This window comes from Lampris incognitus, chromosome 4 (genome assembly GCF_029633865.1).
Source record: "Lampris incognitus isolate fLamInc1 chromosome 4, fLamInc1.hap2, whole genome shotgun sequence".
In the NCBI taxonomy this organism is placed as follows: Eukaryota; Metazoa; Chordata; class Actinopteri; order Lampriformes; family Lampridae; genus Lampris; species Lampris incognitus.
The window spans coordinates 48941869-49085748 of record NC_079214.1 but is presented as its reverse complement, the minus strand read 5'-3'; the positions used below and the strand labels follow the sequence as shown (position 1 = coordinate 49085748).

Sequence of the window (143880 nt, the reverse complement as noted above, 5' to 3'; positions counted from 1 at the left end):
TCCCCTGCCCCAAGGCCTTCGGTGGGGAGTTCGAGCTGTGCAGGGGTTTCCTTGGTCAGTGTGAGCTCCTGTTCAAACACCAGCCAGCTAGGTATAGGACAGGAGAGACCAAGGTAGCCCTTGTCATGTCCCTCCTCACCGGCAAAGCCCTCAGCTGGGCCATAGCGGCGGTAGGCCATACCGAGCAGCTCGCCTCGGACTATGGTGCCTTCCGCCGCGAGTTCAATCTGGTGTTCGACCACCCAGCTGACGGGCAGGACGCTGCCGGCCGCCTCCATTCCATCCAACAGGGAGCCAGGTCGGTGGCCGAGTATTCCCTGGAGGTAAGGATACTCGCGGCAGACAGTGGGTGGGATGACACTGCGCTCAAGAGCGCGTACAGGAGGGGGCTGAGCGAGCCCATCAAAGATCTTATCGTTCGGGACCGCCCTGCCTCCTTCAACGAGCTCGTCACCCTCGCCCTCCAGATGGACGAACGGCTGCGGGAGCGGCGCCAGGAACGCGCCCCGCGCGCTGGCCCCTCCCATAGACCAACCCCCGTCCGTCCTACCGGTGCCTTCCCTGGGTCAGCGTCCCGTGGGCTCTCTCCACCCTCACACTCCCCCTCGCAACCCTGGGTGGCTTCTGGATCCAGGCCGGAGGAGGAGCCCATGCAGTTGGGTCGGTCACGGCTCCCGCTGGAAGTTAGGGAGCAGAGGATGCATGGCCACCTCTGCCTCTACTGCGGGAGGTCGGGCCACTATATCAAGGCCTGCCCGACTCGCCCAAAAAGACCCGGCTCACTAGTGAGGGGTGTCCTAGTGAGTCTGACGATCCTTCCTCAGCCCCAGCCCAAGAAGGAGCACAACCACCTTTTTCCGGTCACTCTCACCTGGGGTAACCGCTCACTGTCTGTTGGTGCACTCCTGGATTCGGGGGCGGACGAGTGTTTGATGGACACCTCGCTGGCCCGGCAGGCCGGCATTCCACTCGTCCCCCTAGACACACCCCTCACAGCCCAAGCCCTAGATGGACGTTCACTTGGTAAAATCACACACAGCACTGCTTCCCTCACTCTTTCGGGTAATCACGTGGAAGCTATCCGTTTCTTGGTTTTGCGCGCCCCTGGTGTTAGGAAGACCGTGGTTGGAACGGCACGATCCCTACATCTCTTGGTCTACTGGGCGGATTTTGGGTTGGAGCGTTGCGTGTCATGCCAACTGCCTTCGCTCCGCCCACTCCCCGTCCAGCGGCCTCAGACCCGTGCCTCCCACGGATCTCACTGGTGTTCCTTCCATTTATCACAATTTAGCCCCTGTATTTAGTAGAGTGCACTTTCCCTCCCCCCTCACCGTCCCTATGATTGTGCCATAGATCTCTTTCCCGGGGCCGCCCTTCCCACCGGTCGGTTGTATAACCTCTCCGTCCCAGAGAAGGAGGCTATGCGCAATTATATCAGAGTCCCTGGCCTCAGGAATCATAAGGCCCTCGTCTTCCCCGGTGGCGGCGGGCTTCTTTTTTGTGGCAAAGAAGGAGGGCAGCCTTAGGCCTTGCATAGATTATCGAATGTTAAATAATATCACGGTGAAAAATAAATACCCACTCCCCCTTATGAGTTCCACGTTCGAGCCACTCACTCACGCCACGGTGTTCACGAAGCTGGACCTGCGCAGCGCGTACCACCTGGTGCGCATCCGGGAAGGGGATGAATGGAAGACGGCCTTCAACACCCACCTAGGGCATTTCGAGTACCTCGTTATGCCCTTCGGCCTCACCAACGCCCCGGCCGTCTTCCAGGCGTTGGTCAACGACGTGCTCCGGGACATGCTGAACACGTTCGCGGTGGTGTACCTGGATGACATACTCGTGTTCTCCAGGATTGAGGAGGAACACCACCACCACCATGTCCGCCTGGTCCTCCAACGGCTGCTGGAGAACAGGCTCTTCGTGAAAGCCGAGAAGTGCGTGTTCCACTCCGCCTCCGTGGAGTTCCTTGGCCACATCGTGGAGAAGGGGCTCGTCCGCACTGACCCCAGGAAGACCCGAGCGGTGGAGGAGTGGGCACGGCCCACCAACAGGACGCAATTCCAGCGCTTCCTGGGGTTTGCAAACTTCTACCGGCGCTTCATCAGGGGGTTCAGCCGTGTGGCCGCCCCCCTCACTGCACTCACCTCCAACCTCCGCCCCTTCTCCTGGACCTCGGAGGCGGAAGCCGCCTTCTTGGCCCTGAAGAGGCTGTTCACAACGGCTCCGGTGCTCGCCCACCCGGACCCGTGCAGACAGTTCATCGTGGAGGTGGACGCATCGGACACGGGCATCGGAGCCGTCCTCTCCCAGCGGTCGGAGGAGGACCAGAAGATCCACCCGTGCGCCGCCTTCTCCCGGCGTTTCAGTCCTGCGGAGAAGAATTATGACATCGGCAACAGGGAGTTGCTGGCCGTCCACGCCGCCCTAGAGGAGTGGAGACACTGGCTGGAGGGAGCAGGGCAGCCGTTCATCGTATGGTCCGATCACAAAAACCTGACCTACGTACGGACGGCTAAGAGGCTCAACCCCAGGCAGGCGCGCTGGGCTGTCTTCTTCAGCCGGTTCGACTTCACCCTCACCTACCGCCCGGGCACCAAAAACGTCAGGGCAGACGCCCTCTCCCGTCTGTTTCCCGAGGGGTCCCCTGACGCCCCAGACACCATCCTTCCCCCGGCCCGGGTGGTGGGCGCCGTCACCTGGGCCATCGAATCAGTGGTGAGAAGGGCCCAGCGCGCCCATCCCGACCCAGGCAATGGACCCCGGAACCGGCTATTTGTGCCTCCCTCTGTCCGGCCCCAGGTGCTGGAGTGGGGCCACTCCAGCCATCTTGCCTGCCACCCCGGTGTCTACCGAACGGCGGCCTTCATCCGCAGGGGTTTCTGGTGGCCCACCATGGAGGCAGACACCAGAGAGTTCGTGGCAGCCTGCACCACCTGCGCCCGCAGCAAGGCTCTCCATCGCCCTCCAGCAGGTCTCCTGCGCCCCCTTCCTGTCCCCGGCCGACCTTGGTCCCACATTGCCTTGGACTTTGTAACTGGCCTCCCCGTGTCCCAAGGCAATGACACCATCCTGACCATTGTCGACCAGTTTTCCAAGGCCGTCCATTTTGTTGCCCTCACCAAACTCCCCTCTGCAGCCGAGACGGCGGACCTTCTCGTCTCCCACGTCGTCCGACCTCATGGGATTCCCCTGGACATTGTCTCTGACCGTGGTCCCCAGTTCACTTCGAAGGTATGGCAGGCCTTCTGTAAGGGGATTGGGGCCACGGTCAGCCTCTCCTCCGGGTATCACCCCCAGACCAATGGGCAGGCAGAGCGGGCCAATCAAGCCCTGGAGGCGGCGTTGCGTTACCACCAGCAACCCCGCCTCCTGGAGCAAGTACCTGCCCCGGGTGGAGTACTCGCTCAACTCCATGGAGAGTTCGGCTACCGGTTTGTCCCCCTTCGAATGTTCCCTGGGCTATCAACCCCCTCTGTTCCCCCATCAGGAGTTGGAGGTAGCGGTCCCGTCCACGAGGGCCCATCTCCGCCGATGCCGGCGCGTTTGGAAGACCGCCCGGGCCGCTATGTTGCGAGCTACAGAGCGGGCCCGGCGCAGCGCCAACCGGCGGAGAGTGCCGGCCCCAGCTTATCGACCTGGCCAGACGGTATGGCTCCTGGCCCGGGACCTGCCCCTCCCTACCCTCAACCGGAAGCTGGCTCCCCGCTACGTCGGTCCCTACACCATCGACCGCATCGTCAACCCTTCGGCGGTGCGTCTCCATCTCCCTACCTCACTCAAGATCCATCCCGTCTTCCATGTCTCGCGCCTCAAACCGGTAGCCACCAGCCCCCTGTCTCCCCCTGTCCAAGCTCCTCCACCCCCCAGGGTCCTCGACGGTGGTGACATGGTCTGGGATGTCGACCAGCTGCTCGCCGTACGCCGCCGGGGGCGTGGGTACCAATACCTGGTGGACTGGGTTGGCTATGGGCCCGAGGACCGCAGCTGGGTTCCCCGGTCCTACCTGGCCGACCCCGCACTCCTGGAGGAGTTCTATCAGGCCCACCCCAACGCCATCGGACGGTCGCCCGGTGTCTCCCGTAGGAGGGGGGATCCTGTTGTGGTTACACCGCCCCGAGCTGCCTCCCCGGCACGTTCAAGCCACTCCCCCAGCTCGGACGTGCCGGAAACATCCGAGCGCTCGGCTCGCGCTCTGAGACGAGCGCTGCACTGCACCAGGTGTTTGCCATCATCCATCAGGCAGCCTTCTACAAAAAGCCCCCCAGAACGTCTTTCAGTGCTTCGACGTACTGAACCCTGCGGTGAAGTTCTGACAAGCCCTCCAGCGTTCTGTTTATTCCCCAGTGTCTTATCTTCGTGTCTCTGTTTCCTCCCAAGACTCTCCCTCCGCGATTTCCGCGTCTCCCTCGTCCCCAGCGACCTTCACGTTTCTCCCCGGACCTCTCCTGCGATCTCCCCCCTTGTCCCTCTACCTGGACCCCTCCTTTCGGACTCGACTTCCCGGATCTCGGACCTGGACTTTCTCGGACAACCCCTCTTGGATCACGGACTGGACTTTCTCGCCAGGTGCACGCACATTTCTTCAACACCTCCTGGTCATTTACATACCGCACCACACATTGGCTAAAAACACTCACACATAGTTATACACGCAAACCACGGGACACCACACATAGTTTATTCACACATCCCACTAACAGAACGCCTTTTTTCACCATACATTTCCCTCCCACAATAAAACCCCCCTTTGTAGACTTAGAAGTCATCTCGTGTCTGTCTGTCTTGGGTTTCGCCACACGGGTCAGGTTCTGGTGCGCGAGCATAACACTGCATCCTAAGCTTCCACCCTTAATGAATAGCCATGTGTTATGAGTCTTCCATTCCCTCCACTGCTGGCTGGTACAGTTAGGTGGGAGAGAGGGGCAGGTGGGGTTAGCATCATCATCGGCCCCTCCTCTTTCGAGCTGTTACCCCCATCTCCAGCTTTTTCTGTCGGCTTGTCCTGCGTTGTCACACCGGGCGTTGGCGGGGTTGTGCTGACAGCAATCCCAGCAGGTGTAGCATCAGTTGTAGAAGACACCTCTTGCTCTGGTTGCTCTTTGATTGGCTTTGAATTTTTTAGTAAATCCAAAATTTGCGACTAAGCTCCCTTGTTTTCTTTTTGACAGCTATCTGTATGCTGACTACAAAATAGAGATGAATAATGGAGATTCGGCACGCAGACTGAGTGGGACTAAGTTTGTTGTTTTTTTTTCCCTGATTGCACCACCATGCTTCGATGGTGATAGCAAGAATTGCATGCATGCGTGCCAGTATCTTTATTAAAAGTGAATTAGTGATCATGTATGAATCATGCATCAATAATAGTCTAATTTTATGCATGATCCATGATGAAGACAAAGAAAAATAGAAATGCATAGCATATATATATATATACACTCACTGGCCACTTTATTAGGTACACCTTGCTAATACCGGGTTGGACCCCCTTTTGCCTTCAGAACTGCCTTAATCCTTCGTGGCATAGATTCAACAAGGTACTGGAAACATTCCTCAGAGAGTTTGGTCCATATTGACATGATAGCATCACGCAGTTGCTGCAGATTTTTCGGCTGCACATCCATGATGCGAATCTCCCGGTCCACCACATCCCAAAGGTGCTCTATTGGGTTGAGATCTGGTGACTGTGGAGGCCATTTGAGTACAGTGAACTCATTGTCATGTTCAAGAAACCAGTCTGAGATGATTCGAGCTTTATGACATGGCGCGTTATTCTGCTGGAAGTAGCCATCAGAAGATGGGAACACTGTGGTCATAAAGGGATGGACATGGTCAGCAACAATACTCAGGTAGGCTGTGGTGTTGACACGATGCTCAATTGGTACTAAGGGGCCCAGAGTGTGCCAAGAAAATATCCCCACACCATTACACCAACACCACCAGCCTGAACCGTTGATACAAGGCAGGATGGATCCATGCTTTCATGTTGTTGACGCCAAATTCCGACCCTACCATCCGAATGTCGCAGCAGAAATCGATACTCATCAGACCAGGCAACGTTTTTCCAATCTTCTATTGTCCAATTTTGGTGAGCCTGTGCGAATTGTAGCCTCAGTTTCCTGTTCTTAGCTGACAGGAGTGGCACCCGGTGTGGTCTTCTGCTGCTGTAGCCCATCTGCCTCAAGGTTCGACGTGTTGTGCGTTCAGAGATGCTCTTCTGCATACCTCGGTTGTAATGAGTGGTTATTTGAGTTACTGTTGCCTTTCTATCAGCTCGAACCAGTCTGGCCATTCTCCTCTGACCTCTGGCATCAACAAGGCATTTTCGCCCACAGAACTGCCACTCACTGGATATTTTCTCTTTTTCGGACCATTCTCTGTAAACCCTAGAGATGGTTGTGCGTGAAAATCCCAGTAGATGAGCAGTTTCTGAAATACTCAGACCAGCCCGTCTGGCACCAACAACCATGCCACGTTCAAGGTCACTTAAATCAGCTTTCTTCCCCATTCTGATGCTCGGTTTGAACTGCAGCAGATCGTCTTGACCATGTCTACATGCCTAAATGCATTGAGTTGCTGCCATGTGATTGGCTGATTAGAAATTTGCGTTGATGAGCAGTTGGACAGGTGTGCCAAATAAAGTGGCTGGTGAGTGTATGTTACGGGTAATGTAAAAAAACGGTTAATGTGCAGATTACCCAACGAAGCGGTTAATGTGCACATTACCCGCCAGAACGGTTTATCTGCACACACGGGCGGATCTACAGGGTGGCAAGGGGTGGCAGCTGCCACCTCTGGGACACAGTCTTGCCACCCCTGTTGCCACCCCATTTATAAATCAGATATATTTTTAAAGTATATTTTATGTACATGCATGGTGAAGGTCAATGAGACCCGCGCCAAACTCATCTCAAACAGGAGTCGCCGATTTAGAATCCCACTCCCCCTCACAGGCGCGGATCTACAGGGTGGCAAGGGGTGGCAGCTGCCACCTCTGGGACACAGTCTTGCCACCCCTTTGCCACCCCAGGAAAAAATCTCTAGATCCACCACTGTCTGCACATTAACCGGGTAGTCTGCATACTACCCGCTTGGGCGGTTAATGTGGATAGAACGAACCACATTATCCACATTAACCGGGTAGTCTGCACACCCCCCGTTTGGCAACTCATCTTTTTACGATATTTTACGTGCGTGCGTGTGCGTGTGCGCGCGCGAGCGGATGCGCATATGCGCGTGCACGTGTGTGCTTTACTTGCACAGCAGCGAGTAGTCTACATCGACAATCTGTTTGCTCCCTCCCATATTCTCGGTTAGATTAGCATATGATCGATGAAATATGTAGGCTACAAGTAGGATATTAGCCAGGTTAGGGAGGGGATCGGGCACATTTTTGTCTTTTTTGATCGGTTGTGTAAAAGTGCATCTGAAAGGTATCGCCTGTTCATTCATTTTTCTTGCCTGATTGGCAGACAGGAATTGCATTTTAACATATGTTTTCGCTGCTTCTGCTCCTACATACTGGGCTTATAAAACGAATTTTGTTCTGTTTTCATATCATCTAGTCTTAGTACCCCTCTTCCATAAAGTTTTATTTACCAGTCTGTCCACGGAGTGATTGCCATTTCGGATTGGTTGAATGACGCATGTCTCCAGTGAGAGTAGGCTATAGCAGCCTGATGGGAGATGGCCAAGACTGATATTTCTTTTCACCCTTGTCAAATTTGTAGGCTATTCATTCATATCAGGGATCAGATGGAGAGCGAGGAGGGCTCATTTTTGTGTTCTTTGATGCTAATAGCCTCGTTATGCAAGTGGGGGAAAACGTTGATCTAAAGACAGAATGATATCGCCAACGTCTGTTCTTTCATTTACCACAACTTGTGATTCCTCAGATGGCCTCACTTCATGAGTCATTAGGCTAAATGCCTATTGCTGATTTAAATATCAAAATATCGTAAAAAGGTTAGTTGCAGGTTCGTTCCATCCACATTAACCGCCCAAGCGGGTAGTGTGCAGACTACCCGGTTAATGTGCAGATAACCCGTTCTGGCGGGTAATGTGCACATTACCCGCCAGAACGGGTTATCTGCACATTAACCGGGTAGTTTGCACATTAACCGTTTTTTCACATTACCAGTAACATATATAGACATTATATATTATATATTGTATATTATGACTGCTGGGATAGGCTCCAGCATCCCCGCGACCCCAAATGGGATAAGTGGCTTCGATGATGGATTGTATTTTAGAGAACCCCCCCCCCCACACACACACACACACACAAATGTTTTCGGGGGAGCTCATGTCTTAAGAGGAGCCAAGCTGCCCCTGGCTCCCCTGTAGTTTGCACCTTGCTCGCACACTCCTACTGTCTGATACAGTGGGTGTTTTGCACAAACTATTTAGTTTTCCCATACTTCAGGCTGTCAGATGTAGTGCATATGGCTATTTTCCCTCTATGCAATTAAAATTACTCTAAACCTTGGTGGTCAGTTAATAAAAATCTACACCGTAGAATGGCCCATTCAACAGGATGCGCACACCTACTATATGATAGAGTAGGTGTTTTGCTCAACCTATTTGATTTTGGCTGAGTTGCAGGCTGCCAAATATGATAGAGACAGCCATTTTCCCCTATTCAATGGAAATGACTAAACTTTGTTGGTCAGTTAATAAAAATCTACACAGTAGAACGACCCTGTCATGAGGATGCATACACCTGGGCACACTTACTATATGATACTGCAGGTTCTTTTTTCACAAAAGATTTGATTTTCCCAAGCTACGGGCTCTCAAATGTGGTGCATTTGGCTGTTTTCCCCCTATGCAATTAAAATGGCCGCAAAATGTAATAGTCAAAAGAATGACCCAATGTTGTGGAAGTACACACCTGGATCCTCCTGTTGTACTATTTAGCTCGTGTTTTGCACAAACTATTTGATTTGGCTGAGCTACAGCCTTGCAAATGTGAGGTTGCCAGCTACTTTCCTCATTCATCTATCCACCCATCCATTATCTGAACTGCTTATCCTGCTCTCAGGGTCACGGGGATGCTTGAGCCTATTCCAGCAGTCATTGGGCACCATCACAGGGCTGACACACACACACACACACACACACACACACATTCTATACCTAGGGACAATTTAGTACGGCCAATTCACCTGACTTACATGTCTTTGGACTGTGGGAGGAAACCGGAGTCCCCGGAGGAAACCCACACAGACACGGGGAGAACATGCAAACTCCACACAGAGGACGACCCGGGATGACCCACCAAGATTGGACTACCCCGGGGCTCAAACCCAGGACCTTCTTACTGTGAGGCGACTGCGCTAACCACTGTGCCACCGTGCTGCCCCACTTTCCCCAATACAATTTAAATAACTGTAAAGTTTGATATCCAATTAATAAAAAATCTACACAGTAGACTAACCCAATATTAAGCATGCTCATACCTGTAGACTCCTACTTTGTGATTCATTTGGTGCTTTGCTCAATTTGGCTGAGCTGCTGAAGCTGTCAGATGTGGTGCAGATGGCGGTTTTCCCCTATACCATTGAAATGACAGTAAATTAATTGTGGTCAATTAAAAAAAAAGCTACACCGTAAAATGACCCAATGTTGAGGATTTTCACACTTCGGCAGCTGATGTTTTGCACAAACTAGTTGATTTGATCAAGCTACAGGTCAGATGTGGTGCAGATGGTGGTTTTCAGTTGCCTGGTTCGCCTATATGGACGCACTGGTCTGTGCTGGCTTTTAGCTGAAATAACAAATCAATAGCAACACACTATCTCTCATCAGTAAATACGGTATATATCAATGCGGTAATATTTCAACAGTGACAGTTATGGATTGCTTATTTGAAATATTAACTAAGTACTTGATTACTTGAATTGCAAAACTTTCATGTTAGATTACTCATTACAATAAAAAAGTCATCTGAGTACTCTTACACATTACAAAGCAACTGTTGATAAGACCCCATAATGGTTATGATTATGGGTTTCAGATGTATGTAATGGGTTTGTGTGCTGGGAAATTAACAGATGTTTTCAACACCAAAACCTTGAGCCAAAAACACAGTATCAACAGTCAGGTCACAAGAGGGACTAAAAAGTCACACATATTTTGTCTGGTTTGTTGCATATTCTTGTACAAAATAAAGGATGTATAAATGCATACAACATTATTTTGTAACCCTTCACAATGTGCAGCATCAGGTGAGTGTTTGTGTTGTTTAATCTGTCTATGGAATTTCTTAGAGAAGAAAATCCCCAACCTATGCTTTTGCTGTGGCAGCAGCGGCTATTCCTAGCCTCTCATTTGGAGCAGTAAATGTCCCCAAACAGTGAAGGTAAAGGGGGGGGGGGACTGTGTTAATACAGAGAGGACAACTAAATTGCTATGCTTTTATTGTTGCAGTAAAGCAACAGTCTATAATAGTATTGCACCTTTTCAAGAACGCTGAGCTCTCATAGTTTGCAAAAATAGTTGGCCGAAACTTAACTGAAATACGTTTCGAGCATAACGTTGAGAAACAACAAATTTTTCAATATAATGATACACGTTGTGAGCTTATACATAGATAGATAGATAGATAGATAGATAGATAGATAGATAGATAGATAGATAGATAGATAGATAGATAGATAGATAGATAAGACAGCCAGGCAGTGATCTATCAACAGAACAATAGCTTAACCTCTTCATGGTGACTTTCAAAAACAGGTAACACTTATTTTTAACTCACATGTGGACATGTCACACAGATATGTGACTTACTCAAATATGTGTTACCTCAGCCTCAACTCAACTTGTGCTTAAAATAGAAAAGTTCACATCATTCCTGACAGGCAAGGTGCACAAACTCCCACATGCAGGAGATAAGATGTCCTGGCAAAAGCCTCACCTCACCTATAAAAGATCCCCAGACAGTCGGACAGGACCAAGCTGAAACCATGGCCTTCCTCTGGATCCTTGCCTGCCTTGCCTTTGCCAGCACCGCTTACGGTAAGATATGAAGGGATGAGATTCTTAAAGATCCCAAGAAATGAAAATGCCCTCTCTTAGAAAACACTATACTAAAATGTTTTGTTTTATTATCGTTTTTAAGAATAGTTACATATATGTTTTGGTAATGTCATCCTGCATGATGCCCACATTTTTCTAAATCTGCCTGACCATTTGACCAAATTGTCAGCAAGGTGTCTAATTCCAATTAATATTTTCCCTATTGGTAGCTCTAAAGTTCTGCATACTACTGATCACTTCCACAAGATGCTTAAATTTGGTTTCATAAATATCAGATGGGGCGGCACGGTGGTCCAGAGGTTAGCGCGGTTGCCATACAGCAAGAAGGTCCTGGGTTCAAACTCCAGGGTTAGCCAACCCTGGGGGTCATCCCAGGTCATTCTCTGTGTGGAGTTTGCACATTCTCCCCGTGTCTGCGTGGGTTTCCTCCAGGTGCTCCAGTTTCTTCCCATAGTCCAAAGACATGAAGGTCAGGTGAATCGACCGTACTAAATTGTCCCTAGGTGTGAATGTGTCGGCCCTGTGATGGACTGGCGGCCTGTCCATGGTGTCTCCCCGCCTGCCACCCAATGACTGCTGGGATAGGCTCCAGCATCCCACAACCCGACTTTTGATAAGCAGCTTGGACCTGACCATTATTGGCTGCTAATCAAATTAAACCCCCTCCCCTCGCAAAATTCCCCCTAACCATTTCATTTAATTTGGACATCAGTCAAACTGACTTATGCCAAATTGGGCGGCACGGTGGCACAGTGGTAAGCGCAGTCACCTCACAGCAAGAAGGTCTGGGTTCGAGCCCCAGGGTAGTCCAACCTTGGTGGGTCATCCCAGGTTGTCCTGTGTGAAGTTTGCATGTTCTCCCTGTGTCTGCGTGGGTTTCCTCCAGGGGCTCCGGTTTCCTCCCACCGTCCAAAGACGTGTAGATCAGGTGAATTGGCCATACTAAATTGTCCCTAGGAATGAATGTGTGTGTGTGTGTGTGTGTGTGTGTGTGTGTGTGTGTGTGTGTGTGTGTGTGTGTGTGTGTGTGTGTGTGTGTGTCGGCCCTGTGATGGCCTGGTGGCCTGTCCGGGGTGTCTCCCCACCTGCCGCCCAATGACTGCTGGAATAGGCTCCAGCATCCCTGTGACCCTGAGAGCAGGATAAGCGATTCAGTTAATGGATGGATTGATATTATAATGTAACGTATACAATCTGGAGGAGGCTTCTGTCCAAGGAGTCAAAGAGTGCATTGCTTTCTGGTAAGGGTCATCCCAGTAGGAGTGGAACCCAACCTGGCTACCACAGAGGCCCATTGGATGAAAATACCGTATATCAGATGCATCACCTCCCTAATCAATGATCATTCGAATTTGCTTAATAGGTGTGCTATTAGTTTCGTTCACAAATTTGTGACCGACACGTTCAATTTTTTTTTTTTTACCATATTTGAGTAATCAAGGAGGCTGATACAGCATCATCATAGAATAGTGTTAAGAATAAAAGATAAACCATGATTCATAATTAACTAAATGTGTTTCCCTCTATCAGGTTGTGGCAACCCAGCCATCCCTCCAGTCATCACTGGATACTCCCGTATTGTCAACGGTGAGGAGGCTGTGGCCCACTCCTGGCCCTGGCAGGTCTCCCTCCAGGTGAGTTGTTGTTCACAAACAAACCATGTTAGAGAGACATTACACTTGAGCTTTTGCGTTGTATTTTCAAATCCAGTTGTCCAATAAGGGCTTTTAAGGGTTGTTTTTCCGAGATTATATTTTCTGAGCATTATAACACACTCCCAGATTTAACATGCTATGGGGCACAGTGTAGCTTTTTTTAGCAAAACATATGCTGCTATGGGCGTCCTGGTATTCTGTTGCCTACCAACACGGGGATCGCCGGATCGAATCCCCGCGCTACCTCCGGCTTGGTTGGGCGTCCCTACAGACACAATTGGCTGTGTCTGCGGGTGAGAAGCCGGATGTGGGTATGTGCCCTGGTCGCTGCATTAGCGCCTCCTCTGGTCAGTCGGGGCGCCTGTTCGGGAGGGAGGGAGAACTGGGGGGAATGGCGTGATCCTCTCACGCGCTACGTCCCCCTGGTGAAACTCCTCACTGTCATGTGAAAAGAAGCGGCTGGCGACTCCACATGTATCAGAGGAGGCATGTGGTAGTCTGCAGCTCTCCTCAGATCGGCAGAGGGGGTGGAGTGGCGACCGGGACAGCTCGGAAGGAGAAAAGGGGGGGGTGTATGTATATATGTATGTATATATACACACACACACACACACACATATATACTATATATATATATATATATATATATATATATATATATATATATATATATATATGCTGCTATTTGTGTTAATTTGTTTTCAGGACTACACTGGTTTTCACTTCTGCGGTGGCTCTCTGATCAGTGAGAACTGGGTTGTGACTGCTGCCCACTGCAACGCCAGGTACACCAACCATACTAATATCCGATAGCATTAGTCCATCTGACATGCCTGCATTTACACTGCAGCCACTTGTCTGAGGCTCGTGGTCTGCAGTCAGCTCAATACGCAGACAAATGAAGGGAAGGCGGTAATGATGCTGGCTATCACTAACAATCAAATTAGTTGGCAAACAGACATGTTCTGAACTTTAGAGACCCTGCTCAAAACACTGAACACATATGTCTTGAGTCTAAATTCCAAAAAGATTTTTAGGGGTTATTTTCCTTAACAACAATGAAGAACACGTGCAAATATGAAAAAAGCACCCACTGAACATCTGAAGAACACTGTAATGCTGGAGGGGGGGCATGCCTTAATTTCAAAAATGGGGAGGAAATGAAAGCTAACATAGTATCAAAGATTAGAATAAAGGTTTTTTTTATGTGAGATAAAAGTTTGTTTTATTCCAAAATGAAAATGTACAACGGAGGGGGGTTAGGGGGAGGTGATCATAATGTTCATTTCCCCCATTAGAAAAGGCATCATTTTCTTTCTCAAAGCGGTCGTATGATGTGTTTTTGTTCAATATATCACGAGGACAATGAGTTCCACACTCTTAGGCCAATATCCAGCACAGAAAATGTAAAACAAAAAAAGTTTACAACTTCTTTCACAGACTTTACATGATGACCTACATTTCTATCTTTCCCCTTCAAAGTAGATCTTGCATGTTTTGGAAATAAACCCTTGAGTTGTGCTTCTTTTTCCCGTTGGCTCCAAACCTCTCCAGGACTTCCCACCGTGTGATCCTGGGAGAGCACGACCGCAGCTCCAATGCCGAGGACATTCAGGTTATGAGGATCGGCAAGGTAAACCACAAAACTGCTTCCAAAGTCACTGCCCGATAGAGTCACACTTTTTTGAATATTAACAAAATCAGGTTAAGGTACTGTTGATGTAGCATTATCTGTCTATCGGCCATGTCCACATACAAGCCCAAACCACATGTATTAATACTGTTAATGAAACAAATTGTTCTGTTTCAACAGTCGGTGAGAATTTTGCATTTAATGAACATTCTTTAAGAGAAGGACATATTAAAAGTGTGGCAACCTATCAAAACAAAAAGAGCTACGTACCACATCTGTGTAGCAGCAGAACTCACTATGCACTTTCCCTAAAGGTGTTCAAGCACCCCCGCTACAATGGATACACCATCAACAACGACATCCTGCTGATCAAGCTGGCCAGCCCTGCTAAGATGGGTATGCATGTGTCCCCTGTGTGTGTGGCTGACACCGGAGACAACTACCCTGGTGGCATGAAGTGTGTGACCACCGGCTGGGGCCTGACCCGCCACAACGGTGAGTACTGGCAGTCTAGTCCACTGGCCACATTCACTGACTACTTCCAAAAAATTCCCCTTAGCTAACTTTATGTGATTGAAACGGCTTTCAGCGCATGAGCTATGAATGATGGCTTGTTACCTGCCAAAGTGTGTAAATGTAGCAGAATTGACCAACTGGGCAAAGTTTAAAAAATACCCATTTGGGCGTCCAGGTAGTGTAGCAGTCTATTCCGTTGCCTAACAATACGGGGATTGCCGGTTTGAATCCCCGTGTTACCTCCGGCTTGGTCGGGCGTCCCTACAGACACAATTGACCTTTTGCAAAGTCCCGCCCCCCTTAGTTACTGTTGCTATGCCCATCAAGCATTTCAGAACTATCCAGGAAGTAGCCGGAAAACACCAAAACATGAAGGAAGAAATCAGCGCATTGTGTGGGTAAAAGTAACAGTAATAATACGTTAGCTGTATTAGCTATCAATAATAGCTAGTAGCAAGCTTAGCTTGGAGCAGACAGGTATTTTTGTTGATTTTGGATGGATTAAGCTGGCCATGGGGTCTGCTATACTGTGAAATATATTGCCGACATTGCGCTTCTTGCGTTCTGGGTTTCGGGAAGGGAAAGAAAATTACACCCCCTCCAAACTTTTCAGATATCTAGTATCCGATTTGCAGATCCCATAGGCACACCGTTTCAGCATTTTGTTGTGTGTTTGAAAGCTTGACGGACCGTTGCTAAGGTAGGATTGGACAAGCACCGTTCTGGGAAGGTACTTTGCGAAAGGTCAATTGGCCATGTCTGCGGGTGGGAAGACGGATATGGGTGTTTCCTGGTCGCTGCACTAGTGCCCCCTCTGGCCAGTCGGGGCACCTGTTCAGGGTGTAGGGGGAACTGGGGGAGTAGCGTGATCCTCCCATGTGCTACGTCCCCCTGGCGAAACTCCTCACTGTCAGGTGAAAAGAAGCAGCTGGCGACTCCGCATGTATCAGAGGAGACATGTAGTCTGCAGCCCTCCCTGGATTGGCAGAGGGGGTGGAGCAGCAACCGGGACGGCTCGGAAGAGTGTGGTAATTGGACGGGTACAAGTGGGGAGAAAAGGGGGGGGGAAATCCCCCAAAATATTTTCTTTAAAATACACATAACTGGCTGGTGTTGATTTCACCTACTTTATAGTGACAGGCTGGAAGAGCTGATAGTTAGGAAAGTTAATTCGATCGAGGTAGCCTGTTGAGATTTCCTTCCAAGATAATCAAAACCAATGAAGTTCAATCAGAGAGTGATTTCACCTTTCATTGGTGACAATCCAAACAAACAAGTTTAAAAGACAAACAGGTCTAACAAGTGTGTGAACATTATTGTACACTACTGACATACAAGTTAGTATTCATCATGTTTAAATACTTAGCATTTTGCTCCTGTATCCACCCTGAGTGCTTTTCTTCACTCTTAACATTTTAAATCACAACTTGTGTCTTTTACTCGCACTCTTATTTAGAGTGACTTACGACTGCTACATTACAAGAGGTCATAACTCTCATAGTTAAAAATTTGTCCACGGGCTCTTCCCATGTCAAAGTTCTTCTACGTATCCCTGTACTTTGAGGCTTTACTACTACTTTTAGCCTTAGAAAGTTATTTGATATGAAGTGTCGAACATTTTTATGTCCTCATAACCTTATTTTACATATACACAAAAAGCAGTGTATAGTAGGTGTTATCTGTAGCAATATACACAACTGGAAATTATATTAATTATAAAACTATTTTTCCTAAGAACAGAACTCCCTTGTTGCACATCATATTGCATTGTGGCAAATTCGGGGGGCAGTCTGGGAGACCGTCGCCACAGTCGGGACGCGAACCCGTGTCTCCCACACCACAAGCAACAATGGTAACCAGTCGACTATAGGCTCCCACCCGTTAGTCAAGGACCAACGTGTCTACTTATCCATGCACGTTACACTACCCCCCCTCCTTCAGGAAGCACGTCACCACGCTTCAGCATATCAGCTCCCTCACGCCTATGGGCGCACGCGTTTCCGATGACCTCACGGTCTCACCATCCCACTTCTGACACCAATCGTTAACCAGTCGACTAAAGGTTCCGACCCATTATTCAAGGACCAACGTGTCTACTTATCCATGCACGTTACAGTATATTGCATATGTGCAATGAGAATTAAAGTGCTCTGTGATCTTTTTCATTTTCAGCTGCTGACACCCCCGCCCTGCTGCAGCAGGCTTCCCTCCCCCTGCTGACCAATGAGCAGTGCAAGAGTTATTGGGGCAACAAGATCTCCAACCTGATGATCTGCGCTGGAGCCTCTGGTGCCTCTTCCTGCATGGTGAATGGTCTTTGATGGACACAAAGAGATAATGTTACACTTTAGTACACATAAAGGAAACCATGTGCCATGAGTATGCAGGTTTTCTTTCCAACCACCACCAATTCAACTGTAGGTACTAAATTTGTTTTGCAGGTAGAAAAATTCAGTGTTCCAGGTTAAAAGATTACAAAAGACAACTTTGACATGCACATATCAACGCATACAACACATAGTAACTTACTTACAGTGTGCAGGAGCTGTGGATGCCAATGCAGCACACATGTTAAAATCAGCATGCGGGAGTCAGGAAAAGTGCTTTACCAAGACAAATAAATCATGAAGTTAACAAAAAGCTGAGATACATAGTCATTAAAGGGATAGATAAGAATAAATAAGAATAAGAATCACTAAACCAGGAGATCTCACTGATTAAACCCAAGAGGACAGACTTGATATGTGAAGTCACCCTGTGGGGTGATTGGCTGGAAGGAAACGATGCTTGCTCTTGGCATCCCGTGGCACATGGCTACCTCTGTCTGCCATCGGTCAGAAGCAAGCACTGTTAAACCTCTTATTCTGCTGCTCCATCTGAGTTTGTTCCCCTCACATTAGTATCTTGTGATTCTCAAGTATCTGCAGTCATTTCAATGAGTCAGAAGGGAAGTATCACAAGCTGCAAACATGCAGTCAGCCCCACCAAAGATTTACTCCGTTACTGCTAGAGTCAGTGCCCTAGTCAGTGATATGAGCCAAGACGGTGACATGTAATTTAAAGCTATTGAAGTAGTAAAAACTTGTGCCCTGCTACAGCGATATGAGGACTCTTGTTGTGTTTTAGGGCGACTCTGGTGGTCCTCTGGTGTGCCAGAAGGCTGGTGCCTGGACCCTGGTTGGTATCGTGTCCTGGGGCAGTGGAAACTGCAGCCCCAGCATGCCTGGTGTGTACGCCCGCGTCAGTGAGCTGCGTGCCTGGGTGGACCAGACCATTGCTTCCAACTAAATCTGTTCATGCTGCACCATCTGACATCTTAATCATCAATAAATACATTTTTAAAAAAAACAAACTGAAATGTGCTGGCATTTGTATGTTTGTCTCTCACATGAAATGCATTTACATGTTTTTTGGGAAAGTTTCACAAGCTGCACTTTTAACAAGACAAGCTGATGAAGAACTCAATGTTATTTACAGAGACAGTCCAACACAAGCATTGTCCTGTCCTGCTGTTTACTGAGTAGCTGATAACAGGTCAAAGACTTGATCAGTGGGCATCTTGTGGAGTGGGGAGCAAAAGTTCTTCATTTGTTTGTTCATTTTTACAAACCTGTACAAATGTAGAGTCCACAAAGGTATGCCACTGTTCTTACATTCATGCGCTTTTGCAATTGTCTCGCTGAACCGAAGTGTGTAGCTGCAGTGGATGCTTGCATGCTTTGCAGCCAGTATCACTTACTATGCTTTTGTCACTTTGTGTTTTCTAAGATACTGGCAAACTGTGAAATTGAGTACTGTGAATGACATGAGTACATGGGTCATATATGGCTTCCCAAGTCACAATCTTTTTTTTATTTATTTTTTAACTTGTAGTTTTGCTGTGTTTTTTTCCCAGGCTGGCTCAAGGCATCATACCACATTTTCTATTCATTGACTGACAATTCATATCACACTGATATATCAAAAAAAGCCCTGAAAGTTGTCAACCATTTCGAAGTTTACAGATGTTTGCAAGTCATCTCAGTTTGTCTTCCATTTCTCCAAATCAGTGCAATTACTCATAAATAATATCTACTGTTCACTTTCACTATACAATTTTTGTGATTATGTTGATTCACTTTTTAAACTGTTTACAAGTTGTTTTATTATGTAGTTGAACTGGACTGGGCTGTAACTGCACAGGAGAAGTATTAATGATGGGATACATGCTATTATATGTTTACTGTCTCACCATTTGTCCCCTGATATGCTGATGTCACTTTGTATCTTATCAGTTTGCTTCTAAATCGTTTTGGGTAAAAGCATGCCCTAGGTGACTGACTGCTATTTTCACATGTATTGCCCAAAAATTAGTGCTTTTAATGAATCTGTATGTGACTTCAATACATATGATCTCAACATTCTGTCACCTCAGCACCCAGCTAATTTGCATGAATTCTCTCTCCGTTCTGCTTTCAGTCACTTTATTATACATCATAATACTGGAAATGAATTAATGAAATGGTACATCATTTAAATATATGTATTTGTATATTTTACATATATTAAATTACATATTTTTACCACAGGGCAGCACAGTGATGCAGTGGTTAGCACTGTCGACTCACAGCAAGGTCCTGGGTTTGAGCCCCGGGGTGATCCAATCTTGGGGGTCATCCTAGGTTGTCCTCTGTGTGGACTTTGCATGTTCTCCCTGTGTCTGTGTGGGCTTGCTCCGGGTGCTCCGGTTTCCTTCCACACTCCAAAGACATGCAAGTCAGGTGAATCGGCCGTACTAAATTGTCCCTGTGAATGTGTGTGTCGGCCCTGTGATGTTCTGGCGGCCTGTCCAGGGTGTCTCCCCACCTGCTGCCCAATGACTGCTGGGATAGGCTCCAGCATCCTCATGAACCTGACAGCAGGATAAGCGGTTTGGATAATGGATGGATTTTTACCACAAATGTTATTTCTTTGTGCTGTGTTTGTGTTCTTGTTTCCAGGTAATGTATCAACAATATTTACACATAGTATCTCATAACCGCTGTTTGTAGTGACCGCAATGAAATCCACAATGGTTCGGGAGCTCTAAGGAAAGGCAATGGTGTTAGTCATTTCAAAGCTATCAAAAACCATATAAAACAAGAAAAAAGTACTTCATATATACTTTGACAATATTTTTGTTTAGGTTTTAATTTGGAATGTATACTTCTCAAAAAAATAAAGGGAACACCTAAAAACACAATATAGACCTCGATGAATGAAATATTTCAGCTGAAAATCTTTATTTATTAGACAGAGGAATGTGTTTAGAGCAAAATAACCTAAGAATGATCAATGGAAATCAAAATCATTAGCCCATTAAGGTCTGGATTCAGAATCATACTCAAAATCAAAGTGGAAAATGAGAACATAGGCTGATCCAACTTCTGTGGAAATTCTTCAAGACGATTCAAAATGAGGCTCAGTAGTGTGTGTGGCCTCCACGTGCCTGTATGCACTCCTACAACGTCTGGGCATGCTCCTGATGAGACGACGGATGGTCTCCTGAGGGATCTCCTCCCAGACCTGCATCAGGGCATCGGTCAACTCCTGGACAGTCTGTGGTGCGACATCGCGTTGGCGGATGGTACGAGACATGATGTCCCAGAGGTGCTCGATTGGATTCAGGTCTGGGGAACGTGCAGGCCAGTCCATAGCATCAATGCCCTCGACATACAGGAACTGCTGACACACTCTGGCCACATGAGGACGAGCATTGTCATGCATGAGCAGGAACCCAGGGCCCACTGCACCAGCATATGGTCTGACAATGGGTCTGAGGATCTCATCCCGGTACCTAATGGCAGTCATGGTACCTCTGGCTAGCACGTAGAGGTCTGTGCGGCCCTCCAAGGATATGCCTCCCCAGACCATCACTGACCCACCGCCAAACCGGTCATGCTGGAGGATGTTGCAGGCAGCAGAACGTTCTCCACAGCGTCTCCAGACTCTCTCACGTCTGTCACATGTGTTCAGTGTGAACCTGCTCTCATCTGTGAAGAGCACAGGGCGCCAATGGCGAATCTGCCAACCAAGATGTTCTCTGGCAAAGGTCAATCGGGCTACACGGTGTTGGGCTGTGAGCACAGGCCCCAATTGTGGATGTCGGGCCCTCATACCATCCTCATGCATTCTGTTTCTCACTGTTTGAGCAGAAACCTGCACATTAGTGGCCTGTTGAAGGTCGTTTTGTAGGGCTCCGGCAGTGCTCCTCCTGTTCCTCCTTGTACAAAGGACCAGATAGCGGTCCTGCTGCGGGGTCGTTGTCCTCCTGCGGCCCCCTCCACGTCTCCTGGTGTACTGGCCTGTCTCCTGGTACCTCCTCCATGCTCTGGACACTGTGCTGGGAGACACATCAAATCTTCTTGCCACAGCACGCATTGATGTGCCATCCTGGATGAGCTGCACTACCTGAGCAACTTCTGTAGGTTGCAGATACCGCCTCATGCCACCTCTAGTGGTGAGGGCACTAGCAAAATGAAAAACTAACCAAAGATCGGCCAGAAAAGATGAGGACAGGCAAATGGTCTGTGGCCACCACCTGCAAATCCATTCCTTTTATAGGGGTTGTCTTGCAAATTGTCTAATTTCCACCTGGTGGAAATTAGACAATTCACCAACAGGTGAAATTGATTCACAAATCAGTGTTGCTTCCTAACTGGACAGGTTGATATCTCAAAAGTGTGATTGACTTGGAGCTACATTGCATTGCTTATGTGTTCCCTTTATTTTTTTGAGCAGTGTAGTTCAGCCAGGGGGCACAATATTCTAGAATTCTGTGGCAGTTGGAAGAATGAAGAAGGATCAGATTGTTCTAAAATATTAGTGAGCACAAATGTTGTGATTTGGATTTGTGAATACCCACTGCCCATCCAGCCACTGACCTCACCGCACGTCACTGTAGTAAACAGTTTCATATCCCAAATAGTTCAGGTTATTATAGTCTGATGCTGAGCCTTGACTAGTTGACGCAATGTATTTGGGGGAAAAAATACAGGTTTGATCATATTTATGTTGAAGGCAGTAGTAGTAGCAATAATTGTATGATGAAAGAGGTGGACTAACTTATAAGTCATGTTGCCCAACTGTAAAGTCTGGAGTTTAAGAGTGTCAGGTGCCCAGGCAATATTTGCCATATTTTATTTTATTTAGTTCTATTTTAATATATTCTATATTGTAGTGCTGTAGATGTTAGGGTAAATTGGCCAATACACCTTAATCATCACAATGGCATAATTCCAACCAGCCAGTTAATAAGGCGGTAAAGGCAACATGGATATACATACACCGATCAGCCAAAACATTAAAACCACTAACAGGTAAATGAGTAACATTGATTATCTCATTACAATGGCACCTGTCAAGGGGTGGGATATATTAGGCAGCAAGTCAACAGTCAGTTCTTGACGTTGATGTGTTGGAAGCAGGAAAAATGGGCAAGCGTAAGGACCTGAGTGACTTTGACAAGGGCCAACTTGTGATGGCTAGATAACTGGGTCAGCACATCTCCAAAACAGCAGGTCTTGTTGGGTGTTCCCGGTATGCAGTGGTCAGTACCTATCAAAAGTGGTCCAAGGAAGGACAACTGGTGAACTGGCGAAAAGGCCATGGGCGCCCAAGGCTCATATTGATGTTCATGGGGAGCGAAGACTACCCTGCCTGGTCCAGTCCCAAAGAAGAGCTACTGTAGCTCAAATTGCTGAAAAAGTTAATGCTGGCTATGATAAGACAGGTGTTAAACACACAGTGCATCACAACTTGCTGTGTATGGGGCGGCATAGTTGCAGACCAGTCAGAGTGCCCATGATGACCCCTGTCCACTGCCGAAAGCGCCTACAATGGGTAGGCTAGCGTCAGAACTGGATCATGGAGCAATGGAAGAAGTTGGCCTGGCCTGATGAATCATGTTTTCTTTTACATCATGTGGACGGCCAGGTGCACATGCATCCTTTACCTGGAGAAGAGATTGCACTAGGATGCACTATGGGAAGAAGGCAAGCTGGTGGAGGCGGTGTGATGATCTGGGCAATGTTCTGCTAGAAAACCTTGGGTCCTGACTTTCAGTGCCCCTTTATGGCAATGGTATTCCCTAATAATAGTGGCCTCTTTTAGCAAAATAATGTACCCTTCCACACTGCAAAATTGTTAAGGAATGGTTTGAGGAACATGACAGAGTTCAAAGTGTTGCCTTGGCCTCCAAATTCCCCAGTGCTATATAAATAAAATTATTATCATTGTTATTATTATTGTTATTATTATTATCTCAATCCGATCAAGCATCTGTGGGATGTGCTGGTAAAATAAGTCTTATCCATAGAGGCCCCACCTCGCAATTTACAGGACTTAAATGATCCCTGCTAACGTCTTGGTGCCAAATACTAGAGGACACCTTCAGAGGTCTTGTGCAGTCCATTCCTTGACTGGTCAGAGCTGTTTTGGTGGCATGAGGGGGACTTACACAATATCAGGCAGATAATTTTAATGTTTTGGCTACTTGGTGTATTTACATATGCCCAGACTGATCATGTGTGACAGCAAAGTGTTTGGTAAAGAAATAGAGAAAAAAAAAGTTTTTTCTCAATAGTCTAAGTCTAATCTTTGTTTTATCTGTTTTAATTTTGAAGACAGCCTGCAAGCCAAGTCATTGACTCTTGTACAGACAATTATCTCTAGCTGCTTCTGTTTTCCTTTGTTTTTTTTGTTTGTTTGTTTGTTTTTCCCAGCTACTTTGCGTATTACTTGTCCCCTTTTTATAACATGCTTAAGCTTTGCCAATTTGTTTGACAGCTGTTCATAAAACTGAGTCCGGACGCAAGACTGGAAAATATCATACCCAGGCAGACCCCCTGGCAACCATCCTTGTTTATTTGTAACCCTGCTCTGGAAATTGAAACTGAGGGCAAATGTTCTTTTTCCAACAGTTATTAACTTTATATTATGGTGTTTGTTGTTCTGCAGTTGTTAGTCCAAGGAAGAGTCAGCTGGCTCTTTGCACTAAAGTTGCACAAAAGCTTGATTGTTATCCTATCCTTACAGTCAACTGAACACCGTGAGAAATAAACTGGGTAATGATAACTGTTATGCCTCTCAAATGGTGGTTTCATCCAAAGTCTGATCTGATTGCTTACTATGGTTATTTGATTCATGGTGATGCAAACAAAATTGTTAACCCCCGACATTTAGAAAATTATGTTCACTGTTCTTCTCCATCAAAATTAAACTAGAAATTAAAGAAATTGTCAAAATTAAACTCTACTCAAGAAATTTGTGTACACACACTTCTTTCATTTGGGGTATAAAAAAGTTATATAGACTTGATATTGATTTATAGTTATGATTTCTTACCATATTAAACCTTCAAAACTGATTTTATTCAGCCATGTTGCAAAGCAAATATCACGTCAGCTGAATAAATCTTAATGGGATTTCAATGTGCGGGAAGAGAGCATGTTTGTTGTTTCACTATGACGCATTTAGTTAAAGTCAACTTAATGGGCCGCACAGCAAATAGTGCTCGGACTTGACAGGGTTAGTGCCAAGCAGCACATAATTTATATACAGACGGGTGACATATTAAAGAAAAAAACAAAATAAAGTGTCTTGGGCCTCCAGTAGGGGTGGGACGATATGAACATTTCACGTTGTGGCAGTTTGAGGAAAAACACAGGAGACGAAGGCGAGTTTGAACTTCATTCCTCAGCTCCAAAACCAAACAGAAACAGGAACACCCTTGCAGCAGAGAGCCCGGGAACGTAAACCCCCCAGCTCACAGCCCTGCTGGGTGAGAGGCATAGCCCCTAGTGACTGCCAAAACGTCACTTTTATCCAAAAATACTTAAGATTCACGATATTCTCCCGATAATCATCAAACTGTGCTTAAAACGCTTAAAAATGCACAAAGCATACAGGGATTTGTTTTATTCTGTCATTTAGTCACGTTTCCAAATTGCCATATCTCGGTGGCGGGAGCGGTAGCTGGGGACATCCGCGAGAAGGGCCCGGCGCCATATACGCTTAATTTTTATTAAATGCTTCCATCCACACCGACGCGGAGACACAACACCCCCCCCCCCGCGTTTTTTACACGCCGTCAGTTTTATTTGTATAGCCCAATATCACGAGTGTATTTCTGTCGCTTTTAGTGAAGCGTAACCTGTAAAGACAGCTGTTTCAAATCACACAAATATCCCGCTATGTGTGTCTTGAACTTATTAACCGTTGCAGGTAGACGATCGGTATACCCTTGACCAGAGCGGTTGAAAAAAAATTAAATGTTCTTGATGATATGCCAGGGCCTGCTCTCTCAGCGGCTCTGGCCCTAGAAAGAGAGAGTTGCGTCAATGAGGGGTCAGAACGCGAGAGGGTCACGTGGTTCATGTAGCTGCCGAATAGTTCCAAACGAAGCTTGGCGGGTCATTTAAATGAACTACTTAGCCGCGATTTCTGATAACTGCTAACCAATATTTTCAGATTTTTACATTTATATATAGATATAGATATATTCCAACGTGACACATATTCTATGCGCACTGTTTGGAACTATCCGGGGCTCCCGTGATCCGCCATTGCTGTGGCCCATTGCCGTCTACGGAGTTGACGTAACTCTCTTTCTAGGGCTCTGGTCTAGGGTATACCGATCGTCTGCCTACAACCGTATCTACATTGATTTGATCAAGGCACCCAGTATGAGCTTGAGCTTGCCTGTTTCACTACAGGCAGACTTTGTCTTTACGTTACTGTTACGGGTCTAGATAGATCGATGCCATCGGCTATCCACTAGTTTACCTTAGATACACATGACCCGCGCTCAGGAACATGTTACGACACTTTGATTATACTTGGCTGCACTGAGCAACTCGTGTGTGTGTCATTCTTTATAAGATAGCCTACTGAAACATGGTCTCAGAAGATGATCAAGGGGATCCTGACGCCATACTGAGAGAGTTGGGGAAATACTTCAAGCCAGCAAAAAACACAATATACGAGAGGTACATTTTCGGGAGTTGCAAGCAGGAGGAAGGAGAATCGTTTGATACCTTTGTGACGAGACTGAGAGAGAGGGCAGCAACCTGTGAGTATGGACAGTTGAAAGATGAAATGATCCGTGGTAAGATAGTCCTGGGAGTTGCAAGCGAGGCCGTTAGGCGCAGGCTGTTGAGAGAGAAGGATATGAACATGGTCACAGCTATTGACATGTGTCGCGCAGCAGAGTAAACTGACATCCGTATGAGAGCAATGGAGTTTGCAACAACACCGCAGCCGGAGGCAGTGCATGCCGTTGCTAGGCAACCCAGGCAAAACCAATTGTAGCTCCGAATTCAAACAAACATTAGGAGCTCGGGTGGGTGCGGGAGATACCTTGGGTTATGACGCGCTGCTGTTGTCCAGATTATTGTTCCAAGTTGAAAGATGATGGGTTTGTTGTAGCGATGCAGGAATCCAGGTTATTGTTGAACAAAAAACTAAGCCATGACTGTAACCAAAAAGTGTGAAGAAGTGCTGTGTCCCAGCTTAGCGGTAAAAACCGTGTCAGCTCCCCGTCACCCAACCACCAGGTAACAAACACACCTATGCTTTTGTAGTGAGGAGTGCAATCACCCCAGGAAGCCACACCCACACAATACTACCACCTAGTGGTGAACTAAGATACCACATACAGAACCACCAGAATGGCTCTTACACACCGGCCCAATAATTGTGAAACAATTACATAGATAGGGAAAAGAGCCATTCAGGTCACCCAAATCCACCTACATTCCCACACACAATCTAAGTGCATACTAACAAACATACAAGCATGCACCCCAACAGGCACACAAGAGTCTTTGTCTTCTTTCTTGACAATCTTGACTCATCCTTCTTGAACCAAGCCCTTATACTGCCTCTTGCAGCAGAAAGAGCTTGGAGATGGGCCTCTCCAGCAGCCCGGTCTTTGTCCTCAGATGTACAGCACGTACGTATCCATCCTTATCGGGATAAGTCTTCATTACCTTCCCAAGGATCCAGGATCCACGTGGAGCGCTTTGGTCCATGACGACGACAATGTCTCCTACAGTAAAACTTCTCCGAGACTGCGTCCATTTTTGTCGCTCGTGCAGTAACGGCAAGTACTCTCTCGTCCACCTCTTCCAGAACAGATCCGATAGATACTGTACTTGTCTCCACCATTTCCTGATGTACAGGTCACTCTCCTGAAACATTCCGGGAGCGAGAAGGGGTTTTCCTTTGAGCAAAAGAATGTGATTTGGCGTGAGGGCCTCCAGGTCACTGACTTCATCGGACACTTTGGTTATGGGGCAGTCGTTGAGAATAGCCTCCACCTCACACATGACAGTATGAAGGCCTTCGTCATCAAGGGACTGTTGGCGAAGGACTGAGAACAATACCTTTCTGACCATTCTGATGAGTCGCTCCCACACCCCGCCGTGATGGGATGCGGCGGGGGTGTTGAACGTCCATTCAATTCCTTTTGGGAGGAGAGCGCCCTGAATCTGTGTGTGGTCTATGGCAGCTAACGCCTCTCTTAACTCTCTCTCTACACCAGTGGTCGGGAACCTATGGCTCGCGAGCCATATATGGCTCTTCCGGTGACGGCATATGGCTCCCAGACAATTTTGAGTTGAAAATTATTTTTTTTTCAAAAAAATCAGTTTGGAACTGATTTTAAAATACTTGTGATATTTCTTAATAATACTGTGTCATTTTAAAGTAAACAGAAATTAGTTTTGAAGATAAATTTCACGGGTCACGGGTCACCCGTGGGTCGGGTCGGGAACCAATGGCTCGCGAGCATGTCCGGGTCATTGTAAAGGTGAAGAAATCAATTTTATCAGATAGCCAACTAGTTTATCCGCTTCAACCCTTGTAACGGAAAAGATGGCGAAAAGAAAAAAAGACGATGATTACCGTGCATTCCAGGCTGCGTGGACAGAGGAAGTTGCATTTGTGGAGAGAGCAGGATCTGCGGTATGTCTAATATACAATGATAAAATTGCATCGATGAAACGGTCAAATATAAAGCGGCACTTCGATACGCACCATGCTTCATTTGCATCGAAATATCCAGCGGGGGACAGCAGGAAAAGGGCGTGCGAGGAGCTACAGCGGAGAGTGCAGACGAGTCAGCAGCAACTACGTGTGTGGACCAAGCAAGGTGACGGGAATTCCGCTAGCTTTGCGGGGGCTTTGGCAATAGTAAGGAATGGAAAGTCATTCTCAGATGGCGAGTATGCCAAAACATTCATGCTTGGATGTGGCCAATGAACTGTTTGATGACTTCCCAAATAAAGACAAGATAATCAAACGAATAAAAGACATGCCCCTGTCAGCAAGAACTGTGCACGATCGTAGCATCATGATGGCAAATCAAGTCGAGGAAACACAAATTAAGGACATAAACGCCGGGACATACTTTTCTCTCGCGTTAGATGAGTCAACAGACGTTAGCCATCTATCTCAGTGCAGTATCATTGCCAGGTATGCTGCAGGTGACACACTGCGTGAGGAAAGCTTGGCTGTTTTGCCAATGAAAGGGACAACAAGAGGAGAGGATTTATTCATGTCTTTCATGGAGTTTGCTAAAGAAAAAAAACTACCGATGGATAAACTTATTTCTGTCTGTACTGATTGTGCACCCTGTATGTTGGGGAAGAACAAAGGATTTGTAGCGCTTCTCCGTGAACATGAAAAGAGAGCCATCCTAAGTTTTCATTGCATCCTGCACCAGGAGGCGCTTTGCGCTCAGACGTGTGGCCAGGAGCTTGGCGAGGTGATGTCTCTGGTGATTCGAGTGGTCAACTTTATTGTTGCCCGAGCTTTAAATGATCGCCAGTTTAAAGCTCTGTTAGAAGAAGTTGGGAATCATTATCCCGGTCTGCTTTTACACAGCAACATGCGTTGGTTGTCAAGGCGGAAGGTGCTCAGCCGTTTTGCAGCTTGCCTGAGTGAAATCCGGACTTTTCTTGAAATGAAAGGCGTCAAGCATCCTGAGCTAGACAACACTGACTGGCTCCTGCAGTTTCACTATCTCGTGGACATAACTGGCCATCTGAACCAGCTCAATGTGAAAATGCAAGGTATTGGAAATACAATCTCATCCCTTCAACAAGCAGTGTTTGCATTTGAAAGCAAGCTGGAAGTCTTTCTCAGGGACATTGAAACAGGTCGTCTTCTGCACTTTGAAAGACTGCAACAATTTAGAGATGCATGCTTAGCAAGTGACTCCACTCAACATCTGGATCTCCAGCAGCTAGCTGGCTTTACGTTCAATCTCCTGCAGTCATTCAAAGCACGTTTTGGAGAATTTCGTGCGCGCACTGGTCTTTTCAAGTTCATCACTCATCCACATGAGTGTGCAGTGGACAAAATCGACCTGACATGCATCCCCGGGGTCTCTATCGGAGACTTTGAGCTGGAAGTTGCTGACCTGAAGGCATCAGACATGTGGATGAGTAAGTTCAAGTCACTTAATGGAGAGTTGGAAAGTCTTGCGCGACAGCGAGCAGAGCTGGCGAGGGAACACAAGTGGAAAGAAATTTAAAATCTTCAACCTGAAGACCAGCTGATTCTTAAAACTTGGAACGAGCTTCCTGTGACATACCACACAATGCAGCGTGTGAGTATTGCCGTATTGACCATGTTTGGCTCTACATATGCATGTGAACAGTCTTTCTTGCATATGAGGAACATTAAGACCAACCTACGCTCACGTTTAACTGATGGAAGCCTCAACGCCTGCATGAAGCTCAACCTCACCACGTATGAACCAGACTACAAGGCCATCAGCAAAACCATGCAGCACCAGAAGTCGCATTAAAAGTAAGACATATTTAATTTATTATACGTTAAAAATACTATATGGCTCTCAATGAAATATATTTAGAAATATTTGGCTCCTTATGGCATTAATGCAGGAGACGGTGGTGAGGGAGTAAGCAATCTCCAGATGTACGGCCCTGCTGGCCATACAGGTAAAAATGACTCCGTACCTCTTGACCATGGCACGTCCTCTCCTGACCTCAATAGGTCCGAAGTAGTCCACTCCTGCGTTTGTGAAAGCAGGCAAGTCTGGACTAATCCTCTCTTTTGGCAAGTCTGCCATCTTCTGTTCACTTGCCTGTCCTTGATACCGTCGGCAGCTTACACAGTCGGATATCACCTTCCGACAGGCAGAGTTGGCATTTGTGATCCAATACTTTCGGCGCAAGGATGAAAGCATATGGTTCCTTCCTGCGTGTCCAAGTTGACAGTGAATGTATCTCAAAATGAGACTGGATATATGCTGAGACTTGGAGAGTAATACCGGATGTTTCAGCTCTTCAGGTAAGGCAGCTCGACCGAGCCTTCCTCCCACTCTCAACAATCCGTCGTCCTCATCCAACACAGGATCCAGCTTGTAGATCGGACTGGTTTTCTTTACTCCTGAAGCACCATCTTGCAGCATTGAGAGCTCTTCACCAAATGATGCTTGCTGACTGAAGCTGATGATGTCATGTTCTGCTCTTTTCAGGTCAGTTACAGTGTGTGGCTGACCATGGATAGAGCTCCTGACCTTCTTCATCTCCTCTTCTTCCTTTTCTGGCGCAGGTGAGCCAGTAGCAGCCAGGTAAGCACCCACTTCTTTCCTCTTCCTCAGGTAGGAGACTGTGCCATAGCCATGGTCACTTGCATCCGCAAAATGATGTAGCTGCGCGTGTACCGGTCCTCTGAAGTCTTTCGGTCTAATACAGCGGTCCACCTTCAGCTCCACCACCTTATCCAAGTCCAGCAGCCACGCCTTCCATTGCTGCGAGAATGTCTGGGGTATAGGGTCATCCCAGGACATGTTCCTTCGACACATTTCTTGCAGCAGCAGCTTTGGCAGCAAGGTGAATGGTGACAAGAATCCCAGTGGGTCATAGATGGAACTGACCACTGAAAGTATGCCACGTCTTGTATGTGGTCGCCTTTCCACTGCAGGTTTAAACATGAAAGTGTCACTCTCTGCGCACCAATTCAGTCCAAGTGCCATCTCCACTGGTAGATCATCCTGCTCCAAGTGCAGCTGCCTCGTCGTGTTGGATCGTTTTGACTCCTGAATGGTCGAGAGTGCAGCCCGGCTGTTGCTTGTCCACTTGACTAGCTGGAATCCTCCTCTCGAGCACATGTCAGTGAGGTCCACTACCAACTGCATGGCTTCCTCTTCTGTGGGTACAGATCTGAGACAATCGTCCACGTAAAAATTGTTGTAGATGGTGTCAGCCACTCCCGATTTAAAATCATCCTGGCTGTCCATGGCAGTCCTCCTAAGAGCATAGTTTGCGCAGCTGGGAGAGGAAACTGCCCCAAAAATGTGCACCGTCATTCTGTGCTCCACAAGACCCTGTGACGTGTCACCCTGGGGCCACCACAAAAACCTGAGGAAATCGACATGTTCCTCAGACACCTTCACTTGGTGAAACATAGACTTGACATCAGTCATCAAAGCCACCTTCTCCTGCCTGAATCTTGTCAAGACGCCGAAAAGAGAATTGGTCAGATCAGGACCCTGCAATAGCCGGTCATTCAGTGAGGTCCCTTGAAACCTCGCTCCACAATCAAAGACGACTCTCAGGGTTTTCTTTCTTGGGTGATACACTCCGTGATGTGGAAGGTACCACACTCTGCCATCCCGGCAGTCCAACTGGTGCTGAGGCACCACCTCTGCATAACCATTGTCAATCATTTCACTGATAAATGATGTATACTCCTCCTGGTAGGTCTTGTTCCTTTCAAACTTTCTTTTCAGACTTTGGATACGTTGCTCGACTATGCACCGGTTGTGAGGCAGGGTGATGTCATCCATTTTAAAGGGTAGGTCCATGCAGTAATGACCTTCCTGCTTGCATGTTGATCTCTTCATTATCTCCATGAACCTGAGGTCCTCCCTTGACATCTCCGGCTTCTCTTCCAATGTTTTTTCACTGAACTCTTGGTTGTACTGAGAGACCAATAACTCCTCCAGTTTGGTGATGGATATCCTGTTGGCGTAAATGGTTGAGCAGCCTCTCTGACTCCCATTGCCTCTCAAAGGACCATTGACGACCCACCCTAGCAGGGTCCTCACGGCATAAGGGCCATCACCTTCGCTATTGATCACTTCCCAGGGTTCCATGAGCTTCGGTGCATTAGTCCCGATAAGAATCTCCACGTCTGCATCCAATCCTGGGATTTTGACTTCCTTCAGATACTCACATTTCTTGAGGTCTCTTTCAGTGGGGATGTTACGTCTCGAGACAGGGATTTTCTCCTGTGTGAAAGTTACTGGAAGCTCCAAGAAATGATTTCCATCCAAATTTGACACTTCTAGACCTGTAAGCATGTCACTTTCCATCACTGTTTCATGTCCCAAGGTTTGCAATGTGATGTTGGTCCTAGTACCTTGAAGATTCAACTTCCTCATCACGTGACGTGTACAGAAGGTCGCCGTACTTCCAGGGTCTAAGAAGGCATACGTCCGTAGCACCTTATCTCCTTTCCTAGATTTCAACTGCACTGGTACAATGGACAGAGTGCAGTCTTCGTCTCCGGCCCCAGTAGAAACACACGCCTTAATAATCGGATTATTGGCTGTTTCCTCTGACTCCTGCCGCTTCTCCTTGTTGGGGTCATGTAGTAGAGTGGGGTGTTTCAAGCTGCATTCTTCACAAGTCAAGCGACCCTTGCACTCCCTAGACATGTGACCAGGCTTCAAACATCCAAAACAAACGGCTTTCCCTTTCAGGAATTCAATCTTCTCCGCTTGAGGGAGTTTGATAAGGTTTGGACACTGGAATAATGCGTGTTCTTCTTCACAGTACAGGCAGGACAAAGATAAGGAGGAAGAGTCTATAGTACAGTCGGTAGCTGTAATTGCAGTTGCAAAACTGCTTCCTTGATTGCTCCTGGTTGGTGGCTTACTCCTGTTTAGTGTTGTTACTGGAGCAGCAGGTCGAGCCTCGGAGATATTTCCAAAAAACGGATCAGAGAGAATCCTAACTTGGTTCTCCAGGAAATTCACGAGGTCTGGGAATGTAGCCCTATAGCCTCGCTGTTGTTGGATATCACAGGCTGTGGACCTCCAGCGCTCCCGCAGTTTATATGGACACTTCAAGATAATGTTTCTCATGTTTGATGGGATATTCATCTCCTCCATGTACTGTATCTCCATCATGGCGTTACAGCACCCTCTCAGAAACCTTGAAAAATCTTGCAGTGCCTGAACATCCTCAACTTTGATAACAGGCCAGCTAAAGGCCTTTTCCATGTAGGCCGCGGCAATTTTGTATTCATTCCCAAAGTGTTCCTTTAACAGGCTCTTTGCCATTTCATATCCTTCCTGTGATGCCATATGCATACAACTTCTGACCATTTCCCTGGGTTGGCCCCGTGTATATTGCTCCAAAAAATATAAACAGTCCTGATAGCTGCCAGTTCTCTCCTCCACGCAGTGCTCAAAACTTCTGAGGAAAGGCATACACTTTAGCGGATCACCATCAAAGAGAACCATCTCTCTTTTTGGTAAAGTCGACTGTATTTGCTGTTGGACCAGCATTGTGGTGATTTCATTCTGCTTTTGCATGATGTCACAAATGGCATTAGGGTTACTTGCATTTTGCACCACTGAGGTGCTCCAGACAGATTGAAGCCCATTTTCCTGTGTAGGCATTGGCCTTTTGGGTACAACCGTTGAAGCTGTGAAAACATTGTGAGGCTGATGCATAACAGTTGTGTGTGGTGGTCCAGTATCCTTTTGTGGATGTGGCCTGCGGATGGAATTCATCGGTGCCAACTGTGATTTTGGCCGCACATCCTTTGAAGAGAAGACAGGGGGCGCCATTGGGGCATGTTTCATAGTCAGAGCCTCTCCTTTAGGCTGAAATGCCTTCACCGTCGGATTGAGTCCTGACCTCTGTCCTTTTTTCAGGTAAGAATTCATCCCATCAGAGGCAGACTTTCCTCCAACAGAACTGCCTTCCAACACAGACAATCTAGCAGCGGCAACGGCAAGCTCAGTGTCAAGCTCCAATTGTTCCTTTTGTTTTCTTAGTTTCTCCTCTTGTGCCTCTAGGTCATGCCTCCTAGCCAGAGCAGCTGCCCTTTCCTGTAACGCTGCTTTCTCTGCCTTAACCAGACGCAGAGCAGACTTGCTAGATCCTGAGGAGCTTGTCGAGTGAGATACTTTGCTGGACAAATTGGATGCACTATCTGCTGGTTGAATATTATCATGAATATCCTGTTTACCCTTATCTTCCTCAGGTAAACAAAACTCATTGATCAATGTGTTATGGTGTTCAGTGCCAGTTTCACACAGGGATTTAACCTTTTCAATTTTCTTTGACACAGCACACACATTTTCTTTGGATACCAGACACCCCAAGAGCTCTTTGATTTCAATTTGCAATTTGGTCACCCTTTTGAAACATTTGTTTCTGTCCTTTTGCAACCTCTCAACAATCAAAGCCAACCCCTTTTCAGTAGGCTTTCTTAGCCTTTTGTTAGTAGCCTCTGGCTTATTTGAAAGCACTCTCCCAATATTATGTACATCAACATTTTCAACACTTGTTTCAGGAATATTGTCAGACATTTCATTGGCAGGCTTTTGCATAGCACTCACAGGTTTATCCTTGGATTTGTCACCCATTTTCAAAAATGTGTACTGTCACTTTAAGACGCTTCAACGCGCACTGAGTTTGACAGTCGGTGGATTTTTCTTCACTCAAAAAACAATCGCTCAATTGATCAACAATCAGAGGGTAAGTATCCACATTTCATTTCAACATTCCTTGACATCATGAATTAGAAGGCAAGAATCCATCTTCAATGAGCACATTGCAATCGGCTTTAGCCTACTTTTGGAAAAATTGTATCCACAAAACAACCATTGAAGAAGGCTACCATAGCGGGCTGCACATCATCTTATTTCAGCTCCATTCAACGGACAAAAACATAAATACGCGGGTGCACTAACCAGACCTCCTTTTGGCTTGTGTTAGTCGGTTCCCGGTAAATTTCCTTTCCTTCTGAAATGCTGATGGACTCGTGAAATATCCTGATGCAGCCTCGGTAGCACTAGGACTCAGAAAGTATAGGTGTCAACAAAAAATATTCACTCCATACATGAGATCAATCGGCCTACTTTCAATTTCCAAACTTCTCATGAAACAGGGCAACTTCACAATCACAGTCATGCACGATGCAAAGAGCAAATCGACTGGTTTCCATGAGCCTAAGGTTTTTACTTGTGTAGCTCCGAATTCAAACAAACATTAGGAGCTCGGGTGGGTGCGGGAGATACCTTGGGTTATGACGCGCTGCTGTTGTCCAGATTATTGTTCCAAGTTGAAAGATGATGGGTTTGTTGTAGCGATGCAGGAATCCAGGTTATTGTTGAACAAAAAACTAAGCCATGACTGTAACCAAAAAGTGTGAAGAAGTGCTGTGTCCCAGCTTAGCGGTAAAAACCGTTTAAGCTCCCCGTCACCCAACCACCAGGTAACAAACACACCTATGCTTTTGTAGTGAGGAGTGCAATCACCCCAGGAAGCCACACCCACACAATACTACCACCTAGTGGTGAACTAAGATACCACATACAGAACCACCAGAATGGCTCTTACACCAATGGAAACAGAGCAATCCACCCAGAACAGCAGGAGATGCAGGCAATTGCAAATATTGTGGCAGCTCGCATTCAAGGGGCAGAGAGCATTGCCCGGCCTTCGGGAAACAATGTAGGTCATGTGGGACATGTAATCACTTTTCTAAAGTGTGCTTAAAGAGCAAAAAGGGGCATGCTGAGGGCAAGGTAAACTGTGTGGAATACACAGAAGAACCCCCAGAGCATAGTAATGATGCAGATGATCTGTACATGTTTGAGTCAATCGGCGCAGTGCACACCAAAGGAAAGAAGTGGTTTGTGACTCTGAAACTCCACGACAAGCCACAACAATGTCAGCTGGACTCTGGAGCCACCTGCAATGTAATGGGCTTTCAAGACAAGAAAAGACTGGCCCCAAACACACCTCTCCGCCCGAGTGACACCAGACTGAAGCTGTATTCGGGGGAAACACTGAGCTCTATGGGCACCTTTGAGAGTGACTGTACTGTGAGAGGCCAAACACACAAGCTCTCATTCGAAATAATGAGGACCAGCCAACATCCTCTTCTGTCGGGCTCCACCTGTGAATGCTTAGGGCTCATGCATTTCACAATTCCAGAGGATGCGCTCAAAATGGAACACACACAACCAGGAGCCCTAACTAAAGAACAGCTTATCAACAGATACAGTGACGTGTTCAACTCCCCTGTGGAATCCGTGCCTGGGGAGGTCCATTTTGACCTTGATCCTAGTGTTGCTGCAGTACAGAGTGCCCCTCGCAATGTCCCAATCACAATGAAAGCAGCAGTCAAAGCCCAGCTGGACAAGTACGAGGCTGACGGCCACCTTGCGCCTGTCACAGATCCTACAGATTGGATCAGCAACATGGTGATTGTTAAAAAACCGGAGAAGCTGAGAATATGCATTGACCCTAAACCATTGAACAAAGCCCTAAAGCGCTCTCACTACATCATGCCTACCTTGGAGGACATTTTGTATAAATTGCCCAAGGCCAGAGTCTTCACGTTAGTGGATGCTCGGGATGCATTCCTGCAATGCAAACTGGACTATGAGAGTAGCCTCATGACCACGTTCTGGACCCCCTGGGGGAGGAAGCGGTGGCTCAAGTTACCATTTGGAGTATCGGTGGCGCCCGAGGTATATCAGCGCAAGCAGCACAAGCTCCTCGCCGGTCTGAAGGGCGTTGAGCCCATTGCAGACGATATCCTGGTCGTCGGCTGCGGGGACACAGACAAGGAGGCTGGGGACGACCACGACGTCAAGCTTGCGACGTTGATGGAACGCTGCCACGAGGTCAAGCTTCGCCTCGGCCTGAAGAAGTTGCAGTTCAAGGTGGCTGAGGTGCAGTTTCATGGCCACATTCTCTCATCTGCTGGACTGAAGCCCGATCCAGATAAGGTGAGAGCCATTATTGACATGCCGAACCCAACAGATGCCAAGGGCGTGCAGCGTCTCATTGGCTTCGCTAACTATTTAGCCAAGTTCATGCCTCATCTATCTACTGTCTGCGAGCCGTTGCGACGCCTGTTGGATAAGGACACACCCTGGCACTGGCTGCCTAAGCACGAGGCGGCGGTTCATGAGCTTAAGGCGCTGGCGACAGCCATGCCCGTCCTGCGCTACCATGATGTAACTAAGCCAATCGCAATCCAGAGCGACGCCAGCCAGAGCGGTCTCGGATGTTGTCTCATGCAGGAAGGTCAGCCCATCGCATTTGCCTCGAGGGCTCTTACCCCCACCGAAAAAAACTATGCACAAATTGAGAAGGAGTGTCTCAGTATCGTCTTCGCCTGCCAGAGGTTTCACCATTACCTATATGGCCGCGACCCAATCACAGCAGAGACGGACCATAAGCCTCTGATCTCTATTTTCAGCAAGCCACTTCTCAATGCGCCCAAGAGACTCCAGAGCATGCTCATGACTCTGCAGAACTACGACCTGAGGGTAATCTACAAACCAGGCCCAGAGATGTTCATAAGCGACACGCTCAGCAGAGCTACGGCTGGATGCTCCGGCAGAGGGACTGCATATCAGCGACATGCTATCTGCTCTCTGCAACAAGAGCAGGAAGACATACAGCACGTGAACCAGGCAGAGTACCTGAATGTGACTAACCAGCGGCTGGAACAGATCAGACGACACACCAACAGAGATGAATGCTTACAGGCACTGAAGAACACTGTTCTCGTGGGCTGGTCAGATGTAAAGGAGGAAGCGTCCCTCATTGCTAGGGAGTACTGGCCCTTCAGGGATGAAATCAGTGTGCAGAACGGAGTTCTGTTCCGGGGGCAAAAAGTCATCATCCCAAAGTCACTCCGCCCAGAAATGTTGACGCGCATACATTCAAGTCACATAGGGGGTGATGCATGCTACCGACACGCTCAAGAGACATTGTACTGGCCCAACATGCAGTCAGAGATAATGGACTTTGTAAGCAGCTGCTCCACCTGCAATGTGTACGCCCACAATCAGCAAAAGGAGACCATGCTCTCTCACGAAGTACCAACCAGGCCATGGCAGGTCTTGAGCATGGACCTATTCAGCTTCAGACAGAAAGACTATCTCCTAATAGTCGACCACTATTTCGATTTTTGGGAGATTGAGCTTCTACCCGACATGTCTGCAGAGACAGTCATCAAGCGATGTAAGGCACAGTTCGCCCGACATGGTCAGCCAGAGAAGGTTATTACAGACAACGGCCCTCAGTTCACAGCTCAGTTCACACGGTTCGCTTCTGAGTGGGAATTTGAGCACGTGACCTCCTCTCCCAGACACCCGAAAGCGAATGGCAAGGCCGAGCCGGCCTTGAAGATTGTAAAAAATGTAATGCGTAAGGCCGCGCATGATGGTGAAGACCCCTGGAAAGCCGTGCTTCACTGGAGGAATACACCTACGGAAAACATGGGCAGCAGCCCAGCACAACGCCTCATGTCCCGCCGGTTGAAGACGTCCATCCCGGCGGCAAGCAAGCTCCTGGAACCAGCTGTTGTCGTGGGCGTCACTGAAAAGCTGCGCCACAGGGAGCAACTCGCCAAATCCTTCTATGACAGATCTGCCCGTGAATTGCCGGTACTTGAAATTGGGGAAGTCGTACGGATGAAGCCCCTGCCAGGTGATAACACTGGCCGCTGGAGAGTCGGAACTTGTCTCCGCAGGGTTGCGCCGAGGTCTTATCTTGTGGACATTGATGGCTCCCTGTACCGTCGTAACAGGATCGATCTCAGAGTGGCTGAGCCAGCTGCATGAGCCGCGCACGATCCTGTTGAACCCGCTGCGGCACACACACCGGACGGGGATCCAGCTACAGAAACTGTCATTGAGACCCCTCAGGCTGTGTTCGAGCCGAGCCCCATCAGGTCCATGCCCAAGGCGCCATCTACTCCTGTTGGCGCTCCGCGTTCGGATGGACACACTTACACAAGGGTTGGACGGCTGTCTAAACCTCCACTGAAACTCACTATGTAATCTGAATAATGTTGATGGTTGCTATGTGGGAGAGAGGGGGAAAAGAGGAGAAATGTTATCATGCGCTACTGTGGTTATTACACTGGTATGGGATATGAAGAGATTTACTGCTGTTGCACTGTTATTGGTTGTTCGTATATGAAAGTAATTTTATTTTGCACTAACTTCATGTGTATGTGTTTATACTTGGAAAAGGAGGATGTTACGGGTCTAGATAGATCGATGCCATCGGCTATCCACTAGTTTACCTTAGATACACATGACCCGCGCTCAGGAACATGTTACGACACTTTGATTATACTTGGCTGCACTGAGCAACTCGTGTGTGTGTCATTCTTTATAAGATAGCCAACTGAAACAGTTACTACAAAAAACTTCCGGGACGTGAAAATGTGGTAGTGGTCGTTAGGAACACAAACAAACGTGTATATTAAAAATATTTCTAATCAAAATGTAAACATTATATAGCAATAATAAAAAATGTCCCATTTTCTACGAAGCTTCAATGGTAGCGGTTTGTACTTCAGTCGTCAACATCCGGTTGGGTAGGCGTATACGGAAGACGGAGTCAACGGGGAGTGGATGACAGAGCACTTACGCGCCACTTACGTCTCGCTTCCAGTGGGGAATGCCGTTTACAGCCAATTTAGCTTGGCTGTAAACAGCTTTTTCCCAAATCACTCATGTGAGGATATTGTAATGTGCATGGATAAGTAGACGGACCCTTTAGTCGACTGGTTAACGTTGTTGCTTGCGGAGTGGAAGACAAGGGTTCGCGTTGCGGCTGTGGCGACGGTCTCCCGGACTGCCCCCCGAATTCGCTACATTGGTGTCAGAAGTGGGATGGTAAGACCGAGAGGTCATTGGAAGTTCATTTTATTTTTTTCTCTAATTTTTATATTAAATGGGCCATGGATAGACACATTTTGTGCCTACCATTCTGTTGGTTATACAAAGACTGCCTGTCTTTCATGTTTTAATTCTTACTGACTGTCATCAGCCTTTATGCGTCAAATGTCGGTGTAGTTTATGGTGATTGTGTTATGATGAACAGTGGCATAAAAATAGTGAGAGTTTGTCGTTTTTTTCCCTCCATTATACAGTGTGTCACGCCCCGTCTGGATAGTTAAGTTATCTTTTGTTTCTCCCAGTGTTCTTTTTCTTGTACTTCCTGTTTCATTTTAATACTGACCTCTTGTCTCGTTTCAGGTCCTTTACTCCCTGCCCTCACGTGTCTCCCCCCTGTGTGATTATCTGCCCTGCGCCAGAGCCCTAGAAAGAGAGAGTTGCGTCAATGAGGGGTCAGAACGCGAGAGGGTCACGTGGTTCATGTAGCCGCCGAATAGTTCCAAACGAAGCTTGGCGGGTCATTTAAATGAACTGCTTAGCCGCGATTTCTGGTAACTGCTAACCAATATTTTCAGATTTTTACATTTATATATAGATATAGATATATTCCAACGTGACACATATTCTATGCGTACTGTTTGGAACTATCCGGGGCTCCCATGATCCGCCATTGCTGTTGGCCCATTGACGTCTACGGAGTTGACGTAACTCTCTCTTTCTAGCGCTCTGCCCTGCCCTAATGTGTTACACCTGTGTCTCATTGTCTCCCCTCCTCCAGAGTATTTAATTAATTTCCTTTAAGCCAAGTTCTAGTCTATTCTGCGGTCAGCCTTCATCAGACATATTGCACAGCAGCTCTGTTGGAATGAGTTAGGAAGTCAAAGCTCTCAAGAATGTCTTAGCTCTCTCGAAATGTTCCAATGAGCACATTTTTGCAAACGACAAAAATAAATAAACACATAAATAACAACAGGGAGAAAGCAAACCAGATGGCCATACCAAACGCGAAACATTTTATGGCGTCCGGGTAGCGTAGTGGTATTCCGTTACCTGCCAACACGGGGATCGCCGGTTCGAATCCCCGTGTTACCTCCGGCTTGGTCGGGCGTCCCTACAGACACAATTGGCCGTGTCTGCGGGTGGGAGCCGGATGTGGGCGTGTGTCCTGGTCGCTGCACTGGCGCCTCCTCTGGTCAGCCGGGGCGCCTGTTCAGGGGGGAGGGGGAACTGGGGGGGGGCAGCGTGATCCTCCCACGCGCTACGTCCCCCTGCACACTCAAAACGGATGCTTCGCATTAATGTGGTATTTTAAGCTGGAAGTGCTTCGGTGAAAAGAAAACTCCTTCCTGCAGAGTGTGTACAATACTTTTTGTTGGTCGACTGTTCCGTCTTGGGTTTTTTTTGTATTCAAATTTCCCACCGAGAGGGCCAACGTGCTGTTTAGCGTCTTCCATACTTCCTTATCGAGTTGGTTGGTTCTGTGACTACCGCGTTATTATGAAACCCACTGCTTTTCTGGGCAAGACACGCCCTGTGTAGCATTCAAGCGCTAGGATTGGCCAGGCGTCCAAGCGCTAGGATTGGCCAGGCGTCCATGCTTGCGCTAGGCACGCAACTTTTTGACGACCGGCTGACGCTACTCAAAGCGACGTTGTTTTTTTGTTAGCTTAGCTATTTTTTCCACAAAAGGACAAGGGATTGTTCGGTATTACGTAATTGGTTGATCGCGATAATCGCAGTTTGTTAATAAGCACACACAAAACATGGGGGGGGGCACAAATTAATAACACTTTAATCAGAGAGGACACCAGAATGCCTTTAGCCTATGGTGAAACTCCTCACTGTCAGGTGAAAGGAGGTAGCTGGCGACTCCACATGTATCGGAGGAGGCATGTGGTAGTCTGCAGCCCTCCCTGGATCGGCAGAGGAGGTGGAGCAGCGATTGGGACAGCTCGGAAGAGTGGGGTAATTGGTCAGATACAACTGGGGAGAAAAAAGGGGAGAAAAAAATCCCCCCCCAAAAAAACATATTTTATATTTCAGCGACCACTCATGAGCTTGAATGGCCTTGACTGGCCATTAGTCATGGATCATTATAATGTAGAAACCACAGATCATCAAAATCAGTCATATGAGCACTTTCTCCTGCAGTGACCCATTTTGGCCCGAGAAAGGCTGGTATATCATTATGCAAATAAAAATGTAGGGGATTTGAGTTTGGCTGGGTTTAACCAAGACTGTCAATGGTTCTGAGATGTTGTTTTTAAATATGATGATAATGTAATCGGTTATTTTCTTGCCCGGTGCGGGATTCGATACGAGATGTACTGCACCACAAGGTGAGATCACTAACCGCTTGGCTAAAGGCTCAGACCCGTTAGCAAGGGACTAACGTGTCTTATTAGTAGTTTACAATAATAACAGTAATAGTAATAACGCAACAACAATAATAACAAGAAGAAGATAAAAACAACAATAAGAAAGGCACTGTCCATCAAATAGACTTCTATCTCATTCTAACCCTAGACCCAAGGAATGGGCCCGGTTATTATGTTGTATTATGGCATGAAGTTAAAGGAGATTTGTATAATAATAATAATAATAATAATAAGCGGTTTGGCTAATGGGTGGATGGATGGATGGAATAAAAAAACAATAATAGTTTTTGTGGTTTGTTCTTCAATAAGATCGCCCATTTTCTCAGTAACAGTTAATGACTTTATTCACTATGTTGCACTGAGGCTATAAACACTGAGACAAACACCTTGTGAGATGGTGTGGATATTGATGATAAAAATATATAGTAATAAATTGTGTGATATTAGAAAAAAAACAAATTTTGAGCAAAATTAGAGGGCAAAATAACTTTTACTTTATTCATTTATGCATAAACAAAACTTAAATCCATCACACAGACTCCTAACGTACAGTAATAGTGCATCTGGTGCAGAGTGAAACAGGAGGCTGTCTCATTTGAAACTGGTGAATTTCCCTCGGGCGGCATCTCTTCGTTTACAGACACAGCATGTGCGAGCTAGTCGCACACAATCTGTGCATTTCTGGTTGTTTTGTCGCAGGGCATGAGAGACGTCCGATTCAATTACAGAAGCTAATGTTGCCGGACTGCTAAGTGCGCCTGTGGGAGCAGGGCTGCCCGATGCGGCGACAGTAGCAGATCGCGTTGAAGAAGCGACAGTAGCAGGTGTCGCAAGGATCGCAGCAAGACAGCTGGTGGCCCAGGCAGGACTGCTGATGGGGGATGCAGCGGCGAGGAGAACGCATCGCCCTGGTCTTGAGCTGCAAGGCCTCAGACACCTCCTGAGAAGAATCCTACAACATGGGGACAAGGACGTGTTGTTGTGTTTTGTTGCTGTTGGTTCATGGACAGCACATTTCTTTCTATACTCCTCCTCTAACATAGATGTTCATTGTGTGATCTTGCTCCAGTTTGTCAGCGCGGGAAAAAAAGAAAAGAATTGAATGTCCTGCCTGGTGTTTATGTCTTTGCTCGTCTCTCTTTTTAAACATAATGGAAAACTAACATAATGGTTAAAGACAAAAACACACTCGACTGCATATTTGCCGAGTCAATGTTTCAGTCTGAAGACCTTTCTCAGAACCTGAAAATTGCATAAAATATAGACGATGGAAAAATACTTTTTTTTTTAACCTGGCTCTCATCTTCTGACCGAAAATCTTTCATTTAAACGTAAAGGTCCTGCACACATAGGGATAGCCTTTTCATTTGTTTACTGGCTGCATTTATTTGCACCCAGGCAAAAAAATTCTCTGACATTTGCAGTCCGTACTAATGAACACCTTTAATTTAATTTCACTTGTTATTTTACTAAACAAGGACCATGCAAAAAATACATTCTCAAAATGAGGGGAGAGGATTTATGCCAGATTTAGCGATTAGCTGTATTTCCAATCTGCAGTCCCTGGGCAGGTACACACAGAGCAATCACTAGACACTAAAAACATTAATTTACATGAATACCATTACATAGTTTCCATCACACTAACAATTGTACAGACAAATCTGCAAGCACACATCAACATATGAATACCAGCACATTCGTCCAGTACAACTCCACAATTACAATTCATTACCATTAAAAATCAGAATCACAGTCAAATTCATGTCGACATGACTGGGAGCTCAATATATTTATTTTTTTTTGCAACATGGGAAAAAGACTGAAAGTCTGTGTAAGTTTTAAGCTCGGCTGGGAGCATATTCCAATGTTCAATGACCATAAATGAAAAAGCAGATTGTCTGCAGAGGGATCTTTAAATCTGAGTTTAGAGCAAATCGAGAGGTGCTGCTTATTAACTCGGAGCGCAGCTGCAAAAAAAGCTCTTCAATGCTGGAGGAGCAACATTGTGATTATCTTAAATACCAATCAAACTTCTGAAAACAGAATGGGATTTCCAACAATCGAAGCTGTATTTGAACAATGTGTTACAATGATGGTGATTTAACAATTTCTTATCAAAACATTTTAAGGTTTGTTTAAAAAGACTCTCAATTGGTTTCAGAACAGTCTTACTGGCCTGAGACCAGCAGGATATACAATAATGAAGATGTGAAAAAAATCATAGCAATACAAACATGTTTTTGATGTTTCTGTTAGCAAGTTCCTAATATATAAAAATGTAACGAGGTTATATTTCAGTGTTTTACATAACTTTTTAATATGTCTTTCAAAAGTCAAATTGGAATCCAAAATCAAAATTAAATATTTAACCTCATTAACGTTTTTGATTATTTGTCCATTAATACTAAGTTGTGGATACACGGTTTGATTTTGTTTAATAGTAAAATACATCGTCACTATTTTCTTTATATTCATGGTAAGACATGAATCACGTAGCCACTTAGAAACTTTATGAAGCATTAATGAGAGCTTAGCAGCCACTTGTTCAGCATTTCTCCCATGAGTGTATATGACCATGTTGCCAGCATACATCTGAATATCCACATCCTCACAAATAGATAGGAAATCACTGATGTATAAACTGAACAACAGCAGCCCCAAAACTGAGCCTTGTGGCACTCCCATTGTGCATGATTTTATTGATGAAAGTTCATTATTTGTAAATTTAATGTATAAATGCTATGGTGATCCGAGTATTGAAACTTACTCTACTGTTGGACTGCTACTAAGTCATTTGGAATAGGAGCACTGGCTAAATGCCTGAAATGCATTGCAATTCATATCATAACATATAAACACAGAACAGAAATATCATCATGTAAATTAATGTTACCACAAAGTCACACTAATCCTTTTGAATGTTTGCTTTAAGTGGGGTATATAAGAGCAAGAAGAGATGTAAGAGAAGTGGTTATGATGATGATGCTGATGATTATGATGATGACAATGATGCTGCTGCTGCTGATGCCTTACATCAGTTTACATCTGAGGACCACAATGGTAAAAAGGTCTCTGATATTATCATGACACCCACCACGTTTTCATTTACACTTCAGGTGTTCTTTAAAGGCATTGAATCAATCAAAACAAAGCAATCATTTAGAGTGAATGGTGAGCTTTTCTAACAACCACATGTAAAGCAAATGTTACTCATTTGAAGCCCAAGATAAAAACTTGAAATCTCTAGGCACTGCTGATGAAGGCTGAACAGCTATCTCATGATTGACTGGATAGTCTATGTGGAGTGAGAAACAAGTGCTCCATTATGAATTACATAATTTATGATGAATGAAATCAACTGCCCCATTATGGACCATTTCATATGGGCAAACCGGGGCACTTTGGGACCCTCTGGGCTTGGGGTCTGGAAAAGCAAGACTTGACATTAGCCCTGACAATTTGTTACCAGTTCTGTTCTTATAACTGATGAAATCTTCAATTGCGAAAATCAGGCCATATCGGGAAAATATATATATATAATTTACCAATGAGCTCAATCTTGCAAGAATACCATTCATAGAATCTAGTGCTAAATTCATCAGATTTATCACATAAGTTTATTATCAGTGTATGAGAAGATGGAAGCACAAATAGATTTTCTACCATGGATCTTAGGTGAGATTTATGAGATAGATTTATCCATTTATCCATTAATTCACATGTTATGTTACTATTAATAGAATGGTATGATAGATTTCATCCATGGACACTTGACCTGATGATGATGATGATAATAGATTCATGGTAACAGCTCATATCCTACATGTTTAAAGTCTAGTGATGGCAACAGACCACGCCATACACATCTTCTCAATTTTATGCTTCTGGTTCTTTTCAACTAAGTGCACAAAAACAGATCTTGCTCAAATGCGTCACATTAGAGGAAAGAGACAGAAAGGCGGGGGAGATAATGCATACATGAGTTTCCTACCTCGTCATAAGATTCTGCAGCCATTATTAACTGATCCTCCATAGAGTCTACAGCCAACAGGGCAGAATCTGGCCTGGAGCGTTGGTTTGTGTCTGGAGTGGAGGAGGGACAGAGCTCCCATTATAATATACACACACACGCACACGCACACACACACTATTGTATCCTTCAATAGCAAGTTACACTGTGTATGTAATTAACTAACTGATAATACAGCACATTAGGGCCTTGGTCAATATTAAATACATGTTGAGGTGTAAAGACAAAAAAAAAGTGTCCAGCTTTCGAAGGTGAAAAGCAAGAAGTTTTAAGTCCTTTCTCAATATGCTCTACTTTCACTTTGTCGTGTGAAATTAAACAATGGTTTAGTTTAAAACCTAAAACTATTTAGTCCTGTAGCTTCTCAATTAAGTTTGCTCTAAGAAATAACTGATTAATCAAATGATCTATAAGTTATATTCAAATTATCATTCTGAACTCAACTTCCCATAAGCGATCAAAACGTTCTTGATAAAGTGCCAATCCAGCAATTCATATTTATTTCTGAATACTTACTACAGTAAATAACGCCATCTAAAAACAACCGTTATCATGGGAAAACACCATAATACAAAATTTGTTGTCTCTGCTGTTCTAGGAGTTAAATCGGAGTCTCAGATTGATCAAAGCCTTTGCCCCCCCCCCCCATGGAGAGGATTTAGAGACACAGCTCAAAGATAAACCATGGGACAGGTTCTCTGAACTCTTGACACGAGACGACATCTATGGAGTGCTTTACACAAATCAATTCAAATCTGGTCAGTGTTTGTCCTGCTGTCCTGCTATTACTGTGACGTAAAGTTGTTGGGACATAATCTTCTGTCAATGACAATGTCAGGTTATTCATTCATTCATTCATCATCAGCCGCTTTTCCGGGGTCGGGTCGCAGTGGCAGCAAACTAAGTAGGGCACCGACTCTAAAAGTCAGGTTAGGTAATTCACAGGTATAGATTAAAATTCAGTCATCAAGGACTTAAAAGCATGTCCACAGAGTTATCCATGCCCTGGAAATTGGAGTTAAGTGCATAGGCAATTGGTTTAGACCCGGGACCATTAAACATCTATCTCCACCCCATCCTCCATTCACAGTAATAACTAATAATCTAGAATCAATTAAAAAGGGAAACACCAAGAATAATTTGGAAGTATAATGTGATGCACACTATACTTCCAAATCACCAAATCAAAGTCTCCTACAATGTGTGAGAGAGACTTCACCAGCCAACCTTTGTCTGAGAGGAAAGAGGACTCAGTTCTTCTCAGGATGGGCTCACTGTCATCCAAGTGGACCTTCCCATGGACCAGCCCAGATGAGACCCGAAGCAGGCTGAGAGCCCACCAGCAGACTACCAGAGAGCTGAGCATTTTGACCCAAATTTAAGCACACCAAGTAGATTCCTCCAACAGATGAAGCAGGCTACCTGCAAAAAGTACAGTTTTCGGGAATGGGGGTAGAGAATGGTTATTTTCTCAGTTGCAGTCTTTTGTCGTTGCAATTACAATATGGGTGTTCATGGTTTGGGAAATACCATGGACAGGCATATAATTACTGAAATCTTTATTTTTTGAGAAAAGAAGAGAAGAAGAAAAAAACACCACGGTGGGCCAGTGAGTGGAATCAAATATAAGGATATTACAGATGGACACTAATCTGACAAAAGCATTAAACCCCATCCAAACCCCAAGCATCTACTCCCATACAGTTAACACTTGCTATCACGTTGAAAACAACTGAATTCATTGTGTATTCTGTGCTATATTGTTGACCACAGAAAAATAATTTTACACTTTGTAAATTGAGTTAGTGCAACATTTTCTGGCAATAAGCTTCTGAAAATCTGAATACTGTATGACTGTAATTGCATCTCTGTACTGAGCTACAGACAATATTTACAATGGTAAACAAACATAACACAATGGCTAAGTAATTTAAAAAGAAAATATGAAGATTGTCAGTTAATGTCTTAACAGTGGCATAACTACTTATGAGTGAGTGTATGTGTTTGACAAGCAGGGAATGATGTCTGTGTGTGTTTCTTTAGTCCTTTTTTTATCAGTATAGATTCTGGGTTTTTTTTACATGCTACACATAGGCACAGAGGTGTACCTGTGAGTGCTGATACAGCCATTGAAGCATGCAGTCCCTCATTGAAAAGCACACTTAGTTGACCTAATACTTCAGGTCCATCCTCAAGTGAAAATATTTTTGAAAAGAATAATAGCTGTCCTTTTTACAGAATGGTCTGGTATCCGGATGATTGAGTAATACCCATGTATTAAAATACGATAATTGGAAAATGAATCTTCTGCAGCATTAACACGAAGTAGATGCAGAATAATATACGTGGGATACTTTGACAGCGGCTATGTGCAACGAAAGCAATGTTGGAAAACAACAGTGAAATGAGCAAGCGAGGGGGGGCAGAGAGAGAGACAGAGAAAGAGGGAGGGAGTGAGACTGAGAGAGAGGGAGACAGAGACAGAGGGGGGGAGACAGAGACAGAGAGAGAGGGAGAGAGGGAGAGAGACAAACAGAGCTACACCATAATCAACAAAAGAAAAAAGTGTAACTCACCTGTGGCTGTCTCAGCTCGGCTCTGAGTGAGTCTCCCTTCACCAGAGCTACAGGGCGAACTTCCTTTTAAAAGTCTTTTGGGGTGGGAGGCAACAGCCACATGACAAAAAAGGGGGCGGGAGGTGGGGTCATCATCTAACCAAAACAGGCGGATGTTTCTCTGTGATCTTGCGTGGAATGGATGGTATAAATCGTTTCATTTGAAAACACAACAGCGTGCTTTCCTCCTCCTTAGATGGAGTTGCAGACGTCATTGTAAATGTACGGGGTGAACATACAGGGTTCTATTTGTTCCTAGCTTTGATGATATTCAATTATACGGAAGGAGCTACCCGTTAATGCATCACTATTTGATAGTCAATTTTATTTTGTTTTATTTTTTTACATACTATCAAGAAGAACATTAAATATAACAGAGCCCAATTCTATGCTAAAGTCATGCTTTGGCTGTGACAATTGGTCCCTATATCTGAAACCCACCTCAGCCATGTTAGTTGTCATAAGAGACATGGGGACCATTCATCCTTCTACCTATGTATGTATTCTCGTAAATGTTTTCCATGTGCACCTTCAGTTGAAAGCATTACAGATGGGCAGATGGTTTGTATTTGGAATCATCTGGTTCATTCAGGTTTCTACAGTATTAAGCAGTCACTTACAGGAAGTGAAAATGTTCTCAATGAACTACTGGTTCAGTTCCTTAATTAATCCTCGGCCTCAGTGGTCCCAAACACACGGGACAGATTCTCTGAACTCTGACACACGACAGCATTTATGGAGCACTTAACACAAATCAAATCAAACCTAGTCAATGCTTGCCCCGCTATTACTGCGACGGGATGTTGTCAGGAAATAATCTTCTGTCAGTAAGCAATGTCATGTTAGGAAAATCAAACAGGTATGGATTAAAATGCAATCATGGAGGACTTAAAAGCATGTCTGCTGAGTGAGTCATGTCCAGGAAATTGGGGATAAGTGCAAAGGTAATGGTTTAGGCCAGGGACCATCAAATAGCAGCTCATTCATCATATTTGACCTACAAGCACATTTTCTCTGGTTGCACATTAAGGACACGATGTCAGGAAGACGGTTTCTGGTGGACTCAGGCTCGCAAAAGAGCCTACTCCCTCCTGCTAAGACAGACAGGTCGGCCGAAGGCGGCGGCCCACAGTTAAGTGCAGCTAACGGTTCGTCCATTGCGACGTTTGGCACAAGGTTGGTGACTGTTTGCTTCCACGGGCGCCATTTTGAGTGGGACTTTGTAGTGGCCGCCATTACTGTTCCTATTATCGGCGCGGATTTTCTGTGCGCTAATGGTGTGCTGGTTGATGTTGCAAACCGCCGTTTAATTGATGCTGTGTCTTTCGCCACTGTTCCGTGCGAGACAAGGGGAGCCGGGCCGTTAACACACGCTAACTTTTTAGCATTAGGGGATGTTTTTCAGCGTTTACTGGCGGATTTTCCATCGGTGACTACGCCTGCCTTTTCCACCGCGGTTACTAAACACGGGGTAGAACACTTCATTCCCACGGTGGGACCGCCAGTTTTTGCACGCGCGCGGCGCCTCGACGCAGTAAAATTGGCTACAGCTAAGGAGGAGTTCGCCATCATGGAGCGTCTGGGTATAGTGAGGCGTTCCAACAGCCCGTGGGCCTCATCGCTTCACATGGTGCCTGTAGCTCCGAATTCAAACAAACATTAGGAGCTCGGGTGGGTGCGGGAGATACCTTGGGTTATGACGCGCTGCTGTTGTCCAGATTATTGTTCCAAGTTGAAAGATGATGGGTTTGTTGTAGCGATGCAGGAATCCAGGTTATTGTTGAACAAAAAACTAAGCCATGACTGTAACCAAAAAGTGTGAAGAAGTGCTGTGTCCCAGCTTAGCGGTAAAAACCGTGTCAGCTCCCCGTCACCCAACCACCAGGTAACAAACACACCTATGCTTTTGTAGTGAGGAGTGCAATCACCCCAGGAAGCCACACCCACACAATACTACCACCTAGTGGTGAACTAAGATACCACATACAGAACCACCAGAATGGCTCTTACACACCGGCCCAATAATTGTGAAACAATTACATAGATAGGGAAAAGAGCCATTCAAGTCACCCTAATCCACCTACATTCCCACACACAATCTAAGTGCATACTAACAAACATACAAGCATGCACCCCAACAGGCACACAAGAGTCTTTGTCTTCTTTCTTGACAATCTTGACTCATCCTTCTTGAACCAAGCCCTTATACTGCCTCTTGCAGCAGAAAGAGCTTGGAGATGGGCCTCTCCAGCAGCCCGGTCTTTGTCCTCAGATGTACAGCACGTACGTATCCATCCTTATCGGAATAAGTCTTCATTACCTTCCCAAGGATCCAGGATCCACGCGGAGTGCTTTGGTCCATGACGACGACAATGTCTCCTACAGTAAAACTTCTCCGAGACTGCGTCCATTTTTGTCGCTCGTGCAGTAACGGCAAGTACTCTCTCGTCCACCTCTCCCAGAACAGATCCGATAGATACTGTACTTGTCTCCACCGTTTCCTGATGTACAGGTCACTCTCCTGAAACATTCTGGAAGCGAGAAGGGGTTTTCCTTTGAGCAAAAGAATGTGATTTGGCGTGAGGGCCTCCAGGTCACTGACTTCATCGGACACTTTGGTTATGGGGCGGTCGTTGAGAATAGCCTCCACCTCACACATGACAGTATGAAGGCCTTCGTCATCAAGGGACTGTTGGCGAAGGACTGAGAACAATACCTTTCTGACCATTCTGATGAGTCGCTCCCACACCCCGCCGTGATGGGATGCGGCGGGGGTGTTGAACGTCCATTCAATTCCTTTTGGGAGGAGAGCGCCCTGAATCTGTGTGTGGTCTATGGCAGCTAACGCCTCTCTTAACTCTCTCTCTGTACCAACAAAATTTGTCCCGTTGTCGGATCTCAGATGACAAACTTGGCCTCTGCGACACAAGAACCTCCTTATGGCATTAATGCAGGAGTCGGTGGTGAGGGAGTAAGCAATCTCCAGATGTACGGCCCTGCTGGCCATACAGGTAAAAATGACTCCGTACCTCTTGACCATGGCACGTCTTCTCCTGACCTCAATAGGTCCGAAGTAGTCCACTCCTGCGTTTGTGAAAGCAGGTAAGTCTGGACTAATCCTCTCTTTTGGCAAGTCTGCCATCTTCTGTTCACTTGCCTGTCCTTGATACCGTCGGCAGCTTACACAGTCGGATATCACCTTCCGACAGGCAGAGTTGGCATTTGTGATCCAATACTTTCGGCGCAAGGATGAAAGCATATGGTTCCTTCCTGCGTGTCCAAGTTGACAGCGAATGTATCTCAAAAGGAGACTGGATATATGCTGAGACTTGGAGAGTAATACCGGATGTTTCAGCTCTTCAGGTAAGGCAGCTCGACCGAGCCTTCCTCCCACTCTCAACAATCCGTCGTCCTCATCCAACACAGGATCCAGCTTGTAGATCGGACTGGTTTTCTTTACTCCTGAAGCACCATCTTGCAGCATTGAGAGCTCTTCACCAAATGATGCTTGCTGACTGAAGCTGATGATGTCATGTTCTGCTCTTTTCAGGTCAGTTACAGTGCGCGGCTGACCATGGATAGAGCTCCTGACCTTCTTCATCTCCTCTTCTTCCTTTTCTGGCGCAGGTGAGCCAGTAGCAGCCAGGTAAGCACCCACTTCTTTCCTCTTCCTCAGGTAGGAGACTGTGCCATAGCCATGGTCACTTGCATCCGCAAAATGATGTAGCTGCGCGTGTACCGGTCCTCTGAAGTCTTTCGGTCTAATACAGCGGTCCACCTTCAGCTCCACCACCTTATCCAAGTCCAGCAGCCACGCCTTCCATTGCTGCGAGAATGTCTGGGGTATAGGGTCATCCCAGGACATGTTCCTTCGACACATTTCTTGCAGCAGCAGCTTTGGCAGCAAGGTGAATGGTGACAAGAATCCCAGTGGGTCATAGATGGAACTGACCACTGAAAGTATGCCACGTCTTGTATGTGGTCGCCTTTCCACTGCAGGTTTAAACATGAAAGTGTCACTCTCTGCGCACCAATTCAGTCCAAGTGCCATCTCCACTGGTAGATCATCCTGCTCCAAGTGCAGCTGCCTCGTTGTGTTGGATCGTTTTGACTCCGGAATGGTCGAGAGTACAGCCCGGCTGTTGCTTGTCCACTTGACTAGCTGGAATCCTCCTCTCGAGCACATGTCAGTGAGGTCCACTACCAACTGCATGGCTTCCTCTTCTGTGGGTACAGATCTGAGACAATCGTCCACGTAAAAATTGTTGTAGATGGTGTCAGCCACTCCCGATTTAAAATCATCCTGGCTGTCCATGGCAGTCCTCCTAAGAGCATAGTTTGCGCAGCTGGGAGAGGAAACTGCCCCAAAAATGTGCACCGTCATTCTGTGCTCCACAAGACCCTGTGACGTGTCACCCTGGGGCCACCACAAAAACCTGAGGAAATCGACATGTTCCTCAGACACTTTCACTTGGTGAAACATAGACTTGACGTCAGTCATCAAAGCCACCTTCTCCTGCCTGAATCTTGTCAAGACGCCGAAAAGAGAATTGGTCAGATCAGGACCCTGCAATAGCCGGTCATTCAGTGAGGTCCCTTGAAACCTCGCTCCACAATCAAAGACGACTCTCAGGGTTTTCTTTCTTGGGTGATACACTCCGTGATGTGGAAGGTACCACACTCTGCCATCCCGGCAGTCCAACTGGTGCTGAGGCACCACCTCTGCATAACCATTGTCAATCATTTCACTGATAAATGATGTATACTCCTCCTGGTAGGTCTTGTTCCTTTCAAACTTTCTTTTCAGACTTTGGATACGTTGCTCGACTATGCACCGGTTGTGAGGCAGGGTGATGTCATCCATTTTAAAGGGTAGGTCCATGCAGTAATGACCTTCCTGCTTGCATGTTGATCTCTTCATTATCTCCATGAACCTGAGGTCCTCCCTTGACATCTCCGGCTTCTCTTCCAATGTTTTTTCACTGAACTCTTGGTTGTACTGAGAGACCAATAACTCCTCCAGTTTGGTGATGGATATCCTGTTGGCGTAAATGGTTGAGCAGCCTCTCTGACTCCCATTGCCTCTCAAAGGACCATTGACGACCCACCCTAGCAGGGTCCTCACGGCATAAGGGCCATCACCTTCGCTATTGATCACTTCCCAGGGTTCCATGAGCTTCGGTGCATTAGTCCCGATAAGAATCTCCACGTCTGCATCCAATCCTGGGATTTTGACTTCCTTCAGATACTCACATTTCTTGAGGTCTCTTTCAGTGGGGATGTTACGTCTCGAGACAGGGATTTTCTCCTGTGTGAAAGTTACTGGAAGCTCCAAGAAATGATTTCCATCCAAATTTGACACTTCCAGACCTGTAAGCATGTCACTTTCCATCACTGTTTCATGTCCCAAGGTTTGCAATGTGATGTTGGTCCTAGTACCTTGAAGATTCAACTTCCTCATCACGTGACGTGTACAGAAGGTCGCCGTACTTCCAGGGTCTAAGAAGGCATACGTCCGTAGCACCTTATCTCCTTTCCTAGATTTCAACTGCACTGGTACAATGGACAGAGTGCAGTCTTCGTCTCCGGCCCCAGTAGAAACACACGCCTTAATAATCGGATTATTGGCTGTTTCCTCTGACTCCTTCCGCTTCTCCTTGTTGGGGTCATGTAGTAGAGTGGGGTGTTTCAAGCTGCATTCTTCACAAGTCAAGCGACCCTTGCACTCCCTAGACATGTGACCAGGCTTCAAACATCCAAAACAAACGGCTTTCCCTTTCAGGAATTCAATCTTCTCCGCTTGAGGGAGTTTGATAAGGTTTGGACACTGGAATAATGCGTGTTCTTCTTCACAGTACAGGCAGGACAAAGATAAGGAGGAAGAGTCTATAGTACAGTCGGTAGCTGTAATTGCAGTTGCAAAACTGCTTCCTTGATTGCTCCTGGTTGGTGGCTTACTCCTGTTTAGTGTTGTTACTGGAGCAGCAGGTCGAGCCTCGGAGATATTTCCAAAAAACGGATCAGAGAGAATCCTAACTTGGTTCTCCAGGAAATTCACGAGGTCTGGGAATGTGGCCCTATAGCCTCGCTGTTGTTGGATATCACAGGCTGTGGACCTCCAGCGCTCCCGCAGTTTATATGGACACTTCAAGATAATGTTTCTTATGTTTGATGGGATATTCATCTCCTCCATGTACTGTATCTCCATCATGGCGTTACAGCACCCTCTCAGAAACCTTGAAAAATCTTGCAGTGCCTGAACATCCTCAACTTTGATAACAGGCCAGCTAAAGGCCTTTTCCATGTAGGCCGCGGCAATTTTGTATTCATTCCCAAAGTGTTCCTTTAACAGGCTCTTTGCCATTTCATATCCTTCCTGTGGTGCCATATGCATACAACTTCTGACCATTTCCCTGGGTTGGCCCCGTGTATATTGCTCCAAAAAATATAAACAGTCCTGATAGCTGCCAGTTCTCTCCTCCACGCAGTGCTCAAAACTTCTGAGGAAAGGCATACACTTTAGCGGATCACCATCAAAGAGAACCATCTCTCTTTTTGGTAAAGTCGACTGTATTTGCTGTTGGACCAGCATTGTGGTGATTTCATTCTGCTTTTGCATGATGTCACAAATGGCATTAGGGTTACTTGCATTTTGCACCACTGAAGTGCTCCAGACAGATTGAAGCCCATTTTCCTGTGTAGGCATTGGCCTTTTGGGTGCAACCGTTGAAGCTGTGAAAACATTGTGAGGCTGATGCATAACAGTTGTGTGTGGTGGTCCAGTATCCTTTTGTGGATGTGGCCTGCGGATGGAATTCATCGGTGCCAACTGTGATTTTGGCCGCACATCCTTTGAAGAGAAGACAGGGGGCGCCATTGGGGCATGTTTCATAGTCAGAGCCTCTCCTTTAGGCTGAAATGCCTTCACCGTCGGATTGAGTCCTGACCTCTGTCCTTTTTTCAGGTAAGAATTCATCCCATCAGAGGCAGACTTTCCTCCAACAGAACTGCCTTCCAACACAGACAATCTAGCAGCGGCAACAGCAAGCTCAAATTGTTCCTTTTGTTTTCTTAGTTTCTCCTCTTGTGCCTCTAGGTCATGCCTCCTAGCCAGAGCAGCTGCCCTTTCCTGTAACGCTGCTTTCTCTGCCTTAGCCAGACGCAGAGTAGACTTGCTAGATCCTGCGGAGCTTGTCGAGTGAGATACTTTGCTGGACAAATTGGATGCACTATCTGCTGGTTGAATATTATCATGAATATCCTGTTTACCCTTATCTTCCTCAGGTAAACAAAACTCATTGATCAATGTGTTATGGTGTTCAGTGCCAGTTTCACACAGGGATTTAACCTTTTCAATTTTCTTTGACACAGCACACACATTTTCTTTGGATACCAGACACCCCAAGAGCTCTTTGATTTCAATTTGCAATTTGGTCACCCTTTTGAAACATTTGTTTCTGTCCTTTTGCAACCTCTCAACAATCAAAGCCAACCCCTTTTCAGTAGGCTTTCTTAGCCTTTTGTTAGTAGCCTCTGGCTTATTTGAAAGCACTCTCCCAATATTATGTACATCAACATTTTCAACACTTGTTTCAGGAATATTGTCAGACACTTCATTGGCAGGCTTTTGCATAGCACTCACAGGTTTATCCTTGGATTTGTCACCCATTTTCAAAAATGTGTACTGTCACTTTAAGACGCTTCAATGCGCACTGAGTTTGACAGTCGGTGGATTTTTCTTCACTCAAAAAACAATCGCTCAATTGATCAACAATCAGAGGGTAAGTATCCACATTTCATTTCAACATTCCTTGACATCATGAATTAGAAGGCAAGAATCCATCTTCAATGAGCACATTGCAATCGGCTTTAGCCTACTTTTGGAAAAATTGTATCCACAAAACAACCATTGAAGAAGGCTACCGTAGCGGGCTGCACATCATCTTATTTCAGCTCCATTCAACGGACAAAAACATAAATACGCGGGTGCACTAACCAGACCTCCTTTTGGCTTGTGTTAGTCGGTTCCCGGTAAATTTCCTTTCCTTCTGAAATGCTGATGGACTCGTGAAATATCCTGATGCAGCCTCGGTAGCACTAGGACTCAGAAAGTATAGGTGTCAACAAAAAATATTCACTCCATACATGAGATCAATCAGCCTACTTTCAATTTCCAAACTTCTCATGAAACAGGGCAACTTCACAATCACAGTCATGCACGATGCAAAGAGCAAATCGACTGGTTTCCATGAGCCTAAGGTTTTTACTTGTGTAGCTCCGAATTCAAACAAACATTAGGAGCTCGGGTGGGTGCGGGAGATACCTTGGGTTATGACGCGCTGCTGTTGTCCAGATTATTGTTCCAAGTTGAAAGATGATGGGTTTGTTGTAGCGATGCAGGAATCCAGGTTATTGTTGAACAAAAAACTAAGCCATGACTGTAACCAAAAAGTGTGAAGAAGTGCTGTGTCCCAGCTTAGCGGTAAAAACCGTATAAGCTCCCCGTCACCCAACCACCAGGTAACAAACACACCTATGCTTTTGTAGTGAGGAGTGCAATCACCCCAGGAAGCCACACCCACACAATACTACCACCTAGTGGTGAACTAAGATACCACATACAGAACCACCAGAATGGCTCTTACAGTGCCCAAGGCGGATGGGTCGTGGCGGCCTTGCGGCGATTTTCGCCGCCTGAACAACTTCACCGCCAATGACCGCTATCCCATCCCACACATACAGGACTTTTCTAAACGCCTGGCAGGTACCACTATCTTCTCTAAGGTGGACCTGGTGCGCGGCTATCATCAGGTTCCCGTGCGCGCAGAGGACGTGCCCAAGACCACAGTGATCACCCCGTTTGGGCCTTTTGAGTTCATGCGCATGCCTTTTGGCTTGAAGGGGGCAGCGCAAACCTTTCAGAGGCTGATGGACTCGGTGTTGCGTGACCTTGCTTTCGTGTTAGTTTATCTCGACGACATATTAGTGGCCAGTCCGTCAGCTGAAGAGCACCTGGCGCACCTGAAACAGGTTTTCCGTCGTCTGGACGAACACGGCCTGATAGTCAACCCGGCCAAGTGTCAGTTTGGACTGCCGGTGATTGACTTCTTGGGTCACCGCATTTCCCCGCAAGGCGCGGTCCCGTTGCCTTCTAAGGTGCAAGCGGTGGCGGAATTTCCCCGCCCAGTCTCTGTTAAGGCATTGCAGGAATTCTTGGGAATGGCGAATTTCTATAACCGTTTCCTCCCTCGCGCTGCCCACCTCCTTCAGCCACTTAACGAAGCCCTGCGGCTTAAGAAGGCTAACGACCCTGTCGACTGGACTCCCGAACAGGTCCAGGCCTTTGACGGAGCTAAGTGCGCCCTGGCTAACGCTGCCCTCCTCGCCCATCCCACACCCACGGCGTCCATAGCTTTAACAACCGATGCGTCTGACATAGCCGTGGGGGCTGTGGTTGAACAGCATGTGGCGAATGCGTGGCAGCCACTCGCATTTTTTAGCCGCAAACTGCGGGATAGCGAGCGCAAGTACAGCGTTTTTGACCGGGAGTTGCTGGCACTGCACCTTGCAACCCGGCATTTCCGCTTCCTGCTGGAGGGTTGCCCATTCACGGCTTATGTGGATCATAAGCCGCTGACTTTTGCCATGTCCAAGGTGACTGAGCCGTGGTCTGCTCGTCAACAGCGCCACCTAGCGGCGATCTCCGAGTTCACAACGGACATTCAGCATGTGGCCGGGAAGTCCAACCCTGTTGCTGATTGTCTGTCGCGTGTGCTTGTGTGTCCTGTGCACCTCGGTGTGGATTTCTCTGCTATGGCTGCCGACCAGCCCAGCGACCCGGACGTCCTTGCCCCTAGGTCAACGCGTACCGGTCTCAAGCTAGAGGACGCTGTGATGCAGGAAGGCAGTCCTGCCCTCCTCTGCGATGTCTCCACCGGCCGTCCCCGCCCCGTTGTTCCAGTGGCCTGGCGCCGTCGAGTTTTCGATTCGATTCACTCCCTCTCGCACCCTGGAGTTCGGGCGTCGGTGAAGTTGGTCGGTTCCAAGTTCGTCTGGCCTGGCCTCCGCAAGGACGTCAAGGGGTGGGCAGCTGCATGTGTAGCGTGCCAGCGCGCTAAGGTCCACCAGCACACTAAATCGCCCCTCGAACCGTTTCCGATCCGAGCCAGACGTTTCGACCACGTGCATGTGGACCTGGTGGGCCCTCTACCTTCTTCACAGGGTTTTACGCACCTGCTCACAATGGTAGATCGGACCACCAGGTGGCCAGAGGCTGTCCCTCTATCCTCCACAACATCCTCGGATGTTGCACGCGCTTTTCTTTCCTCCTGGGTCGCCCGTTTCGGCACTCCGTCAGATATCACCTCAGACAGGGGCCCCCAGTTCGTGTCTGAGCTCTGGTCGGCACTTGCGCGATCCTTGGGTGTGCAGGTACACCGCACTACCGCGTATCACCCTCAGGCTAACGGGTTGTGTGAACGTTTTCACCAGTCGCTCAAGGCAGCGCTGCGCTCTCGGATGGTAACTGGGTGGATCGTTTACCTTGGGTTATGCTCGGGTTGCGTTCGGCTCCTAAGGAGGACCTCGACGCGTCATCCACTCGCTGAGCTGGCGCTCGGTCAGCCGCTCCGCGTCCCTGGGGAATTTTTGCCTGGGAGTTCTGCTCCTCGACCCCGTCCGGCCGTTTATCCTTTTTTGTCCGACAGCACTCGAGTTCCAGGCCCCGTTCACCACTGTTTTCCGCGGTCGTTCGTGCCTGCGGAGCTCATGTCGGCTCGTTTTGTTTTTGTACGGCATGATGCTCACCGCTCGCCCCTCCAACCCCCATACGATGGCCCATTTCGGGTTCTTGAGACGGGTCCTAAGGGTTTTGTGCTAGATATGGGTGGGCGTAGGGAGCGTGTCACGCTTGATAGGCTTAAACCGGCGCACAGGGTGGCAGGCGAAGTTGTGTTTCCGGCCCAGGTTCCCCGTCGGGGTCGTCCTCCCTCCAGGGCCCCGGCAGTGTCTTCACGGGTTCAGCGTTCTGCTTCTCAGCCGGCTTTGGACTGTGTTTCACCAACTGTTTCGGCTGAGGGACGGCGCAGCCGTTATGGCAGGCTGCTTAAGCCTCCAGTGAGACACTCATTTTCTTTCCAGGAGTCCCTTCTGGGTGTTCGGGGGGGGGGGGGCTGTGTGGCGGACACTAGGGGCTATGCCTCTCACCCAGCAGGACTGTGAGCTGGGGGCGTGGTTTACGTTACCGGACTCGCCGGTGCAGGGTTGTTCCTGCTGCAGTTGGTTTTTGGAGTTGAGGAATAAACATCAAACTCGCCTTGGTCTCCTGTGTTTTTCCTCATTCCTGCCACAATATATTCATATAGTGACTATTCAGTAAAACATATTCATATAGTGACTCTTCAGTAAGACATTCTTATAATGGCTATTAAATAACATATATTCATATAGTGACTATTCAGTAAAACATATTCTTACAGTGACTATTAAATAACATATATTCATATAGTGACTATTCAATAACATATATTAATATAGTGATTATTCAACAACATATTTATATAGTGACTATTCAATAACATATTAATATAATGACTATTCAAAAACATATTCATATAGTGACTATTCAATAACATATATTTACATAGTTCATTTATTCACCTTCAGCCACTTCTCCGAGGTAGGGTCGTGGTGGCAGCAATCTAAGTAGGGCACTCCAGATGTGTCTCTCCCAAGCAACACCTCCAGCTCCTCTGGGGGATCCCAAGGCATTCCCTGGCCAGACTGGACATTTAATCCTTCCAGCGAGTTTTGGATCTACCCCGGGGTCTCCTTCTAGTTGGCAGTGCACGGAAAACCTCCAAAGGAAGGCAGGCGCCCAGGAGGCATCCTAATCAGATGCCCGAACCACCTCAACTGGCTCCTTTGGACGCGAAGGAGCAGCGGCTGTACTCTGCGTTCCCTCCGGATGTCTCGAGCTCCTCACCGTATCTCTAAGGCTGAGCCCAGACACCCTACGGAGGAAACTCATTTCAGTCACTTGTTTCCGCGATCTCACCCTTTCGGCCACTACCAAAAGCTCATGACCATAGGTGAGAGTGTGAACTCATGTAGGTTGCATTTTGTGTGAATGTGTACCCACCTCACAGCTTCTCACCCCTTTCTCTCAAGCTAGCAGACAAAACTGGTAGAATGGTGAACTGGAATAACAATCTTATTTAAACTTAAATCAATAAATGCACCCTTTTCGCACACCAGTGGAGTTTCTTGTAAGTGTCCCGGGACAATAAAATAACCTTATTCATATTTACAGTAGGACATTCCTTCCTAAATTGCTTTACTCTGCTACTGAGACAAAAGGTGAAGGCAGCTTAAGGCTGCTCTTCCAGAATTTAACCCTGATTACCCCTGAAAACCAGACAGCGCAGCGCCTCGCCGCACGCCGAACAGTAGCCGAAAACCTTGTTTTAAAGACCAATTCCTCCTTAACGCCCAGTGCTAAAATGGACGATTTTTTTTTTTTGGCGCCCGGGTGGTGTAGCGGTCTATTACGTTGCCTACCAACACGGGACGGGGGTCGGTGGTTCAAATCCCTCCGGGATTCCACTGTCTGTGGACTGTCTTGTTACCTCCGGCTTGGTCGGGCGTCTCTACAGACACAATTGGCCGTGTCGGCGGGTGGGAAGTCGGATGTGGGTATTTGTCCTGGTCGCTGCACTAGCGCCTCCTCTGGTCGGTCGGGGCGACCCCCGGATCGGCAGAGAGGGGGTGAAGCAGCGACCGGGACGGCTAAAAATTTTTTTTTGACGAAATCAAGTAGCAGGGAATACTCACAGGAGGGAGGTGGGAGAAAAGGGAGGGAGAAACATGCAACCTTGCTGAACAGGTTCGCTGGTAATGCCGCTCCTACTCTGCAGCATGTTCCGCTCACCCCAAACATGGCAGCCGTCGTCCATTTCCTTGTGTCTCGACCGCCTACCCGAACTCGCACAACTCCGTTTTGGAGCTACTAACCTTTTGGTTACGTTATCACAAGCAAACATCAACTTCTCCACGCAAACTTCCACCGCCCTCCTTAGTTAGCCGCTATGCTCTTCTTTCCGTGTAGTCACAGATGTCTCGCCCTCTGCCACCGTTCCTCTCCTTCCAATAGGCCCAAGTTCCTGACAGTCACTGATCGGCCAATGAAGTGCCCATCCGTCACCAGAGACCATTTAACCCTCTACAAGCCAGTCAGTCCCATGTGGCTCGCCACATATACCTTGTATTTGATAGGCTATTATCAATCACTCAGATTTCACCGACTCGTTTGTCTTTGTTAGGAAATAAATTGGACAATGCTTGATTTTCACAAAATCTGGCAGAACTTCATCTACTAACTGCAGTTTGATTTCAGTTTAGGAAACAGTAACAAGTGGGCCGAGCCTTGTCTAGCCATGCTAGTTGTGCATTTATCGGTTCTTGATTATCACTAATCTCCTTCGATGGATATCCACCTAGCCTCTCATGCTATACTGATAGATAAAAATGAACAAAAGTCAGGGTATTAGCTCTCAGAATTGTACATGAATTTGATAAACAAAACAAAAAAGGTATCCGATGTCCAATTCACCTCAATGTGAATACTGTAGAGGAGCTCAAGCAGGAGTCTCAATGACGCAACAACACCGGACCGCTACCCGGTCCCTCACATCCAAGATTTCTCCGCCCACCTGGCTGGGAAAGTGATCTTTTCCAAGGTGGACCTCGTGCGTGGATGCCTGTCCGTCCCGCTGATGTCCCCAAAACGGCTGTGACAACTCCGTTCGGACTGTTCGAGTTCCTGCGCATGCCGTTTGGGCTTAAGAACGCCGCGCAGTCCTTCCAACGCCTCATGGACTCAGTGTTGCGGGACCTGCCTTTCCTCTTTGTGTACCTGGATGACATCCTGGTCGCTAGCACCTCCGTGTCCGAGCACTTGTCCCACCTCAGAGCCCTTTTCGAGAGACTCAGCCTGCACGGGTTGATAGTTAACCCGGCCAAACGCCAGTTTGGTCTGAGCACCATCGACTTCCTGGGCCACCGGGTCACCAAGGACGGGGCGGCCCCCCTTCCATCTAAGGTGGAGGCCGTCGCAGACTTTCCACGCCCACACACGGCCCAGTCCCTCCGGGAGTTCATTGGCATGGTGTCCTTCTACCACCGGTTTATCCCCGGGCTGCCGATCTCCTCCGCCCCCTATATGAGGCTCTGAAGGGCACAGCCCCCAAACACGCTGTGGACTGGTCTGCAGAGAGGGACACGGCTTTTAAGGATGTGAAGGCCGCCCTGGCTGACGCGGCGATGCTGGCACACCCTGTGTCTGGAGCGCCCATTGCCATCACGACGGATGCTTCGGACTACGCTGTCGGCGCGCTTTACGAGCAGTGGGTGAGCGGCGTGTGGCAGCCGCTTGCCTTCTTCAGCCGGCAGTTGAACCTGAGAGAGCGCAAATACAGCACCTTTTATCGTGAGCTGCTTGGCCTTTTCCTCGCTGTTAGGCACTTTCGTTTCCTACTGGAGGGCCGTCAGTTCACGGCTTTCGTTGATCACGTCGGGGTCACCAGTGTAGAGGAGCTCAAGCAGGAGTCGTGACAACTTTCTCTTTCGGCTACACAACGTGCACCATTTATTCCTTCCACCATTACAACAAAAAACCCGCGCAGCGGAAGTGTGTCACTGTAAACCCGAACCGAGGAAACAGCAGCTGTAAACTAAAATTCCTACTTGCTCAATAAGGGGAATTATCTAGCCCCATAACCACTACAATACTTTGATTTCCTCACGGACATAAAACTAAAATATTTCGGCCATGCTATGCGCCTGCAGTATTATGAAAAAATATGCTGCAAGGCAAAGTTGAAGGCAAAAGGCGACGAGGCAGACCAGCAATCTCGTACATGGACAACGTCTCAAACTGGACGAAAATGGGTAAAACGGCAGCCATCAGATCACGTGAGGAGAGAGAAATGGCGGACAGTCGTTGAGCATGTTTTTCGGCGGCCAATATCATAGCCGATGATGCCGACCGACCACAGACACAATTTTCAGAATTTCAGAATTCCGTCTAGTATAGGGGGAAAGGTATTTTATCTGTGAAAATTGGGCTCCAGGTTTAATCAATTACCCCAGGTTTAGAAAATTAAATCCTTCTGCGTCTGTCATCAGGTTGATTATAACTTGGAGTGACACAGCTCTTTATTCATTTGCCGGAACACCAAAACACAGCATCTGATTATTTCTCTGTCACGTGTACTATCTGGGGTGACTGCTTGGGGAAAAAAAACAAAACAAAAAAACACAAGCCACCTTATTTGGATGTTGATTAAAAAAGAAGTGGGCGCTGGTAACGGTGTGATTGAAAAGATTCCACTTCAGTAACAACCCAAAAGCCATCAGTTGAGTAAACGTTCTTTAATGCCACAAAGACATGAGGCTTGCAGAGAGACTGGGATTCAATTTGGGGGCATTTATCAGGTGGTAGGTTGATTGTAAAAAGGGTCCCGCCTTCTTTTTTGAGGAAGAGGTTGATTCACTGAATGTTAAAAGACAAAAGGTAAAGTGATCATTGCCAGAGAGCTATTGACAATTGATAAAATAACTCGACTGATCCGCGCTAAAAACCTTTTTTGAGGATCTTCAGGATCACATCTTATTGGCCGTGCTTTCTACGGAGACAAATTATTTAAAATGACAACGTTTCTCCTTGCGTCACAGCAAGATGCGAGGAGAAACGTTCATCCCTTAAGGACGAGAGAGCAAACAACATTCGTTAAAAATGGCATCATGGTGAAAGCCAATTCAGATTTCAGGCTTTTGGTTACGAAATTTGGTGTTATTTTATTGAGGCCTGTGGATGCTGAGGTGAAAAATAATTACCGAAGAAATCATGATGATATTAAGGGATTAAATTTAACAAGTTAAACATTGAAAATGTTCAAGTGCCCTTTTTATCGTCAGTATAGGGTTTTTAGTCTGTAGCGTGTCTTTGCAGGGGTGGTCTCAGATTAATTATATTAAAGGCTCATGTCAAGATCTCAAAATATCTTTTTTGAATGTGCTCAAAGAAAGGATGGTCAAACAAAATGTAATTTGCACGTTTGCATCCCCAGAGAATTTCTGAAAACACTCATGGATTATTATTTTTATCTGGACCACTGGAGGAAGTCTGTGCATGTGTGACAACATGTGCTACATTTTTCATTTATAATATATTATACAACTTAATATTTTCACGTTATGATTATATTGTCTTCTTTGTATAAATTTATTTCTGAATGCTTTGGCAATGTAAATGCATATTACATTTGTGATTTGTAAAGATCAGAATGCAGCGTATCAGTAGACTAATATTCATTATGTAATTAGCCTCAATTTGATGAGGAAGTAATTCCTTGAAAGTCAACCACTCAAGTATACTTTTTGTTTTTTGCCAATCTGTATTCCTTCATTCAACCTAAGGTGTTTTTTATTTGTCGTGTTCATTCTCGATAATCTTGTCCTCATTACTGTTATGTTCCATTTATCCTATGTATAATTTATTTGGTGTTTTATAATCCTCCTTTATGTGATATTAACGTAGGTTGTTTTTAAACATTCTCTATAAATGAATGGACGAAGTGGGGAATGAGTTTCTGATTACTTATTAAAAACGTAATGTTTTCCTTCTTGCTCATGTTAAAGTGAAAATTCAGCTCGCAGATGTGGGATCAGCAGATTTAATCGTTGCCCTGTCAGATGAGGAGTCACATGATTCTCTGTCATCTGACGGCCACAGCCGGGGACTGCAGCGCTTCCTCTGTGCCCGAGAAAAACTGTCTCTCCTCCGACGGCCACTACCCTTTCAAAATGCCCTTCTCGGAGCTGTATTTTAATGTCGACAACGGTTATTTGGAAGGATTAGTTAGAGGATTCAAGGCCGGAATTCTGTCACAGGGAGATTATTTGAATCTCGTCCAGTGCGAAACGCTGGAAGGTGAGTAAAGCTATTTTAGCTAGCAAGCGCTAGCGCGACTGACGGACTTAGCGAGCCAGCTAACATCTCTAACAGTCTGAGTTTAGATTAGCGTTAGCTGTCTTCTCGTAATGCTACTGTAGATCTTATGATAGTAGAGTGTTAAGTTTAGTAAGCCTAGTGCTAAGACAGTCATTTTGGATTTTTCTGCGTCCGTGACATGGGTTTGTCCTCATCCCGTTTTAGTTATGCTCCTAGTCCGCTACCATGTAATCGGTTGAAGCTAAACTAGTGATGCGAAGTCCCGCAATACCTAATCGTTGTATTGCTTAACTTGTTAATTAGTTTAACCGATTTATGTAAATTGTTCCATTGATCAGCATCGGGGCTGTATTGGAGGAAGTGGCATGGGTACCTTTAATTTTTGGTCGGGATTAACTAACAAAACTGCTCGGCTAACGTTGACAGTTGCTATGACGATTTACGGTGGTTAGATGACCCAGCGCACAGCATTGGTCGATATGTAATACATGCAAAACTATTTGACGGTCTGTACTTAGTTAATTGTCAAGTCAAAGAGAGAGGTTCTGCATATTGGCCAAGGAACAAGGATTCATTAAAATGCTCTCTTATGTCCTGTTCTCTCACTTGACTTTACCTCTTATCCAAAGGACGAAATGTAAAGAAATGGGGACAGGCGCTGTAACCCTGTCTTACATTTCTCCCTTCAGATCTGAAGCTCCACTTGCAGAGCACTGACTATGGAAGCTTCCTGGCCAATGAGGCCTCGCCACTCACAGTGTCCGTCATTGACGACAAGCTGAAAGAAAAGATGGTGGTTGAGTTTCGCCATATGAGGAACCAGTCCTATGAGCCACTGGCTAGCTTCATGGACTTCATCACGTAAGTTGTCTGTAATGCTGAGCTGTGTTACCAGAGTTTCTGCTGTATACTTTTTTTTCCCCCCTGAAGATCATAGTGGCTAGTAATTCTTGAAGTCAGTCATGCACTTGGATTGTTTTAACAGCTAATTATCTGGTCAGACTATGCTTGGCAAACTGTCAAAGTTGCTGGCTGTCAAATATGCCAGCCAAAGTTAAAGAAAAAACAAACTAAATGTTATGGTGAGTGTTTTTAATTTCCTACTTTTATTTTATAATATGTTATTGATACAAAAGTGTCACCCTCTGTTGAGCAGTCTTCTGTGTCTCTGATATGCTGCAAGCACAAAATTGTTTGGAAACGTTCCAAAACGGTGACCACCAGTACATACACCGATCAGCCAAAACATTAAAACCACTGACAGGTAAATGAACAACATTGTTTATCTCATTACAATGGCAACTGTCCAGGGGTGGGATATATTAGGCAGCAAGTGAACGGTCAATTCTTGAAGATGATGTGTTGGAAGCAAGAAAAATGGGCAAGTGTAAGGATCTAAGTGACTTTGACAAGGGCCAAATTGTGACGGCTATACGACTTGAGTCAGAGCATCTCCAAAACAGCAGGTCTTGTGGAGTGTTCCAGGTATGCAGTGGTCAGTACCTACCAAAAGTGGTCCAAGGAAGGACAACCGGCGACCGGGTCATGGGCGTTCAAGGCACGTAGGAAGCGAAGGCTTGCCTGTCTGGTCAGTTCCCACAGAGGAGCTACTGTAGGTCAAGTTAATGCTGTTTATGATAGACAGTTGTCAGAACACAGTGCATCGCAGCTTACTGCATAGTCGGCAACCAATCAGAGTGCCCATGATGACCCCTGTCCACTGCCAAAAGTGTCTACAATGGGCATGTGAGTATCAGAACTGGACCATGGAGCAATGGAAGAAGTTGGTCTGGTCTGATGAATCATGTTTTCTTTTACATCATTTGGACGGCCAGGTGCGTGTGTGTTATTTACCTGGGGAAGAGATGGCACCAGGATGCGCTATGGGAAGAAGGCAAGCCAGTGGAGGCAATGTAATGCTCTGGGCAGTGTTCTGCTGGGAAATCTTTGGTCCTGGCATTCATGTGGATGTTACTTTGACACGTACCACCTACCTAAACATTGTTGCAGACCTAACCTTTCATGGCAACAGTATCCCCTGACGGCAGTGGCCTCAGGTGGCTTTAATGTTTTGGCTGATTGGTGTATATCAACACTACATTCTAATGTATAAGAAATTATGAATAATAGTGCAACATAATACAGCTGTACATATCATTGTTATTTGCATTTTTGTATACAATCAAGCCTATCGGCAAACCAAGACACAAGTTTGCATATTTACGCATTGTCCTTCGGCGATGTCACTGGTGGACACAATTTCGGCAGAATTTCCAAGACACATACAAGACTTTTCATTATTATGGCTGCCTGTATGAGTGAATGTATACAGACAGGTGAGAAATTAAAGGAAAACTCTGACTGATTGACTCCTACAGTGAGGGGATCCAGGGGCTCTGTTATGCTGTGGGGGACATTTTGCTGGCATGGTTTGTACACATGTACACTTGTCCCCTTAGAGGGAAGGGTCACTGCAAATTAATACAAAGTTATTCTGAGTGATCACCTTTATCTCATTATGAAACCCTTCTGTCCTGATGGCAGTGGTCTCTTTCAGTATGACAATACCCCGATGCACTGGGCATGGGGGGGGGGGTCACTGAATGGTTTGAGGATGAAAATTATGTAAATAGGGATGGGATGATATTGGATTTTATTGCGATCTGCGAAATTGTTGGCTGATTGGTTACTGTTCTGCTGTTTTTTTGCTGATTGTTTTGCAGAGGAATGGCGTCCTCCAAGACGCCACCTCTGTCCATCTGTCATGGGATCTGGATAGTCCCACCGGAGCCCAATGTGACGGCGGAGGGGGTTTTGTTGGCCGTATGAGAACAAGTTGTCATTGTGATTACCTGTGGGGTGTTGGTGAGAGTCTAATGCCATGTCCCCACTAATATTGATATTTTGGAAAACAATTTTCTTCTACGTTTTGGCCTCTCAAGGAGATTTTTTTAAAATGAAGTGGAAAAATATCCGTACACCTGTGGTCAAGGCCTGACTCTGTCCTCGTTTGTTTTTAGCTAAAAAGGATTTTTGGTGTCTGGGTAGCGTAGCAATCTATTCCATTGCCTACCAACACAGGGATCGCCGGTTCGAATCCCCGTGTTACCTCCGGCTTGATTGGGCGTCCCTGAAGACACAATTGGCTGTGTCAGTGGGTGGGAAGCCGGATGTGGGTATGTGTCCTGGTCGTTGCACTAGCGCCTCCTCTGGTCGGTCGGGGCACCTGTTTGGGGGGGAGGGGGAACTCTTCCTACCCACTATGTCCCCCTGGCGAAACTTCTCACTGTCAGGTGAAAAGAAGCAGCTGGCAACTCCACATGTATCGGAGGAGGCATGTGGTAGTCTGCAGCCCTCCCCGGACCTGCAGACAGGGTGGAGCAGCGACCGGGATGACTTGGAAAATAGGGTAATTGGCCAAGTACAACTGGGGAGAAAAAGGGGGAAAAGGATTTTCACTAAAACAATGTCCTGTCTGTGAGGCAATAAAAAATATTTGTTTCCTAACAAAATGTGAGGTAAAGTGATTCCAGTATGTTTCAGTACCATTTAAAGGTTGTTAAGCATATTTATATGCTGAATCGCAATTGTTTATTTGGCCAGGACTATCGTGACGTGAAATTTTCTTGATGATATGCCCGCTAGGGCCTTCACAGTCACCAGATTTCACACCTATGGGGGATTTTGTAGTGACATGTCAGACAGCACACTCTCCACCACCATCATCAAAACACCAAATGAGGGAATATCTTTTGGAAGAGTGGTGTCCGTCCCACCAGTAGAGTTCAGAGACTTGTAGAATCTATGACAAGGAACATTGAAGCTGTTCTGGAGGCTGATGGTGGCCCAACACCTTACTAAGACACTTTTATGTTGGTTTTTGATTTAATTTGTTACCCGTCTGGGCACTGATCTGTGCTCTAATCAGAGCATTGATTCTGATCACTCAGAATAACTTTGTCAGAGACAACTTAAATGGTCGTCTCTGACAACCGGAGTATCCATGGGGCAACCAAGATGGATTTTAGGTGCCGTTTGGACCACTAAAAACAAGCTGTTGACAAGTAACACTGGCAAAATTTTACTTGGCATCAGCTCTGCGAGTTATAAAAAAAAGTGTTTATTAATTTTTCATTAGCAATACATAACATTCTGTACTACAGACTGCTTCGGTAGCTACAAGTGGTTCGTTGCCGCCGCATTGTGTTTAAATCCTTTAATGTACATCTTGTTGTGGACTAGCCCTTACATTGTATGTGTGAGTAAAAATGTGAAATTATGGTTGTCTCACTTGGAGTCCTTTGTTTAAAAAAAAAAAAATCTTGTCTGTATATATTTGAAGGTTTTGAATGATGAACTTAGTTAATGGTTGATTTTCTTGTTTCTTCTTACTTATCAATTTTTTTAATTGGTTTTAAAACAAAAACAGTAAAAAAATTAAAAACAAAATTACAGATCATCGTGGTCTACCCCCCGCCGCTCACACCTCAAACCTATTCCAACTGATGGGGGGGGGGCATTAATGTAAAGTAGTGGTATTAATATTAAAGCAATGATGTAGTAAGTTAAAGGATGCCTGGCTAAATAATGAGTTGTAGTAAATGTTGGAAGTCAAGGGCAGGAACACCATCCAGCTATGGCTCCATCACAACGTCGGGCCTTTGGAAATAGGCAAGATATGATCCTCAGACCCTGTAGAACTTTTGCTCTAATCCACGAATTGTGTCGAATTTTCTTTAATTTTAGACAAGATATAAGACAAAAAATTCTTGTCTCTTCAAACTTTTATTCTATCGTCCTTTAAAAAGAGTCGCAAATCCCAATCTGAAGATGGCTGACTTAAATCACTTCAAACAAGTCGTTATTTACACAGATTTCACTCTTGTCTCTACCAGTGCTGCTGCTTTTTTTCCCCTCTACAATATACAATGCCTTCAAAAGGAATATTGATCCGGATATCCCCCCTAATTTTATATGTTGTCTCTTTTTGTTCTGCCACTCCTTCTCTATCATTCATCCCTGCCCTCTCTTACCCCTTCTGACCCCAGCTACAGCTACATGATCGACAATGTCATCCTGCTGATCACGGGCACCCTGCACCAACGGGCTATCTCTGAGCTTGTGCCCAAGTGCCACCCACTGGGCAGCTTTGAGCAGATGGAGGCAGTCAATATCGCTCAGACACCAGCTGAACTCTACAATGCCATCCTGGTCGATACCCCTCTCGGTAAGGATAAGGACTCTTAAGTAAGTTCAGAAGTGTTTGAAGCAACAGTAAACAAACCTTGATTGCATTTATGGGCATGTTTAAAGTAAGTGAATTTACCTTTTTTGTTTGACACCTGCCTTAGTTGCTATTTTCCCCCACTTTGTGCACTTTGCTATGTGTGCACTGTGTGCACACAGATGTAGACAAATGACATTTTTACAGAAAAATATCTTGATGAATATACTCAGCACCTTGAGTCGTTCATGTATCAATAACTGCCCCATGGGTAGCATTACATGCTGTATGTAGACGTTTTATGTTCTGTAAAACCTAGCATTTCATTGTACCAGCTGTACTATGTGTAACCATTGCAAATAATAAATTAACATGAAAATGCTTAACAGCAAGGCTTATCAAATTTGGTGGGGCTGGCCCATAGGGTATTTTTTGACACTTCAAAATTTCATTTGCAAATGAAACAATGTTGTGACTCGTGATGTTAATTATTTAAATTCATATTACAACGTTTTAAATTGAAATGGGAGTGGAATGAAAGTGGAATGGAATCTAAGTGACCTCTTCAGTCTCAACTGACTGCAGGTATCCCCACCATTATAAACAGCACAGTGGCACAACAACCAAAACAAACGATTGGTTTCATATGCAAATTGGCATGACCATTAACTGGAGTTACAGTGCCCATGTGTACTATTCACAGAGGATTGAGGAATAGTTTCAATCACAGCATTGTAAAATGGTGACAGATGTACTCTTAGCCCCCCACCGCCACGGTTCAGGGATGGTCATTTCCTTGTCACATAGAGGGGAATGAATACCTGTAAGGGGATACTTGAAGTCAGTTGAAACTGAAGAGGTCACTTGGATGAGTGATGAAACGTTTCTCTCAATAAATGTTGTATCCAGATGAACTGATTCAACTTTCTTTGATTTCCTTGCCTGGATTATTGAGGATGCATAAAGACATTTAATCTGGTATATTTTACACAGCTGACATCTTGCTGTATCTTCACCTCAGGCTTTGGGGGAAAATGTAGCCAATGGCGAGTTAAGTCATCTAGAAGGAAGCACTGACAATGTGTTTAATAAAGGCTATGTTAAGCTCAGTAGATAATGGAAAACACTTGTTGACAAAAACTCAGCATTTGGAAACTCGTCCCAGTCTAGCTAATGAAGCTTTGGAGCTGCAGTTCAGCCCGAAAATTGTGTTAATTAAATCTGATCTCGTCTTTCATTTCAGCTGCTTTCTTTCAGGACTGTATATCTGAGCAAGACTTGGATGAGATGAACATTGAAATAATTCGTAATACACTTTACAAGGTAATACAATAGCATAGGTGAACCATCAAGGAAAACTCATTGAAAGTATAAATAAAAGTAAATGCTTTGAAACTAAATGTGATAGAATACATACAATATATTAATTAATCATTTTTGGTGATCTGTCCTACTCAGGCTTATCTGGAGGCTTTCTACAAGTTCTGCTCAAACCTGGGAGGAACAACAGCAGATACTATGTGTCCCATTCTGGAGGTAAGTGTTATTTTACCAGTCCATATATGTGGTCTATCTATCCCCTTGATGTAAAAGGTAACAAACATTGAGTGGGATTTGCTTGGGCTTACTATTTGGCAATCACACAATACATGTGATTTGCTTATTAAGTTTACCTCACCTCCGGAAGACCCAACATTGAACTATAGGTTGTCTCCCACCACACCTGCTCTTAACACAGACTTGCGGTTGCCTACATTTAACACTACTTTTGAAACTGCTGAGTCAGACTAAGCTGCCTTGGGCTTAGTTGATTGATTGACCACTTTAAACCCTCCCTTCTTCCTTGTGTTTTGGTCAAGTTTGAGGCAGACAGGAGGGCCTTCATCATCACCATCAACTCATTTGGTACAGAGCTGTCCAAAGAGGACCGGGCCAAGCTATTTCCCCACTGTGGCAAGCTCTACCCGGAGGGCCTGGCACAGCTTGCCCGTGCCGATGACTACGAGCAAGTCAAAGCTGTGGCTGACTACTACCCTGTGAGTCCAAAACATTGCTCAAGTGCCTTTATATCATGTACAGATACACTACCGTTCAAAAGTTTGGGATCACCCAAACAATTTTGTGTTTTCCATGAAAAGTCACACTTATTCACCACCATATGTTGTGAAATGAATAGAAAATAGAGTCAAGACATTGACAAGGTTAGAAATAATGATTTGTATTTGAAATAAGATTTTTTTTACATCAAACTTTGCTTTCGTCAAAGAATCCTCCATTTGCAGCAATTACAGCATTGCAGACCTTTGGCATTCTAGCTGTTAATTTGTTGAGGTAATCTGGAGAAATTGCACCCCACGCTTCCAGAAGCAGCTCCCACAAGTTGGATTGGTTGGATGGGCACTTCTTTGAGCAGATTGAGTTTCTGGAGCATCACATTTGTGGGGTCAATTAAACGCTCAAAATGGCCAGAAAAAGAGAACTTTCATCTGAAACTCGACAGTCTATTCTTGTTCTTAGAAATGAAGGCTATTCCATGCGAGAAATTGCTAAGAAATTGAAGATTTCCTACACCGGTGTGTACTACTCCCTTCAGAGGACAGCACAAACAGGCTCTAACAGGTACTATTTAATGAAGATGCCAGTTGGGGACCTGTGAGGCGTCTGTTTCTCAAACTAGAGACTCTAATGTACTTATCTTCTTGCTCAGTTGTGCAACGCGGCCTCCCACTTCTTTTTCTACTCTGGTTAGAGCCTGTTTGTGCTGTCCTCTGAAGGGAGTAGTACACACCGGTGTAGGAAATCTTCAATTTCTTAGCAATTTCTCGCATGGAATAGCCTTCATTTCTAAGAACAAGAATAGACTGTCGAGTTTCAGATGAAAGTTCTCTTTTTCTGGCCATTTTGAGCGTTTAATTGACCCCACAAATGTGATGCTCCAGAAACTCAATCTGCTCAAAGAAGTGCCCATCCAACCAATCCAACTTGTGGGAGCTGCTTCTGGAAGCGTGGGGTGCAATTTCTCCAGATTACCTCAACAAATTAACAGCTAGAATGCCAAAGGTCTGCAATGCTGTAATTGCTGCAAATGGAGGATTCTTTGACGAAAGCAAAGTTTGATGTAAAAAAAATCTTATTTCAAATACAAATCATTATTTCTAACCTTGTCAATGTCTTGACTCTATTTTCTATTCATTTCACAACATATGGTGGTGAATAAGTGTGACTTTTCATGGAAAACACAAAATTGTTTGGGTGATCCCAAACTTTTGAACGGTAGTGTAGTTGCTAAAATAAAGGAAATGTTCATGGAAAGCAGGGGTATAAAGTATAGAAGAAGAAAAAACAGACACAGAGAGGATGATGAAACAAAGGTAACACTTAGCTAACCCTAATAAATCTGACATAACCGTGTCATAACCGAGTTCATATGCTGTCCTGACCTGTCATGGCAGTTTATGACCAATGACATAACAGCGTTATGTTACCCTTATTGGTAAAGGTCATGACAGCTTTCAGTTACACTTAATTTAGGGGGTCGGAGGGGGTTGGAAATTACTTGGTAATTTCCTAGTAATAGGGTGATAATTATCACATAATTTCTTAGAAATAAGGTTGAAATTACCTTGTAATTTGGGTTAGGGTTACGGTTAGGGTTAGCTGTAAAATTACCTGTAAAAACTACCAACTTGTTACTAGGAAATTACAAGGTCATTTCAACCTTATTTCTAAGAAATTATGTGATAATTACCACCTTATTACTAGGTCATTTCCGACCCCCTAAAATAAAGTGTTACCCAGCTGTCATAACATTTGATGACATTAAGGCTTGTTTCACATGCTAATTTTTGCTAATTATACTCTTGTTCATTTAATTTATGACAGATGTCATGACAGGTCCTTCATTACCACTATCATAGTGTTTGATGATGTGACATCTTATGTCTCATGCTAAATTTTACAAATTTTGCTGTGGTTAGCATGTGTTCTGATGGATGCCATGACAGGTCCCTCTTGATGTTTTAGACCAGGCAAAAATATTGTCAATGCAGCATGAAAGATGTCCAAAACTCATAGAACAAATTATGTAGGAGTTACGTAAGACAAAACGGCTGTCTCTAGCTAAATTATAGTTTTTGCTGAAATTGGCAAATGAAGGATGTCAGGGGCATCCGGGTAGCGTAGCGGTCTATTCCGTTGCCTACCAACAGGGGGATCCCGGTTCAAATCCCCGTGTTACCTCCGGCTTGGTTGGGCATCCCTACAGACACAAGTGGCCATATCTGCGGGTGGGAAGCCAGATGTGGGTATGACCTGGTCGCTGCACTAGCACCTCCTCTGATCGGTCGCGGCGCCTGTTCAGGGGGGAGGGGGAACTGGGGGGACTAGCGTGATCCTCCCACGCGCTATGTCCCCCTGGCGAAACTCCTCACTGTCAGGTGAAAAGAAGTGGCTGGCGACTCCACATGTATCAGAGGAGACGTGTGGTAGTCTGCAGTCCCCGCCGGATCGGCAGAGGGGGTGGGGCAGCGACTGGGAAGGCTTGGAAGAGTGGGGTAATTGGCTAGATACAATTGGGGAGAAAAAAATGGGAGGGGGGGGTGAAGGATGTCAGGTTTTGACTGTTATAGAGACAATGTGAAAATTATTCAACATTGTCATGTTCCTCAAAGTCAACACCTGGAACGAGCCTGGCAGTCTTTTAAAGCTGAGGTTTGGAATTGGGTCCACACGTACATACGTATCTCCTTTTTAAAAACAAAGTTACACTCCTAATTTGTTGGAGCCCGGTTAACCATCAATACTTAGTGGACACCAATGAAGATGTTATCCATCACAGAACGCCATGAAGCTATTTCAGCTTGTGTCAGGCTTAGTTTAAATAAAAATGTGAGCTTCTTAAACACTGCTCCTCTACACAGCATGAGTACAGCTGTGTCTGACAATTCAAACTTAAATTCATAATAACCTTATGGGTTATCTCGAGAAAACAAGGATGTTTATCCCAAGGTAACAGAAAAATTAGGAAAACAGGCCTAAATATATTGGTATCCCCCATAATCATCAAAGTTTGTGCTAACTTTTTTTTCTTTGTGCTACAAAGTTTTTTACTACCAGTACCAATGCTACTCACAAAAAATGTGATGTACAGCTCTGAGTCTTATGAGTCTGTATGTCATGATATGACACATAGAGGAGAAATAAGGCAACAGGGTGTCTGTCCAAATGACTCCTTTCACCATAAAACAATTTTTGCTTCTTCAAATCTCTTCTTCACTATCTTAAACCTGGCTCTTTTCTCTCCCTTTCTAATTATATTTGTTATTACTTTTTTCCTCTATTTCCTTTTAAAGTAGCTCATTACTCTGTGTTTTGCATGACTCATTGATTGGAAAACCTTAAGATGATCTCATTGATGTATTATTTTGGGAGCTGCTTGTACATCAGAGAACTGTTAATGTTGGTTGCCTCTTCTCCCTTAATGTTCATGGAAATCTACATTTACGCTAATTGTTGCCACTCCATACTATTTATAACTGTCTCTCCTCCATTCTTTAGGAATACAAGCTCCTGTTTGAAGGAGCTGGCAGTAACCCAGGAGACAAAACGCTGGAGGATCGCTTCTTTGAGCATGAGGTGAGCAACACACACGTACACACACGTGCGCATGCACACACACGCACACATATGAAGCTACAAACACACGCACATCCAGGTCAGTAGCATGTTCTCCCTCTGACAGAAAAAATTCTTTGAAGGAGGTAGAGGTGCTTAACACTCCAAGCCTTCTTAAATCATCAGTAATTCTAACATTCAACAATACCCTGTCTGACTCAGCTCTAATAATGATGATCAGTCAAAATCATTAGCAATTAATTTATCAAGCTCCACAACTTTTTTTTTCTTTTTTCTTTTACTATTTTCACTGCTGCAACCATACTGCAATACTTCCGCAACTATTTCTACTACTACTGATAATCCACTACATCATGACCTGTTGAATTAGGTTTTGATTTTTTTTTTAATGCTAATCTGTTACCATGTGTTTTGATGACTTTCTGTAGGTGAAGTTGAACAAGCTGGCTTTCCTCAACCAGTTCCACTTTAGTGTGTTCTACGCTTATGTCAAACTGAAGGAGCAAGAGTGCAGGAATATTGTCTGGATTGCTGAGTGCATCGCACAGAGGCATCGCGCCAAGATTGACAACTACATCCCTATATTCTAAGCAGTCTTTGTACATTCACTCACACATATAAGGACAGTTACTGCACTAGTCAGCATCTGTCTTTCTCCCTCCTCTCTCTCTTGTTCACCCTCCTTTAAACTGTCTCTCTCTGTCTGCCTTTTTATAGACACATGCTCCTTTTCTGTGTTAAATTCAGTCTTATTTGGCTCATGAATGCCATCTCGCAAATCTAGTGTTCTTTTTGCCTCTCAGTCCACACTATGGTGACAGAGGTGCAAGAAAAACATCCATCTGACTAGCCATCAGGAATTGGAGCCAAAAAGTTGATATTCTTCCTGTCTGGAGGGAGTGCTTTGCCCAACATGGTGTTTAAATCTTGGCCCATAGTAAAAAAAAAAAAATCATTCCTCTGTTCAGTGTTATCTTCCCCGAAGTTGTAAAGCGTTCCAATCATTAATTTATTTTGTTTTTGATGTTGAATCTCTAGTCAACACTTGTTCTGATATCTTGTTAGATATGATGCTTGGACTAGTGGGTTGGAATGAGTGTTGGACCAGTATGTAAATGTAGTTTTCCTTGAAAGTCAAGATTTCCAATGTGAACTGGTTAAAATGTCTCTTTTGCATTCTTTGTTATGATATATTGCAATTGCAGCACCAGAAAACTGGAGTTTACGGTCTAAAAAGAGGAATTTCCATACAATCCCAATATTATGTGTGCTTTGAAATAATGATTTGTGTGAATTGTCTCTCTAAATGAATGGACTTATTTCTAGCAAGTTTAAGTCCTTGTATGAAGCAGAATATATGTGACAATACAAAGATATGTAATGTTTAAACTATAAGATATATGAATATTTAAAGAATACAATGATTTTTTTCTCATGCTGTAAAAAATCTTAACCGTCTTAAGAGTTAAGTGTCTTATTTGTGAAATGTGTATTGTAAATGTGATGAACAGGCTTCCGAACGATTATGCCTCTTTTCAGCAGACCTCTATAGGGTACTCATTGATATTAAAGATCTGCTCAGTACAACCATAATCTCCTACTGCTGTCTACTGAACAACTTCACTGGGGCATTTGGGGTTTAAAATAACTTTTCATGGTTGTCATATTGTAAACACTTGTGATTAAAATGTAATTCTGTTACATGAACCCAGAGAAAGTCATCTGATTTATTACCCTTCACTTCCCAAGGAGTGGCGATATTACAAATGCATTCATTATACATGATTGCACAGTAGAGGGTAGAATTGTATCAGGAAGACTTGACAATATGACTTGAATAGAGAAGCATTGCCGCAATGCCAGTTATCACCAGATTGAGGAAAGCTACAGTGCAAACCTATTTGTGTGGGAAAATAAGCATGGAAAGGGAAGAGTGCCTTTCTTAGGTACTGTACAATTAGATGTATGATAAAATACCACAACTGCATCAAAAAACGTTTTTTAAACATATGCATCACATATCAAATATCTGGCGAGGGCATGTATAAAACAGTTTGTGAAGGCATGACGCTATAGTTTGTTTTCTTTTCCATCGTGTACCTTCCACAATTTGGATAGCAAATGGTTTTTCTCTGTTGGACCGTTCAGTCGCCAAATAAACTGAAACACTCCTTTGGGAGCTTTAATTGGTGATCTAAATCTAATCAAGGCGTCCACGCCGCACCTGGTATGAATCTCCCACTGTAATTGACTGCAGCCTTGTTCGTTGCCCGGTGGCAAAAACGAACACGCTCCAAGGATGCCCTTTCCTCAAACGGACGAAACTACTTATCCAACAAGAATGCCTTTACACTTCATGACAAGTCGTTTCTTTGACCTCCATTGTTCCACAGGCTTGACTGACTGGGACATGGATGAGGAAATGAAACTGGCAACAACAACAGATCAGTTTTACCAAGGTATGACAGCCGCGTTTTCATACAACATGCACATTTTGCAAGATTTATCTTAAGAGTTTGGCTTTGGCACAGGACTTTTAAGCTCCCCATATAATTGTGGTTATATAGTGAACTGAATATGGCACGTGGAGTTGAATATATTGGGCAGTACGTGGCTCAGGAGGCCGCTGTAAAACAGTCGAAGTTGGGAAATGTACCTTGCCTAGATACAAGAGAAGCGACGTAATCAGACAGCGTCTTGTATTCTTTTGAGTTAGTTGAGTGTGGTTGGACGCGTGTTATTTAGTTATCTAGTTTTTCGTTTTGCCTCAAGAGTAACCTTTTGGTTACGTGTGGCCTGTATTGTCCATGTATGTTACAACAGTAGCCGTACAACCGGGCCTGGCGAGGCTGACGTGAGTAATGGCCATAAACGACGAGCACTGAAAATCCCAGTATCCGCGTGGCTGTGAGTTTTTGACTCGTCTTCCTCTTCTTAAACCAAGAAATATGGACCAAGCTGTTACACAGCGTGGTTGTTCGGCAGTCGGAGGGTTGCTGGTTTAGTCCCGGCTCTTCCTCACCTTGTATCGAAATGCCCTTGAGCAAGACGCTGAGCCTCCTGACTGCTCCCGCCGAGCGGGTTGGCGCCTTGCACGACAGCCTCGTGTTGGATGTGAGGCATCTTTGAGTGCTCTAAACGCGGTGCGTCCTTATTCCGAGAGTTTTATGCTGGGGTTTTTTTAAGAAACTAATGCAAGGCTTGCGCAAGATTTGTAATTTTCTTCTTTGATCATAACAACCATCACTCATTGACAGACGACAAAATTTTTGATAAATACCTGGTCCAGTGGCACTACGCAAGGATATCTAGACGAAAAGATGCACATGCTTTTTGCGGCGAGAAATCCGGTGGGGGAGAAAAGGTAAGGTCATTTGAGTTTGAAGCAGTTTTAAATTAAATAATTGGTTTTACAATGTTACCGTGTGTGTGACTTTTGTGCTGTAGTGCCACAATCCAGAGTTTTTGGTACAGCCAAACCTGTGGTTGATGGTGAACCCGAACCTAGTCTGCCCACTGCAATATGTCAAAGACGTCCCAGTGGAACAACCGACACCTCGGGCGGTGAAAACCCACCCAGTCCACGGCGAGTTCTCCACATCCGCCACCGCTGGTCCCAGTCAGGCCGAACCGACTTCCTCTGCTGAATGCATGGTATGGACCACACGCATACATACCGCACGATCTGATGTTGCCTTGTTGTTCCCACAACACCCTAATTAACGTTGCTACAGGACCCATCATTGCAACGGACGAATCACGTTGTTGTGACCGCATGCCTTTGCGACACTGAGGGGAAAAAGACCGGAAAAATACCAAAGCTAACCAAACCATAGCCTAGCCATAGCCTAACTATAACCTAGCCATAGCCTAACCATAGCCTCGATTTAACACCTACTAACCTTAGGCGTGGAAGCGGAGCAGCGCTGAAAAAGAGGCAATAGTAACGTGAAGTTAAACTTTGATCTATTTTTTGGACGGTAAATTCAAACTGTTGCTTTCGGTTTTCTCTAAACTGGTATCTGAGGCTTGAAACGTAATGTCTTTATCCATTTCCGTATATACAGTGCATCCAGAAAGTATTCACACCCCTTCACTTTCCCCACATTTTGTTATGTTACAGCCTTATTCCAAAATGGATTAAATTCTTTTTTCCCCCTCATCAATCTACATACAATACCCCATAATGACAGTGAAAAAGGTTTTGTAGACATTTTTGCAAATTTATTAAAAAATAAAAAACTGAAATATTGCATGTACATAAGTATTCACACCCTTTACTCAGTACTTGGTTGAGGCACCCTTGGCAGCGATTACAGCCTCAAGTCTTCTTGGGTATGAAGCTACAAGCTTGGCACACCTATATTTGGGGTATTTCTCCCATTTTTCTCTGAAGATCCTCTCGAGCTCTGTAAGGTTAGATGGGGAGTGTCACTGCACAGCTATTTTCAGGTCTTTCCAGAAATGTGTAATGGGGTTCAAGTCTGGGCTCTGGCTGGGCCACTCAAGGACATTCACAGACTTGTCCCGAAGCCACTCCTTTGTTGTCTTGGCTGTGTGCTTAAGGTCGTTGTCGCGTTGAAAGGTAAACATTCGCCCCAGTCTGAGGTCCTGAGCGCTCTGGAGCAGGTTTTCATCAAGGGTCTCTCTGTACTTTGCTCCATTCATCTTTCCCTGGATCCTGACTAGTCTCCCAGTTCCTGCCGCTGAAAAACATCCCCACAGCATGATGCTGCCACCACCTTGCTTCACTGTAGGGATGGTATTAGCAAGGTGATGAGAGGTGCCTGGTTTCCTCCAGATGTGACGTTTGGCATTCAGGCCAAAGAGTTCAATCTTGGTTTCATCAGACCAGAGAATCTTGTTTCTCATGGTCTGAGAGTCCTTTAGCTGTTTTCTGGCAAACTCCAAGTGGGCTGTCATGTGCCTTTTACTGAGCAGAGACTTCCGTCTGGCCACTTTACCATAAAGGCCTGATTGGTGGAGTGCTGCAGAGATGGTTGTCCTTCTGGAAGGTTCTCCCATCTCCACAGAGGAACGCTGGAGCTCTGTCAGAGTGACCATCAGGTTCTTGGTCACCTCCCTGACCAAGGCCCTTCTCCCCCGATTGCTCAGTTTGGCTGGGCGGCCAGCTCTAGGAAGAGTCCTGGTGGATCCAACCTTCTTCCATTTACGAATGATGGAGACCACTGTGCTCTTCGGGACCTTCAAAGCTGTAGACATTTTTTGTACCCTTCCAGATCTGTGCCTCAATGCAATCCTGTCTCGGAGGTCCACAGACAATTCCTTTGACTTTATGGCTTGGTTTCTGCTCTTACATGCACTGTCAACAGTGGGACCTCATATAGACAGGTGTGTGCCTTTCCAAATCATGTCCAATCGTTTGAATTTACTACAGGTGGACTAGAATCAAGATGTAGAAACATCTCAAGGATGATCAGTGGAAACGGGATGAACCTGAGCTCAATTTTGAGTGTCATAGCAAAGGGTGTGAATACTTATGTACATGCAATATTTCAGTTTTTTATTTTTAATAAATTTGCAAAAATTTCTACCAAACCTTTTTCGCTTTGTCATTATGGGGTATTGTGTGTAGATTGATGAGGAAGAAAAGGAATTTAATCCATTTTGGAATAGGGCTGTAACATAACAAAATGTGGGGAAAGTGAAGGGGTGTAAATACTTTCCGGATGCACTGTATATTATTGTAACGATCACAGATGAATAGACTCGCTAGCCCTTGATGGGTCGGACCCTTTCTTTAGTCGACTGGTTAATGTGGTGTGGGAGACACGGGTTGGCGTCCCGGCTGTGGCGCTTCCCAGCTATGTTATAATTCATCTTGGCCAGTAGCATAGTATATTGTCTTTTTGGACTATAATAACATGGCCAGTTTACAAGTTGGCCTAGCCTTATTATAATTGTATGTACAATGTAACACTGTTTTTTATGCATCGGAACAACCTGGTATGGGTTTGGTTTTCTTTTTATATATGAGGCTAGATCACAGTGGTCTTATATTCTGGCTTACTACAGGTTTTTTGTTTGAGTTTTTTCGTTTTTTTTTTTCTTGTTAAAGGGTGAATATAATATTGTGTAATGACAAGTGGTGGGGCAGAAGGTGTGCGGGGGGGGGGGGTTGCAGAGGCAAAGGAGGCTCCTCAGTGTGTGAATCTGTGTTACTGAGAGGGTGAGGGAGGTGGTCTGTTAGAGACTTTGGGTAAGAGGGTTATTCACACGTTTGTGATTGATTGTTAGGCGTGTGTTTTTGTAAGACATGTTTAAACTCGTCTTGTGTGTTTTTGGTGATAACAGGTCTATTGGTATTGTAACATGCATGGGTAAGTAGACACGTTGGTCCCTGACTGACGGGTCGGACCCTTTAGTCGACTGGTTAACGTTGTCGCTTGCGGCGTCGGAGACACGGGTTTGCATCGCGGCTGTGGCGACGGTTCCCGGACTGTCCCCCGAATTTGCTACATTGGTGTCAGAAGTGGGATGGTGAGGTCGTCGGAAGCGCGTGCGCCCAGAGGCGTGAGGGAGCTGATATGCTTCCTGAAGGAGGGGGGTAGTGTATAACATGCATGGATAAGTGAACGGGTTGGTCCTTGACTAACTGGTCCGACCCTTTAGTCGACTGGTTAACGTTGTCGCTTGCGGAGTGGGAGACACTGGTTCGCGTCCCGGCTGTGACGACGGTTCCCGCCCCCGCCCCCCCCACCCCCTGAATTCACTACAGTATATTAGGATGATTCAGTGTGTTCGTATGGGACAATGTCTCAGTTGAAGTGTCCCTAGTAAATTCGATGACTAGTATTAAGGTTCAGTTTAGATCCTGGAACTGTAGGAAATTAAATAAAATCACCAAATTAAAACCGGTAATAAATAGACTAAAAACAACCAGTCGAATATCATATTTTTGCAAGAATCACATTTTATTACCGACATTCCTAAAATACACAGGAGGTGGCCTGGGCAGGTCATTTCAGCCTCATTTAGTTCTCATGCAAGGGGAGTTATTATTCTTATTCATAAGTCCATTTCTTATCATATATTGCTAACATTTTGTGATCCCGCCGGCAGATATATTATTATACGGGGTACCTTGCGGTCCGAGCAGTTGAATTTAATTATGTATGGTCCCAAACGAAGATGACTCTAAATTCTTCAACAATTGGTTTTTAAACCTTTCCATACTTCCAAGTAATTATATTGTTACAGACTTGAATTGCACTTTAGATCCTGTTAAAGATCGCACCTCAGTTTCAGATAACTCCCACACCCAATCTAGGAGAATTATACAGCATTTTATGAAGGATTTAAATTTAATAGCAATTTGGAGAGAAATGAAACCAAATGATGTGGAATCCATCCATCTATTATCCAAACCGCTTAGCCTGCTCAGGGTCACGGGGATGCTGGAGCCTATCCCAACAGTCATTGGGCAGCAGGTGGGGAGACACCCTAGACAGGTCACCAGTCCATCACAGGGCCAACACACACACATTCACACCTAGGGACAATGTAGTACAGCCAATTCACCTGACCTACATGTCTTGGGGCTGTGGGAGGAAACTGGAGCACCCGGAAGAAGCCCACGCAGACTGTTCAGTTGTTCTTGACATAAACAAAACAGAAAGCAAGCTATGCTACGTTGTCACTATGATGCGAAATACTCCAGTTACTCTAGTACTTACGGGACGTATTCCCGAATCGACTATTTTTTTTTGGGATCTCGGCAGCATTACGCTCTAAAATTGAAGATTGCTTTTATAATAGCGTTGTCATCTCTAACCATACTCCAGCATCTCATATATTCTGACAATAAATTAGTAGATGATCTACTTAAATGGCGCTTTCAACCTAAATGGATGCAAGTTTTTTTTTCTCACAAATTTATTTCAGATTTTTCCCTTTTTCTCCCAATTTAGTGGCCAATCGATCCCTATTTTAGTTCAAACACCCACCCTCATACTGCATGCGTTCGCCAACTGTATCTCTCCGGCCGGCAGTCTCGAAGGTCACGCCTCATGGCGAGGCGAATTCAGGCCGAACCACTGCTTTTTCCGACACACACACACAGACATATTCATGTGACGAACACAAGCTGACTCCGCCCCCCTCCTGAAGACAGCGTTGCCAATTATTGCTGCTTTATCGAGTCCGACCATAGTCAGATCTGACGAGACCGGGGCACGAACCCCGGTCCCCAGGGGGCAACTGCATCGACACAAAGCCGATGCTTAGACCACTACACCACCGCGGACCTAAGATACAAGTTTTATTGAATACTTTGGACAGCAAATTGACCTATACTTTCAATTAACACAAATCAGACTTAAGCTTGTACTAAATCAGAAGCCTTTAAAGCTTTCATTAGGGGCCAAATTATAAATTTAACCAGCTCCCAAGTCAAAAAATATTCATCAAAAAAATTAAATTACTTGAAACTAAAATTAAAACTCTGAAGAGAGAAATTTTCTTCACTAATTCCAAAGGTGCACACAAGAATTTGTTCTTACTCAGGGCTCAATATAACAATTTCTGCAGATAGAGCAGCAGCAAGCTTATTGAGACTAAACCAGTCATATGAGTGTATGTATACAGACGGGTGAACAAGCTGGGAAGCAGTTGGCCTGGCGAATCAAACAGCAGCAAGCAGAGAGCAATTAACTCAATTCAGGATTCAGGGGGAGTTGTGACGATGGACCTCCGGGAGATTAACAACACCTTTTAAATCCTTTTATGAAAAATTATATGCATCGGAGTATCCTCCTGAAACTGATACCCAGGCTAGCTTTTTAGATAGCTTGGAGTTTCCCAGTTTTTCAGAGGAATCTAAGGATATTCTTAATGTTGAGCTGACCGTGGAGGAAATTTTCCAATACAGTTGATAATATGCAGATAGGGTGGGTACCTGGCCCAGATGTGCTGCCAATTGACATCTACAAGAGATTTAAGGATGAACTTTGCACTCCCCTCCTGGAGATGTTTTTGGAATCTTGTGAAAATGGTCTTCTGTCCCCTTTGAGAGGAGCCCTGATCACTCTGCTCCTAAAATCTGGAAATCTGCATCCCAAATGTGATTCCTATTGTGCTATTTCACTTTTAAACCCTGACTGAGGTACTTTGTAAAACACTTGTGAGGAGGTTGGAGAGTTTTCTCCTGGATGATGTGGGTGGAGACCAAAATGGCTTTATCCAAGAGCGCTGAATCTTCTACATGCCAGAAATGGGTCATCAGACACTGCAGTCCTGTCGTTGGACACGGAGAAGGCCTTCGGCAGGGTTGAGCGGCCCTACCACAATCAAAACGTTAACTCATTTGGGTTGTGGTGAGAGCTTTTATAAATGGATAAAGATACTATATTCAAATCCCACTGCAGAGATTCTTACTACTAATACGGTATCTAAACCTTTTGACATCTGCAGAGGTTCTCGGCAGGGCGGCCCGCTTTCTCCTCTCCTGTTAATCCTTGCCATTGAGCCTCTGGCTATAGCTGTTAGGTCATGCCCCAATATTTCAGGTATCAGATTAGGCCAAATGGACCATCAAATTGCCCTTTATGCAGACAATGTAATTTTGTTTCTTACAGACTTGTGCAATACCATATCTGCACTTCTGGCCCTTATCAAACATTTTTGGGGGTGTTTTCGGGATACAAAATAAATAATGCAAAATCCTCAATTATGATGCTAAGGGAGGAGGAAATGTGTAGACCTACACCTTTTGACTTCTTTTTTTTAATGGAAGGGAATGCTTTACATATCTGGACATTCATATTGTGCCAGAGATTGACTGCATAGGCTCTACTAACTATGACCCAGTCGTGAATTCAATAACCCATTTGATAGAGAGATGGTCATCTTTACCTATATCTTTAATTGGTCAGATGAACATTCTGAAATTGAATGTCCTCCCAAAACTGTTGTATCTATTTCAAAACATTCCCCTGCAGCCACCACCATCCTTCTTTACAAAGCTTAAAAAGATGTTCACTACTTTTATCTGGAATAACAAATGTCCCAGAGTTTGCGTGTCCTTACTGTAACTAAAGTATGACAAGAGGGGGGGCTCCATTTGCCTAATATCCAGTGGTACTACTGGGCAGCGCAGCTTCACACCTCTATGTATTATTTTACCCCCGATTCTCTCCCTTGATGGATGGAGATTGGAATGTCTAGAGTTGTACAGTTGTACCCAAATTACACCTCTACATTTATTCAGCTCATATCAAGAAGAAAAAAAAAACAATAAAGAAATAATCCCTTTGTTTTAAATACAATCTGGTATAAGGTACAGGAATTTTTTCGTGAAATGCATTTTTTGTCATGTTGTAGTCCTATTTGGGGAAACCAAAGTTTCACTCCTGGGAGGGCTGATCTGGGTTTCCAATTATGTGCCAGCAAGGGTCTAAGGATAGTTACCGGATGATGGACTCAACCTGCCCCCTGGTGGCCAACAGAGTGGTAGGCTGACCAACTCTTGAGTTCCTGTCTGATGTTGACTCCCATCTGTCTTACCTCCCTGTGGAGCAGCGAAGTGACATCCTCAGTCTATTTCACTCATTTCCCACTTTGTTTGGTGATGTGCCATCCCATACTAGTGTCCTACAGCATGACATTGACGTTGGTAGCACTGCTCCCAGCAAACAGCATGCCTACCGTAGTTCTGCTGATAAACACCAGGTAATGAGAGCAGAAGTTGATTATCTGATTAAAAAAAAAAAAAAAAAAAGGTTAGCTATGCCTAGTCACAGTCCCTGGAGTTCCCCGTGTCTGTTGGCTCTTAAAGCTGATGGGACAACCCGTTTCTGCACTGACTTTCGGAAGGTGAATGCAGTTACGGTGTCAGACTCTTCCATTGCCCCGCATGGAAGATTGTACTGATGACATCAGCCCTGCTACTGTTATCAGCAAACTAGACCTCCTAAAAGGATATTGGCAAGTTCCATTAACCCCCAGAGCATCAGATATCTCAGCTTTTGTGACCCCTGACCACTTCATGCAATACACTGTAATGGCGTTTGGCTTGAAAAATGCTCCTGCTATGTTCCAGCGTTTGATGCACAGGGTGTTGGGTGATGTTCCCCATACCTTGATGATGTAGTTGTGTATTTGAATGATTGGACAAACCATGTTTCTAGCCTGAAAACAGTGTTTAAAAGGCTCGAGGATACAAACCTGACACTCAATCTCTCCAAGTGTGAGTTTGGCAAAACCACTGTTACTTAACTGGGTAAGCAGGTGGGTCATGGCCAAGCCCGCCCAGTAGATGCAAAAATCACTGCTGTATTAAACTACCCAGTTCCCACCACCAGACGTGAACTTCGCTGTTTTCTAGACATGACTGGCTACTACCGGTGTTTTTGCAGGAACTTCTCGGTGGTAGTAGCCCGGCTGTTCCTTTTGTGTGGATGGCTGAGTGTCAGCATGCCTTCGAAGCTGCAAAGTCTCTCCTTTGCAGTGCCCCTGTTCTAGCTGCCCCTAACTTTTCCCTTCCCTTCAAGTTGGAGGTTAACGCAAGCGCCTCTGGGGCTGGTGCAGTATTGCTGCAGGACGATGCGGGTGGTTTACCTCACCCAGTGTGTTTCTTCTCTACCAAGTTCAAACAGCATCAACTCCACTACTCTACTGTTGAGAAAGAAACCCTAGCCATGCTACTTGCTTTGTAGCATTTTGAATTGTATGTTGGGTCCAGTTCACTTCCTGTGACTGTGTATACTGACCATAATCCTCTTGTCTTTTTAACTCAAATGTACAACCATAACCAACGGTTGGTGCGTTGGGCACTTTTGGTACAGGTGTACAACACTGAAATCGGGCACAAAAAGGAGCTGACAATCTGGTGGCTGATGCTTTGTCCCGTGGGTGAAATGGCTGCCCTGTTACCATGCAACAGGGTGTGTAAACATAAAAACGAAGAAAAAAAATTGTCACTATGCATACTTAGAAGATATAAGTAATAAGTAGTAATGGTGTCAATTTTTGAAGAGGATTACCCTCTATAATACAAACCTAGGGTTTGTTTTTATGGGGGGGGGGTGTTGCGGCCCTAGTGCTGTGTGTTGTGTGTCTGTGTAGTTTTCCCTCTCTAGGTAATGCCCCACCTCCTGTTTAGCCTAGGTGATTCCAATCCATCATCAACTTGGAGAGAGATGCCCAGCAGTGCCAGTGGGCCATTGTTGGCAGCCAGAGTGAGAGAGATGGCCAGTGGGCCATTGTTGGCAACGAGGGAGCGACTCAGTGTGTTAACGATCAATACTCCTTGAGAAGGAGGGTGAAACCTGTGTTATTGTTCTTGTTTCTTTCTTTCTTTTTGGTCTGATCTGAGTTTGCTTGTTATCTACGCCTGGTTAGTTAAGCGCCAGTGTCTTCAGTTGCCCCTTTTTTTTTCTTTTCTTTTGTACCAATCGGATTAGGGTTAGTTTTCGTTAATAAACCTGTTTTGTTTTTACACCTGGTTCCACCTCCCACCTTTCTTATTCCCCCGGAATACTTTTCTTTTCCTTGTTACTTCCCTTCATCCCCTGGACCTTTAACAGGGAACGTAACAGATTGGCTGAGCCCTTTCTTGTTTGCAATGGTGATGGACAGGTTGACGGACGAGATCGGGCAGAAGTCTCCGTGGATTGTGATATTCATGGATGACATTGTCATCTGTAGCAAGAGCACGGTGCAGGTTGAGAGCCTGGAGAGGTGGTGTTGCGCACTAGAGAGAAGAGGAATGAAAGTCAGTAAGAGCAAGACAGAATACATATGAGTGAACAAGAGGGAGGAAAGCAGAATTGTGAAGATGCAAGCAGTAGAGGTGATGAAGGCATATGAGTTTAAATACTTGGGGTCACAACTGTTCAAAGTAACGGGGAGTGCAGAAAAGAGGTAAAAAGAGTGCATGCAGGGTGGAGAAAGGTACCAGCAAAAGTTAAATGGAAGGTTTACAAGATTGTAGTGAGACCAGCTACACTATGTACAAAAGTATTGGGACACTCCGCTTAATCATTGAATTCAGGTGTTTCATTCAGACCCATTGCCACAGGTGTATAAAATCAAGCAGCTAGCCATGCAGTCTGCATTTACAAACATTTGTGAAAGAATGGGTTGTTCTGAAGAGCTCATTGAATTTAAGTGCGATACTGTCATAGAATGCTACCTTTGCAATGAGCCAGTTTGTGAAATTTCTTCCCTGCTAGATTTTCCACGGTCAACTGTAAGTGGTATTATTGAAAAGTGGAAGCGTTTAAGAACAGCAACTCAGCCATGAGGTGGCAGACCATGTAAAGTCACACAGTGGGGTCAACGAGTGCTAAGGTGCATAGTGCGTAAAATGTCGCCAACGCTCTGTTGACTTAATAACTGCAGAGTTCCAGACTTCCTCTGGCATTAACATCAGCACAAAAACTGTGCGCCGGGAGTTTCATGGAATTTGTTTCCATGGCTGAACAGCTGCATGCAAGCACAATGCCAAGTGTCAGATGGAGTGGTGTAAAGCACACTGCCACTGGACTCTGAAGCAGTGGAAATGTGTTCTGTGGAGTGACAAATCACGCTTCTCTGTCTGGCAGTCTGATGGACGAATCTGGGTTTGGCCGATGCCGGGAGAACGTTACCTGCCTGACTGTATTGTGCCAACTGTAAAGTTTGGTGGACGAGGGATAATGGTATGGGGTTGTTTTTCAGGGGTTGGGCTAGGTTCCTTAGTTCCAGTGAAGGGAAATCTTAATGCTTCAGCATACCAAGACATTTTGGACATTTCTATGCTTCCAACTTTGTGGGAATAGTTTGGGGAGGGCCCTGTTCTGTTCCATTATGACTGTGCCCCAGTGCACAAAGCAAGGTCCATTAAGACATGGTTAGGTGAGTTTGGTGTGGAAGAACTTGACTGGCCCGTACAGAGCCCTGACCTCAACCCCATCGAACACCTTTGGGATGAACTAGAACAGAGATTGCGAGCCAGGTGTTCTCATCCAACATCAGTGCTTGACCTCACAAATGCTCTTCTGGATGAATGGACAAAACTCCCACAGACACACTCCCAAAACCTTGTGGAAAGCCTTTCCACAAGAGTGGAAGCTGTTATAGCTGTGAATGGGAGACCAACTCCATATTAATGCCTATGGGATGTCATAAAAGCTCCTGTAGGTGTGATGGCCAGGTGTCCCAATAATTTTGTAAATATAGTGTATGTTGTATGGCAGTGTTGCTCTTTATGCGGCTCGTGAGACTTTGCTTTAAGAACATAGCTATAACTTATTTCTATAGATTCCATTTGTGTCCTGTTTTAGCACATTGAAATGAATTATCCAGCAGATGGAAGCATACTGAAGATACGTCAAAGAACGTAGGCTACGTAACAGCGTGGGAACATGGGTAGACGTGTGTAGCTTTGTATTTGCAAAACATTTTTTTCATGTTGGTATTGCTTATGTATAATTGCATATGTACATGCATACATAAGATGGGTTCCACTCCCAGCCTTACAAACTCACAAACAAGTATATATTCTAATGATGCAATGTAATTATTAATTGAGAATAAAAAGAGATGTAAGGGTGGAAAGCATGGCACTATATTTTTTTAAAACATACACACAGATGGTAAATATCTTGAGTGATGATAAAAAAAAAAAACACACCCGAGTTTATATCTGCAATCTCTGGCTCTGAGGAATGGTCTTATTCATAAGTGGCTTTCCTAAGAAAATTAGTGAGTACCACTGTTGTATGGTTTGGAGTCAGTGGCACTGACGAAAAGACAGGAGGTGGAGCTGGAGGTGGCAGAGTTGAAAATGTTAAGATTTTCGTTGGAGTGACAAACGACAGGATTAGGATGGAGTATATTAGAGGGGTAGGTCAGGTTGGACAGTTAAAAGAGCTGCCAGGGAAGAGGAAAAGAGGAGGTTTATGGATGTGGTGAGGGAGGACCTGCAAGTGGCTGGCATGATAAAGGAAGACGCAGAAGACGGGGAGAGATGAAAACGGATGATCTGCTGTGGCCACCCCCTAATGGGAGCAGTCAAAAGTAGTAGATACATGACAAGTAAAATAAAGTGGATTACATCCAATAGAATTCTTATGTGGATTCATTTTAACTGAAATCACTAATTTAAAGAAGGAAACTTGCAAGACGTGGGGAAAAAACCCTCGCCCTCAGGACACAAAATTAATACAATAAAGAGACATCAAAACTCACTCTTTAAAAAAAATTAAATGGCAAATATTGGACACTTAAAAATGTGTTTTCCAAGCTTGAACTGTGTGATTTTAAATGTAACCTTGTCAACCCTGATCATCAGCTTGGAGGTCCAGACGTTGCCGCCTCGGTGGACGTGCCTATGTGTAGGAAGAGGACCATTAAAGCCAGGGTGAGAAACCACAGAAAATGAATGTTTCCACCCATTGACCTCTGTGGGGAGTAAGTGAAGTCAATTGATCCTTGGGTCAAATGAGTGTCAGTGACAGATAGTACATGTTTTTTTTTTTGTTTGGTGATTTTGTTAATAGGGAGCCAATAAGGGCTTAAGGATTTCATCAAGGTGTGAACATGTGGAAAATTTCAGCAGGTTCCCTTGACAAAGTTGTGTATGCAGATTTTTTTCAGTTCCAAAAGCAGTTTTGAGACTCTTTTGGACTTGAGTGAATAATGGTATCTTCTTTTTCAAAATTTAACAAAAGGTTTTACTTGACAGAAAGGGGTAAACAGTAGGGTAGAGAGAGGCTGGCCTTCTGTTAGGTCTTTACTTCTGTGGTATGTGCACAGCTGGCTGAACTGGGGGAGAATCCCCTGGCTTGCGAAAGTCAACTTTGAGATTTGATAAAATAAGAAAACAATAATGCTGAAATCCAGCAGACTTCCTAGTACATCTCTCTGTGGGTATATTTTTAATGTCAGGGGGTAACTCATCTTAGGGTTGTTCTGAAAGCTTCCATTGAAGATGGTTGGTCCATTGTGTTAAAATTAACTAATTTTCACTCGGTCATATGTTCAATGAATGTAGGGGAGTAGAAACAATGGGTCCATTTACTTAGTCAGCTACACAAGCACATTATAGCCCGATTTGGGTGTCCTCATTTTCTCTTAACATTTACATGTGGTTTGAGTCTCACTTGTTAAATTTTTATAAATACTGATGCATCTGCATGCAAGTTCTAGCCCTGCTGTTTTTACACCCTTGGACATGTTTCCTGGGGTGTAAAAATGCATGTTAACATTGTTAGGCACTAAGTGTGGATGGGGTTTGAGTTGAGGTTTAGTCTGGTTTAATATCATAAGAGTTGGTTTGGGTTCAAATATTAGGCCCCATGCATACCTCCTTAAATGTACTTTGATACTGCACTTGAGTAAGAGTGCTTTGTTGCCTTCCACCCGTTTCAGGACAGCAAGACAGTAAAGCTAGGGGGTTGGCACCGCCCTCCTGTCAATTACTGCATCCTCATTGCCATAGCTCTCAGCTGCAGCCGTACAGGAAGCCTCAACGTCCAACAGATTTACAATTTTACCAGGTCAGTCAAAATACTGCATTGGTCCTACCCAACATTTTTAATTTGAAGTTTGGCCTCGTTACTCAAACACAAGAATGCAACCTTTTTATTTAATGTAGTTCAATATTTTTGCAGTTCTCACTATGCTGACTGCTGCATATTCATTCTGTCACTGTCGGGATCGAGATGATGTCAAATAGCAGCAATAGTTGTAGAGGAGCCAAAAATAACCTTTGGATTTTTAAAAAAAATGTTATTATTAAGGGGTATAGGGGCCAAGATTCCCCCCCCCTTTTTTAAACATTGTTGCTTTTTAACCCTCACCGTAATAGCTTGTTTGCAGTCATGTGATTCTGATGACGCGCGAGATTCAGATGGAGGGCAGGAAGTCAAAATCAGAATGGATGAGATGGAGCTAGTTTAGCCCGAACTGTGCTAGTTTAGACGATATTATGAGAGAGGGGTATAAACAGAAAGTAAGATATGCTGGACATGATCCTTATGTTATGAGGAGTGATTTTTTTTTTTTTTTTTTTTTTGACAAAGTGGTCACTGCACATACGCGCATTATCCGACTCCGCTCCTCCCAACCGCAGACGACAGTTCGCAAGCCATTTTTTTCCCAGTGTTTTCAGTCAATTTCTTGCATTTTTTTTCCACCTCATGAACAGCAACTTTTGGAACTCAATAAAAACTCCTTGTGGTTTCTCAGTTAATCACGGCAAACATGGTCATTTCGAAAGTTTGAGATAGTGCTTCCTATGCAGAAAATCACTTCCTGCCCTCCATCTGTAGTTTGTGACATCATATGCAAACAACCTATTGGGTGACAGGCATGGGCGCAAGTCCAACAATAATGGGATGGCATACAGCGCTTCTTTACCTGTGCCCCTGTCCATAGGGTTAGTGGTTGTGTCAGTAAAGGTATAACATTTTGCCAGATCAGTGTGCGGATTGACAAGGCCATACCGGATTGGTCGAGGCCTGGGCTAACAACAGCCGCCATTGGTGCTGTGCCCTCACATGGTACCAATGGAAGCAATAAAATCTGCTGTGGCGACCCCTGAAAAATGGGGAACAAGCCGAAAAAAGAACCTTCATCACTGTAATGTTGGCCGAACATGGATATTCAACACTTAAACCACCTCCACTGTCACAGTTGAGGGTTATGACAGAAGAGTTCAATTATTTCAGTTTTACCCAAGCTACATTCTCCTCGGTCAGTCCAAGGATTTGAACTGGTGACTTTGAGCTCACATGCACGTTTCTATCATTTCCTGTACTTTTCCCAGAGAACACTTCCCATTCTTTCAGACGGCTCCTGATGGCTGGAAAAACACAATCCGCCACAATCTCTGTTTCAGTGACAGCTTCTGCAAGTCCCCTCACCAGCTAGGCAGTAAAGGCAAGAGGAAGTCATGTTTGTGGCACCTGACCCTGGATGGCCAGCAGAGACTAAGGGACGTGGTTAATGTCTTGAAAAGAAAATTGTTCGAGGACCTGAAGAAGAGCATGTCCCACCCAGGTGAGACGAGGGTGATCCCTACCAAGAGATTTAATAAGCTAAGCGAGTAGATCATGTATGTTGGCGTCTCTCTTCACATGCACTCATTCACATGGATAGCTGCATCTTCTTTGGCCTGTTTGCCTGTAAATGTTGGCGTACTGCAAGTGAAATCAAATGATACTAGTTTTCTTTTATCCCCAAGACCTGTCACTTATTTTGTTGTGCCATCCCTTTTAAGATATGTATGTATACTTGCTTTATCTCAACTAATTTAGTTTCTTTTGAGTCATGAGAAAATGTGGCTTTCTTTACAAACCTGTCATAACAATTTATAATTTTTCCAAGTAAACTTGTTATATAAAACTTGTTACATAAAAGATGAATGCTTAACAGTTTATTCTGTTTCCTGGCACATGACATTATTGGGGTTTTTTTTCTCTTTCAGATATGATTCACACTTTGTTTAACATAATTGAATAAAAGCACAAAAGCGTGACTTGAAGTGAAGATAAACCATGTATCAAGGAATAAGGATGCTGAAAAATCTCTGCACAAATGTATTCTTTCCTTAAAGCTAAATCATGTTTGTAATATTTGATTTGTCATTTATTTATTTTTTGAGTTCTTCAACATATTGAACTGCTGATTGTCACAAGAAAATAAAGGTTCAAGCAAATATCTCTCGGATGGTAACTGGGTGGATCGTTTACCTTGGGTTATGCTCGGGTTGCGTTCGGCTCCTAAGGAGGACCTCGACGCGTCACCCGCTGAGCTGGTGCTCGGTCAGCCGCTCCGCGTCCCTGGGGAATTTTTGCCTGGGAGTTCCGCTCCTCGACCCCGTCCGGCCGTTTATCCTTTTTTGTCCGACAGCACTCGGGTTCCAGGCCCCGTTCACCACTGTTTTCCGCGGTCGTTCTTGCCTGCGGAGCTCATGTCGGCTCGTTTTGTTTTTGTACGGCATGATGCTCACCGCTCGCCCCTCCAACCCCCATACGATGGCCCATTTCGGGTTCTTGAGACGGGTCCTAAGGGTTTTGTGCTAGATACGGGTGGGCGTAGGAGCGTGTCACGCTTGATAGGCTTAAACCGGCGCACAGGGTGGCAGGCGAAGTTGTTTCCGGCCCAGGTTCCCCGTCGGGGTCGTCCTCCTTCCTGGACCCCAGGTTACCGCCAATGACCGCTATCCCATCCCACACATACAGGACTTTTCCATACGCCTGGCAGGTACCACTATTTTCTCTATGGTGGACCTGGTGCGCGGCTATCATCAGGTTCCCGTGCGCGCAAAGGACGTGCCCAAGACCGCAGTGATCACCCCATTTGGGCCTTTTGAGTTCATGCGCATGCCTTTTGGCTTGAAGGGGGCAGCGCAAACCTTTCAGAGGCTGATGGACTCGGTGTTGCGTGACCTTGATTTCGTGTTCGTTTATCTCGACAACATATTGGTGGCCAGTCCGTCAGCTGAAGAGCACCTGGCGCACCTGAAACAGGTTTTCCGTCGTCTGGACGAACACGGCCTGATAGTCAACCCGGCCAAGTGTCAGTTTGGACTGCCGGTGATTGACTTCTTGGGTCACCGCATTTCCCCGCAAGGCGCGGTCCCGTTGCCTTCTAAGGTGCAAGCGGTGGCGGAATTTCCCCGCCCAGTCTTTGTTAAGGCATTGCAGGAATTCTTGGGCATGGTGAATTTCTATAACCGTTTCCTCCCTCGCGCTGCCCACCTCCTTCAGCCACTTTACGAAGCCCTGCGGCTTAAGAAGGCTAACGACCCTGTCGACTGGACTCCCGAACAGGTCCAGGCCTTTGACGGAGCTAAGTGCGCCCTGGCTAACGCTGCCCTCCTCGCCCATCCCACACCCACGGTGTCCATAGCTTTAACAACCGATGCGTCTGACATAGCCGTGGGGGCTGTGGTTGAACAGCGTGTGGCGAATGCGTGGCAGCCACTCGCATTTTTTAGCCGCAAACTGCGGGATAGCGAGCGCAAGTACAGCGTTTCTGACCGGGAGTTGCTGGCACTGCACCTTGCAACCCGGCATTTCCGCTTCCTGCTGGAGGGTCGCCCATTCACGGCTTATGTGGATCATAAACCGATGACTTTTGCCATGTCCAAGATGACTGAGCCGTGGGCTGCTCTTCAACAGCGCCACCTAGCGGCGATCTCCGAGTTCACAACGGACATTCAGCATGTGGCCGGGAAGTCCAACCCTGTTGCTGATTGTCTGTCGCGTGTGCTTGTGTGTCTTGTGCACCTCGGTGTGGATTTCTCCGCTATGGCTGCCGCCCAGCCCAGCGACCCGGACGTCTTTGCCCTTAGGTCAACGCGTACCGGTCTCAAGCTAGAGGACGCTGTGATGCAGGAAGGCAGTCCTGCCCTCCTCTGCGATGTCTCCACCGGCCGTCCCCGCCCCGTTGTTCCAGTGGCCTGGCGCCGTCGAGTTTTCGATTCGATTCACTCCCTCTCGCACCCTGGAGTTCGGGCGTCGGTGAAGTTGGTCGGTTCCAAGTTCGTCTGGCCTGGCCTCCGCAAGGACGTCAAGGGGTGGGCAGCTGCATGTGTAGCGTGCCAGCGCGCTAAGGTCCACCAGCACACTAAATCGCCCCTCGAACCGTTTCCGATCCCGGCCAGACGTTTCGACCACGTGCATGTGGACCTGGTGGGCCCTCTACCTTCTTCACAGGGTTTTACGCACCTGCTCACAATGGTAGATCGGACCACCAGGTGGCCAGAGGCTGTCCCTCTATCCTCCACAACATCCTCGGATGTTGCACGCGCTTTTCTTTCCTCCTGGGTCGCCCGTTTCGGCACTCCGTCAGATATCACCTCGGACAGGGGCCCCCAGTTCGTGTCAGAGCTCTGGTCGGCACTTGCGCGATCCTTGGGTGTGCAGGTACACCGCACTACCGCGTACCACCCGCAGGCTAACGGCTTGTGTGAACGTTTTCACCGGTCGCTCAAGGCAGCGCTGCGCTCTCTGATGGTAACTGGGTGGATCGTTTACCTTGGGTTATGCTCGGGTTGCGTTCGGCTCCTAAGGAGGACCTCGACGCGTCACCCACTCGCTGAGTTGGTGCTCGGTCAGCCGCTCCGCGTCCCTGGGGAATTTTTGCCTGGGAGTTCCGCTCCTCGACCCCGTCCGGCCGTTTATCCTTTTTTGTCCGACAGCACTCGGGTTCCAGGCCCCGTTCACCACTGTTTTCCGCGGTCGTTCGTGCCTGCGGAGCTCATGTCGGCTCGTTTTGTTTTTGTACGGCATGATGCTCACCGCTCGCCCCTCCAACCCCCATACGATGGCCCATTTCGGGTTCTTGAGACGGGTCCTAAGGGTTTTGTGCTAGATATGGGTGGGCGTAGGAGCGTGTCACGCTTGATAGGCTTAAACCGGCGCACAGAGTGGCAGGCGAAGTTGTTTCCGGCCCAGGTTCCCCGTCGGGGTCGTCCTCCTTCCAGGACCCCGGCAGTGTCTTCACGGGTTCAGCGTTCTGCTTCTCAGCCGGCTTTGGACTGTGTTTCTCCTACTGTTTCGGCTGAGGAACGGCGCAGCCGTTATGGCAGGCTGCTTAAGCCTCCAGTGAGACACTCATTTTCTTTCCAGGAGTCCCTTCTGGGTGTTCGGGGGGGGGGGGGGCTGTGTGGCGGACACTAGGGGCTATGCCTCTCACCCAGCAGGACTGTGAGCTGGGGGCGTGGTTTACGTTCCCGGGCTCAACGGTGCAGGGTTGTTCCTGCTGCAGTTGGTTTTTGGAGTTGAGGAATAAACATCTAACTCGCCTTGGTCTCCTGTGTTTTTCCTCATTCCTGCCACAATATTTGAGTTTTATTGGAAGGTTGTGTGTTAGACAAATGTTTTATATGGAAGCCTTGAAAGTAGTCTTTATGCGAGGCAAATTTGTAATTTGTGATATTGGGCTGTACAAATAAATTTGACTTGACATGTAACATTCCTAGGAAATGGTAGGTCTATAGCTCAGCTATATATATATCGACCTGTAGATGTCGCTGTGGTTCGTGAGGAATAGTACATGTGGGTAATCGAGAGGAAGAAGAGAGAGCGGATTAGACCATCTGAAATAAGGAGCTAGCACGACTAGCGAGTTACAAATTTAACGAAGTCTTATTTATTCTACAATAAGAACATTACATACTCCGGTGTGACTTGTAGTCCGGTAAATACGGTATGTGTCTTAATATTATGAGTCCATGTTCGATTATACCTTGGTGTTTAAATTGGTTGCTGGTCATTTCTTGTAGCAGAGGAAGTTCCTTTTCTCAGTGCAGTTCCTTGTTTCCAAGGCTGTACTGTTGTGTTTAGACAGCGCTCCACACCGCTGGTCCTGAGCGGGGCAGGGCGGTGCCTCCTGATACAATCCCTGCACCCCGTTCACCCACCTCCACTGGCCAGCCAGGAAGCACAGGCCCGTCCATACCTGGGGAGATAGAAAGAAAAGAAAAGAAAAAACTAATGAGCGTCAAAGCAAATAGATTCTCCCATACCATTAACGTTATATTCTGTTGTCACTAAGGGTAGAGATCAACATCATCTTGGTTCAGGATATTAACATGCTGTTTACTTTTTCTTGTCCGCCAGAGGCAACTCCTAACGCTGTATGTTACCTCACCCAACAAACTCATACATAACCTAGGCGGGCGAATGTGTATGTGGTGCTTAAAGCTGATAAGTGTGAGAGAGTCAGTGCACAACCGAATCCTCCACACGATAAGCACTCAATACATCATTAGATGCATTATCACCGATGTGCGATTGGAAGCAGAGAGCGGGAACCAGACAAACAAAAAACTTTGCGGCCTGGTGTAGAACAGTCTATGTAATGCAGCTGAATATCTGAGGGCACACTACGGCAAAGTAATGTATATTAAAAATTTCTAGTTGAATCCCCATACCTGATAGCCCCATCTGAATGCCGACTTTTGGCCAAACATTTTTACTGTGATTTGGTGTTGGGTTAGCTCGGGGAACTCGGAGGTACATAAAATTAGTTTTGCTTCCATTTTGATCAGATCACACACAGTCCACATTACATTGTGCTGTCAGATCACTAGATGCACATTGAGAGGTAGGAGCGGAGCACTACAATGCCTGGTTTGGGCACTGGAGGGTATCACTGCAGTGAATTGCTCTCCTAGGAAAACAATGGCTCAGCCAGTACTACAGGATAATGCTGCAAATCATGTGTAAGCATCTTGATGGTTGTTGACTCAGGTTACTATAGAGTGCTTTTGCATGGTGTTAGTTACCTACTTTTGATTTAATCACATTATGTCAGAACTGCACATATTTTTTTGGTGTACCTAAGCATTGATAAGCTTAACATGTTGCAAACATTGGTAATGGGAGTTTTCTGCTTCCACCCACCCTGCACAATACAAAATCCACACAGATAAGGTGAAATCAAAACAAGGACATTCTTCGTGTGAGGTGACATTGCTAAACACTAAGCCACCATGATGTCCCAGTCAAAACCAGATCAGCAAAAAACGATCCAAATGTATAGGCCTACCACCAACCTGGTCTGTGGTTGCATCCTTGATTCTGCCCCACATGTAGAGGTGGTCACCTTCAGAGTTCATGCTGACCAAGTCATAGCGGTAGTTGCGGTACAGAAGGGGATTGTTGGGATCCAGGGCCTCTATGGCCCTGCAATGTTCCAAGGCCTCCAACCATGTCTTGTTCTCCTTCACCAGGAGCAGGTTATCACTGTAACAGATGAAGGGAAGCAAAGTGGAGCAGTCTTGGGTGGCCATCGTTTTGTTCATAGAGGAGATGGAGACACAGTCATAATTTCCCTCATATTGCCAGTTCCTGTAGTCTGACATCCCTGTGCTCCACTCCCATGTCTCACCTGTTGACACACACACATTAAAAGTTGAATCAGACCTGGTAAATGCTTTTATGTTCACACCTCAGCATCTTCATTTATCTGATAGAAGTTCCATTTGGGTCAGACTGCACCACTTTAAAAAGACACACCACAAACTATGAAGCAATTCAAGAGATAGAATACTCTTTATAATAGTAATTTTGTACATATATATATAAATGAAATTTACTCTGCATTTAACCTATCCTAGCTGTGTAGCTAGGAGCAGTGGGCAGCTGCCATGCAGTACCCATGGACTTAACTCCAGTTATTTCTTCCTTATTGCCTTGGTCAGGGGAACAGACAGGAGTATCAGCCCTAACATGCATGTCTTTTTTGACAATATCATTAACTTTATAGAGCCCTTTTTAGTGATATCATTTCTAATTATATGTTTGATCTTTTTGTTAATGGAGACTGGGCTTGTCAGTGATGGTAAAGGAGGATTGATTTTGATGTCGCTACTTGCTCTTTATGACCTTGTGGTGGATTCAAAATCTTCTACCATGGTGTGGATTGGAGGAGAAATGGGGTAGGGGTAATCCCGAAGGAAGAATATGTCAAGAGTGTGTTGGAAGTGAAGAGAGTGCTTTTTATGACCTTATCCCACATTATGTAAAAGAAATGTGCATCAAATACAAGTTACAACAAACTCTCAGATCAGCACATTTGTGCTTTTAGTTGTTTTTTCCCTCAAATGGACCAGCCTGTGTTCAAACACCAACTTTGTTTAAAGCAAATGAAAACATTTATTTTTACATTTGACTAAATTTACCTTTTTTGCTTTGTGCTGCTTTTATTGAATTTTTATTCACACTATTTTTTCCTTTAAATGTGCAATATTAAGGTTGACTTGAGTTGATATGTTCCAAGGCAAAGAACCATATACAGCCTGCACCCCTCCAAGTCTCTACATGTACTGTACTTCTCTGCCTCTTTGAGAGGAAGTGTTTTTTTGTCTCCACGATAATGCAGAGATTTGATGTATAATGTTGCTTTGCTCGTACACATTTTTTTCTTGATATTTTTCTTATTATTATTATTATTATTATACATGATCATTATAGCGTCGCAGGTCTTTTTTATGCCTCTGATCCTTGTACTCAACGGGATTGTTTTTTTTTTGTGGGGTAGAAAGTGAAGCGTATTCTACCGTCATGCCCACTCTGGATAAACAGGATAGCTAGATATTAAAAAAAAAAGAAGAAAGAAAGTGATAAACACTCCTTACCATCTGTATCTCTGTGCAGTCCAATCCAGACTTGGAAGTTTCTCAGACTGAGGGAGAAGTTTTTTGTGTCATAATCTCTGAAAGTGACTAAATCTGTGTAGTAAGTCCTGCAGTATTCCTGGGCCTTGAGCCATGTCTTCACCGGATAAACAAAATAGACCCTCTCATGAAAGCTCGGAAACTTGGTGTCATCACAGAGGAAGAAGTATGGCCTTTCACAATCATGGCTGTAAAACCTTTCAATGACAAAAAAGATGAAGATGAGGAATATTTTCTATGTAGAATTACTTGTTGCAAAAACAAACAAACAAACTCTAAGTTCCTGCAATTGGTTATATTTTTTCACAAGACAATAACGATGGAAGAACAGGTGATGAAATATTTCACCTTTTCGTTTGGTATGAGGCCAAAACACATTTCCTGCTTTCTTGTGGCTCATTGTAGGCCCAGTCTCTGAAGTCACTGTTTTCTCCTCCAGACCAAGCCCAGCCGTCTTTGCCAGTGAGGTTTTGGTGAAGGCCGATCCAGACCAGATATTTATGCATGACCATACTGTTTAAATCAGATGGCTGATGGATGATGGCCAGGTCAATGTAGCGGGAGGAACTACGTGAGGATAGATTGTTTAGTTTACTCTTTTCTTTTGTGCAGATATGATACATTGCACACATTAAAAATCCATCCATTGAAACGATAAAACAGAAAAGGAAAGAAAGTTTTACTTATGAGATCAACAAAATTAATGAAATGAAATGCTAAAAAAAATCCATTTAACAAGTAAAGACATGAATGACTACGGAGCACAATATGGTTGAAAACAGAAAAACAAGTTGCTGCATAGAATTACAATGGGAAACATATCAGGGAACTTGGGGGGAAGTGAGCATTAGCACATGTGTTTGCAGATGTTTGAATAGAGAAGGAAGTGGATTTATTATCAATAAAGAAAAAAAACAACAATAATAATAATAAGGGGGCACCGAGGCATAAAGGCAAAGCAGGGCATCATCTTTTCTGCTCTGCACCAGGACAGATAAATGCAGTGGCTCCATTTCACGATGCTGACAGCTGTCATCAAAGCCATGTACCTTATTATATACTGTCATGTCCTTTTAGTAGAGCAGTAAACCTGAGAGCTTTTACTGTAATGTAATTATATGTACATTTGTGGAGCGATAGGTGTGGATATGGCTAACCCTTACCCAGAGAAGATGTTGTGAAAGCAATTTAAAACCTAAAAAGTTTCCTAACTAGCTTTCAGGTTACAGGATCCATCATAGTAACCAATAAAGCTCAGCTAGCTTAGCCTGACTTGGATCATCGGCACAAAGTTCAACACATTTTCATCGATTAGACTATCTGGTTGTATGAGATTTGATGCTGTTGACATTGTATGAGTTGATATGAAGCTTGATCTAAACTTAGCACAAAAAGTAAGGAAATTTGTGTTTCGTAGATTATGTCTTTGTTGTAACAATGCTTCTTGGCAATAAGTCTTATATCAGGCACCTGATTGTCAGCACCTGGGGTACCAGAAGCTCAAAACAAGAGTCAATAACAACAGCAAAATAAGCTGTTTGGCATTGGCAGAGAAGATTTGGCAAATTTTTCATGGGCGCAACCCACATACTCAGCTCTGCTGCTCATCCCACAAATGCATGTTCCTTACAAATGTGGCACCATTTAAAAGGGAAATGAACAGGCTTTCCAATGGTATAAGATGTATTGCCAAGAAGCATTGTTACAACAAAGAAATAATCTACCAAACAAAAATTTCCTTACTTTTTGCGCTAAGTATAGAAAAACATAATGGTTAAAATGATTAAACAGCAAATGTGAAAGATGTCACAAGAAGGCCAAGACACTAAAACATCGACACAAGGAAAGCTGCATTCATTATAGCAAAAATAAAACTCTAAGAAGAGATTTAAAAAATTATTTTAAATCACTGAAGTTCTTTGAGAGCGCAGTTTGAATGTGGATGTGAGCAGCCACACCCATCCCATTTACAGCATAAATGGGCTTACGTCATGTAGTTTTGAGCTATAAAATAAACTCAACTTGACAAGCAAGCAAAATGTGGGAGGACTTGTTTGTTATGGGTTTGTTATGAAGTAAGTATTACTTTAATAAATTACTTTTAGTACTAAAATTATTATCATGATTAAAATTATTAAATTAATTATAATTATAATTGTTAATTATATTATTGTTTTTTATTATTATTAATTATAATAAACATTTATTAAATTATTATTATTGAAATTACTTTAATAAATATTACACAGGATCAATGAGGGTTTTGATTCCTCCCAGGCTTTACACATTGCAAATGTAAATTACCTGACCATTTTACTGATATAAATCTTTTGATTTTAAGACTCCCGGATGACCTTCAAAGGATGATAAGGCTATTTTTGGTTAAATTGTGTTTGGTGAAATCAGTGGTTTCTACTTGTGGACCCTATAAAATATTTCTTCTTCGGCTGATAATGGGGATCATCTGAAAAGCAAAAATACCTTCTGCAGTGTTTCTGGGCATCCAGCCAGGACAGAGGAGTCTGGTTGAAGTGGAACTTTTTCTTTATCACTGAGCCGAGGCCACACACAGCACAGCCGAGGAGGAGTATGAAGAAGGGTCCTGGGAAAGCTCTCGCCATTATCTTCGCCTTTATCCACATCAGGAAACTGTTGTTGGGTGAAGGCAGAGAGGATCTTTATGTTGAAGTTTTCTGTCTGCACTTCCCAGACATAGGACAGCACTACTCCTCAAGAACAGCCCCAACGTGTTGCAAAGCTGTCTGATGCTGTCAGAAAAGTGTGGAGATGAGATGGTTTGATGTCAGTTGGATTGTGTTGCTGTGTTGCATTGCTTTCAGGCGGTGTTTTTGCCTGTTGTGTCCTGGCATGCTTAGTGAAAAGGGCCTGTTGAACTGAGCTGTTGCATCCGAGGCATCCTATGGTGTCCTTTAGTCAAACATTTGCGACCATCAGTGAAGCCATTTGACTAGCAGACGACACTTAAGTCAGCTATGAATGGCTGTAAACACATTTCCAACGTCAATTTGACTGGAGGATGGGACAGAAATTTACCTAGAGGCATGACACAATATAAACATATTTCCCGTAAAGGAAACAGAGAGAGAGAGGCAAATTTCCACAGAAAGAGAGCAATAAAGAGCTGATAAACAGCGTCCAAGAGTCAATCTGATGCCCTTTTCACACTGGCCAAAAAACCCGCTAATGTCCGCCTTTGTCGGATGTTAGTGGGGTTTTTTGGCCAGTGTGAACCGAGTCAGAGAGAAAACAACTTTTCAGATTAATGTTATTTAAGAAGTCATCCCTTTCTCAGGGCTGCCTCATGTCAAACCTGACCTCCCATAAAGTCAGAGGTTTTCAACACACATGGTCAACACTTTATCTGGGTAGTGGACTGAGGACCAATTATTGTAAAGGCTTATTCTTCAATCATAGAATAGAATAGAATATTCTTTATTAGTCATTTTGTACATACATACATACAGATGAAATTTACTCTGTATTTAACCCATCCTAGCTGTGTAGCTAGGAGCAGTGGGCAGCCGCCATGCAGCTCCCGGGGACCAACTCTAGTTATTTTTTCCATTGCCTTGGTCAGGAGCAGAGACTGGAGTATTAACCTTAACATGCATGTCTTTTTTGATGGTGGGAGGAAACCAGAGTGCCTATAGGAAACCCATGCAGACACGGGGAGAACATGCAAACTCCACACAGAAAGGATCTGGGATGGCCTGGGGTTCGAACCCAGGACCTTCTTGCTTTGAGGCAACAGCGCTAACCACTGGGCCACCATGCTGCCCAATCATGCCACAAGTAGGCATTTGGCGATGGTTATCATAGTCAAAGGGATGTTCGTTAACACGTTTGCCATTAGCAAACTGCCACATGGCTCTCCAAATATAAGACCCATCACAGAAAAAGACACTGATATCACAATATGATTTTGTCAGTTCTCTGTGAAGTAAAGGTATAGGATAACGGTTCACATGTCGGGAATTTTTCATAGAATCTCACCTGAAGGACTATAGTACTGAAAGGTCACTCAGGGAAAACATGATTTTTTTTTTGCAAGCATCTCCCACTAGAATATTAAGCAGTGGTTCAAAGTAGTGATCTCTAAATGTGGCTCCAAGGAACAAGAGTAAGCTACAGGCAAAGGTTTTCATTTACGTCACTGATTGATATCCATTCTCCTTTAGTCCTCCACAGCCCAGAGACATTTCTCTTGGGGTTTACTATATTCTGCTGCTCAGTATGGAGGCTCCTTCACCTCCACCCTCCTAGATCATACATCTTAGCACAGCATATGACAGGTTTGATCGGAAAATCGGGTGGAGCTCAATGAAACAGTGTTGAATTGGATTAGATTAAATCTTACTTTGTGAATAGGTTAGGTAATTCCTATTTGTTGGGGCTGTATGCACTCGAGACCAGATCTGGACAATAAATTGGACCAAACTGTTAATACAGAGGCCCTGAATAAGAACGGTCACTGTAGGATGCTTTACCTTAAATTGCTGAGTTCCTTTTTGAGTCACACAGCAAAACACCATCGGCAGTAGCAACATTTTGTGGCACACCATCATGTTTTGGTGCCATGCGCATGACCAGAAGTGGAGCGTTGGCATGCTACTGGCATATGCCAACACTCCCCTGGTATGCTGGGCGCTGGCATATGCTGATGTGCTGACAATGCAAGTGCATTATTGAAAACCTCAATGGCATGCATTTCAGATTTTTCCTTGTTGCTGTGATATTGTGCACATTTATAGTGGTGAAAGAAAAAGATTAAAGAACCTGACACTTGCAGCGATCATTTTATGTGGTCAGTTTATCTAAATGCTCAGCTAATAGTCCAATTATTTTCTAGGACGCATGTTACAAACAGGTCATGGGTGGATTACTGAATGGGCCTATCGGGCGAAGAGCTCAGAGGGCCCCTGGGCCTGGGCCTCTGCGTTAAGTCACTGTTATTATCTTTGCATTTCTTGTTGCATAGACAAAGGCTTAGTCATTCATGTCAATAACAGAGCCCCCAAAGTCCTACTGAAGAACTGGAGGAAACTGCAGGTGAATGTATGTCTTGTTGGCGTTAATTGTTTGTGGATTGTAAATCCTGTCAGGGTACAGGTAAATTTAGCCATTGTGCTGTTGGCTGCAAGTCATTGTACCTGCCCTGCTGGGAGGGGGGCTTTAAGCATCCATGCCCAGGGGCCTGTTTTCTCATAATCCGCCTATGAAATAGGTTTGTCCTAACATGCAATGCAGAGTAGGACTGTGGGGAGAAACAATACTATAACCTCTACCATAGCTACTCAACATATCACTTTTGTACACAAGTATTACGAACGCTGCCTCTTAAAACAATATCACCATTCAACGCTTTAAACCACTTCATCACTTTTTTTATACAAAACAAGGACAAACAAGACGACAACAGACAAATACGACAGAAATAAACCGCTGATATCTGTCCTTAGTCTTCAGCATTGCTGCGACCATACAACAGCAGCAGTACAATTTCTTTTATATCCTATTGTAGAGCCGAAGGAACGGAGAAGACCGTAGGTTCACACTTTAGCCGTGTAGGCTACTTTCTTTAATCCACGGTAAATCAGAGAGACAACAAAACCACAGCTCGACTCAGCGGAGGCGGCAAGAATAACCAGAAAACTGGCTGGACAACCATAACTTAACCCTGCGTTAACCTGCCAGGGCAACCCTGACTTAACCCTTAGTTCCTGGGGTGAATTCTATCCCCAATACGTGTCCACCACATGAGCCCCCCCAGAATTCGCCCTAGTAATCGAAGTCAGGCAGGCGCGGGGGGACGACCGGCCGTCCGCGGCGGCTCCGGGTAACAGGGGCCGGAGTGTCTCTGGGAGGCATTGACGCGGGCCTGTGGAGGTCGGCCTGAGGAGCAGAAGAGGCAGCGCGGGCCTCCCCGGGGGGAGGGGGCGGAGCCAGGGGACGACCGTGACGAGGAGGTTGGGCTAACTCCAACGGCTGCGTCAAGTCCAGGTGTGCGGGTTTAACTCGGTCCACTGAAACATGCTCGGCCGTGTCCCCAAAATCCACCACCAGGTGCTTAGTTCCCCTTTCCAGGACACGGAAGGGGCCGTCATAAGGGGGTTGCAGAGGGGGGCGGTGTGCGTCGTGACGGATGAACACGTAGTCCACTGACTGCAGACCTGGGGGCACCTGGGACACCGGAGCGCCGTGTTGGGCGGTAGGGACGGGTGTGAAAGCTCTGACCCCGTCCAGCAAGGAGGCTCGTTGGTCCACAGCTGACCAGGGACGCGTTGCGTTGGGCATGAAATCGCCTGGGACTCGCAGCGGCGTGCCGTACACCAGCTCCGCAGAGGAGGCTTGTAGGTCTTCCTTCGGGGCGGTCCGCAGGCCCAGCATGACCCATGGGAGCTTGTCGACCCAGTTGCAGTCCTTGAGAGTAGCCCGAAGCGCAGCCTTCACGGACCGGTGGAAGCGCTCACATAGGCCGTTCGCCTGAGGGTGGTAGGCGGTAGTGCGGTGAAGCTTGACGCCCAGAGCCTCACCCACAGCATTCCATAGCTCTGAGGTAAACTGTGGCCCGCGGTCAGATGAAAGGTCGGAGGCGTACCGAAACGTGAGACCCACGACCCAATAAAAGCCCGGGCCACATCAGCAGACGTCGTGGATGCCAGGGGAACAGCTTCAGGCCAGCGCGTAGTCCTGTCCACCACAGTGAAGAGGTAGGTGAACCCATGGGAGGGGGGTAGGGGACCAACCAGGTCGACGTGGACATGGTCAAATCGTCTCTCCGGCACTGCGAAGCGTTCCAGGGGCGCCTTAATGTGGCGGTGTATCTTAGCCTGCTGACAGGCAACACACGAGTCGGTCCACGCTTTCACGTCTCTCTTAAGTCCCTCCCACACAAACTTAGCAGAGGTCAGGCGCACAGATGGCTTACCGCCTGGATGAGAGAGGCCATGCACAGCTTCAAACACGGGGCGTCTCCAGCTGTCCGGGACGATGGGCCTGGGCTGTCCTGTGGAGACGTCACACAGGAGGGTGACACCCGTGTCGCTGAAAGGAACGTCCTGCAGGCAGAGCCCCATGTCGGAGGTCCGGAGACGGAGGATGCTCGGGTCCGTGGCCTGGTCAGTGGCCATCTGTGCATAGTCCAGGCCTAGGTGGACCGCTCCAATCACTGCCCTAGAGAGGCAGTCAGCTACCTGGTTAGACTTACCAGCGACGTGCAGGATGTCGGTAGTGAATTCCGAAATGTAGGAGAGTTGTCGCTGCTGGCGAGCGGACCATGGCTCGGCCGTCTTGGACATGGCAAACGTGAGGGGCTTGTGGTCCACGTACGCAGTAAACTCTCGGCCCTCTAGCAGGAACCGGAAATGCCGGACGGCGAGCCAGAGACCGAGGAGTTCCCTGTCAAAAGTACTATACTTGCGCTCTCGGGGTGTAAGCTGGCGACTGAAAAAGGCCAAAGGCTGCCAAGCCCCCCCCACCCACTGCTCGTGAACCGCACCAACAGCAAAGTCCAATGCATCCGTGGTTATGGAAATAGGCACTGTAGGTGAAGGATGCGCTAGCAGGGTAGCCTGGGAGAGCGCAGCTTTAGTCTCGGTGAACGCACGGTCCCGCTCTGCTGTCCAGATGACCGCCTGGTTGGGGGACTTGCCTTTCAGCGCCTCGTAGAGTGGCCGGATGATAAAGGTGGCTCGAGGAATGAAGCGGTGGTAGAATGTCACCATCCCGATGAACTCCCTGAGCGCACGAGCTGTTTGGGGGCGCGGAAAGGCCACCACCGCTTCCACCTTTGAGGGCAGGGGGACCGCCCCGTCCCCAGTGATGTGGTGCCCGAGGAAATCAATGGCCGTCAGCCCGAACCGGCACTTCGCCGTGTTGACGTTCAGCCCATGCTGGCTGAGGCGTGTGAAGAGGGCGTGAAGATGGGACAGGTGTTCTTCCTCGGAGGCGCTGGCGATGAGTATGTCGTCCAAATAGACGAAGATGAAAGGAAGGCCACGGAGCACTGAATCCATCAGCCGCTGAAAGGACTGGGCCGCGTTCTTGAGTCCAAATGGCATTCGTAGGAATTCAAATAGGCCGAATGGGGTAGTCACCGCTGTCTTGGGGATGTCCGAGGGGTGCACGGGAACTTGATGATAACCACGGACCAGGTCGACTTTTGAGAAGACGCGTTTGCCAGACAGGTTTGCAGAAAAGTCCTGAATATGCGGGACAGGATAGCGGTCGGGCGTGGTGGCGTCATTTAGTCGGCGGTAGTCCCCGCATGGGCGCCAACCTCCATCAGGCTTAGCGACGATGTGGAATGGGGATGCCCACGGGCTGTCAGAGCGGCGGATGATCCCCATGCGTTCCAGGTGCTCGAACTCAGACTTGGCAATGGCGAGTTTGGCGGGGTCGAGACGCCTGGCTCTGACGTAGACCGGGGGCCCCTTCGTAGCAATGTGATGCTCCACCCCATGCTTAGCGGTGGGTGCAGAGAAGGTAGGCTGGGTGAGGTCAGGGAACTCAGCGAGGAGGCGGTTGAACTTGTCTGCCTCTGAGAGAGAGTTGGCTAGACCTGCATAGGCCGCTTCCCCCCGCGTACATGCGAAGGAGGAGAAGGTTAAGGCGTCGACCAGACGGCTGTTCTGAATGTCCACTAGCAAACCATAAGTGCACAAAAAATCAGCTCCGAGGAGGGGAAGCGTTACACTGGCCATGACGAACTCCCACGTGAAACGTTGTCCACCAAAACACAGTTCTACAGACCGCACGCCGTAGGTGTGGATAGGGCTGCCGTCAGCCGTCGCCAACTGGGGGCCCCGCTCCCCGCCCATGATGTCGACGTCAGTAGCAGGGAGCACGCTTCTCTGTGTGCCCGTGTCACAGAGAAATCGCCGACCGGAGATGGTGTCGAGGATGAAGAGTAGCCTGCTCGTATCGCCAACACTCATGGCCACTACTGAGTGTTGGCCCTCTCGTTTCCCGTCGGCCTGTAGTTGCAGGGGGAACGGCACCGTTTAGCTTTCGCACCAAATCGAGCGTGGTACATACAGAGTCCAGAGGGCTTGTAGCGGTCTGATGCTGTGGCGCCACCGTCGGGCCACGCCCGCGATGTCGGCGGGGGGGCAGTGAAGGTAGGAGCCAGCACCCCGGCATGGGAGGAACGTTGTGTAGCGACGAAGAATCGGTCAGCCTCCTTTGCCAGCTCACGGGGATCAGTGATGGTGGAGTTAGCGAGCGCAGTCTGGACGTGGGGCGGCATGTTGCGCAGAAACAGCTCCATAAACAGGAAACATGGCTTTTCTTGACCCAGTAGGTTTAACATCCTGCTCATTAGCTCCGATGGTTTGCCATTCCCAAGCCCTGAATTGCGAAGAGGCGAAGTGCTCTCTCCGTTGTTGACAGTTCAAAAGTTTCACGGAGGAGATTCCTAAGTGCGGCGTATTTACCATCGGCCGGTGGGTTGGTTATGAAACCGCTTATCCTGGAAGCCGTAGCGCCCCCCAGCGCTGCCACTACGTAGTAGTACCTGGTCTCGTCTGCTGTTATGTCTCTGAGCGCGAACTGTGCCTCAGCCTGCGCGAACCATGTAGCCGCGGAAGACTCCCAAAACTCCGGCAGTTTAATTGCAACGGCGTTCGTAGCCATAATGTGTGTGGTTTCAGAAAACTTATCCGAAAACCGACGTCGGGGTCACCAGTGTAGAGCCGAAGGAACGGAGAAGACCGTAGGTTCACACTTTAGCCGTGTAGGCAACTTTCTTTAACCACGGTAAATCAGAGAGACAACAAAACCACAGCTCGTCTCAGCGGAGGCGGCAAGAATAATCAGAAAACTGGCTGAACAACCATAACTTAACCCTGCGTTAACCTGCCAGGGCAACCCTGACTTAACCCTTAGTTCCTGGGGTGAATTCTATCCCCAATACGTGTCCACCACACTATCAACATTAGGGCCTATAGCTGCTTGGCAGTACGTTCCAAGCCTGGGCCTCTGAAGAAGTGCTTAGAAATAAAGGCAGAGGGCGTCCGGGTAGCATAGTGGTCTATTCCGTTGCCCACCAACACAGGGATCGCTTGTTTGAATCCCTGTGTTACCTCCGGCTTCGTCGGGCGTCCCTACAGACACAATTGGCCGTGTCTGCGGGTCGGAAGCCAGATGTGGGTATGTGTCCTGGTCGCTGCACTAGCGCCTCCTCTGGTTGGTCGGGGTGCCTGTTTGGGGGGGGGGCTGGGGGGAATAGCGTGATCCTCCCACGAGCTACGTCCCCCTGGTGAAACGCCTCAGTCAGGTGGAAGGAGCGGCTGGCGACTCCACATGTATCGGAGGAGGAATGTGGTAGTCTGCAGCCCTCCCCGGATCGGCAGAGCGGTGGAGCAGCGACCGCGAGACGGCTCGTAAGAGTGGGGTAATTGGCCGGGGTACAATTAGGGAGAACCTCCCCCCCAAAAAAAGTATTAATGTCCAATATTAAGAAACAGTTGTCAGTTACAGAATCAACCATTAATCTATGTGTGTGTGTGTGTGTGTGTGTGTGTGTGTGTGTGTGTGTGTGTGTGTGTGTGTGTGTGTGTGTGTGTGTGTGTGTGTGTGTGTGTGTGTGTATTTTGAAGTGTAATTTTAATTCAGGGTTTCACTCCACAAATAAACATATTGTGGCGAATTCTACTAGTGTTCCTGCTCCGAGTTCATTTGCATATTACCCACAATGCAACGGAAGTGTAAATGTTTAGGTTATGTTGTGGGATATTGAACGTGTTAAAAACGGGCATATCTGTTACAGATAGCGGGGATATGGTGGAAGGTAATGGGGACGTCATAAGAGAAGTTGTATTAGACAACATGCTATTTCCCACCATGAGGGTAAAGAGTAGGCAAATAGATAAGATCGCTTCTGTGGCCACGAGAATTATTAAACTGAGACCAATACGAACTTGTGTCTGTTATGACTAGCTTGGCTTGCGGTCATTAAAAGCTTGCTTGTTAACTCTGAAAGGTTTGCTGAGAAGTCCATTATTTGACCACGTCACAATATTGTGTTCCAAAGCCTGTCCGACTGTCTTTTCTTCAGGCCTCAATATCAATATTGTAATGTCCGTAGACGCCTTGTCTTACTGACATAAGAATAATTCAAGAACGAGCCGACTTCGTAGGTTCTTAACTGTGTAGCTTTTACTAGCGTTCATCCGACATACAACCTTCATAACATGCGCTTCTAACTTCCTGTATACGTCACACGCACTGCACGTACACCCGTGAGTAGGTCAAGTTAAACACGTGACCTTTCATTCATTACATCTCCCCCTCTAAGATGATTTTCTAACCTGTATATCACCCCCCTTTTCACAAAAAAAATAAAAAATCCCCCACAGTACACAAGTCCATACGCCTCACAAATCCAGCCGGATTGCAGGCTTGCTCACCCTGCCAGAGCGAGTAACATATGGTGTGGAAGTTGGCATTTCTGCTGCTCGGGACTCATCCGTGTTTCCACTCTCCCCTGGAGTGACATGGTCAGGATCCCTGCTGACAAAGGTGAGTGTTTTAGGTGTGGCCAACAGGTGGCGCCTGTTCCTTCTGTAATGTTCACCTTGAGCTGTCTCCACTATGTAGGATCTGGGAGTGGAGCTCTGACTGTGAACAACTGCTGGCATTGTCCATGTTTTCTGTCCATCAGATTTGGTGAGTACTGCGTCACCCGAGTTCAGTGGGCGCAGTGTCCGCACGCCGTTCCTGCGGTTGTAGTAGAAAGCCTGCCTCGATTTGGCTGCGGCGTCAGCGGTTTTGATCAGTTCCTCTTTAGGCCAGGCCGGTTTCATGTTATGCTGCAATGTGGGTAAGGTGGTTCTGAGTCTCCTACCCATGAGCAATTCCGCTGGACTGGCTCCAGTGGAAGAAGAGGGTGTAGCTCTGTATGTCAACAGGGCGAGGAGAGGGTCTTCCTGCCTTAATATGCTTTTGGCTATCTGAACAGCCCTCTCTGCCTGTCCATTACTCTGGGGGTAGTGTGGGCTTGAAGTCACATGGATGAAATCATAATCCTCACTGAACCTCCTCATCTCTTCTGAAACTAGCTGTGGCCCATTATCGCTAACTACAATTTCAGGGATACCAAAACGTGCAAATGTAGCCTTCAGCCTAGCTACAACCTGACTGCTAGTAGTTGTTGGTAGATTTAGGATCTCCAAAAACCTGGAATAATAGTCAGACACTATCAAGTAGTTTTGCTTTTTGTACTCACACAGGTCTATGCCAACTTTCTGCCATGGTCTGGATGGGAGCTCACTTGACATTAAAGGCTCTTTTCTCTGTGTGTTCTTGTGTTCTCTGCAGAATTGACATTGCTGTATCTTTGTTGTAATGTGCTCTGTCATTTTGGGCCACCACACTGACTGGCTAGCTCTCTCTCTGCACTTAACTATCCCCAGGTGCCCGTCGTGTATTCTGTCTAAGATCACCTCCCTCATCTCTGTGGGAATGACGATACGACTGCCTCTGATGACTAAACCATCTACCTCAGATAACTCCCCTCTCACCTGATAAAAGTCTCTGACTGTCTCCGGCACTTTATCGACATACTCAGGCCAGCCGTGTCTGATGAAGCCCAACACTGTCTGGAGCTGCAGATCCCCATCCGTGCTCTGTTTTATCTCCTGCATCCTTTGAGGTGTCGCAGGCACCTGGCACACGATGGCATCAATGTGCGCTGCAACATCATCATGAGAAGCACCATCTCCGTAGCACTGCTCTGGGCCTCTGGAGAGTGCATCAGCCACAGCTAAAGTTTTGCCTGGTGCGTATTCAGCCACTGCATTGAAACGCATCAGCCTCATTAACAGTCTCTGGCACCTAATGGGCACATTATCCAAGTCTTTGCTGTTCATGAGAGGCACTAGTGGTTTATGATCGGTGACAAGTCTGAAATTGTCAAGCCCAAACAAGTACTTCTCGAACCTTTCACATGCCCAGACGCTGGCTAAGCACTCTTTCTCGATCTGTGCGTACCTTGTCTCTGCGTCACTCAGCCGTCGGGAGCAGTAGGCCACGGGCTTCCAGTGTTCCCCGTGCTGCTGGAGCAGAACGCCTCCCAGCCCGTAGCTGCTGGCATCTGCTGACACCACCGTAGCCTTAGTGACGTCATAAAAGGTGAGTACCGGGGCGGTGGCGAGTGCTGCTTTAAGGTCTTGGAATGCTGTGTTCTGTGCAGGTCCCCACAGCCACTCTGTCGTTGCTTTAAGCAGTCCATAAAGCGGCTGACCTACAGTGGACAGCTCTGGGACGTATTTTGCCAAATAGTTCACCATCCCGAGGAACCTCTTGAGTTCCGTCACGTTCTGGGGCTGAGGAAAGTTCTCTATTCCGGCCACTTTGTCCGGGTCAGGTCTGATGCCTGCCTCGTCGATGATGTGACCAAGGAAGCGGACTTGTTTCTGTTTGAACTTGCATTTCGCTTGGTTCAGTTTGAGACCTGCTGTTTCAATGACCCCCAGCGCCTCTGCTAGGCGCCGGTCATGGATTTCCTCAGTCTCTCCATGTATAAGGATGTCATCCATGTACACCTCTGTGCCCTCTAGCCCGGTCAGAGTTTCCGCCATCTTTCTCTGGAAAATCTCTGGAGCACTCGTTATACCAAATGGAAGGCGGCAGAAAGCATACCTCCCAAATGGGGTGATGAATGTGGTGAGCCCCCTGCTGTCTTCATGCAAGGGGATCTGGTAAAACCCACTTGCTGCATCCAACGTTGTGAAGAACTTTGACCCTGCGAGCCTTGGCATTATTTCCTCCATAGTGGGCAGCACGTATTTCTCACGTTTCACCGCTCGATTCAGCCTCCTGAGGTCAGCGCAGCAGCGAACCTCTTTCTTGTTCGGTTTCAGCACCGGCACCATAGCGGCGCACCATTCTGTGGGCTGAGTCACTTTTTCAATAATGCCCTCATTTTCCATGCGCTGCAGTTCTTTCTTAACCAGTGGTACAAGTGGCAGCGGTATCCGTCTGGCTGTATGCACCGCGTATGGCTGGGCACCCTCCACCAGAGCTATTTTCACTGGGTCTGTTTTCAGCAGTCCACTTGAACCGAAAACTCCACTGACCTCATTCATCCGCTTCACTAGACCCATCTCCACTGCCTCTGGACGACTCAGCAGACAGCTGCCTCTCCCCTTGATCACATACACTGGAAAGGAGTATTGTTTCTCCTTGTAGTTGGTTGTGGCTTGAAACTGTCCTATGCAGCTGATGTTTCCACCTGGGCTTACGAAGCATGTGTCAGGAGGTCCCAGTTTTATGTTTGGCTTCAGCTTTTTAAATGTCCCTTGGTTGATAACAGTAGCGTCAGCCCCCGTGTCAATTTTAAAGGTTATTGGTACATCACTTATTGTTAAACTAACAGTCCAATCTTCCTGACTGCTCTCTTTGCCAACTTCTCCCAGAAAGTACAGCTGTTTAACCTCTTCAGTGACTTCTCTCACCGCTTTAGAGTGACATACACGCTCCCAATGTCCCTTTTTATGACACTTGTTGCACTTACTGTTCGTTGCAGGACACTTCCGCTCATCGGTGTGCTGCGTCTTGCCGCACCTCCCGCATTCATCTACTTTGTTGGTTGCAGGTCTGCTGCCACCATGACGCTGTCCGCCCTTTTTGTTTTGGCGTCCGTCCCGCCGTCGGACAACATTGACGTTAGCCAGCTGGGCCTCTGGTTGGTTAGCTTGGAGGCTGAGCTGCTTTGTTATTGCCTCCGCCTGGCGCACTTGTTCAATGACTTTCACCAGAGTAAGGTCCGCTGTGAGCTGGAACTGACGGGAGAGCACTTTGTCTTTTATGCCCACTACCAGACGATCTCTGATATGTTCATCCCTCTTGTCCCCAAACTCACAGTGTTCAGACAGCTCATACAATGTCCGGATGTACATCTCCGCTGTCTCTCCTGGCTGCTGGCTACGTTGATAGAAGCACGCCCTCTCATGTATGATGTTACGGCGGGGAATAAAGTAGCCGTCGAACTTTTTCAGTACGATATCATAGTCCACTTTATCACCCTCCGCGGCGAAGTCAAACGAGCTGAATATCTTTTCAGCCTCGCTGCCCATTGCATAAATCAGCGAACTCACTTGAATCTCCCCGTCGTCTTTATCCAGCTTTGTCGCGAGCCTGAAGCGCGAAAACCGTTGTTTCCACTCCGGCCATTCAACGGGGCAGTCAAACTTGAATTCACTCGGCGGATTAAACTTCGGCATGACCGCTCGTGTTCCGATACACAGACTATTCTGACACCATGTAATGTCCGTAGACGCCTTGTCTTACTGACATAAGAATAATTCAAGAACGAGCCGACTTCGTAGGTTCTTAACTGTGTAGCTTTTACTAGCGTTCATCCGACATACAACCTTCATAACATGCGCTTCTAACTTCCTGTATACGTCACACGCACTGCACGTACACCCGTGAGTAGGTCAAGTTAAACACGTGACCTTTCATTCATTACAAATATGGAAGCAAAAGTAGATTATTATCAGTAAAGAGAACAACCATCACAAAGCAGAGTGATGGGACTCGTTTGGAATTTTTTTTCCCCTTTTCTCACAATTTAGTGGCCAATCGATCCCTATTCTCGTTCAAACACCCACCCTCGCACTGCATGCGTTCGCCAACTGCATCTCTCCGGCCGGCAGTCTGGAAGGAGACGCCTCGCCACTTTCGTGACAAGGCGAATCCAGGCCGAACCACTGCTGCTTCCCCACCACACCACACACACACACACACACACACACACACACACACACACACACACACACACACACACACACACACACACACACACACACACAGACGCATTCATGTGACGGAACACAAGCCGACTCCGCCCCACTCCCGAAGATCGAGTCCGGCCATAGTCGGATCTGACGAGATCGGGGCGCGAACCCCGGTCCCCAGACTGCGCAACCGCATCGAGAGCCGATGCTCAGACCGCTACACCACCGCGGACCCTCTCATTTGGAAATCTACTAAGTCCACATTTTCCCACCAATTCGTTCTGGAGGCTTCCTTGATTTGACTCCGATTGTACAGTTCAGTATTCTTTTTAATCAAGTATTTATTACAAAACAATAAAAAAAATCAAAAGAATAGCGTAAAGCAGATTCATTACCAGTTTATTTGAATTTTTTTCCCATAAACTAACATTCAAATGGCAACTTTGTGAAGGAGAACATCGTCAAAATACAACCCCCCAAATGTGGACATTCTAGTTACAAGCGACAGACACCTAGAAGGACTTTGAAAATTTATTTGTAAGGTTTGCTGCGACTTTTCGCGCTGTCGGGAAATAAATAAAAACACATTGGCCTAAATCAATGGTTGATATTTTAGGGAAGAACTTTGGGTTTATGCTAAAATAAGGCAGATTCTGAAAATGGTCAGCATGTCTATCAGTAAACAGGGAAGTATCTACCTGTCAAATAGCAGCATGCATTTTTGGCATGAAGTTCTCTTGCGCAAAAAAAAGTACTGCACATTGGTGCTAGAATAGCAATAAAACTACATACAGGCCCTAAACACGAGCAGAAATTGCATGAGCCAGTTGTTTTTAACTGCGACATTCTGTTGTGACTGCAGAGCAGGACTGCATGTCATTTCAGTATCAGTATAGGTGGACACAAACAAAACTGAGCCTAAACAGTTACACATAGAAATCGCTATGCTTAGCAATGACTGTCGTGTAACCTGTTTGTTAAATCAACCAATCTAACATTAGTCCATCTTGAGTCAAAGTAGAGGTGGTCCTGCTCCGTTACTATTCCCCCCCGACTCCCCGACTTGTGCTGCTTTGTTTGCTAGTCTCCAATGCTTTGCCCTCCCCACGAAGCCACAGCAGGCATGGTCTCAGTCTGTCCTGCAGCAGGTGGCACGTTGTCATCATTGTCTAAGAGGTAATGGAGACCATGTTGTTGGGACTCAAGATCTCAATCCAATAACCGTCAGGGTCCTGAATGAAAGCCAAGCCTTTCATTTTACCTGACGGAGACAGAGAGACATTAAATATTAAAGATTAATAAGTAATTGTGAAGCAACAGTTATACAACATTCTCATTTGTTTCAAACTACTTGAGTCTACATATAGAGCTGAAACCACTATTTAACATTATCCAAGATGTCAACAATAAAAAAATTGGGGACAAAAATATACATTGTCGACTAGTTGTTTTCAAATGGACTTTTTTCAGTAATGGTAGTGACGCTTAGTTCCAGAAGATGTCTGCATGACGGACACTGAAAGTCAGCATCTCAAGCTAAAAGGTGATAAACCGATTAATCGTTAGCTGCAGCCCTACCTACATAAATTCATCTTTAAATATTTGCTGGAACAAAAACAATGGCTTTTAATAGAAGCTTTAATACCAACATGGCACTTTTTTTTAGGAACACTAAGTTAAACAAATGACTTAAGTGAGAAATACAAACACTGTGCATCATTTAATCAAGCAGGATACAAATGCTTTTCTTCATAAATTGTTCATACAGATGTTAACGTAAAGTGTGGTCTTCATGAGATTTTTTTTTTCTCCCCTTTTTTGCCCTAATTGTACTTGGCCAATTACCCCACTCTTCCGAGCCGTCCCGGTCGCTGCTCCACCCCCTCTGCTGATCTGGGGGGGGGGGGGCTGCAGACTACCACACATTAAACAGTCGGACCCTTTAGTTGACTGGTTAACGCTGTCGCCCGCGGTGCGGAATACACGAGTTCGCATCCCGGCTGTGGTGGTTCTCGGCTGCCCCCGAGTTCGCTGCATCCTCTGATACATGTGGAGCTGCCAGCTGCTTCTTTTCACCTGACAGAGAGGGGTTTCACCAGGGGAAGTAGCATGTGGGATGATCACGCTATTCCCCCCAGTTCCCCCTACCCCCCGAACAAGTGCCCCAACCGACCAGAGGAGGCACTAGTGCAGCGACCAGGACACATACCCACATCCGGCTTCCCACCCGCAGACACAGCCAATTGTGTCTGTAGGGACGCCCGACCAAGCTCGAGGTAACACGGGGATTCAACCTGGCAATCTCTGTGTTGGTAGGCAACAGAATAAACCGCTATGCTACCTGGATGCCCCTTTATGAGAATCTTTGAGTCACCCACAGATTTAGTTCATGTCCGTTAGTGATCTCCTGTTGCTCTTTTGGGTTTAAATGAAGGTTATTGATCAAGGGCTGTTCTTAAGCTAGGGTAATTTACATGTCAAGTAATTTTGTTTTTAATCTCACCAATGCTGGTGCTCTATTTGGGACACTGCATAAACCTCCACTATTATTTCTTTCCAGATTTTTTTTCCTTTTTTTTTTTTGGTGCGGTAATGCCATTGCCAACACTCCTAAACAAAATGTACTCTGTATTGTACAGTATAATGTCCAACTCAGATTCTGAAAAAAATCTTATTATTCTGTTTTTTTGGAAACCATTCTGCTCTTTTTTTGGATTAGGAGCCTTCCTTCTTCTCCTTATATAGGAATTTAAGGGAAGTCTCTCATGGTAATGACATGTATCATGAATCGAGTCTTTCGGTTACAAAAGATTGGTACTTAATAACGTGTGTGTGTGTGTGTGTGTGTATGTGTGTGTGTGTGTGTATATATATATAAACATGGATACAGGAAAAAAGATTTTAATGCACAGCAGGTGCATTAAAATCTGCTATGCATTAAAATCTTTTTTCCTGTATCCGTGTTGATATATTCCGCTTCTCATTAGTCGAGCACTCAACACCATTGATGGTTTCGGAAAAAAACGCTATACATATATAATCCAGTGATTCAAGTAATTCTTTAATGGACAGTACAAGCCTGTTTCATGCCATAAGTAATCATCAGCTGTCAATCAGATTGACAGATATATATATATATATATAAAGATTGACACATGGGGCCCATTAGAAGCACAACTGTTTGACTTCCTAATGATGGAGCCTGCCCCTTTGCCTACATATTTACCAGTAACTATTTGGTGCACAATTAAGAATTTCAATATTTTGGAATCCACCCATAAGTGTGAACAGTAGATAAACACCTAGATGCCTGTCTTGCCTTAAAGGCCATCATTTTCACCTTAATCTAATTTTAATTAATGAAACCTTCCCACCTGTACCTAGTCTTGCTCTTGTCCAAGACTGTATGGCTCTTATTTCATACCAAGCTTTATCTTCTTAGCTGACAATGGCCTCTTGATTATTTTAGGGTCAGAGGAATGTTTTCAACTTTTCCTACCGTCTGACCTATGCAGATCTGATCCTTTATATTGGTAAACGCTGGTGGTTTTGGAATAGAAGCATAGTACTGCAGCACTCATTTTCAAGTTGCTCCAGACTTTAAATAACCTGTCAGAAGCACATGACTATAGAGAAGCCGTGTACTGTCTAAGGCTCCCCAACATAAATTGTTACAGTTTTAACCATCGAAAATCCTATTAACTTAAATGCTTACCATCATCTGGCTTCTTGACAAATGTCACTCCTTGTTCCTGAAAAAGTTTGCAGGCAGCATAGACATCAGGAACCGCAATTCCAATGTGTCCTGTCAAATAAAATGCGGAAGGAAGAGCATTACAATCATTTTTAGCTGAAAAGTGGGTTTTCATGTACCAGGCAGTCATCCTGGAGGATTGGTGCAGCGATGGATCAAGTCAGAGATTCAAATTCTCATTTATTTCACAAGCAACAAGAATATTCTTTGAACCATAACATAAACTGTTAAAAACAGAAAGTCATGTTCTTCTAAACAACAGTGTTCCTCAATGACAACAAAACTGAATTCGTCATCTTTGGTGCTACAACTCCCTGGGATCACCAAATCAGGGCATCCATGAGGCCCCCTGGTTCTCATTCTAAGACAAAAATAAGAAATGCAGCGGGATTTTTTTCTTTTTTTAATCAAACGTTTTCACGTCACATATTACCTTCTCAAGTAAAACTGCTTTTTCCAGCTTAAGACATATTGCTAAAATCAGCCCTCTCCTATCCTGATGCCAAAGAACTAATCCACCATGCCTTTGCTACTGGGGCTCCAAGACTTTGAAAAAGCCGTAGAGAATCTCAGACTAGGCTCGCCACACTACTCCCCCACCCCAATCTCTTCTTAAAACTTTATTCAAAATTTGTTTTTTGTAGCGATTATTTTTTTTCTCCTTTCCAACATTTTTATGTTTTCCTCTTAGGTCAGAACATACTGGCGCCAGCTGACATGTGTCAAGAAGGATGCTGTAATTTACTTCAATCTAAAACCACCACAGTCAACGCGTGTGTACTTGATGAGCCATGAACTCTCTGAACACCGTTTTATTCTGAGTGTTTTCTATGGGAAGGTGTTTGTTGCTTTTGCAGAGCAGTGCTAAATACAGCGGTGTTCATATTTAATGGGCATCAGCTGGCGTCTAATGTGTTTTACAGATGGTGCTTGACTTGAATACTATGACTTGGCACTCTGGCTCTGTGCTGGTATATACTAGCCTTTATTGTTTGTGTTCCTTTATCCTTGCTATATAAATGCATTCTGAACTGAATTTAAACATGTTTCTGCATTGTATCCCCTTTATGGCTATATATTGTGTTGTATTTCTTGCTGCAAAAGTTTTTTCCAAAAAATCTTTAACGTTACACCCTTCTAGTTACCCAGAGGATCCAACGTTTTCTTGACCCTTTTTTTTTTACTCTCCCTGTCTGATATCAGAACACAAACATCTGGGTCCTTACAGTGCAAGGCACAAACTCACCGAACCCACGAGGATCCGAGTTGCCATTGTGATAAATCTGGCTGTCATCGGTCTCAGATCCCCAGTTACTGGAAGAAAGGAGGAGAGGGAGAAGTTCGGGGATTTCAGATGGGTTATGATGGTCATTATAACCTACACTTTCAAACGAATCTAGTCACCGGCACCTTACTCACGCTCATGTCTCACACATACTTATCTGACACACATTAGATGTCCTCTCCCAGCAACCAACTCTAAATGGTGATGAAAGCATAATTTTTTTTCCTGAAACGTCCCAGTTGATAAAATCCATAATCACAGGTATCCATCCATCCATCCATCCATCCATCCATCCATCCATCCATCCATCCATCCATCCATCCATCCATTATCCAAGCCACTTATCCCAATTAGGGTCACGGGATGCTGGAGCCTATCCCAACAGTCATTGGGCAGCAGGCAGGGAAACACCCTGGACAGGCCGCTAGTCCATCACAGGGCCGACACATTCAAACCTAGGTATAATTTAGTATGGCTGAGTCACCTGACCTACATGTCTTTGGACTGTGAGAATCACAAATAATAAATAATAATAATATATAACAATGAATAATCACAAGTATAATAATGTGAAACTTTAAGGAACCCAGACTGAAAAGTTTATTTTTGCATGTCCCCCTACACAAGCGAATGAGAGCACGGGGTCAACTCCAGGAGCAGCCCCCCTGAAACTGGGAAGACTAAAGTGATTTCTCAGAGACAAGGAGCTTGGGCCTGAGTCTTCCAGTAGAAGGGAACTCTTTTGGCTAGGCTAATCTGTTATAGATTAACTAAACCAGATCAGGCTTTTCTGTTTAGTTAATCATATCCAATAATATTATTTTGGGATTTTGGTTTCCAGAATTAAATAGTGCCTATGGAGATATTGAAACCCTCTATTTACTTATTGTGATTTTTTTTTAAAGCAGTCTAAATGTTTATGTCAGACATAAATTTGGGACTAAATAATATTCCTCCAAATAATTTGGTCTAATAACTGCAAACTGGATATATGCTCCTCAACCATGAAACTTCCAGACCCTTACGGTCAATAGGTACTGGTATTTTAAAAATCCAATAGGGCCACAAGAAAACTGCTGGGGATACTGCTTTTAGCATCGATGCTCCCAGATGCTGGAACAGCCTCCCTCTGGACATAAACATCCAAACACGCCACCATTTTAAAAAGTAACTTGAAATTAAACATGCTTTTGATTAAATTGAAAATATATTTGTATATACATTTTTTATGCATGCTAAATAAATCCAGGTAAGGAAATCACAGAAAGTTGAATCAGTTCATCTAGACACAACCAGATGAACTGATTCAACTTTCTATATTTGTATATGTTTCTTACTAATGTTGTTTCCCTGTTGTTTATTTAAAAAAAATTGTTTTATTGTAAATCACATTGAGTTCACTCTGATACGAAATGCACTATAAAAATAAAGCTCGACTTGACTAAATTATCTCATCCCATTACTGGGGAAATAGCCAAGCGTCTTATTTTAGCCATGATTGTATCCCAGGCTACATGGTAACCCACCCCTGTGCCTTACTGTGTCAGCTCAATGGTGGCTCTTCTGGAGAAGGTCCAAGCTGTTTTCTCCTTAACATCAGTAGGAACCTCTTTTTTGTCCTCATAGCCAAGGAAAAATAGAGAGAAACGCATGGAGGGGAAGTCAAACTTCTGCAAGAGCCTGGGAGATGGAGCACATGGGAGAAAGAAATCACTTAATTGTGATGGTACACTTGATTATAATGGCACATACAAAGGGATAACGAAACCTGACAAGCTGCAAGTAATAAGCTATAATAAATTTCAACCACTGTACTGAGTTGTTCCAAGGAAACGGGAATGCATTAAGCAAGCTCTGAACATTGTGTAGTACAGACTGACAGGGAAAACGTTTTTATTAAGTAGATTTTTTTTTTAGCTTAAGTGCTGCATATTAAAAACTTTTTTTCCCCTTATTTCCTGTTCAATCAACTTGGGCGCTAAACAAAAGTCTTATAATGGCAGGAAAACGCTTGTTTCACTGTCTGTGTGTGTGTGTATCTGTCCCCTGGTAATCTCGCATACTACTGACCCCTTTCTGGGGGCCAACTTTATAAACAGTAGTATAAAAACTGCTCTACACTACTTTTTCCATTTGCAATTTAATTAGGTTCTATAAACTTTAGGTTTTCTTAATCCATGTTACAATGTTTGCCCCCCCACACACACACACAAACACACACACACACACACTACAGCCGGTAGCAATACTCACGTCATGCCAAGTATTCTAGTGTAGAAGTCCAAGGATTTCACAGGATCCTTGACACGCAACATGGTCTGCTGCATCATGAAGTCCTGAGGTGTCACAGATTGGGGATGAGGGCAAGGGCAGAACAGAGATTGTTAGGCTCCGCAGGTGTGAACAGGCATCAACATCCCCACAATGGCTACAGGGTGAGCTACAAGATTGGGCAACAACCCAACCCTAGTAAATTCAGGCTTCAGCTGAATTTATCTTGACAAGCCCCTTTGGCAAGCAACCGACTATCACTTGGTGATCCTATTATACAGTTGCACCAGTCAGCCTATTTTTTTTAAACATTTCTTCATTGAATTATTTTGTTTTAGAAAAGGGAACACAGAACAAGGTATATGTGTATACAAAAACACAGAACAGATGATGATGAATATACAATGAATAAATTCAAATATTGCTGTTGCAGCTACAAAAGTGCAATATAAAATGCAACTTGACTGATTGTTAAAAAAAAAGCAAAAGGAAAAAAAGGGGGGGTACAGCCCTAAATGGCAATCAGTTCAATACAGTTCAACATTCCACCCATCTACTTAAATATTATGATTGTCCAGGAAGTTACAGAAGTCAGTACAGTCAGCCTATTTGGCTGACGGATTTTTGAAAGCACAAGCCACTGCTGTCTGCAGGTTTAAAAAAAGATCTATAATTGGTTTCTTGCCCAGTCATAGTGACCAAAGACTGTGTGGGACCAGGAGGAGTTATCACTGGGGGAGCCGAGCCAAGCTGGAGCCTGGACCAGGAAGATCTAATTTTCATGTGACACAACCTCTGGGATCTGTGGCTCTCTTGTCTCCGCCTCAATTCAAAACCTATTTGGAGTAGTAGCTTTTAAACTAAGTGTACCAAACGTTGAGAAAACCTTCCTAATTTCTGAGTCCAGTATTCTTTCAAACAATCCACGTCTGTCTCACAGCGTTCAGCTCATCTTCTGGCCCCTTTCTCCTCTTCGCCATCCCTTCACACCTGCTGCAGATCAAGTAGGTGAACTCAATGAGGTTTCACTGCTTTCACCGGGACTCGCCTGCAAATTCGTGTCCTTCACCCTTTTACTGACCATCTTGACTATAATGAAATATGACCCCAATATGGTGAGTTACCTGCAAGAACGGCTTGACTACCTTACTAGTCAGGACCAAACTTTTCAGTCCACAGCAGGTTGACATTTTGTAGCTCCAAAACCAGACCACTGCATTTGGTTGAGTCAGCGCAGGCCAATAGTTATAACTTCTAACAAACCAACTCAACTTGTGGCAGTGTGACAGTTGGTGTTATCTTTGCATGAGACTATTTTCCTTTCCGGTCCATCCACCAACTGGGCTGTCAAGCGGCGAACACAAGCTCCTTCTCCCTGAGTGCCATTTAAATGTCATATAACCAAGATAGTATAATGTTTCCTATCTAGGGCCTGCGTGCATATTTAATACCCTGATCAAAGATCTAATCCATTAGCACACACGCCAAACAAGGCCTGTATCGCAACCAAAACCGTTTAATTAAAACAAATATGCAACTTGGTAGCGTTATTAAAAGGAATATGGCTTGGACAACGCGTTACCCTACCAGTTACAACAGTAAAGTGGCGTTATCGCCTCCAGACAACTTGTAAGCACGTTTAAAGGTGGCCTTTTTCGGTGTGTTGGACCCGGGCAGACACCCCAGGTCCAACTCAAATAACAAACAAACTCACCTTCGTGACCGGGTCTCCATCTTTGCAAGCTGCGGCCGTTGCTTCATCCGACAAGCCTTGATCGCTCATTTTACCGATTTAATGATAAGGGGTGGCCGAAGACCGGCGGTGCCTGGGAACCGAGTGGCAGATCGGAGGCGGACGAGACGGGGCAGGAAGTAGGAATTCGGACTGTGGGCCAGCGCGCATGCGCAGCTGCTGCGCCCCTGGCTCACGGGTGAAAAGGATATTTCGTCACCTTCTTAAATGGGCCTGTCATATTTTCAAGCTTTTCAAAAAAAACAGAATAAAATAACCCTTTTGTGTGACATGATTAAGAAATATCATATATTCTATATTGTTTTCAATTTATTCTGTTTTTTGAAAAACTTGAAAATATGACTCAGGCCATTATTTTAAGAAGGTGACGATTTGATATACTGATAGTATTATGTAATATGCGCTGTGCAACGCACACACATATTGTTATTATTCATACTTATTCTTACACAAACTTCGTCGCGTAACTAGTCCTGCAGCTTTGGCAACCCTCTCCCCCCACAAATTATACATCAAATCGTCCTGTTCTATCGGGAAAGGAGTGCTACGACTTTTCTCCGCAATTCGAGTAACTATGGCGACGGAAATCGCAAAAAAACTGCGAAAATGTCATAGAAAAACAATGGGAAGTCGTGAAACTTGTCAAATCCACCCCTAGCTCTTTGGAGCTACATTACTTCGTCACAGTTTAACGTAGAAACATGGTTGAAACTTTAAACGGGTCACAAGACTCCAGATTTTGTTGAGCTGAATCAAGATTTTGGTATCGTACGGTTTTTGCGAAATCACAGTTTTAAGTTTTATGCTTTTTTTAGTCCGTTTCATAGTTTATAATGGGTGTGTATTGGGTTCAGAGCGTGAGTGCTTCACGTGACCCACTCTAACAGCCATCCCTTAAACCCCCCCCCCTAAAAAAAATAAATAATAATTTTCACCTCTTTATAAATCCCACAATTTCCAATCTTCAGGGACAATTTATATTTCAAAACGTAGAGACATCGGTCCTCTCTCCCCCAGTGACTCTCATTGTGACATGACTAACAATTTTTGAATAAATCCCCTCCAAGCGCAGAGTGCTGACCAAAACTCCTGTAGACTGCCATGTTAAACTGAGCTCTGAAGCACTCGTCAAAAACAGATGGCACTTTTAAACTGCGACAGCTCCTATACCATAAAATCAGGTAGTACACATGTGTAAACCGGTGGTGTCTCGCATGCGTTGTGTTTGATGAATTGGCATGAGTCTGTTACACACATTGGCGTATTCACTGAAGCTTTGGGGTGCTCATTATGAAAACATTTTCTCGGTACGACTTGTACGTTTCGAGCTTATGGAAAATACCTTTTATCAAACTGTAACCTACAAAAAGACTCACTGGCTGATCGCCAGGGTGTGCACGATTGAGCACGGGGGGGGGGGGAGGGGAGAGGAAAAACTGCATGTGAAACTAATTCTTGAGTTGATGGACAGGGATTAGGAAAGGAAAAAAAACGGATCTTTGGGTGGGCCTTGATGGAAAGGGCTCAGATACTGCTGAGTGGGCCTTGACAGGACAGCAGTAGAAAAAAAAGAAGAAGAAAAAAGAAAAGAAAGGATCCTGGACTCAAGAAGAGTCCAACTATGCTAAGAGAGCGTAGATAAGGCCTTGCGTTCAGGGAACGCTCAGTACCAAGAGGGTACATACATAGTGTTAACACTCAGCTCAAGAGGTGCTGGTTAAAAAAAACAAAACTGATCCTTGAGTGGGCCTTGGTGGAAAGGGATCAGATACTGCTGCGTGGACCTTGACGGACAGCAGTAGAAAATAAATAAATAAAAGAAAGGATCATGGACTCAAGAAGAGTCCAAGTATGGTAAGAGAGCGTAGATAAGGCCTTGCGTTCAGGGAACGCTCGGTACCAAGAGGGTACATACATAGTGTTAACACTCAGCTCAAGAGGTGCTGGTTAAAAAAACCAAAACTGATCCTTGAGTGGGCCTTGATGGAAAGGGATCAGATACTGCTGCGTGGACCTTGATGGACAGCAGTAGGGGGAAAAAAGAGGTCGACCACAGAAGAAGAAGAAGAAGAAGAAGAAGAAGAAGAAGAAGAGGCAAGAGGACAGAATAAAGAAGGAGGATATTATTATAGGATATTATATATAGAGAAGGAGGAAATAATTAGTAATACTTAGTAGTAAAGAAGGTAGGAAGACAAAGGGCACTTCATCCTGGAACACCTCTGAAGGAAAAAATAGTTCTCTGAATTGAGGCGGGTAGAGTGAATGCCATTTGAACCTCAGTGGAAGGGAGACATACAGTGGGTACTTCATCCTGGAACATCTCGGCAGGAGAAATTAGTTCTCCGAACAAGACCGGCAGATTGAATACTTTCTGTATATGCTCTCAGGTTCAGAGTGCAAGGAGATGAATCTGTAAGAAGATTTACACTCATTGCAACTGGACACACCGGCAAAGGGTGAACAAGCATCTTTAAAAAAAAAACAAGTGTTATGTGATTCCTTTGACTGGAGGCAAAGAAATAGAGGAGCTAATTGATATAGCTCTACTAATTGGAAGTGGCAAATCTTAAAAGAAACTACCAGAATAAGAACATATTTTTGGAGAGAGAGTGGGAAAAAAAGAAAAAAAAAACCCTGAGGCACAGGAACACACTGTTTCTGTCTCTATCTGTGTCTCTGCCTCTCTGTCTCTCTGTCTCTCTCACTCACTCATTCACTCACTCACACACACACACACACACACACACACACACACTAGTGCCAGGAGTAGGGTGCTGCACACACACACACACACACACACACACATCTTGGAGAAGGAAAAAAAAACGGAAGAGAAAGACCAGCTGTTGAGACAACTTACAACATTAGTAAGAATAGAGGAATAGCGGTAGAGTGGATATATATAGATTGGAGAGGAGGGATTGCAACATTTGGACTAGCGAAAATATCAGTGGAACATTAAATGATTTAGTAGAACCAAAAGTAGAATTTATGATCATACCTGATATTTAGAATTCTATTTGGGTTGGCCTAAGAATAAGGGCTACTGAAGGGCTTAACCCATACTGAGGAATAACAGGAATAAAACTAGAAGCACCTGAACTAACAATCAGAGTGGTGTTGAGAAAGGCTGAGCGAGAACCGATTCCAGTACTGCACAAAAATAAACAAATAAATAAATCCTGCGTCCTAAGCTAAGAGAGGGGTTAATAATTAGAGTTATAGTAGTTGAAATACCTACCCAAAAGAATAAACTGACTCCCCGAAATAACAGACCCAGACTTCAAGCACCAGCAATGTCAACCCCAGCTAGCCAGTTGGCCACAAGACAGCCACTACTAAACAAATAAATAGAAAAATAATGATGAAAAAATGATCTAAAAGAACCAAAAAGGAACAACGAAGTGGCCGGAAGGGGAGACATTTCATGTACAGATGTGTGAGGAAATGGAAACTAATAAAAAAATCACAAACCTGGTAATACAAGTAGGAACATACAGGCAAAGAGAAAAAAGGAATGGGAGGTGTTAAGACTTCAAGGAAGAAGGTAAGAAATATATGTGGCAAGTGTAATGAAGGCTAGAGAGATGTTGAAAAAGCAGGTTAACAAAGAAAGGGGGCAAGGAAAGATGCATAATGTGCATAAAAAGAGAGATGAGGAATGGCTAGGACCGCGCCCCAATCCTCCCCCATACTCAGGAGAGGGAGGACAGTTCCCAGTAGTGAAAGGAAAGGTAGAGATACAGAGAAAGATAGAATTGCATGATGAGAAAGGAGAGGATGAATGATTGGAAGACTCCCCATTGCACAGTGCATTATGACCCAACACAAGATTTAGTAATTGAAAACAGATGGCTAAAGGCCATGAAAGGTCGAAAATATGACCTTTTGTCATAAACCTTAGTCATAGGGAAAGAGGGTGCTGCAGCTACAGTACCACCCAATGCATTTCTTGATGAGTGGTATAATGTGCCAAGGGCAAGGCCACACATAGTACTACTCATCAATGAGGGATTTGAATCAAAACATTTAGGGCCAATGGTGTTAAGCGCCTCCACAAAACAATGGAAGGCAACTTCCAACCCCTTGATCTTCAAATCCACTGATGAAATGTTCATAAAAATCCTATGCCCAACCCCACTGCTGGCAGCACCCAAGGAGGTCGCTATAACATTAGGGGAAGAAGAAATAGCTGTCCAAGGTATAGAAAAGATAGATAACCTGATGTGAAACAAAATGTTGAAGGAAATGCCAGAGGTACTATGGTCAAAACATGACATGAATGTAGGCCTAGTAACATCAGCAGAACCAGTCAGGGTAAGGCTTAAACAAAACTGCACAACCCCAAGGAGACATCAGTATCCCCTAAAAGCAGAAGCAGTACAGGGTATAGAAAAGACAATCAAGGGTTTAATAGAAGCAGGAGTCTTGACACCCACACCGAGTCCTTGCAACACCCCAATATTACCTGTCCTAAAAGCTGACAAATCGAACTACCAGCTGGTACATGATTTAAGATAGTAAATGATGTTGTAGCAGACATGGAAGCTGAAGTCCGTAATCCACACACTCTTTTGACAAACATTCCTCCTGACGCTAAGTATTTCACGGTGATTGACCCATGCGCCACATTTTTTAGTGTGCCTTACACCCAGATTCTAGATACCTGTTTGCTTTTACTTATCAAGGGCAGCAATATACATATACAAGAATGCTACAAGGGTTCAAACACTCTCCTCATGTATTCAATCAAGTGCAAAGGAGAGACTTACAGGATTTGCATGTTCAGAGTGAAGTGTTGCAATATGATATTCCCATATGTAATCCAGTGAGTCAAGTAAATTCTTTATGAGACATTATAGGCCAGAAAAAAACCAAAAAAATAAGAAAATAAAAACAAACATAAACAAGAACTAAAACAGCAATGAATTAACAAAAGCACAGCATCATCTCTGCAGCATTTGCAACATAAATGATTGTACAGTCCGTCAGCACATCATCAGTCTTTGAAGGAGTCAGCAAGTGACCCATTCTAGACAAATAGATATTTTAATGTTTGTATTAGCAATCTTGTATCCTCGTCAGCTCCCCTACCATGTGGAGTCCCTCAGGGGTCTGTCCTTGAGCCAATCCTCTTCTCTTTATACATGCTTCCTCTGGGTCATTTGTTTAGTCAATTTCAAGACGAACTGGACTCGGTATATATCCATGAAGACGTTTCGCCTCTCATCCAAGAGGCTTCCTCAGTTCGTGCCTTTCTGACTAGACCAAGCTAGTCTGACTGGCTGGTGATGAGGCTCAGAATTTATCCTCTAGGAGTTGTTGTCAGAGCTATTGATATGCGTGGCTCTTTGTGATCCGATGTTTACGTCACTTGTTGCACTTGATTCAACTCCTTTGGATAACCATGACCTGGATGAATGAGAACATTCACAGACAATTTCAAGACATGTCATACCACTGTTATGCCGATGATACTCAGATCTATTCCTCTGCCAAACCCAATAACCGGAATCAACGGTCCTCCCTCCATGATTGCTTAGCTGCCACCAAAGACTGGATGTCCTTTAATTTCCTACATCTAAACTCCAGCAAAACCAAAGTTCTCTTAATTGGTCCCGAGAACTTTGCCACTGCAGTTGATCAGTTTATTGGTCTAATCCATTCAAATATCAAACTTACCACTAAAAATCTTGGTATCATCTTTGACCAGAATGTCTTTCAATCACCATGTTACTAAACTTGTCCAATCCTGCTTTCTTCAGCTTCGAAATATTGCAAAAATCTGAAATATTTTGTCTTTTAAGGATATCAAAAAATTAATTCACACTTTCACTTCCTCCCGTCTAAATTACCGTAACCCCGTCTACTCTGGCCTCAACCAAGCTACTTTAAATAATCTACAGTTGGTTCAGAATGCAGCTGCTAGACTACTAACTAGAACTAGCCGTAGGTCCAATATTACCCCTATTCTTGCATCCCTCCATTGGCTTCCCATAAAATTCAGAATAATCTGTAAGATCTTATTGATTACATTTAAAGCACTGCATGATCTTGCCCCCAGTTATATTTCTGATCTTCTCATTCCTCATTCCACTTCCCGACCACTCCGATCCTCAAACCTCTGTCTTTTCCATTCCTCACTCCAAGTGCAAAACAAAAGGTGACTGCACCTTTGGAGTTTTAGCCCCAAGCCTCTTCTCCCAATCCATTAGATTCGCTGAATCTTTGGACTTTTTTAAATGGCTTCTAAAAACCCATCTTTTCAGGCAAGACTTTTTATAGATTCCCAACCCTGACTTCTGTTTTGTTTTGTTTTTAGCTTGGTCTGTTACTCCCTATGCCATGTTTTTATATTAATTCAATGTATTTTATGTATCTATTCGTATTTTGTGTGTTGAATGTAAAACACTTTGTAACTGTATGTTTTTAAAAGTGCTATATAAATAAAACGTTGCTTGCTTGATATAATCAATAATCACTCTATAGTCAATTATCATTTTATCTATGAGATGTATAGCCTTGTTTTGTTCTGGGGAATATGTTTAAAGTGGAAGTGCCTGAGAATGAAAATAATGTTTGTTCTGTTCTGCTCTCTGTATGTAGTACAAGTGTCTATTATTGACTGGACTGAAGGTGATACTAACGTCTGTCCCTGTTATATGTTACATGTCACATGTTATATGTTACAAGCATACAAGTGGTGTCATAAACATAAAAAAACTACACCACTATTGTAGACCCAAGGGGCATCACTGGATGTGAGCTAATGCTTGACCAAAAAGGGACCCTCAGTATGTAATGTGTGAGACTAACAAGTCTCAAAGGGGGGAATTATATGGAAAATACCTTTATCAAACTAATAGCATAATGTAACTCACTTTGCACGAACTACATAATCTATGATTACTATAATTCATTCAATATAAGTATAACGTCAAAAACAGTGGAGTAAAGTAGATCATAGACAGGTGGAGGGGATCACCATCATCTCTACAGGCGCCATGACAGGACACAGAGAACATATACAAACAGGGAAAAGGTCACTAAAAGGGGTTACCACTAAGGGAAGGCATGTGCAAATAATGAAAAGACCACTGAAAACATATAGGTGAAAAAACACTGAAAGGGATGAAACATGAAACAATGGTAGCATAAAATCCAAAAGGTGCGAGCTATTTGCATTATGGGCATACCACCAAAAAGTGGGTGCAACTTAATATTGTATAAAAAACAGTGATCTGGGACTGGTCCTTCAGTTGATCTGCAGACCAGCTCGGCTTTATTACTTGCTGTGATAAAGTCTCATTTACTCTCCCTGTGACTCCTGAGTTCTTTTATTCTCCATGAACAATATCTGACCCACTGAAAAGACATGACAAGCTATGAGGGCACCAAGCAGCAGGCATCCTCAAAATCTCACCAGAAATTTTCAAGTATTTATTTTATTTATTATGTGTGATCCCATAACTGGTGATACAGCAGTAATACGTATAGTGAGTTTTAATCACAAACATTAACCCTGTTTGCTAGCCATGCTACCAGGACCATACCCATGTTTGTCAAACCGAAATCAGATTTGACTTTTCATGCTTTGAAACATTGAAGGCGCTATAATAAACCATTAGCCACAATCTTTATTTGTGCATTTGGAATATTGAGTTTTGTATACCTTTATTCATAACCGTTCTCAATCGTCCCAAGGATAGTGAGGGAGTGATCTAGTCCTTATCAATATTCATGAGCTGCCTTTCCAGCAACAAAACAAGTGCCAGCACGTTGGCAGTCAGGGTGGGCGGAGTTTCATCATTTGATGATTCATGTAACTAATTGAGTGTGTCTGATATGACTATCAGAAAAAAAGATAATCTGAGAAGCTAACCATGGGGGAGCTTGTTTAAAAAGAAAAAAGGGTAAAAAAAGGAAAAATTTACTTCTACATTTGATAACCCCCCCCCCCCTTTTCTCCCCAATGTACGCGGCAAATTACCCCACTCTTCCGAGCCGTTCCGGTCGCGGTTCCACCCCCTCTGCCGGTTCCGGGGAGGGCTGCAGACTACCACATGATATCTCCTCCGATACATGTGCAGTCGCCAGCCGCTTCTTTTCACCTGACAGTGAGGAGTTTCGCCAGGGGGCCAGTAGTGCGTGGGAGGATCACGCTATTCCCCCTCCCCCCTGAACAGGCGGCCCGACCGACCAGAGGAGGCGCTAGTGCAGCGACCAGGACACATACCCACATCCGGCTTCCCACCCGCAGACACGGCCATGTAGTCCATGGGCCAGACGATATTTCGGTACACTCAAGGTGGCAAAACTTACTTATAATTTTTGAAAGGATCCATGTCTGTAGATGATATTTTGGTATGATAACCATTCCTGAGTGGCAGCTGTATCACAGTTATCAGCTCATGAAGTTAACCATCCGCTAAACTAAATTGCATTTTAGACGCTGGTGCATATCCTGGTTTAGCCTCATGGTCAGGACATTTTTCAATGTTCTATAATATTGTCTTTGGTATCATTTTAAAGGGGACCTTCTTAGCTTTCATTCAAGCCCTGTTGTGGATATTTCTCACAAATATAGAGGTCACTTGAGCTCTTCAACACGTCAATAACACACATCTTTCTGCAATTTTCGCCTAAACTATATACTTTCTTTTAGCCCTGTGGCATCTAGGAATATCAGGGACACAAAACACAAAAACTGGAATGCTCACAAGACTGTAAAGATTCAGAAAATGTATAATATACCCATACTATTTCATTGTGTGAGGTGATTGTGAGCCTTAAATGAGAACTAGACCAAAGCCAGTTAGGTCACAAACTGGTCTCTATACATTTGTTTAAATACACAATCAAAATACATGATAAAAAGGAATACCATAGTGAGGTAATGAACTATTTTAATATTTTAAACAACATTGACATTTACATATACTTAGTCAATGATACATGTAATCCCATATCATTAGTGGGTATATGTAATGGTAATGGGTAGGGTAATGGGTATATGTGAATATGGTTACATTATTGTTATCAAGCTCTGGGTAACCAAGTCCAGAATCAACATCCTGTGCATCAATAGACTACTACTGTTAAGGTTTGTAGAACGAACCCAATAGCGACAACACAAGACAAAGTAAAGCACCAACCTGGCAGGACTCGTAGAGGAGAGCCGGCCGGGCCTGGACAGAAGGGGGAGGCGCTTCAGGCGGAACTTGAGAATAGCTTCTTAAAAATGGGAAAACGTAAACTGCTCCCTTAAAGTCCGAAAGGGAAAAAACGTAAACTGCTCCTTTAAAGTCCGAAAGGTAAAAACGTAAACTGCTCCTTTAAAGTCCGAAAGGGAAAAAAAAACAAACTGCTCCTTTAAAGTCCGAAAGGGAAAAAAAACACAAACTGCTCCTTTAAAGTCCGAAAGGGGAAAAAACACAAACTGCTCCTTTAAGGTAGAAGTCCAACCGAGTAATAAGATCCACAGTGAGAGAGGAGAAATTAGAATATCAAAAACTTGATCTCAACTAGAAAATCACGATGGGAAAATCCAATGGGGAAAACACAAAGAGAGTTCTTCTCCGAACAAGCTCTCAAGGAGAACTGACACAAGGGAATAATCAAACAAGCAAAAACACGGAGAATACTACAATCTGTACTCCACCGGGAGACACAGAAATGTCACAAAAATCGAGACGAAGAATTTACTCACGGGACTGTTCAGGACGAACTCGCGACGAGTTCTGGAAAGCAAACAAACTTATACTAGAGTGGTTAACGAGTAGGTAGGCTGCAGGTGTTTCAGACGGGCCCTTCCCCCGCTCTCATTGCTGGTTGCCAGGTTGGTCAACAGACCGAGCCCTAACAGTACCCCCCCTCTACGGGAGCCACCAGGCGACCTGCCAGGCTTGTCAGGGTGACGGCGATAGAACTCAGCGAGCAGACCAGGGTCCATGATGAGCTGGCGGGATACCCAGCTTCGTTCCTCCACCCCATAGCCCTCCCAGTCAACCAAATACTGGAACCCCCGTCCCCTGCGTCGGACGTCCATCAGCCGACGGACCTTCCACTGTGGATGCCCATCCACAATCTCAGGGGGAGGCGGAGCTGGGGCCGGAGGCATAAGGGGGCTCTCGGAGACAGGCTTTACTCGGGACACATGAAAAACCGGATGGATCTTCATGGAGGCCGGGAGCTTAAGACGCACAACTGCAGGACTGGGTACTTCCTGGATCTCGAAGGGTCCAACGAACTGGGGATTCAGCTTCTTGGCAGAGGACTGAAGGGGGAGATCCTTGGTGGACAGCCAGACTCTCTGTCCGGGTTGGTAAGCTGGTGCTGTGGATCGGCGACGGTTAGCTCCTCGTCTGGCACGTTCCGTAGCACGGAGCAGCGCAGCCCTGGTGATCTCCCAGACACGACGACAGCGGTCCAGATGAGTCTGCACGGAGGGAACCTCCACTTCGGACTCCTGTGCAGAGAAGACGGGCGGCTGGTAACCCAGGGATGCCTCAAAGGGCGAGAGGCCGGTGGCGGAGCTGACCAGGGAGTTGACCGCATACTCGACCCAGGGGAGAAACTGACTCCAGGAGGTTGGCTTCTTGGCAGCGACGCAACGGAGAGCAGATTCCACACTCTGGTTCATCCTCTCAGTCTGTCCGTTAGTCTGCGGATGATATCCCGACGAAAGGCTGACCGAGGCGCCCAACCCCTTGCAGAAAGCACGCCACACACGGGAAACAAACTGGGGCCCTCTGTCTGACACAATGTCCTTGGCAAGTCCATGCAAACGGAAGACGTGGCTCATCAGGAGGTCAGCGGTTTCTGAAGCAGAAGGAAGCTTAGGCAAAGCCACCAGGTGAACACCCTTGCTGAAGCGATCCACCACCGTCAGGATCACTGTGTTGCCCTGAGACGGAGGAAGTCCAGAGACAAAATCCAACGCCACATGGGACCAGGGCCGACTGGGAATAGGAAGGGGCTGCAGCAGACCAGCCGGTGCCTGGTGAGAGGCCTTGCTGCGGGCACAGATGGTGCAGGCCATGACGAACTCCTTGACGTCCCTCCTCATAGTGGGCCACCAGAACCGTCGAGCTATGAAAGTGAAAGTGCGGTGGACTCCAGGGTGGCAAGCGAGCTGACTGGTGTGGCCCCATTTGAGGACCCGAGACCTCACTGAGTCCGGAACAAATAGGTCGGCGAGGCGGCACGTTGCTCGGGGCTGGACTGGAGCGCAAGGCGCGCTTGACCACCGTTTCAAGGCCCCAGGTCACCACGCCAACGACCTTGGTCTCAGGGAGGACGGGACTTGGCTCCACCGTTACAGGTTCCTTAAGGTGTTGACGAGACAGAGCATCTGCCTTGGTGTTGCGGGAGCCAGGACGATAAGTCAGTGTGAAGTCGAACCGACTGAGGAAACTGGCCCACCGTGCCTGCCGACCATTGAGACGTTTGGTTGCCCGGATGAACGTCAGGTTCTTATGATCAGTCCAGATGGTAAATGGATGCTCTGCCCCCTCCAGCCAATGGCGCCATTCCTCAAGTGCAGCCACTACAGCGAGAAGCTCCCGATTACCAACATCGTAGTTCTCCTCGGCGGGAAGGAACCGGCGGGAGAAGAACGCGCAAGGATGAACCTTCTGGTCGGTCTCTGATCGTTGGGAGAGCACAGCCCCCAATCCGGTGTCCGAAGCGTCCACCTCAACTATGAACTGCCTCTTGGGATCGGGATGGAGTAGGACGGGGGCACTGGTGAACCTCTCCTTGAGCGACAGAAATGCAGAGCGAGCAGCTGGGGACCAGACGAACGGCTGAGAGGGGGAGGTTAGACGGGTGAGGGGTTCTGCTACAGAGCTGTAGTTTCGGACGAACCTCCTGTAAAAGTTCGCGAACCCGAGGAAGCTCTGCAGTTCCTTACGTGACTTAGGATCCGGCCATTCCACCACCGCTTTGATCTTGCGAGGATCAGCTCGAGTCTTGCCTCCCTCCACGATAAAACCTAAGTAGTCCACTGACTCAGAATGGAACAGGCATTTCTCAGCCTTGACGAACAGCCGGTTACGAAGGAGGCGTTCGAGAACCTGCCGCACGTGCTGGACATGCTCCTCGAGGGACCTGGAGAAGATGAGGATGTCATCAAGGTAGACGACAACGAATTGGTCGAGCATGTCGCGAAGGATGTCATTCATGAGTGCCTGGAACACCGCCGGGGCGTTGGTGAGGCCGAACGGCATTACCAGGTACTCATAATGACCACGGGGAGTCTTAAAGGCTGTCTTCCACTCGTCCCCTTTCCGGATCCGAACGAGATGGTAGGCGTTCCGGAGATCCAGCTTAGTGAAGACAGTCGCCTGGGTCAGGGGTTCGAGGGTGGAGCTCATCAGAGGCAGGGGGTATTTATTCTTGATGGTGATGTCGTTGAGTTGGCGATAATCAATGCAGGGTCGGAGACCACCATCCTTCTTCTTAACGAAAAAGAAACCAGCTGCCACCTGGGAGGATGAGGGTCGGATGAGCCCTGCCGCCAACGATTCTGAAATGTAATCGTCCATAGCAGCCTTCTCGGGAATGGAAAGGCTGTAAAGACGACTGCTAGGGAGAGAGGCCCCAGGACGGAGGTTGATAGCACAATCATATGGCCGATGCGGAGGGAGAGACTGAGCCCGCGTCTTGCTGAACACCTCCCCGAGATCATGATACTCGGGAGGAACAGAGGAAAGATCGGGAGGAGGGGCAATCGGAACAGTCTGGACTGCTGGACCAGGTGCAGCCTGAAGACACCGGGCGTGACAGGAGGAGCTCCACTCCAAAATGTTACCAGACGACCAAGCAATGTGTGGCTCATGCTGAGCCAACCAGGGACGCCCCAAGATCACAGGAACTAAGGGAGACTGGATGACGAAGAACTGAAGGCTCTCCACATGGTTTCCAGCAATAGTGAGAGACACGGGACAGGACTGTCGGGTAACACTGGCCAGGCGGCGCTCATCCAGAGCAAAGGCCTCTATTGGCCTATCCAATTCCTCACATGGAATGTTGGCTTGAGCAGCAAACGTAGAGTCCAAGAAACACCCATCAGCTCCCGAATCGATGAGTGCGCCTACAGTGAGCCGCTGGTCTGCCCAAGCCAGGGTAACGCTCACAAGATGGTTAGCCGGAGCAGGATGGCGGGAACAGGAAAGACGGCTCACTAGGATCTCCCGGGGTCCCAGTGAGCCTAATCTTTTGGCCGCGTAGGACACTCGCTGATCCGGTGTCCCTTAAGACCGCAGTAGAGACAGAGACCTGCCTTGAACCGGGCCTCACGTTCAGCGGGAGTCAGTCGTGTACGCCCAAGCTGCATAGGTTCCTCCTCTGTCACTGTCTGGGAGGAGGAGAGGCTTGCCACAGGGGAAGTGGAGTGCGACGAAGAAGAGCCCCCTTCGGAAGCTCTGGATGGCTGAGAGGTAGAAACGGTTCCCCGTAGACCTCGCTCGCGCCTTCTCTCGCGGAGACGTCCATCGATGCGGATGGCAAGGCTGATAAGGTCGTCGAGAGAGGTAGGATCCTCCCGGGTGGCTAGCTGATCCTTGACGGCATCGCTGAGGCCCCTACGGAAGGTTACCCGAAGTGACTGGTCGTTCCAGCCACTCTCAGCCGCAGCCAGCCTGAACTCGACTGAGTAGTCAGTGACACTGCCACTGCCCTGCTGGATCCTGCTCAATCGGACACCCGGATCCTGACCGTACACTGGATGATGGAATACCTTCCGAAGCTCAGCCACAAAGTCATCGTAGGAAGAGCAGAAACTGGCCCCCATGGACCAGGAAGCAGTGGCCCACTGAGCAGCGCGGCCAGTCAGCAGGTTAGTCACGTAAGCAACTCTTGCAGCATCTGTGGTGAACCCCCTGGAATGGTGGGCGAAGACAAGCTCACACTGCATGATGAACGTGGCACAGGTCTCAAAGTTGCCATCAAAAGGCTTGGGATTGGAGATACTGGGCTCCCGGAAATCCGAAACATAAACGGTAGGATTGTCTAAGGCAACGGCTGCGGGCACTGCTGGAGGAGGGGCGGCCGGAACTGGTGGGACAGCTGGCTGGATGGTGATAGCCGCTGTGAGAGTTTGCAACTGCTTAAGAACCTCCTCTTGTTGGCTCGCGAGCGCCGCTTGCTGGGCCGAAAGAGAATCCACCGAAGCCTGGAGGGGTTGCACCTGAGCCCGGAGGCCCTGCATGGCAACAGCGGCCTCTTGTAGTTGCTGGCCGTGGGAGGCTGTAAGCTGAATCTGCTTATAGAGAGCAGCCTGGACAGGATTGGCGTCTAGGTTGTCTGGGTTCATAGTGAGGGCGAGTTCGTACTGTTAAGGTTTGTAGAACGAACCCAATAGCGACAACACAAGACAAAGTAAAGCACCAACCTGGCAGGACTCGTAGAGGAGAGCCGGCCGGGCCTGGACAGAAGGGGGAGGCGCTTCAGGCGGAACTTGAGAATAGCTTCTTAAAAATGGGAAAACGTAAACTGCTCCCTTAAAGTCCGAAAGGGAAAAAACGTAAACTGCTCCTTTAAAGTCCGAAAGGGAAAAAACGTAAACTGCTCCTTTAAAGTCCGAAAGGGAAAAAAACACAAACTGCTCCTTTAAAGTCCGAAAGGGAAAAAAACACAAACTGCTCCTTTAAAGTCCGAAAGGGAAAAAAAACACAAACTGCTCCTTTAAAGTCCGAAAGGGGAAAAAACACAAACTGCTCCTTTAAGGTAGAAGTCCAACCGAGTAATAAGATCCACAGTGAGAGAGGAGAAATTAGAATATCAAAAACTTGATCTCAACTAGAAAATCACGATGGGAAAATCCAATGGGGAAAACACAAAGAGAGTTCTTCTCCGAACAAGCTCTCAAGGAGAACTGACACAAGGGAATAATCAAACAAGCAAAAACACGGAGAATACTACAATCTGTACTCCACCGGGAGACACAGAAATGTCACAAAACTCGAGACGAAGAATTTACTCACGGGACTGTTCAGGACGAACTCGCGACGAGTTCTGGAAAGCAAACAAACTTATACTAGAGTGGTTAACGAGTAGGTAGGCTGCAGGTGTTTCAGACGCGCCCTTCCCCCGCTCTCATTGCTGGTTGCCAGGTTGGTCAACAGACCGAGCCCTAACAACTACCACAGTAATACCATCAGAATCATCACACTGTCATTCATCAAACTGCTCGTTTCTCTCATCATCTGACTCCCCAAGTTCAAAGTCCAGTTCTGGATCATCCTGCTGTTTTTGGTTACTGCAGGTCTGTAACCTGCACATGTCTGTGCATGGAAGTCCATTTGACAGGCACATGCAGCTTGGCATTTTGCATGAATGCACACACTTGCATGTTAGCATTTCCAAGACCACATCTGGTGCAGGTGGGGAGCGCATCCAGTAAATGGCCAGCTTGCCTTCATCCTCTGTCCATCCATACTCAGTAGGGCTTGGCACCACAGGGTTAGCCTGCAGACAGCACTTCCATATTGCTGCCTGATAGTTGGCTCGTTGAACATGCATAAAGAGACAGTCTCTACATGGTGGCAGCTGGCTGGACTCAACCTCTCCCCTTTTGGTGCAGAAGAGCTGGTAACGCAGTTTGTTCACCTCAGCAGTGCTGCTATTAGCAACATACATCCGACAGGTGAACTGCTCAATTTTCTGGAACAGCTCATCACTCACATTCCATGTCTGTCCCAGTTGACTAAAAGTCTCTTGGCAGGAAGTGTGCTTTCTCACTATCTTCAGGGCATTCAGCTTCCCTCGACCAGCGAATGCACTGACAGTGTCGCAGCCTGTGAAGGCATGTAAGCCAATTAGGCTGTCACAGATGCTGTCTCCAAGTGAACTTGCCAGTTTGGTGATGTCGACAAACCGTGTGCGGTTCTGAGTCCCACACTTCTGGTAGATGGGACAGGTGATGTCCTTCTGGAAGCCAAGACAAAGCACCATGACATCAGTGTCCTCAGCTGTGATGATAACTGACTTTGAGCCCGCATTTGCTGCATGCAATGCATGCAGGAGCAGACAGGTGTCAGCTTCTTCATGTGTGGAGTGCAGTTCTGCTGCTTCCTCACACCCATCTTCTGTCAACTTGTAGCAGGTTTCCTCACAGGTCATGTACAACACCTTGCCATGCAGCATAGCTCTGTATCGTGGGAGTTTCCACTCTTCCACCAGAAACTTGATGAGACTGGTCTTGTTGGAGGGACTGCACAGAAATTTTCTCCACCGCTGGACGTGGTGTCCCCCTGCAAGGTTCTTGTACTGGAGAGTGATGTCTCCACCCCGGTTCAGTCGTTCAGCATCTTTGATCGAAGTCTGGTGATAGACATCAAAAACAACATCAATCCTCCCACTCTGTGCTCCCTCATGGAGGACCTGGGTCAAGGCTGACTCTGCCACCTGTGCAAAGGTTTTGTTATTGCCATTCATTTTTTGGACCAGGCTCATCCCATCAATGATGGAAGTAGATGGGATTGGGATGTCTTCTGCAGGAGATACATTCTTTTCAAGCTCTCTGGCAAGTGCAGCCTTGTTTGTTTTTCGTAAGGACCCATCAGCATTTGCCAGTGCCCATGGTAGTGGGCCCAATGGGTAGGCAAGGACATCCTTCAGATTCACCTTCCTGCTTTCAGCCACCAGGATCATGTGACTGAAAAGGTTTCTATCTGCCTTCAGAACCACATCCTGTGCTTTCTTTCCATGAGCTTGTTTTGTGCTGACATTGGAGAATGTTTTCAGACTTTGCTTGGTCATCTTGTCGTGGAATTTCACATGTGGTGGGTCTGCATCTAACCTTGTTTGCTGGAATGCTTGGTAGGCCTCTTCTCCTTTCTCAAGAGCTCTCAAGAGATCTATGGTCACATCAGGTGGAGCCATGTTGCCAGTGGAGAGGCTAACCAAATCAATCTCATCAGGGGACATAGGATTGAGCCAGTTATTCTCCATAAGGTCCATGAGAGACTGGACATCTGCTTCATCTCTCTTGGTCCTTGGACTCTGTAGATCTGGATGAGACCATTTGCACCTGCCTTGACCTGTCAGGTCTCTCAGCTGTCTGAGGTACATGCTTCTATACTCAGCTGTGAGATAATATTTGGTCACAGCTCCTGGCTTCAAGCTGAATCCCTTTGTCCCTCCAGCTGTTTGGGTGTCTTCGTTCACCGTTTCTTCTATAGCTTGGTCAACAGGGATTCGGCCAAAGGGATTG

General features: G+C 45.7%; 6 protein-coding genes across 6 annotated transcripts; 3 read left to right on the top strand and 3 right to left on the bottom strand.

Annotated features, from left to right (window-relative positions):
- Window positions 1–10958: 10958 nt before the first annotated feature.
- LOC130111326 (chymotrypsin A-like) lies at window positions 10959–18205 on the top strand. The gene is made up of 7 exons (XM_056278474.1): window positions 10959–11028; window positions 12580–12683; window positions 13410–13489; window positions 14259–14337; window positions 14652–14832; window positions 17026–17159; window positions 17980–18205. The coding sequence occupies exons 1-7, from the start codon at window positions 10977–10979 to the stop codon at window positions 18139–18141; spliced, it is 792 nt and encodes a 263-aa protein (XP_056134449.1). The 5' UTR covers window positions 10959–10976; the 3' UTR covers window positions 18142–18205.
- A 24723-nt stretch (window positions 18206–42928) lies between these two features.
- Window positions 42929–47579, bottom strand: agrp (agouti related neuropeptide). The gene is made up of 3 exons (XM_056279157.1): window positions 47441–47579; window positions 46175–46266; window positions 42929–43120 (listed from the first exon to the last, which is right to left on the bottom strand). The coding sequence occupies exons 1-3, from the start codon at window positions 47577–47579 to the stop codon at window positions 42929–42931; spliced, it is 423 nt and encodes a 140-aa protein (XP_056135132.1).
- Window positions 47580–65625: 18046 nt separating this feature from the next.
- On the top strand, window positions 65626–78404 carry atp6v0d1 (ATPase H+ transporting V0 subunit d1). Its single transcript, XM_056278696.1, has 8 exons — window positions 65626–65818; window positions 66529–66700; window positions 70888–71066; window positions 72307–72386; window positions 72522–72599; window positions 72923–73099; window positions 76620–76697; window positions 77126–78404. The coding sequence occupies exons 1-8, from the start codon at window positions 65692–65694 to the stop codon at window positions 77285–77287; spliced, it is 1053 nt and encodes a 350-aa protein (XP_056134671.1). The 5' UTR covers window positions 65626–65691; the 3' UTR covers window positions 77288–78404.
- A 634-nt stretch (window positions 78405–79038) lies between these two features.
- Window positions 79039–94753, top strand: foxr1 (forkhead box R1). The gene is made up of 7 exons (XM_056279357.1): window positions 79039–79156; window positions 79776–79778; window positions 79955–80047; window positions 80158–80351; window positions 91993–92061; window positions 93072–93199; window positions 94471–94753. The coding sequence occupies exons 1-7, from the start codon at window positions 79039–79041 to the stop codon at window positions 94751–94753; spliced, it is 888 nt and encodes a 295-aa protein (XP_056135332.1).
- Window positions 94754–98843: 4090 nt separating this feature from the next.
- Window positions 98844–104456, bottom strand: LOC130112054 (secretory phospholipase A2 receptor-like). Its single transcript, XM_056279356.1, has 4 exons — window positions 104317–104456; window positions 101797–102032; window positions 100213–100547; window positions 98844–99113 (listed from the first exon to the last, which is right to left on the bottom strand). The coding sequence occupies exons 1-4, from the start codon at window positions 104454–104456 to the stop codon at window positions 98925–98927; spliced, it is 900 nt and encodes a 299-aa protein (XP_056135331.1). The 3' UTR covers window positions 98844–98924.
- A 13518-nt stretch (window positions 104457–117974) lies between these two features.
- Window positions 117975–126767, bottom strand: glo1 (glyoxalase 1). Its single transcript, XM_056278814.1, has 6 exons — window positions 126621–126767; window positions 124889–124971; window positions 124175–124315; window positions 122597–122664; window positions 121312–121401; window positions 117975–118857 (listed from the first exon to the last, which is right to left on the bottom strand). Exons 1-6 carry the CDS (start codon window positions 126687–126689, stop codon window positions 118766–118768), a joined length of 543 nt encoding a protein of 180 aa, XP_056134789.1. The 5' UTR covers window positions 126690–126767; the 3' UTR covers window positions 117975–118765.
- Between the last annotated feature and the right edge of the window lie 17113 nt (window positions 126768–143880).

Bases quoted from the DNA above. Each gene is read 5' to 3' on its own strand.
- LOC130112054 (XM_056279356.1), bottom strand. From the start codon at position 104,456: ATGGCGAGAGCTTTCCCAGGACCCTTCTTCATACTCCTCCTCGGCTGT. The intron at 102,033-104,316 runs GTATTTTTGCTT...TGTCATTGAAAG, and splicing joins GCCCAGAAACACTGCAGAAG to GTTTTACAGCCATGATTGTG. The intron at 100,548-101,796 runs GTAAGGAGTGTT...GTGTGTCAACAG, and splicing joins ACTGCACAGAGATACAGATG to GTGAGACATGGGAGTGGAGC.
- LOC130111326 (XM_056278474.1), top strand. From the start codon at position 10,977: ATGGCCTTCCTCTGGATCCTTGCCTGCCTTGCCTTTGCCAGCACCGCT. The intron at 14,338-14,651 runs GTAAACCACAAA...CTTTCCCTAAAG, and splicing joins AGGTTATGAGGATCGGCAAG to GTGTTCAAGCACCCCCGCTA. The intron at 14,833-17,025 runs GTGAGTACTGGC...TTTCATTTTCAG, and splicing joins GGGCCTGACCCGCCACAACG to CTGCTGACACCCCCGCCCTG.
- atp6v0d1 (XM_056278696.1), top strand. From the start codon at position 65,692: ATGCCCTTCTCGGAGCTGTATTTTAATGTCGACAACGGTTATTTGGAA. The intron at 65,819-66,528 runs GTGAGTAAAGCT...TTCTCCCTTCAG, and splicing joins CCAGTGCGAAACGCTGGAAG to ATCTGAAGCTCCACTTGCAG. The intron at 66,701-70,887 runs GTAAGTTGTCTG...TTCTGACCCCAG, and splicing joins AGCTTCATGGACTTCATCAC to CTACAGCTACATGATCGACA.
- agrp (XM_056279157.1), bottom strand. From the start codon at position 47,579: ATGCTCAGCTCTCTGGTAGTCTGCTGGTGGGCTCTCAGCCTGCTTCGG. The intron at 46,267-47,440 runs GTTGGCTGGTGA...CCTCCACTCCAG, and splicing joins CTCTTTCCTCTCAGACAAAG to ACACAAACCAACGCTCCAGG. The intron at 43,121-46,174 runs GTAGGAAACTCA...GATTCTTCTCAG, and splicing joins CTGCAGAATCTTATGACGAG to GAGGTGTCTGAGGCCTTGCA.
- glo1 (XM_056278814.1), bottom strand. From the start codon at position 126,689: ATGAGCGATCAAGGCTTGTCGGATGAAGCAACGGCCGCAGCTTGCAAA. The intron at 124,972-126,620 runs GTGAGTTTGTTT...GTGACACCTCAG, and splicing joins ATGGAGACCCGGTCACGAAG to GACTTCATGATGCAGCAGAC. The intron at 124,316-124,888 runs GTGAGTATTGCT...TCCATCTCCCAG, and splicing joins ACTAGAATACTTGGCATGAC to GCTCTTGCAGAAGTTTGACT.
- foxr1 (XM_056279357.1), top strand. From the start codon at position 79,039: ATGCCTTTACACTTCATGACAAGTCGTTTCTTTGACCTCCATTGTTCC. The intron at 80,048-80,157 runs GTGGGGGAGAAA...GCCACAATCCAG, and splicing joins TTTTTGCGGCGAGAAATCCG to AGTTTTTGGTACAGCCAAAC. The intron at 80,352-91,992 runs GTATGGACCACA...CCTGATCATCAG, and splicing joins CTTCCTCTGCTGAATGCATG to CTTGGAGGTCCAGACGTTGC.